Source organism: Diceros bicornis, chromosome 12 (genome assembly GCF_020826845.1).
Source record: "Diceros bicornis minor isolate mBicDic1 chromosome 12, mDicBic1.mat.cur, whole genome shotgun sequence".
Lineage (NCBI taxonomy): Eukaryota > Metazoa > Chordata > Mammalia > Perissodactyla > Rhinocerotidae > Diceros > Diceros bicornis.
The window spans coordinates 56,569,883-56,695,736 of NC_080751.1; the positions used below are offsets into that span (position 1 = coordinate 56,569,883).

The following is a 125,854-nucleotide window of genomic DNA, read 5'->3' on the forward strand; positions in this document are numbered from 1 at the left end:
AACCTCTACATAGCCCTCCAGCAGAGATAATCTTGCCAACAAATATTTATTTACTGACTAATACAGCCTTAGCAAAAGGATCAAACATTTTTTTCACCAATACTACATATAAAGCCAAAGCTATCACTGATGGCTCACAAAAAGCAGGAAATAACTTGACATTTTTCAGATAAGAGACAGTCACTGTTGAAATCAGGACGCATCCTCCAGTACGGCTACCCCAGCCTGGTGCCCTGGGGAGTCAGCTGACTCCAGCTGTAGCTGGCCTTGGGCACATTCTAGCATTGTCAGCTGGGGAGTGACTAGGATCATGCTCTTTTGATACCAGAATGATTCTGCTTTAGTGTCCTAGAGATAATTCTACTTTTCTATGTAGTTTCTCACCAAAGATAGTTCTTGAAATTGCCTCCCCAGTTTTCCCTATGTTGAGAAAGTTATTTCCCTTCTACTTCTGCCCTTCTAATACTCAGTTTGCTATTTTGCATTATTTTCACAAGTAATCCTCCATCTTCAACTCCATAAATAAATGAAAACCAAGCCACACAGTTGGAAATCAAGTTTTGTTTTTATATGAAGAGAAGTAGACCATCTAGAAATATTTCAGTTTATTTAAATTGTTAAGTAGAATATGAAACCAAATTTGTAGCTAGTACCAGAGAATGGACTTAACTGTTTGGTTGTTTAATGAGAACAGCTTCTACACAGGATCCCAAGAGACTTACAGAAAAAGGGGCAAAGCCCTAATATTAAGCAAATAAAACTCATGTTTCAAACAGGTTATACAAAAATTGATTTATACTCCATTTCCCTTTTTTTGATATTTAGAAAGTGCAGATTTAACAAAAGGTAGCCATATCCTTTCTATGTACAATGCCGATTATAATTATGCAACAACAAAACTGTCAGTCTGTTACCCAAAAATCCCAGTGTTTAGCTCTCAAACCTTAAGTCACTGAATTGAATAAGGATTAAAGAGGGTTAAAAATAAAAAAGCTACTGCCACATTCCAGATAAAGAAAAGCAACAAACACATTGAAAGTAATCTAACAACAGTTTTAACCTAAAACTTTTCGAGAAGCTTAACGTCATTTCATTATTATTTTTAGTGGAAAATTAGGGATTATTTGGCAATGCTGCTTTTACTAGTAGTAAACAATGATAAAGTCAAGTGAGGGAAAAACCTAAGAACCACCACCAGTGAGGCATATAAAATTGTTTTTAGGGCACTATCTGAAAAATTCATGGATGTTCATAGCAGATATGTCCCTATGTTGTTTGTTTATGTGAGCCAAGAGGGCATTAAAATGCTATCCACGACACAGCAAGACCTTTCAATGAAAGCTGCTGTCCTAAACTCAGCCTCTGCTAGAAATGAATCATGCTATTCACAATTATTTCAACAAAGGTATCATCTTAGGATGCTAGCAGCATAGCAAACTTAACTTAGCCTATCCTAATGATAAGCAATGAAGCAAAACTAGAAAAAGGAAGTAAAAAAAGGACAGGGTTGGAGATAGCAAGACGTCTCCTCTTTACATGAAAAGCCTTTTGTTGTCCTTTTTCCAAATCCATGGTAATACAAGTTTGCCAAAAGGATGTGAAGATAGGACTCAAAATTAATAACATTCTGAAGTATTTCTAAATCTTAAGGTAAAGACAACTTAACACTGAAAAAGTGTTCTTCAAAGGCCAAATCTCAATACATTTGGCAAACACGTTAATGAATTTCACTGCTCCTTTCCATCTTTTTAAACAATCTTTCCTGGGCTACCAAACTGCTAGAGGAGTTGCCAAATTGGAGACTACTCACATTTAGGTTATGAGATTTATTCTAGGAAAGTGAATAGGCTACACACCTAATTAGAAAGACAAACCACAATACCCTCCAAACACGAGTGCATGCAATTAACTCTTCCATTTCATAAACTCAATGGCTAGACAGGAAGGGAACACAGAGGGAAGGAGAAGAGGAACGTGAAGTAAAACAGCAAATGAAGGAATCTGGGACAGAAGTTTTAGGGGAGAGAGAAAATGAGGGAAAGACACAATTAACTGACATCTGATAGTAGGCAGTTAGAATTTATCTTTCAGTTTACTTAGCAAGTTAAATCAGTGCTTTATGTTAAACTTGACAAACCTACTAGTTTGCCTCTTTCGTTTTTAAATAACTCACACCATGGGGTGGGGGGAGGGAGAAGCAAATAAAGCAGCATGCAGCAGACAGACACGAGGAAAGAGTGGCCAAGGAGAAGAACCGGCAGCAGGAATCGTTTTATTAAATATCAAGGCCACTTAAAATGAGACTCAGCAAACCAAAGCTATCATTTCTGCATTACCCTTTGTCCTCAATTAACTACTTTGAAAATTACAGCCAAGCAAACCACAAACATTTTAATGGTTTATGTTTGGATGATATGTCTCCTGCACATGCTTCCACCAAAACAAAAAAAGGAAAAACCAAAGAAGTTCCTTTCCACATAAGGCACAGGACAAAATTAACCCCATTCACATATTCAAGGCGGAAATGAGTGTTTTCCTGGCTTTTGTTTGTTTCTTTTGCTATACATGTCTATAGATTATAGGGACTCAAGCACATTATCCATGACAGAAAATTCCACTGTTGTACAAAATAAAATTGTTAATTCTAACTTTTATTCTTATATAATTTGCAGAATAGAGTTGAAATGATTGCTATAGGTTTTAATGTTGATAAGAAGAACTGGACTATAATACAACTGAAACACAGTGGTGAGCTGAGCAAGCACATTTAAAAATGAAGTCACAGACATGATTTTTCTATACATTTTTTTGTTTGAAGAAAATTATAAAGTCAGCAAGCAGTCACAGATGAAAGAACAAATAAAATAGGTGAACTGGATAGTTAAGATGAGGAACAAAAATATCTGTTTAGAGTTAAAAATGGACAGAGTGGTTTATTTTGCAGCAAGAAGAGAAAACAGGGTGGCGGATGGCAACTGACGGAACAGGAGGACGCTCAGCAACATTTGCTCTTCCAGCCTGTCACGCCTCCTCCACTGCTGATATCTACGTTTTCACTGTTGGGCTCTTTTACAGGGGTCTGGAACAAACACATAAGAAAAGTATCCCATGAAAAACATTGCCATGGATAAATCAAGATTCAACAGAAATATTCTCTTAAATGTTAATTTAAGTAACAAAATACAATTACAGTCACATGAGACAGGTTTTCTCCCCCGTGCAAAGTAAAGATTTGGAAGTTTTGTTTTTGATCTTTATTTTGCCTGCTTTCTCCAAGCTGTGAAATGCCTGGAGGCCTCCCGGCATCCCTATATAAAGCTTCTGAAATCTTCTCTGCCCTAACTCTTCAGAATAGAGGTTTATTATCTCCTAGCCCTGACTCCTGAGTACTCAGTACTTACAAAGCCTTATCAAAGATACGTATAGGGGCCGGCCCCGTGGCTTAGCGGTTGCGTGCGCACGCTCCGCTGCTGGTGGCCCGGGTTCAGATCCTGGGCGCACACTGACGCACTGCTTCTCTGGCCATGCTGAGGTCGTGTCCCACATACAGCAACTAGAAAGATGTGCAGCTATGACACACAACTATCTACTGGGGCTTTGGGGGAAAAAAAAAAAAAAAAAGATACGTATAAAACCAATGCTGGGTCATGTCTAACTTCAGAGAAGTGAAACAGCCCTTTTCTGCTTAGTTACCTGCTTTTTGAGACTGAAGCCTGTATTTCCATACCAGAGCTTTAAAATGGTCATCTCAATCATGATATACTAACATTAAGTGGAGGAAAAAGGGTAGGGCAGAAAGCAAAGTTGTATAATTCATGTTAAAAATGGATATAGTGGGGCCGGCCCCGTGGCGCAAGCAGTTAAGTGCGTGCGCGCTCTCCGCTGCGGCGGCTCGGGGTTCGCTGGTTTGGATCCCAGACGTGCAATGACACACCGCTTGTCAAGACACACCACTTGTCAAGCCACGCTGTGGCGGCATCCCATATAAAGTGGAGGAAGATGGGCATGGATGTTAGCCCAGGGCCAGTCTTCCTCAGCAAAAAAAAAAAGAGGACGATTGGCAGATGTTAGCATAGGGCTGATTTCCTCACACACACAAAAAAACGGATATAGAAAAAGTCAAAAGGAGAGACAGCAAAATATTATGTTAACAGTAGTAGCCTACAGGTGGTGGGTTTATAAGCAAGTTTATTTTCTTCTTTGTATAATCCTGTATTCCCCCCCAACATCCTAAATATTACTTGTAAAATCAGAAGAATATACTATTTTAAATGGATAGCCTTTACTGTATGTATGAAAGGAGAATACTTTTTTAGGGAAAGCTTACATACAGTAGAGTATACGAATCTTAACTGTACTTGATGGATTTTTAGTACATACTGTGAAACTACCATATCAAAATATAGAACATAATACCCCAGAAGGCTCCCTTGTGTCCTTTCCCAGTCAGTACTAGCCTCTAGAAGGTAATCAATACTCTCATTTCTATCACCATAGATTAGTTTTTTCTGTTCTTGACCTTCCTATACACAGAACCATATTTTATGTATTCTTTTGTGTTTGACTTCTTTTACTCAGTATCAATCTGTGAGATTTATCTATCCATGCTGTTCAGGAGTTCACCATGAATGGAATTTTAAAAGCTAGGATGCAACTGAGAACTTTTTTTCTCATGGAAACAATATAAAGTTAAAGTAGCCCAAGGGGAAAAAGTTAACATATTTAAAAACCTCGTGTAGCCCAAGAGAAGCCTGCTTAACACATACCTCCATGAAATCTCTACTTGCACTCTGAGCTCACCTCCCTACTCTCACTGCCTTCTGGGATTCTTCTCTTCACTGTATGGCAAAGACACAAGCTTCACATTAAAAAGATCTTTGTGAGTTTTCATGAACAGCTAACTTAGCTCCTAAAAGAGATCTTTGAGAAAAATGTACAGAAGACAAAGAGGCAGCTCAGCACCCAGCCCACAGCAAGGAAAGAATACGGCTGCACAGGAAATACTCCTTCTCTGGGAACTTCCAGGTGCCGGCCAGTTAAAGATACATGGTGATTGTAACCAGGGGGCAACTTAGCACTATTCACCTAGCACCTCACTCACAGGCTATCCTTTCACAATTTAACTTAGATCCTTGAAACAGACTCTCTAAAAGAGAGAATTATCTCACTTAGAGTAAAACATTTTAGAACTAAAGTATTAATCAAGTTTATTAAATACAACTTTAAGCTGGTTCCCAGCGAAGAACAAGAAAAAAGTCAATAACTAAACAAGAAAAGTGGGCAAAGGAATAAACACAAAAGTTTACAGAAAAGGAAATACAAATGTGATTCTTAAACACATTCTAAAAAAATGTTCACCTTCCTCATAAGAGAGCTGCAAATTAAATCTACATTTTTTCACCTGCCAGGTTGCAAAAGATCTGAAAGTCTTGTAATCCACTCTGTTGGCCAGAGTGTGAGTAGAGAGACACTCGCATACACTGCTAGTAGGAGTGTAGATGGGTACAACTCTCATGATACAATGTGGCAGCATATACCACAATTATAAATGTACATATGTGCTCTTTGGCCCCTTCTGGGAATCTGTCCTTCAAATATGCTTGCTATATGTGCAAAATGATTTAAATATAAAATTATTCACTTCAACACAATTTAGGAGATCATAAGGTTGAAAATCACCTAAATGTCCCTCATTGGGAAACCTGTCTAATTATGAAATATCCACTCAAAAAAGGAATGATTTAAAAAGTAGAATTATTTTAAAAAGTGGAATTATTTTACTTATATTAAGTGCCAAACAGTATAGAGCATGTTGCCTATCTGTACAAAAAAAAATTAAAAAAAAAAAAGAGGAGTGGGAATAAAAATATACATTCACTTACTCATATAGTAATAATTAAGCAATTAATTAATTAGTTACCCATGGGGGAGGAAAGAGGAGTTGGGGTAATGTAGTGTGAAACTTCTCTGTATGTTTACTCTTTTTTTTGCTTCAGGAAGATTCGCCCTGAGCTGTGTCAAATCTTCCCCTATGTTGTATGTGAGTTGCCACATGCAGCATGGCTGCCGCCAAGTGGTGTAGGTCCGCACTGGGAACTGAACCCGGGCCACTGAAGTGGAGTGCGCTGAACTTAACCAGTAGGCCATGGGGCCAGCCCCCTTCTCTTTTTATTTTAAATGTTCAAACCATGGGAATGAATTACCTATTCAAATAACTCAGTTAAAAATGTTTTCAACTGCTTTCATTCTAAAGTTAATTTTTCTTTTATCAACTCAGGAGACAAAGCACTGCACAGAAAGTTGCTAGTCAGGAAACTCGACTATACTTCACATCTTCTAATGTAAAGCAAGTTTACGTTTGATGTTTTAACTCATAACTTTACCACACTGAAAAGTGTAAGTATGTATACGGAAAAAAATGCTACCTCATATTTGGGCCTGCCTACATTGGGAAGACTCTAGACTGAGATTTTTATTTACTGGTGTACCCATACTTTTTAACCTTTAATATGATAACAAGAAAGATCTACCTCACTGGGACACAGATTATATAATGATTATATAACACTATTTTAAAAAATGCCAAAATTGGTGAGAAGATCTAGGGACATAGTATAGACAGAAAGAAATCAGAAATGATGGAGAAGACCAAAAAATCCAGAAAGGAAAAGAACGCAGACACAAGGGTATTTCGATAAGTTTTAAGTCCTGGAATCATTTTTCACCGTGACCCACCAATCCCTGAAATACAAAGTACTTTGCACCAATTAAAAAACAGTATTTTTCTATTCCTGTTATTCCCTTCATTTAATTAAAAATACAAACATATTTTTCCTAGTCCACCTAGTATTTTTCTCTTCTATTTCTATTTTTGTTTCTCACAGGAATATTGTAAGTAAAAATGTATTTCCTGAAGAAATTCTAATGGGTTTTACCTTTATCCACTTGTGAAAGAATATTTTAAAAAATTTAAATTGTTTTTATAATTTTAAAAAGAACATGTTAAAATTTCAAACCAAAACTGTACCTAAAGGTAAGAGTCAGTGAGTGATTCTGTCGTATGTCCCCCTCCCCTTACCACCATCACTCCCTTGGAGCACTCACTACTTAGAGTTTGGTCTACATCCTTCCAGATCTTTATTTTGCTAGACATAACCAGGCGTGTGTGTCTGTGCATATACGTGTGTTTCATATCATACATAATTTTTAAAAGATCATACTACACATATTATATTTTAACTTGCTTTTTATTACTCAATATATTATAGGTATAAAAAATTGTTCTAAGTCTCCTTCATTCTCTGAAATTAAATGCAATTTTTGATCTGACAGGATTCTCAAAATAAAATATCTCCTAATGCAGCAACTCCCTAGACATGATATGCAGGATGTTGGCAGACGTGGAAGGGCACAACTTTTGTTTTATAGTCACACTGAACAGCAATAATTTGATGACTTTTTTTCTAGTTTGAACACTCAATTACAGTTAACAGATAATTATATTTCACTCTAAAAAAATAAGTTGCTTGGTTTCTCACAAATTTCACTAGATTTATACCTGCAATACCATCTCTATTACACCTTGTTTTATAGATTTTTTTTTTTTTTTAATCTTTGGGTTGGTTTTTGAAAAATACTGATATTTCAAGTAAAAAACAGAAAGGTTACCAGAAGCAATTAAATTTTCTCCTAAACAATGTTAGCTTCTACTTTAGGATTTGTGTCCGATTTTCTCTATTTTCATTTGCATTTAAATATATCATAGATTGAATAGAGAATTCAGAACTCATAACCAAATCTGTGTATTATATTTACTCATTTGAGGGAAAATATGAAAACTAGATTTCCCAATTTTGCTACAAGTTATTTGTACTGGCAAGTTTTGGAATTCATAAATTAAACCCAATAACTAACCAGGAGGTAAAATGAATTCCCCAAGATCACATTTTCAGCACTTTTTTTACATCACAGGTTGAAATGATTGGCTAAATGAAATTTGGAGATGGACTTACTCTATTTATTCACTATATAACATATACAAGCCCTTTACTGGCATGTCTGAGAAATGAATACACAGAAGAACAGTGATTCTGCAGCAATAACTACATAACAGATTCACCTCTTAAATTTTAAAAAATCATCTATGGGAATGTAAAGGATGTGTAAGAGAAATAAAGCCAAAAGTAAATAGAAGAGCCACAACACCACGGACCAAACAAAAAGCTGGAAAACGAGTATGAAATTGGGGCCTAGAGAGTGAGTGTGGGAGCTTAGAATACTAACTGTTACCACTGACTAGATCCTGCAGATTTCTAGATGGCTCTCTGTTCCCCTCAGTTCCTTACCTCACTTTGGAGGATTATATATTGGCAATGGGTAAACATTCAGGAACAATACCACCCAAACTCAGTTTTTGTATATAAATCTAGTACTTTAGGAAAGACTGAGTGTTCAACTATGACACTGGGCACCTTGGCAGTAAGTAAAAACAGAAACTTACCTTTCGAAGGATATCTTCAGCTAATGTGAGGAACGCCTTTTCGATGTTTATATTTGCTTTTGCACTAGTCTCAAAAAATCTAATACCATGCTCCCTTGCAATCTAAAATAGAGGCAAAATATCATCATAAAATTATGAAGTACAGGTTGCCAAGTTGTGACTTGAGCATCTTAGAGGAAATAGTAATATTATTCTAAAGGCAGCAGTCTCAACTACATTATATAAAACAAACAGGTTATTTCAATGGGTCAAGATTCAAACTGTCAAGCTCTTTCAAAAATACATACATAAATAAAGAAATAAACAAAAGTAATAAAAGAATCTTTTCCTTACACCAAGAGTTTACTTCAGATAGTCTAAACGTTACTTAGGGACAAATGTTACTTAGGGACAAATGTAAGAGAAGTTCAAAGTGACTCAGCAGTATCTAAAGTCTGCTTGTCACAGGCTACTGACTGTCAAACTATGGAATCATAGAAATTGATACAATTCTTTAAAGTCTTAAGTTAAAAAATTGGGAACCACTGATTTTATTTTTCTCTCTTTGTAGTTTAAATAAGGCTACCAAATACTACTGCCACAGATTTGACTCTCCCATACCTGTTAGATATGAACTGAAAAAATTCACTTAAATGTTAAGTTATTGTTTCCAACAGCATTTAAAAAACGATGTGAAGGGGCCGGCCCCGTGGGATAGCGGCTAAATGCGTGCGCTCCGCTGCTGGAGGCCCGGGTTCGGATCCCGGGCGTGCACCAATGCACAGCTTGTCAAGCCATGCTGTGGCGGCGTCCCACATAAAGTGGAGGAAGATTGGCATGGATGTTAGCTCAGGGCCAGTCTTCCTCAGCAAAAAGAGGAGGATTGGCATGGATGATAGCTCAGGGCTGATCTGCCTCAAAAAAAAAAAAAAAAAGATGCGAAGAGCTCTGCGCACTCCACACCACTACCGTAAAAACAATCAAGTAAAATACCATCTGCACAAAGAAAGGGCAGCATATTAGTTTCATTCAGAGCTTTTTACCTGTTCTCCTTTTCCTTTAGGTACAACTCTTTTATCATCCATATCACACTTGTTTCCTAGTAACATTCTTTCCACATCTTCATTGGCATGCTAAAATACAATAAAAATTTAATTTGCATACTACCATGAATTATGGCTTAACAGTCTCTAAAAACGACTTTATTTTTCTCAATTTACAGAGCCATTTCTATAGACTAAAAGTTCAAAGCAGTTACCCTGAAACCACCCCATGCTAAAAGCCTACATAAATTCTTAAATTATCTAGAAAAAGAAACAAGTCCCAAGACATACCCCTGTCAAATAATACTCTACCTCCATAGAAGGCTGTCTAGTTTCCAGTTATGTTCTCACCAAAAGAGAGATACATGCCTACATCTTTATAGGCAAAAGATCTGAAACTGGAACCTCTCACGCATAACCTAAATCCAAGCTGGATCATGACTTTGGATAATGTGTATTACCCTACAGAAGCATTAACTAAAAACTTCTACAGGGGCCAGCTCGGTGGCGTAGCGGTTAAGTGCGCGTGCTCTGCTTCAGCGGCCCGGGGTTTGCAGGTTCGGATCCTGGGCATGCACTGATGATGCCTGCTTGTCAAGCCATGCTGTGGCGGGGCTCCAAATAAAGCAGAGGAAGATGGGCACAGATGTTAGCTCAGGGCCAATCTTCCTCAGCAAAAAGAGGAGGATTGGCGATGGATGTTAGCTCAGGGCTGATCTTCCTCACACACACACAAAAAAATTTCTAAATTTCCCTTCAAGTCTCAAAAAAATACACTGTTAGGGCACAACGAGATCTCACAGAAAAATCAGTTAAAAACAAATGTTTGCTCCATCAAAATCCTAATGACATCTTTTGCACAAATAGAAAAATCCATCCTTAAATTCATATGAAATCTCAAGGGACCCTGAACAACCAAAATGATTTCTTGAAAGAGAAGTACGAAGTTGTAAGATCCATACTCACTTTCTAATTCCAAAACTTACTACAAAGCTATAGTAATCAAAACAGTGCACTACTAGCATAAAGACAGATACATAAATGACTACAGAGCCCAGAAACAAACCCTCAAATACATGGTCAAATGATTTTCGACAAGAGTACCACGACCATTTAATGGAGAAAAGATAGTCTTTTCAACAAATGGTGTTGGGAATACCAGATATTAACATGCAAAAAAGAATGAAGTTGGACCCTTAACTTACATCATATAAAAAATGAACTCAAAATGGATCAAAGACCTAAATATAAAACCTAAAACTATAAAACTCTTAGAAGAAAACATAGGGGAAAAGTTTTATGACACTGAATTTGCAATATTTCTTGGATATGAAACCAAAAGGACAGGCAACAAAAGAAAAAATATATAAATTACACTTCATTAAAATTAAAAACTTTTGTGTGTCAAAGATCACTATCAACAGAGTGAAAAAGGAACCCATGGAATGGGAAATTTATAAGCAAATCCTTTATCTTTGGTCCAATGCACCTTTCCCTGAATATCCCTACAGCCAAGGTAGTTATCTTCTCTGGATACCAAGAGTAATTTATGAGATTGGATTTGTCTTAAATATGAATCCATCACACTCTTTCTACCAGCCCCATTCTTATCTGGATAACTTCTGATCATCTCTTCAGATCTCAGCTTAAATGCCATTCCTCATTTCAAGACTGTTTGGCTATTCTGGGTCCCTTGCATTTTCACATGAATTTTAGGATCAGCCGGTCAATTTCTGCCAAAAAAAAAAAAAAGGCAGCAGCTGGGATTTTGATAGGGATTGCACTGAATCTGTAGATCACTTTGGGTAGTGCTGCCACCTTAACAATATGAAGTCTTCCAATTCGTGAACATGGAATGTCTTTCCAATTATTTAGATCTTCTTTAATTTCTTTGGACAATATCTTATACAAAAAATTTCCAGTGTACAAGTCCTACATTTTGGCTAAGTTGTTCATCTAAGTAGTTTTTTCTTTTTGATCTATTTTAAATGGAATCATATTCTTAATTTCATTTCAGATTATTGCTAGTTTATAGAAATAAAACTGATTTTTGTACAGTGATCTTGTTTCCTGCAACCTTACTGAACCTGCTTATTAGTTCTAATAGTTTTATTTTTTGGTGTACGTGTGTGAATTCCTTAGGATTTTCTATACACAAGATCATATCATTTACAAATATAGTTTTACTTTCCAACTTGGGTCCCCCTCCCCTTTTTTTTTTGCCTTATTGCCCTGGCTAGAACCTCCAGTACAATGTTTAACAGTGCGGCCACAGCAGGCATCCTTATGTTCTTGATTATAGGGGGCAGGTATGATGTTTGCTGTGGGATTTTCACAGATGTTCTTTATTAGGCTAAAGAAGTTCTCTCTTCTATTTCTAGTTTGTTGAGTGTTTTTATCACGAAAGGGTGTTGAATTTTGTCAAATGATTTTCTGTGCCTGTTGACATGCTCACATGGTTTCTGTCTTTTGTTAACATGGTGTATTACATTGACTGATTTCATATGTTGAACCACCTTTGCATTCCTAGATAAATTCCTCTTGATCGTGATATATAATGCTTTTTAAAATGTTGCTGGATCAATTCAGCTTCTTTTCATTTAAAGTTTTAGTTTCTACAACAAAGTTAAAATTAGTCAAAGCCAATCTGTTATATGTTAGAAAAACAGATTTTCTTTTTAATGGCTGGATTTTATGTATCTTAGTTCTCATGCTGGGAAACTTAAACCATCCAGCCTACCAAGTGAAGTGTATAATAAGCCTGTGGTATAATAAAAAACATGTATTTGGTCTTTATCCTCATTCCTGGCATAGTACTTCTAATTTCCTGAGTGCTAAAAATGTCTCTCCTTATTCCTAACACGCCCCTTTCCACTTATTTAAGTTTATGCTAATGAAGGACTCATGGAGGGCCTCTACAGAGCTTCACAGTGGAGGCTGGTCACCAGAGGAACCAAACAGCATGATCAGAGGGTTGGAACTTCTGCCCCTCCACTCCTACATCCCATGAGGCAAAGGGGGCTGGAGATTAAGTTCAACTATCAGAGGTCAGTGATTTAATTAACCATGCCTATGTAATGAAACCTCAATTAAAACACTGAAACAACGAAGTTAGGGCATTCTTTCAGGTTGGTGAACATACCAAGGTGTCAAGAGGATGACATGTCCAAAGATGGTACGGAAGCTCTGTGTTCCCCAACCCCCATACCTTGCCTATGCATTCCTGAGTTGTATCCTTTATAATAAAATTGTAATTGTTAAGTATAGCACTTTCCTGAGTTCTGTGAGTCATTCTAGCAAACTACTGAACCTGAAGGTTGGTCATGGGAACTCCCAAATTTGTAGCCAAATCAGACAGAAGTGCAGGTAGGCTGGAGGACACAGGACTTGCATTCGAAGGAAGGGCAGTCTTGTGGGACTGAGTCCTTAAACCTGTGGAATGTGACACTAAGGCTCAGTAGCTAGTGTCAGAATAGGATTGAATTGTAGAATACCCAGCTGATGTGAAAGAACAGGAAAATTGGTTGCAGTTGGAACAACACTGAATACTCTCTATATAAATTGCTCTTACTACACATGCTACTTGGCCAAACTATAAAATAAAACCTAAGGAAATCCAAGATGGAGCCTTTTTTGTTTCAAAATCTGCATATCATTAACTGATTATTAAAAACTAACAGGTTTCTCCTTGAAAATTTATTGTAGCAATGGAAAAGTTAGTAATGAGCCCTTAGGATTGCTACCATTGAAGATATTATCTTGGGTCTAATTTTGGCTTAAGACTTGGTCTTCGTATATTCAGCCAAAACTTGCTTTAAAGAGCTGGTGTTAACGAAATTCAAAGCCTAGAAGGCAGCAATAAGACATGAAAAATAATTACAACAAGAGGCTACTCACGTTGTAGCACAGAAACAGACACGCAACTTGACCTTATAAAAACTGACATCTTCACATGCAATGATTGGTGCTATTTTCTTGGTTAGGTTTTTAACCATATTAGTACTCAGTATTTTCAAAATGTCTACAAGCAATATGACATTTCTATAACTGAAAATAAGTTTTAAAATTACTATTGAAAATATAATTCATTCATTCCATAAAAATTCACCAAGAAAGAAATCATTTAGAGAGAGGTGTACAAAATCATCAGTAGCTTCTATTTGGGGCCATCTTACAACATGGCTGTATAGAGTTTTTGGGTAATTTAGTAATTGCCTTGGGTAGGGTTCTAGATATACTTGCCCAAAATGTAAGAAAAAGGTAGGCAAAAAATACATTAATCTTTAAAAAGTAGAAATACTCAGTAACTTCAATAATAATGATAGCACATTATATCCTAATGATCAACTAGAATACTTATTCTTCTCAACCAAGCACACAAATATGTTTATGACGGGTTTATGCAATTTCTAGGTCTTACCTCATCTATGTTTCTAAGCCATTTGCTGATGTTTTCAAAACTTTTACCATTAGTGATGTCATATACTAGCATGATACCCATTGCTCCTCTGTAGTAGGAGGTTGTGATGGTATGAAATCGCTCCTGGCCTGCTGTATCCCTGAAATAAAAAGCAATAATTTGTATTAAGCATTTTGATATTACTACATCCTACATAAAGGGTGAAACAGTAGAATAGTTTGGTAAGATAGACAAAGACTAAAATCCACTACATGCCACAAAGCAAAACAGAACCACCAGTCACTTAATTCTTACATGGTAAACAATTATGGTTATTCATAAACATATATATGTTAATATATATGTTAATTTCCTTTTGACTCAAAGGAAATTGATGACCTATCTATACTGAATAAAACTCTGGAAGGGAAAACAGTAGAAAGTGACATATAAAACTCTTGATTAAGAGTTATTTAAAAATGAACACTAGCAAATGTGATAAAAACTCTTGGAATTTTATTTTACTTAGTGATCTAGTTTCCATGATGTAATAAAAAAGCATGTAGAATTTTTACATTAAAGGACTTTACCATAGTATAGCCATATTTACCTTGAGAGAATCATTTGCAAAAAGTTGTAACGATAACCTCATTTATAAATGACAAGACAGAAATATGTAAATAGTAGTATTTTTCAATGCCTTCAAGCCAAAGATTTGAGATATTTATTTTGCTCCTGTAATTTTTCCCTCATTTGCATCACTAACTTCCTCCTTTTATGGATCATTCTCATCGGCATATATACGTTTTAACATACCCTATCTGTTCTTAAAAAATAAAATTAAAATAAACAAAAACTCCCACATCCCTCCAACTAACGTCGCATTTCTCTGTTCCCCCTCCCAGCAAACTTTTTAAACTTTTTTTTTTTTTTTTTTAAATTATAGCCTTGGGCCAGCCCAGTGGCATAATGGTTAGGTTCTTGTGCTCTGCTTCGGTGGCCCAGGGTTCGCAGGTTCAGATCCCAGGCAAGGACCTACTATGCACCACTCATCAAGCCATGCTGTGGTGGCGTTCCACATACAAAAAATAGAGGAAGATGGGCACAGATGTTAGCTCAGGGCCAATCTTCCTCACCAAAAATAAATAAATAAATAAATTATAATCTCAAAGGAAGTCACAAAAACAGTACAAAGAAGTCATGTGTACCCTTCACCCAGGTTTCCCCAATGGTGACATCTTACATCATAGTACAAAAGCTAAACCAGGAAACTGACATTGGTACAATCTACAGACCTTATTTAGAGTTCACTTCTTCTTACATGCATTCTTTTTATTTTACATGTCTGTGTGTGCGTGTGTGTGTATAGTTCTCTGCAATTTTATCACATTTATAGATTTGTGTAATCATCACCACAAACAAGACAGAAAACCGCTGCATCACCCCTCCACCCTCTATAGCCCCTATGCCCTCGCCAATCATCTGTTCTCCATTTCTATAATTTTGTCATTTCCAGAATGTTATATAAACGGAATCATGCAACCTTTTAAAATGGTCATTTTTCACTTTTTTCAGCATAATGCCCTTGAGACCCATTCAAATTGTTGCACGTAACACTAATCTATTCCATTTTATTGCTGAGTTGTAGTCCATGGTATAGACGTATCACAATCTGTTGAGTTACTCACCTATGGAAGGACACTTGGGTTGTTTCCAGTTTTTGGCTATTACAAATAAAGTTGCTACGAATATTCACGTATAAGTTTCTGTGTGGATATAAGTTTTCATTTCTCTGAGATGAATACCCAGCAATATTATTCCTGAGACATATATAAGTATATGTTTAATGTTAAGAAACTGCCAAATTTTTCTAGAGTAGCTATACCACTTTATATTCCTACTAGCAACGTATGCGAGATCCAGTTTCTCCGCATCCTCATCAGCATTTGGTGTTGTCACTATTTTTATTTTAGTTGTTCTAATAGGACATGTAGTGATATCTCATCATCATTTTAATTTGTATTTCTCTAAGGCTAATCATGTTGAACATTTTTGCCATCCATATATCCTCTCTGGCGGATTGTCTGTTCATATCTTTTGCCCATTTTCTAATTAGATTGCTTGCCTTTTTTTTTTCTTACTGTTGACTGTTGAGAGTTCTTTTTACATACAAGTCCTTTGTCAGATATGTGGTTTGGAAGTATTTTCTCCAAGTCTGTAACTAGTTTTTTCATTCTCCTGACAGGGTCTTCTGTAGAGCGAAAGTTTTTAATTTTGTTGAAGTCCAATTTATTGAGTTTTTTATCTTTATAGACTGTAGCTTTAGTGTTATATCTAAGAACTTCACCTAGTTGGAGGTCCCAAAGATCTTCTCCTATGTTTTCTTCTAAAAGTCTTATGGTTTTACATTTTATATTTAAATTGATGATACATTTTGAGTCAGTTTTGGTACAAGGTGCGAATTTTAAGTGGAGGTTCATGTTTTTGCTTATGGCTGCCCAATTGCTCTAACACCATTTGTTGAAAATGTTGAGGAAATATTCTTTCTTCATTGAATTGCTTTTGCCCCTTTGGCAAAAATCAGTAGGCCGTGGTTCAATCTATTTCTGGGTTTTTTATTCTGTTCCAATGACCTGTGTGTCTACGCCTCTGCCACTACCATACTGTCTTGATTACCGTAGCTAAATACAGTCTTAAAAGCAGGTAAACTGATTAATCCCACTTATTTTCCTGTCAGAGTTGTTTTAGCTATTCTAGCCTTTCCATATAAATTTTAGGACAAGCTTATCTACACCTACAAAAAAATCTTCCCAGCAAACTTTTTTAAAGAGTTTTCTCGAGTTTCTGTTTCCCCAAATTCATTCCTCAACCAATTCTAATCTGTTACTACTACTACTCTACCAAGACTGCTCTTCTTCAAAAGGTCTCCAACAACCTTCTGATTGCCAAATCCAACATTGGTTAGCTCCTTTTTACATATAGTCATCAGGCACCACATAATAACATTTTGGTCAACAACGGACCACAAATATGATGGTGGTCCCATAAAATTAGTACCATATAGCCTAGATGTGTAACAGGCTATACCATCTAGGTTTGTGTAAGCACACTCTATGATGTTCACACAACGATGAAATTGCCTAACGATGCATTTCTCAGAACATACCCCCATCATTAAGCGTCGCAGGACTGTATCTTAATCATTCAGCAAGATTCAGTACAGCTGACCACTTTCTCTTCTTGAAACATTGACTTTTTGGACACCACATGTTTCTACGTTCTATGGCATTGGCCACTCATTTTCAGTATCTTTGTGCGTGTGTGTCTGTGTGTGTGTGTGTGTGTGTGTATGTGTGTGTGTGTGAGGAAGATTAGCCCTAACATTCCATGCCAATCCTCCTCTTTTTTTGCCGAGGAAGATTGGCCCTAGGCTAACATCCGTGCCCATCTTCCTCTACTTTATATGGGACACTGCCACAGCATGGCTTGACAAGTGGTGCGTCGGTCTGTGCCCAGGATCTGAACCTGCAAACCCCTGGCCACAGGAGTGTGCCAACTTAACCACTATGCCACTGGGCTGGCTTCCATTCTCAGTATCTTCTGTTGGCATTCTAACATTCAGAGATGTAGAAGTGAAGTTCTCTACACAGTAGCCAGAATGACCTTCTTTAAATACATGTTTGATAATATCATTTTCCTGCTTAAAACTTCCAACAGCTTCAGAGGGAAAAGAATAGGCTTTTCAATAAATGTTGCCGAAACAACTGGATATCTCCATGCAAAAGAATGAACTTGGACCTTTACTTCATACCATATATAAAAATAAATTCAAAACAGATCTAAGACTTAAATGGAAGAGCTGTAACTCTTAGAAGAAGACATAGGGGGATACCTACATGAACTTGGATTTGGCAACTGTTTCTTACATATATCACCAAAAGCACATGCAACCAAAGAAAAAACAGATAAATAAGACTTCATCAAAATTAAAGTTTTGTACTTCAAAGGACACTATCAAGAAAGGGAAAAGAAGGGGCCGGCCCAGTGGTGCAAGCAGTTAAGTGCACATGCTCCGCTGCGGCAGCGCAGGGTTCACCGGTTCGTATCCCGGGCGCGCACCGGCACACAGCTTGTCAAGTCATGCTGTGGCGGTGTCCCATATAAAGTAGAGGAAGATGGGCATGGACGTTAGCCCAGGGCCAGTCTTCCTCAGCAAAAAAAAGAGGAGGATTGGCAGATGTCAGCTCAGGGCCCATCTTCTTCACCAAAAAAAAAAGAAAGAAAGAAAGAAAGGGAAAAGAAAACCCACAGAATGGAAGAAAATATTTGCAAATCATATACTTGATGAGAAACTTGTATATGCAGACTATATAAAGAACTCTTACAATTCAACACATCAAGGACAAATGACCCAATTTAAAAATGGGCAAAGGATCTGAACAGACATTTCCCCAAAGATACACAAATGGCCAATAAGCATATGAGAGGATGCCCACCATCATTAGTCATTAGGGAATTGCAAATCAAAACTACAATGAAATACCACTTCATATGCACTAGGATGGCTACACAGTCAGCCCTCCCTATTTATGGGTTTCACATCCATGGATTCCACCAACTGCAAATTGAAATTTTGTGAATATGGAGGAACTGAACTGAATCTTTGGATGGGAAACACGTGGATACAGAGGGCCGACTATATTCATTGTACTACCATTTTATATAACGGGCTTGAGCATTCTCAGAGTTGGGTATTGCAGGGGCAGGGGTCTGGAACCAATCCCCTGTAGACACAGAGGGACGACTATAATCAAAAAAGCAAACAATAGCACATGCTGGTGAGGATGTGGAGAAATTGGAACCCTCCTACCTTGTTGGTGGGAATGTAAAATGATGCAGCCACTTTGGCAAACAGTCTGGCAGTTCATCGAAATATTAAACATATAGCTACCATATGATCCAGCAATTCCACTTCTAGGTATATAACCACGAGAAATGAAAACATACGCCCACACAAAAACTTATACATGAATGTTCATAACATTATTCATAATAGCCAAAAAGTGGAAACAACCTAAATGTCCATCAACTGATAAATGGATAAATAAAATGAATGGATTAATAAAATAACAATGGAATATTATTCAGCCATAAAACGGAATGAGGTACTGATGATATATGCTACAACATGGGCGAACCTTGATAACACTGGGTTAAAATGAAAGAAAGAAACCAGACATAAAATACCACACATTGTATGATTTAATTTATTTGAAATGTCCAGAATAGGAAAATCTACAGAGACAGAAAGTAGGTTACTGGTTGCCCTGGCTGAGGGGTTTGGGCAGGATGGGGAGTGGCTGCTGAAGAGTATGGGGTTTCTTTCTGGGAGTATAAAAATGTTCTAAAATTGTGATGATGGTGAATATACCTTGTAAATCCCTTTTTAATTAATACACTTCTAATTGTACACTTTAAATGGCTGAATTATATGCTATGTGAATTATGTCTCAATAAGGCCATTACAAAACAAATGTACTAACGGAAAACATGAATACACTTAGGAAAAAACCAAACAAAATTTTCAATAGTAATTCATTATAACCAGAATCAATTCCAAAATTCTTATCCTGAGGTTTACTAAGCATTATAAGATTTGTACTTTTCTCTGGCCTCTCAAATATTGAGGCACCCCTTTCCCTGACAGCTAGAGCCACATCTTTTTCATGTCCCCAAGTTCAGAAGCTTGTTCTCACTTGAGAGTCTCTGTACTAGCTGTTTCCACAGGCTGAACATGACTGGCTCCTCCTCATCTTCACATTTTAACCATCACCTTATCAATGAAGCCTTCTCTGACCAACAATTTAAATAGTCATCCAATCTCTCTCCATTCCATCACCTTACTTTACTTCTCTGCATAGCACTTATCACAGATTTGTTTATGTACTATTTGTCTCCATGCCCTTTAAAAGGTAAGTTCCATCAGAGATTTGTCTGTCTGGTTCACGGCAGAATCCACAGTATCTACGTGGTGAATAAGCACCATGTTTGTTAATGAGTCAGTATTTCAGAATCTTACCTTGCAGGTTCTTTATTAAATTTTAGAATCAAGGCACTCCGAGTTAGTTACATGACCCTTAAAAACATACATACATACATACATACATTTATTTATTTATTTATTTATTTATTGTGAGGAAGATCAGCCCTGAGCTAACATCCGTGCTAATCCTCCTCTTTTTTTTTTTTTTTTGCTGAGGAAGACTGGTTCTGAGCTAACATCTATTGCCAATCCTCCTCTTTTTATTTTTTTTTCCCCCAAAGCCCCAGTAGATAGCTGTATGTCATAGTTGCACATCCTTCTAGTTGCTGTATGTGGGACGCAGCCTCAGCATGGCCAGAGGAGCGGTGAGTCGGTGCGCACCCGGGATCTGAACCCAGGCCGCCAGTAGCGGAGCGCACGCACTTAACCACTAAGCCACGGGGCCGGCCCTACATATTTTTTAAATAATGCTTATCTAGCTAAAAATATGAGTAGCCAGGAATATAAATGAACTACCAATACATCAATATTCCTTACATTCAATCCTGGTATGCAATTAACATGTTCATACATCTGCCATCTATCCACTTATCCATCAATTCAAACATGTACATAAGCATCCACTGCACACTAGGCATTTTGCAAAAACGCACATAAAACATGGGTTTGGAATCAGATTTGAGTTTATCCTCAGGTTCCAATCCTCCCAGCTGGGTGACCTTGAAAGTATTTAACTTCTCTGGATCTTTATTTTTTTCATTCACAAACAATTAGGAGGGATAACTAAAGTAAAATTCTATAGTTTATTTGTATTTGTTATAGATAACCCCAAAGCAATTGTACTAGACAAACATGCAAAGATGCATTCATATCATTATGTGTGACTGAAAACTGTGTTTTTAAGACGTCCTACATCAAAACCATCTTTGTAGATGCTCTATGGTATTCAGAGCTCTCTCAAGTTAATATCTGTCTGTGTTTAAGCTGTACTCAAAGCTGCTTCACAAGGAAAACCCTGGCTTTGCCTGCAACCTATCTCTGTATAAACGTAAAATAAAATGGTTTTTTACTTAGCCGAGTTAAAGACCTGGCTGAACTTTTCAATTTTCTTAAGAGAATCTCAGCCCTGTCACTTGCTCATCTAAACTCAAAGTATATGGCTCTGCCCTTTAAAATAACACAAAATACCATTTATTCATACTACAAGCATTTACTGAGCAAATACTGTATGCCAGACACTATTCTAGGTACTGCAGAAAAACCTGTAAACAGAACAAAAATTCCTCACTTAGTGGAGTTTATATTCTATTGGAGGTAGACAACAAATAAAAAACATATAATTTCTGGAATTACACATCTTCAGAGGGTGAAAAGTGCCAAGAAGACAAAAAGTAAAGAGAGTAGGGGCTCATACTGGGGATGGTGCAAGCAAGTGAAATTTTAAACAGGGTGGTGAGGGAAGGCCTCAATGAGAGATGAAGGGAATAAGGGAGTGGATATAAAGGCCCTGAGGCATGGCTGAGGAACAGTAAGGAGGTCAGCGTGGCTGGAATGGAGCAAGTGAAGTAGACTAGTATGAGATCAGGTAGGTAGCGGCTGGGAGTGCCGATTGTGTAGGATCTTATTAAAGGCCTCTGCTCTGCGAGGACTTCAGCTTATCCTCTGGGTGAGATGGGAAGACTACTGGAGGGTTTTGAGAAAAGAAGTAACTTAACCTGGGTTTAAAAGGAATCATTCTGTCTACTGTGTTGAAAATGAGTGTGTGCCCAGAAGCAGAATTAGGATGTAATGCAATACCTATCTAAAAAACTGCCAAAAGAAATATCATTTAAGAAAAACCATCTAAGAGACACGCTAGTAATTCTTCCAGGTTGTATCTTTAAATCAGGTTAGACCAGTAAGAGGCTACACACATACACACACATAGGCACATATATGTATTTGTATTTATATATTTATTTACATTCTTAGACCACAATTTTTAACTCCATTACCTTTAATATTATGTTAACTTATTAAGAATCATTACAAGAAGTAGCTTTATGAAAACTTATTCTGTATTTGTTATGATCTGGATTTTTCCCCCCTTTCTTTACATTATTTCTGAAAAGAATAATGTAATTTATCGTGGGTAGCCCTCCCTCTCTGTCTCTTTTTTTGCCTTGCCCACTAATAAGTTTACAGGTAAATTTTACAAATTAAGCATAGCAAATGCGTTGTCCTTTAGAGAGAGGATATTTACATCTTCCATTTTTCTCAATTCCAAATTCTTGTTTTATCTTTTATTAATCTTATCTATTTAGTTACAAGTTGCCTTAAATTGGTGTAATTATAAATGCTTTCATGAAAAAACAATAAAAAATTTGTCTCATCACAGTAGAAATAGTTTAGTTCTTTTCTCAACTGGTAAAAAGAAGTATAAATTAACTAATAATTCTATCCTCTTAGAGAGGGGTTAACGTTTCCTACCTAGAATTCAGGCTGGAAACGTACTTATCCAAGACAGAGTATACAGGACCTAGGCTTCTAGTAGTGCCTAACAGCTATCATGTAGGAGGGATAGAAAACTTCCATTTCAATTTTTGTCATCGTAAATAATAACAAGTTAGGAAGAAAATCTTCCAAAGCACTCCACTATGAACAGCACCCCCAACACTTTTTAGCTATTATATGCTTCTTTCTTCCCCATTCAATCACATTACCCAATTAGCAAATTATACACACACTTCAGCGTCAAAACTGTGACTAAATTCTCCACCAAGAAAGAACACACAGAAAAAGAAACTACTTAGCTAAATCTAAATCAACAGTACCTAGAGAGGAAGTTTTATGTTACAATGCTGGTTAGTTACGAAATACCAAATAAAAGATATTGAAATATTAATGGCCCCTCCAGAAAGAAAGGTAATCACTATTCAGGTTCAGAGTAAGTTTCTATTTTGATCCATAGCATACTATTCCAAATGTTCTTTGATTTTGTTTCACCCATCTTCCAAAATCTCTTACACCCAAATATCTTCCCTTTTTTTATATGCTTTCCCTGCTATGTTTTTTAAAGCTTTCTATATCCCATTTTCATTTATACATTTCATACGTTTACACTTTTCAACATGATTGTATCTACCCCACAAGATGATCTGGCTCCTTGACTCCTTGATCTCAAATTATCCTTTTCCTGGGTCCTGCCTGGATCCTCATTATATCAGCCCCTACCAACTGTTAAGGCAATCAACAATTTATTTCAAACCAAGAACAGAGTTCTTGCCTCTCTACTTCTAGACTAATTGGTGACCCTTTGCTTAGGGCTAAAAATAGCCATAGCTGCTCATTCATTGGTCAAATTATTTTTAGGTCTGTATACACACATACACCCACATCTAAAGACAGCAGGTTGACTCCAACAGGCAAAAGCAGGTGTTAAATATCTGAAGAGCAATTCAACATTGCAAAGGTCACGATATCTTTTCATGTCACCATAGTACAGGTTTTAAAGCCTGTTTTCAAAACCAATAGCTTAGTTTTCCTCTCCTATGACAATTTTTTCTTCTCAGCCCACGAAGTATAACCAGGTTTCTGAAATTATAAATCAATGACAACAGAATTTTCCTTACATAAAATAATAGACACACAGCTGAGATAATGTTGTGAAATCCTATTTTTTCCCAATGACGTATTACAACAGGAGTGATATGTTCCTAGCAACTCAAACAACTTATTTCCTTAACTGTTAGTCCCACACACAGGGTCAGGGAAGCTGTGTACTCTGGCTGCTATTATGACAGTTATTTTTAGTCTGAGCACTGAGTACAGCACTGGAATAGGCCAGAGACAACATCAATCTGCTCTGCAAGGCAGAGACTCCAAATTTCATAACTTTATATTTTGGGTAACATAATGAAGTTATTCCTTACTTTATAAATTAAGATGTCAAATTTCTCACATTGCGTTTTATTTTAACAAGACCTGGATTTCCTCATAGATATGCAATTTCTCTACATCCAAAATACCATGAGTTTAAATGATGCTTACCTGCATCAAAAAAAAAAAAAAAAAAAGTGAAAAATAAAAAGCCTGGTACCTGCCCTTGCAGAGCTTACATTCCAGTGGGTACAGAAACAAACAAGTATTTAAATATATAATCCCAAACTGTGATAAATGCTAACAAGGTAAACAGGGTGGAGTTATAAAGAATGGGGCAAGGAGGAGGAAGGAAGTAATCTAGATAGAATGATCAGGGAGGTCCTCTCCACAGAGGTGATACTTAAGGTGAGTGAGAAGTGAACTATGAAGAGAAATCAACCAAAGTCATTCAATCAACAAATATTTACTGAGCATCTATATTTCTCAGGCTCTGTTTTAGGTGGTGGTTATATAACCATAAATCACACAGATGGAATCCTCACTCTCAAAAAGCTTACATTCTAATGGGGGGACAGTAATGAACACATTTTAAAAATATGGTAAGTTTAGATACTAAAAAATACTATGACAAAGATAAACTAGGATAAATGTCATAGTGCCTGAGGACTGGACTGCTTTAGCTCGTCATCACGCAAGGCCTCTCTTAGAGGATAACAATGAACTGAGATGTGAATGAGGGAAGGCAGCAAGGCAAAGGTCTGATGGAAAGCATTCCAAGCAGAAGGAATAGTTGAAGTACAAGGCCCTGAGATGGGAACACGCTTGGCACACTCAAGGGAGGAAAAAATGGCCATAGTGGCTGGAACAAAGCTGGTGAGAGATGAAGTCAGAAGGGACAGTAACCAGAACTTGGAGTTTTCAAATTTTATTTCTGTTGAAATGGAAAGCCTCTGGAATTGAGTGGTACTTCAGAATGCTCAGTCTGGCTACAATGTGGGGGGGGAGGGAGGGAGCATGGGGGGAGGGATTGGGAGAGGTCTACAGGGCATTTACAAAGTTCCTAAATTGGAAGAGTTTGCCACGTTCATGGAATTGAAAGGAGATCAGCTGCGGGTAGACACTATATACACAAGGGAGCACAAAAATGAGGTCAGAAAGGTAGGCAGGGGCTTACTCTGTAAGCTGTGGTAAGGAATCTGGATTTGGAATTTGGACTTTCATTTGAAATGCAATGTAAAGTCAAAACAGTTATAAACAGGGAAAAGAGAGACAACCATGATCAGATTTATATTTGAAAAAGGTTACTCTGGCTGTTATATGGAAAAAGTACTGGAAGAAGGCAAAAGGGGAAGTAAGGACCTGTTAGGATATCAAGAGCCTACTGCAATAGCCCAAATAAGAGGTAATGGTGGCTTGGACTAGGAGGGTAACAATGGAGATGGTGAATTGTATATGGATTGTAGACATACTTTGGAGATAGAATCAACAGGGCTTGCTAAATTGGATGTTGGGGTTAAGGGAATGGGAAGAATCAAAGATGACTCCCAAGTATCTGGCACCTTACGTAGGTAAATGGTTAACCCTTCTACAGTGTGACACTACTGGTTTCTGGTGACTGCGCTGATGTTCAATTTGCTGCTTGTACAACATTTCTGACACCCTCCCCTTAAAAAAAAAAACAAAACAAACAACAAAAAAGGGCAGACTTGAACTCACTCACTATGGCTGTTTTCCAGGCAGGACCCGCTACTCTATGGAAAATTCAGGTAGCAAAAGATACTGTGATGGTAACTTTCTAGAGATCTGGGATTTAAAAAGCCACAGCTGCCTCCTTACCAGCCAAACAAGCTCATTTTAGGCCTACACATATGTCTCTCAGCCAGGGGGAGACCCATCTCCAACCTTATGCAACAGATAGACTAAAAGATTCCTGGAAAGAAAGCAAGAAGTGAAGATCACTTGAGTAAAGAAAAATAAGACAGAGCTTTAGCACAGACTGAAGAAAAGTTTCCAAAACTAATATTCAACCACAGAACAGGAATTTTTCATGTTGAAACAAGAATCTGAATCTATTCACTCAAACTAGAGAGAGATAAAAATCACCGTGCTTTTTAGCAGCTATTGGAAGCAAAGCATTAAAGTTGAGGATAGACCATAAATTATGAGTAATGGGTTTTTCATGCTAAAAGCCTTTGTGAATTACTGTGGCAATCCCAGATCTCACCACCTGGAGCTACACGGCTTCTTTCTCCCTAGAATGTTAGCACATCAACTCAAGTAAAGAAACAAAATCAGTTGGCATCATGCTAACCTATTAAAAACTATTAATCACAACTTTTAACCACTTATAATTAATCTTTATAGGAAAATGAATTATTTCAAATTAAAAGCAGTCAGTTGTATACATGAAAACCTAGACTAAATCAAATTTTCCTTCTGAAGTGTTTTACTTGAGAGAGGTCCTATTAAAATTATCTAGGGGCCAGCCTGGTGGCGTAGCGGTTAGGTGCGCACGCCCCACTTCGGCAGCCCAGGGTTTGCAGGTTCGGATCCCGGGGCGCGCACCAATGCACTGCTTGTCAAGCCATGCTGTGGCAGCATCCCATATAAAGTAGAGGAAGATAGGCATAGATGTTAGCCCAGGGTCAATCTTGCTCGGCAAAAAGAGGAGGATTGGCATTGGAAGTTAGCTCAGGGCTGATCTTCCTCTCACACACACAAACACACAAAAAACTGTCTAAAAATTAAACAACTTTAAATTAGAAATGTTATCACTTCTGTGCTACACTTGAGTTTTATAGATACAGCAGAAATCTTTTCTAGATTAATACTGAAAGCCATTAATCTTTTCTAGATTAATCTTGAGGACTTACTGTTCCAAACAAGTTATATTCTGAGGAAGGCTCTGTTTTTAAAACAAGTGTTAGTTGTTACTGTTTACTTCTACAAACTACAGACTAAAATGATAAGAGGAGCGGGAAAAAGTTTAAAGCCACAAAGTCAAGGAACAGAAGAAGGTAAAGTTTGTGGAAGACAGAGTATAGGAGGAGGAAGAGGACAAATTTAGTATGGCAAAGGTTTTATCAATTATATAAAGAAAAATATACCTGAAAAAATACTGTTTTGTGTGCTTTTGTTTTCATTATACACACATTCATGTACACATGTACATGTACATTGAGTCACAATGTAAAATGTACCTCTTACTGTCAAAAAACATTTGAAAATTATTGGCTTAAAGTGTGTAGAGAGGGGATGCAGTTGAGAAGAGAGCCAATCAGTATGGCAGAGCTTAGGAGAGGATTAGAACACAGACCACCATGTAGGGCCAAGATCAGGATAAGGCGTGGGGCTAAAAAAAAAAATTTTTAAAGGAGAGGGGAGCTGGGTGCAATTCAGAATAAATAATTGACATCCTTTCCTTTGAGATCAGCTTTAATTATAAAGAAACAGAATATGAGGCATTGTCCATTTGCTGAGTTATTTTCCCGTTTAAGTAGGGCAAAATCAATGATTATCAAGTGTACTGTGCTTCAAAGAGAATCATTAAACTTAGGAAATGCTTTAAAATGTCTAAATTTCATTTAAATTGTATTCAATTTTAAAGACGTTATAAAGATTATACTTCTATTACATGGTCAGGTAATGAAGACATTCTGGTAAAACATATCAGCTTCTTCTGATTATCAGCTTCCTCTAAAAGGGAATATTTAATCTTTTGAAACTGTCTTTTGAATTCATTGTTCTCTCCTAATTCTCCTTCTAACTCTCCTAGTACGGCTTTGCAATCTCCTTTGCTAACTTCCTCCTCTGCTCATATCCTAAAATAAAATTTTGTTATTCTTAGGGTTCTGTCTTCATAATGGGAGATCCCCAAATAATAACAGGTATGATTTATTGAACATTAATTATGCATCAGACACAGCTCTAAGTGCTTTACATGTATCACTCATCCTCATAACCATTCTATGATAGGTCCTATTACAGTAAAACCCAAGATAACATGAATTCAAATTTAACACAACTGTTGACTGGCAATGAAGACAAAAAAAAAAGATAGTAACTGGAAAGAGCAGCAAAATCAATTGACAAACTGCGCTATTTATAGGAGGCAGTATAGCAGTTAAGAATGCCACTCTCAACCCTACATCTGAGCATGTAATGCATCCCAGCTCCACCATTTACATGCTATAAGACCTTGTTTAAATTACTTCAAAATGCCTCCATTTCATTATCTGTAAAATAGGGATACTCCAAGAGAAAAGAAAACATATGCCTATACAAAGATTTGTAGCAGCTTTACGGTGAATAAGTTGTGACATATCTTAACAATGGAATACTACTCAGCAATAAAAAGTAATCAACTTATTGATACACATAAAATTATTGAAAATTTTCAAAATAAGTACGTGAGTGCAAGAAGCTAGACCCTCGACGCACACACCCAAAAGACAAAAAAAAAGAACACGCTAGATGATTGCATTTACAAGTAGTACTAGAAATCGAAAACTAGTCTATGGTGACAGAAAGCACAAGAGTGGTTGCCTGGGCCTGACCAGGGAGAAGAAGGAAGGAGAGATTTTTTTAAGGAGGCTTGAGGAAACTTTCGAGGTGATGGATATGTCCATCATCTTGATTGTGGTGATGGTTTCACAGATTTATACAAATGTCAAAACTTACCAAACTGTACACGTTAAATATGTACAGTTTACTGTATGTCAGTTATATCTCAATAAGGCTGTTAAAAAAGGAATAACACATATCTCACAGGGTCATGTGAGTATTTAATAGGTTAATACATATATGCAAAACACTTAATATTCACTAAAAATATTGCTATCATAATTTTAAAGTCTATGATTCACACTTGAGTACAAATTTAAAGAATTTTATTGTACTTCTATGAGGCAAACCCTATACAAACTAATAAAAATAATAATGCCTATAAAAAGTTATAAACACATTAAAGAAAATAAATATTTTAGCTAAAACTCTCAAAGCAACAAAAGGATTATATTAATTCATTTTTTTATATTGAATGTTTGTGAACAAAATATTGTACTAAAGGCTTTACATAGATTATTTCATGTAACCCCTCTAACAATCTTTTGAGATAGGTGGCATTATTTCCATTTTACATTATGAAGGCATAAGAGCCTCAAAGCGAGTATGTAACTTACCCAAGTTCATACAGTAAGTGGACAAAGTAAAACACTCAGCCAGATTTCATGGACTCCAAAGTCCATGGCAACAATTTTTTTACTTCACCGAAAGGAAGTCACCTGATTGCTGGCTTTACAAAGGGAAGTCTCACAGAATCTAAACAGGTAACAAGGAGGGATTTCACTACCAAACCTTCAGGAACTTGGCATTCTACTATATAAAGTGAGTAAATTAGCATCACTTACCATATCTGTAGCTTGATCTTCTTTCCTTGTAATTCAACTGTTTTGATCTTAAAGTCTATTCCTATAACATAGAAAAAGAAAAGTAAATTGTATCTATGAGTCTAAACTTGGCTATACTAAAACTAATTGGAGTAAAAACACACTTTCAAAATTTGTGTTTGTTTAGCTGTGGATATTCACTAAGTATGCAATTCTGAGCAAATGTACCCAATTGTAAACCTGAGTAATAATACATATAAAATCCAAGATGGTAGAAGAAATAGTTATATAGAAAGAGTGAGGTTTTACAATTAGGAAATAAAAAAGTAAATTTTAAAATACCTAATATTGTAATGCAAAAGAATAAAAAGATGTTTCCTAGTAGGAAAAAATATATAACCTTCACTGGCTTACAGAACAAAAGCATACTACAAGGGATAATGAGGGTCATTTCATAACGATAAAGGGGTCAATTCATTAAGAAGGCATAAAAATACTAAATGTTTATGCATCTAACAACAGAGCTTCAAAATATATGAAGCAAAAGTACTGTAGATGCTCCAGGATCTGTCTGCTCCTTAACCAACCAAAATCTTCAGCTTGGCCCCATTAAGTTTCCCATACCCAATCAAAAGAAAAAAAGGGCCATTTGCCTGGCATTTATAAACCTCAGACTGTGTCTACAGCCCATCTTTTTGTTTCTCTAGGAATTACTGAGAAAATCTTTCTAAAATGAGCTGGTTGTCAAGACCAACTCTGAACAAGACTAACAATTTCACTTAGGCATACAATTTGTTAATTAATCTTAATGACAAACCTGGCAACCAATACTATTTCAGAAAACTTTCCTGAAGAGAGGTGAAATTAGGACACAGTCTGAAAGTTCTAAACCCTTTGGGATAGAAACCAGGTACAACTGGAGAACTTCTAACAATTTGGGCTGTTTTAGGCCACCAACCTAATTGTTCAAGATAGAAATCTCATCCTAGACTCTTTAGTTTCCCTCTCAATCTTATGTTGTGTATCCTCAAACTAATTAACAGAAGTCAAAGCAGTTCTTCATTCTTTTCTACACAAAAACTCTCCTGGCATTCCCTCCCACCTTTCTGGCCACTCTCCAGTCTACCTTACTGGTTTCTCCTCATCTCTCTGACCTTTTCTAAAAATTGCAGTGAACTTCTCTTTTCTATCTTCACTCTTTCCCATGGTGATTCCCCCTAATTTCATGGCTTTAAATTCCACATACACACTGATAACTCTCAAATTTACATCATAGCCCAGACCGCTCCCCTGAACTCCAAACTTAATATACCCAACTGCTTACTGGCTATCTCCAAATCCCATCTTTCACAAAAACTAAACGCACAAGTCCTTAAAATAGTCCATAAGGCCCTATACATTCTGCCTACCTCCTCCTTTCCACCCTGACCCTCATCATTTCTTATATCATTTTATTCTGATCTAGCTAACTGTATTGGTTTCCTTGTTGTTCCACCCACAGGTCAGGCAGATTCCCACCTCAAGGCCTTTGCATATACTGTTCTCCCAACCTGGAATACTCTTATCATCCATCCTGGCTCCTTTCCCTAGCTACTACCCTATCCTAAGCTACAATGTTTCCCCATGTCATTCACCCCGTGTCCATTGTCTGTTAGTACTCCCTATCCCTCTCCTGTTATTTATTGTCTGTCTCCCTTTGCCAAAATAGATTTAAGATCCACAAGGGTAGGGATTTTTATCTATTTAATTCAGTTAAATTCCCATCACCTAGAGCTATGCCTGAGATATAAGCAGGCATTCAAAAAATATTTGTTGAATAAACAGATAAGTGATGTTTTCTAGAGAAAGTAAAAGGGTCCCTGAAAAAAAGATATACAGATAATGTCACCCTAAAGGTGAAACTCACTACTTGACAAGCTCCACACTTGTCCACTTAGCTTCCAATCAGCTTTTTAGAGCCTCTCAGGCCAAACCATGAAGGACAAAGGTTCCAAAGAGATACCAAAATAGACAAGCAAAAACAAACAAAAAAAGAGAACCTGAAGAAAACAGGGGCAACGCAGAGGAAAAGAGATAGTTCCTTTATCTTCTCAGAACAAGATGGAAAAAAAAAACAAGGGGTGGGGGGGAGGACAGAAGGAAGGAAGAAAAAGAAACCTGAATCAGAAAACTCCTGGAAGTTAAAAAAAAAACAAGGCAGAAATAATATAGTCAACAGAAAAGCTGTAAGAGAAAATTGAGATCTCTCAGAAAATAAAACGCAAGGACAAAGAATGGAATATATGTGAGATAAGACAAGTTAGTCTAAGATCAAACCAGGTCTGACATCTAACTAATAGAAGTTCAAGAAAGAAAAGAAAAAATGACATAGAAAATAATAATTTAAAAATTTTGCAAGAAAACTTAACAGAACGAAAGGGATCTATTTTAGACTGAAAGACCCACCAAGTTAAGTGCCTAGCATAATAAATAAAATGAGATCTATACCAAGTAATATCCTCGTGAAATTTCAGAACACCAGGAATAAAGACAGTGTTATAAAAGCTCACACAGAAACAAACTAGGCCATATTAAACAATCAAGAATGACAACTCTGAACTTCTCAGACTTCTCAATAGCAACACTAGAATCCAAAATACTACAAAAAGATAACATCTTTAAAAAATATTTTCAACCTATATCCAGCCAAAATCAAATGAGAGAGTAAAATAAAGGCATTTCCAGACATGAAAGATCTCAAAATATGCAGCTCCCACGCATCTTTTCTAAGACACCTATTAGGAGAGACTGCTTTACCAAGAATAGGAAGAAAAGAAAGAAAGCAAAGAGTGAGGTAAAGGGCAGTTTGAATTGGCCTAGAGAGCAACCAGTTCACGGAAAATGAGGACAGAAAAGAATGGGACAGAATAAAATGAGAAGAAAGTTCCAAGAGGTATGCCTCCTAAAAGGGGAAGGGGAAGAAATGGTATTAATGGAATTTGTACGAAAAGCAGAATTCAGAGGGTTTGGCAATTCTGTTGTAGAGTTTGGGATAAAGTATGGATAAGTGCCTTGAATCTCAGCAAATCTAACAATGAAGGAACTGTAAACTATAGTAAAAACAAAAACTTGTCCAAGAAATGAAATGCAATTATAGTATACGACTTGGATTAACAGTTAACAAAAACACGTGCTTTAACTATTTGAGAAGATGAAGGGAGAGGCACCAGGAATTAAGAGTATTCAATTTTCACTTTCCATAACAATGAGAGATTTTCTAAAATTAGTTTTTTTATTTTTTTAATTATTTTATTTTATTTTATTTATTTATTTTTTCCCCCAAAGCCCCAGTAGATAGTTGTATGTCATAGCTGCATGTCTTGCTGTATGCGGGACGCGGCCTTAGCATGGCCGGAGAAGCAGTGAGTCGGTACACGCCCGGGATCCGAACCCGGGCCGCCAGCAGCGGAGCACGCGCACTTAACCGCTAAGCCATGGGGCCAGCCCTAAAATTAGTTTTTTTTAAAGTTAAAAGCATATGAGTAGGGAATATGGGGTCGAATAACAGAAGAAAAAGCCAAAAATGTTTGGGAAAAGTAACAACACACAGGTGAGCATGGGGCAAGGATTTGTTGCTGCTGCTGCTGTTGTCGTCATAGGCCTTGAAGTACTATCTGACTTGTAAAATTCTGTACCTATTACATTAATAGAAATAAAAATTAGGTTAATAGAGGAGGAGGTATGTTTACAAATACATGCTTTCTCCACTACTTAAACAGTTCAACTTGATCATCATATTTCTAGCACGGCTCCAAGCCACCCCTGCAGTCTCATTCCCTTCAGTCTTCCTCCTGTAGTCATATTCAAACACAACTTTTACAGCTGTGCAGTTTCCAAAAAATACCTTTCTTGCTCCAGCATGTACTTTCCACACCCCCAAACATATACCTAAATATGGAAAAACTTATACTCAAGATAGAGTAGAAAAATTTTTGATAAAATTTAGGGAGTAGAGCAAAATCAACAGCTCAGCTGCCAAGAGAAGCTAGGAAAACCTATCACCCTTTAAGATCCTGCCAGGAGGAACATCAGGTTCTCCTGCCACACTATCATTTGCTAAATGACCACGGACTAGAGCAATCATAGGGTTTGATCCAACCAGTGATCTTTTTCAGCTTTTGCTTATATAAAAACACACTAAAGGAAATCCCCACATTTTACAGATTCCTGGGACCCAGCTCAAAAAAGTATTTCAATTTACCACAGTCTAACTCATTTATCAATTTTCAGCTGCTCAGCAAAGTGAGAAACAATATCAGCCAAACCATTTGCCTTAATGATGTGGAAGAAGCACCATCCAGTGGCAAGAGGAGTAACTGCAACTTCTAGCCGCTATAGTTTTCCAAAGCTTGGCTTCCGATGACACATCAATACGTAGTAAATAACACAGGCAGAAATGATCTATATAATAAACTCCAGGCAACCAAAGTTAAACAACTTATAGCTAAATGATCAACACCTATGTTTTTTAACAAGTAAAAATCAAGCATTTTCACCACATCAGGAAAGGAAATAAGAATCACATACCTACAATCCTTTTAATGTAGTTTAGTCTGGAATTTAAGAGAACAGGCTCTACTCCTAGCTCTGTCATTAACAGTACAAATTTTGAAAACGCCATTTTCCAATATGGACATTAGTTTATTTAGATGCAGATGTGAAAATACAGAATGCACAAAAGTTCCCTCTAAAGATTTTTTCTTATAGTAGTAATAGCTTAGTAAACACTGAGAATTTACAATGTGCCTGACACTGTTAAACCCTTTGCATGGATTAACTCCCTAGCCTATACTATTTCCATTCTACAAACGATAAAATAAAAACCAATAGCAGCAGCAAAAAAATCAGTAACACCAATATTTACTGAATAATTACTAAGTGTTGTAAGCATTTCATATATCCCCTTTAACATTCATAAAAATCCTCTGAGAAAGTACTAACATGCCTATTTTATAGAAGAGAAAATTTACTCAAAGTCAGAGTTAACAGATGACAGAACTAGGACTCAAATCCACGTCTGTCTGACTTCAGATCATGCACGCTCTTAACGTACATTAAGTTCAACAACTCCATTTTTACTTACTTATTTTCTATTGAGGTAAAGTTCACATAATATAAAATTTGCCATTTTAAAGTGAACAAAATTCAGTACATTCCCAACGTCGTGCAACCATCACCTCTATCCAGTTCCAAAACGTTTTCATCACCTCAAAAGAAAATTCCATACCCATTAAGCAGTTAGCTGCTTTCCATTATCCCCTCCTGTGACTCCCTGGAAACCACCAGTCTGCATTTCTGTCTCTATAGATTTACCTATTCTGGATATTTTTTTGTGTGTGTGTGAGGAAAATCAGCCCTGAACTAACATCCATGCTAATCCTCCCCTTTTTGTTGAGGAAGATCGGCTCTGAGCTAACATCTATTGCCTCCTCCCCCCACCCCCAAAGCCCCAGTATAGTTGTATGTCATAGTTGCACATCCTTCTAGTTGCTGTATGTGGGACGCAGCCTCAACATGGCCGGAGAAGCGGTGCGTCAGTGCGCGCGGGCCGCCAGTAGCGGAGCGCGCACACTTAACCACTAAGCCACGGGGCTGGCCCTATTCTGGATATTTCATATAAATAGAAGCATACAACATGTGATCTTTTGTGTCTGGCTTCTTTTACTTAGCATAATGTTTTCAAGATCCATCCACACTGTAGCATATATCAGTACTTAATTCCTTTTTATGACTGAATAATATTGTATCTTATGTATACACACCATAATTTTGTTTATCCACTCATCTGTTGGTGGACATTTCAGCTGTTCCCACCTTTTGGCTTTTGTGAATAGTGTTGCTTTGAACATGCATGTTCATGTATTTATTTGAGTACCTGTCTTCAATTCTTTTGGATATATATACAAGGAGTGGAATTGCTGGGTCATGTGGTAATTTTATGTTTAACTTTTTGAGGAACCACTGTTTTCCACAGCAGCTGCACCATTTTACATTACCACTAGCAATGTATGAGGGTTCCATTTTTCTACATCCTCATTGATGCTTATTATTTTCCTTTTTTTAATTTTAAGCTATCCTAGCGGGTGGGTATGAAGTGGTAACTCATCTTGGTTTTGATCTGCATTTCCCTAATGACTAATGCTGTTGAGCATTAATTCATGTGCTTGTTCACCATTTGAATACCTTCTTTGGAGAAATGTCTATCCAAGTCCTTTGCCTAGTTTTTAATCAAGTTGTCTTTTTGTTGCTGAGTTGTAAGAGTTCTTTTTATGTTCTGAATATCAGACACATATATCAGATATATTATTTGCAAATATTTCCACCATTCTGTAGGCTGTCTTTTCACTTTAATTTCCTGTGATGCACAAAAGTTTTTAATTTTGATGAAGTCCAAGTAAGTTATCTATTTTTTCTTTTGTTGCATGCCATAACTCCATTGATTTTAATTTTTGAAATGCATGAGCTAGGAGAACTCCCTGGGAATTGAAAAACTGTTGATAGAACCAAAGCTCAATTCAACTTTTTCCAAGTACATCCTAAGATGTAATATAGAAAAAATGCAGGCCTTTATAGTGCAATGTAATGTCTATATATGTATTCTATGAGCTATTTCACATTATAGCAACGTGCATTCCGGCAGAATAGGCCATACTTACTATATACTTAGCACTGAATAATGTAGACAACGTTTTTTGTTGAGGGCATTTCCATTCCAGACAGGGGAGAGAAAAAAATAAAATAAAATCTTTAATGTGATCAATTAAATAATTTTTTAATTAAATGCTATAAACAAGAATGGGAGGGAGAGCTATTTTATATGGAAACGCCTCATTAAAAGACGTTTGAGGGGCCGGCCCAGTGGTGCAAGCGGTTAAGTGTGTGCCCTCCGCTGCGGCAGCCCAGGGTTTGCCAGTTTGGATCCCGGGCACACACCAACGCACCGCTTGGCAAGCCATGCTGTGACAGCGTCCCATATAAAGTGGAGGAAAATGGGCATGGATGTTAGCCCAGGGCCAGTCTTCCTCAGCAAAAAGAGGAGGATTGGCAGATGTTAGCTCAGGGCCGATCTTCCTCACAAAAAAAACAAAGACTTTTGAGCAAAGACCTCAAGGAGGTCTGGGAATTAGCTACGTGACTATCTGGGGAGAGTGTTCCAGGCAGAGGAAACAGCAAGTACAAAGGGTGTGAGGTGGACATATGCTTGGCATGTTCAAGAAACATGTGTAGTTTTGAGTACAGTGATAGGAGCCTTCTACTCTATGAACATGGTAGAGTTCTCTCTTTATTTGGGTCTCCTTTAAGTTCTCTCAGTAGTATTTTATAGTTTTCAGTGCACAGATCTTGAAATTATTTTGTTAAATTTATCCCTATTTCATTTTCATTTTTTGGATGCTACTGTAAACGATACTTTTTAAAAGTTTCATTTTCCAATTGTTTGTAGCTAAGTAGAGAATACAATTTATATTTGTATATTGACCTTGTATCCTGCAACCTTGCTACATTCCCTTACTAATCCTAGTTGCTCTTTGGGGGGGGTGGGGGTTTGCTTAGGGTTTTCTATATATATAATCAGGTAGTCTGTAGAAAGGCACTTTTATACCATCTTCCTTTTGAACCTCTATGACTTATTTCTCCTGCCTTATTGTACTAGCTAAGACCTCTAATACAGTGTTGTTTTGTACTTGATCCTTAAGAGAGAAAGCTTAGACTGAAAGCTTCACCATTAAAGTATCATGTTAACTGTACATCATTTAGCAGGTTGAGGAAATGTCTTTCTATTCCTAGTTTGCTGAGCTATCATGATGCAAAATGAGGTTGCATTTTGTCAGATGCTTTTTCTATACCTATTAAGATGATCATGATTTTTCTTCTTTATTCCATTAAGGCAGCTAATTAAAATTGATTTTGAATGTGAAATCAACCTTGGATTCCTGAAATAAAGCCCACTTGGTCATGACGTATTATTCTTTTATAAGTTCTTGGAACTGATTTGCAATTATTTAGATAAGGATTCTTACGTACATGTTCATGAAAGACATACCATGTTCATTAGGGATAAGTTATATCTTTGTCTGGTTTTAGTATCCAAGATAAGGCTAGTCTCATAAATGATCTGACAGTGTGCCCTCCTCCTCTATTTACTGAAATAGTTTAAGATGGGTATTTTCTTCCTTAAATGTCTGATAAAATTTACCAGTGAAGCCACCTGGGCCTTGAGGTTTCTTTCAGAAAAATTCAAATCAAGATTCAATTTCTTTAACATAAATTGTCTACTTATTCTATCAATTACTAAAGAGAAATATTGAAACATCCAACTATATAATTGCAGATTGTCTATTTCTCCTAATTCTGTCAGTTTTTGTATTTTGAAACTCTGTTCTTAGGTATATAAATATGATAAATTGACACCTTTATCATTATGAAAAGACTCTATTACTGGAAATACATCCTTTGCTCTGAAATCTCCTTTGTCTAATATTAATACAGCCACGTGAGCTTTTTTATGATTAGCGGCTTATTAGCTATACCTTTTTTTTTTTTTTTAGTGGTTACACTACAATTTATAATATATACCTTTAACTTAGCACAGGCTACCTTCAAACAGTATTATACCACTTCTCACATTAATATAAGAACCTTACAGCAGTATACTTTATATTTTTTACTTCTACGTTTTACTTCTAAATATTATAAATCCTATAAAACATTAAAATTTGGGGGGCCAGCCCCAGTGGCCTAGTGGTTAAGTTCAGCATGCTCTGCTTCACTGGCCTGGGTTTGGTTCCTGGGCACGTACCTACACCACTCATCAGTGGCCATGCTTTGGCAGCGGCTCACATACAAAAAGAGGAAGACTGGCAACAGATGTTAGCTCAGAGTGAATCTTCCTCAGCCAAATAAAAAAAAAAACAAAAAAACTTTGCTTCAAACAGTTGATTGTCTTTGATATTAATTAAAATTGAGAAAAAAGTATTTTATATTTCCCCACATATTTACCATTTCTTATCCTCCTCATTCCTTTGTGTAGATCTGAGATTCTACCTGGAATGATTTTCTTCAGGCTGAAAAACTTCCTTTAACATTTTTAATAGCACAAGATGCTGACAAGAAATTCTGTTTTTGTCTGTCTGAAAAATGTCTTTATTTTGCCTTCACTTTTGAAAGATATTTTTGTTAGGATTGAATTCTAAATTGATAGTTTTTTCCTTTCAGAACTTTAAGTATGTTATGCCATTGTCTTCTGGCCTGCATTGTTTCTTTTTGTTTCCCCCTCTCCCTTTGGGAGAAATGTAGATTTAAGAAACTTTTTTTTTTTTTAATGATTCTACAGAAAAGTTGCAAAACTAGCAGAGTTCACATATACCTTTCATACGGCTTCTCCTAATGTTAACACTTACATCACCATAGTACACTTATCAGAAACAAGAAAGTAACACTGGTACAATACAATTAAATACAAACTTAATCCAGTTTTTTCACTAATGTCTTTATCTATTCCAGGATCCAATCCAGGTTCCCACATTGCATTTAGTTGTCATGTCTCCTTAAGTCTCCTCCAATCTGTGACAGTTACTCAGTCGTTTCTTGCCTTTCGTGACCTTGATATTTTTGAAGAATATTGGTCAGGTGTTTTATAGAATCTCCCTCAATTTAGGTTTCTCTGATATCTTCTCAAAGTAGAGTAAGGTTTTGCATTTTTCGGCAAGAATACCACAGAACACCACAGATGTAATGTTTTGCCTTTCTTAGTTCTTTATATCAGGAAGTATATATTATAAATAAGCATTATTCACACATATTCTGTTGATATTATCCTTGAGATTAACCATGCGATATTACTTTGATATTAACCTTGATAACTTGGTTAAAGTGCTATCTACAGAGTTTCCCTCCACTGTAAATTTACTGTTTTCCCATTTGTAATTAATAAAATTCTTGGAGAAAATACTTTGGGACTATGCAAATATCACATTTCTCATATACCTTCACCCACTGATTTTACCTTCCATCACTGGATTGCGCCCGTGACAATTATTACCACAGTATTTGCCTAAACCAATTCAGTCATTGCTTTACACTTATTAATTGGAATTCTTTTATGATTTGTCCCTTCTACCCATTCATTTATTCAATTTTTAATTTTTACCAATATGGGCTCATGGATTTTTATTCTATTGGTTATAATGTAATACCGTAATTATTTCATTCCAGCTTTGGCCATTAGAAGCTCTTTCAGGTTGGCTCCTACGTCCTTTTGACATGTCCCATCCTTTTCTGAGCACTTCTTTGGCATCAGAGATATTCCAGGATCATCTTGTATTTCCCCTACCCCAGCTCTGGAATCAACCAGTTCTTAAAAGAGCCCTTGTTCCTTTTATTGAAGAACTGTATGTAGAGTCCAAGATCTGGGCACTACGTACGCTCATTGCTACTGGAATGTCATTGCTTCTAGGCTTTCCCAGAGGACAAAGCGAGGAAATACAATTACGTCTACTAACCTATGCATGTACACATATCTACGTCTCCATAACTGTCTATCTATATGTACAATACATAAAATCATGAGTTTATACTGATAGCTCTGATTCCAATCCAACATCACAGAGTTCACCCTAGTCATCTTCCTTTCCTTTCTTGTAATCTCTTTTTTTAACAACTAGAAATTTGGCTCTCATTATCTAAAATATATTTACTTATATGTTCAATCCTAGTATAAACATAAAGTAGTTTCACATCTGCTAACCCATACCTTTATGAGAAACCAGATTTACTAACTAGAATACTTGTATACAGTTCTTTTTTTTATATGAGGGAGATCAGTCCTGAGTTAACATCCATGCCAATCCTCCTCTTTTTGCTGAGGAAGACTGGCCCTGAGCTAACATCCTGCCCATCTTTCTCCACTTTATAGGGGACGCCACCACAGCATGGCCTGACAAGCGGTGTGTTGGTGCGTGTCCGGGATCCAAACCCGGGCCACCAGCAGCAGAGCATGTGCACTTAACCACTACGCAACAGGGCCAGCCCCAGTTCTTTTTACCTTTAGTCTTAGAGTATCTAGTCAAAATACTGTTTTCTAAAATTAATTTGATTATTCTTTTCTTCCTTCTCATTGTGGTTATATTATTCATTTGTGATAGAGTTAGGTTCATGTGTTGGCTTACATTGTTTCTGATGACAAGTCAACAGTTGTTCCTATCTTTGTCCCTCTGTATATATAAAGTGGTCTTTTTTCCCTCCTGCTTTTTAAGATATCTCTTTACAACTGGTTTTCAGCAACTGGATTAGGATGTGCCTCAGTGTGATTTTCTTTGTATTTATCCTACCTAGGTTCATTAGGTCCACGGGTTTATAGCTTTCATCATAATTGGAAAATTTTCAGTCATTTCTTCAAATACTTCTGCAACTGCAGCCCCCTCCCCACACTTCCCATCCTGGACTCCAAATGCATGTATATTAGACTACTTGATCATGTCCCACATATCACTGAGGCTCTCTTTCTCTTTCCCTAGCCTTTTTCTCCCTGTGCTTCATTCTGCCTAGTTTCTATTACCTTATCACTGATCTTTTTATCTGCAGTGTCTAATCTGCTGTTAAGCCCATGAGCTGAATTTTTCATTTCAGATACTATATTTTTCAGTTCTAGAAGTTCCAATGGGTCTTCTTTACATCTTACATTTCTCTCATGTTCATGCTTTCCTTTAAATGCTTCAACATATCTCTGTCTTCTAAATCCATCATCTCTGTCATTTCTGGATCTGTTTCTATCAACTGCTTTGTCTCCCGGTTAAGGGTTATATTTCCTATTTCTTCATATGTCTAGTAATTTTGGATTAGATGCTGAACATTTTGTATATTTTGTTAACATATGGATTTTTTAAATGTTGAGTTTTGTTCAGGTGAGCAGCTAGATTAGTTGAGAATCAGCTTAATCCTTTTGAGACCTGTTGTTCAGCACAGTTGTAAGGTGGGGCTAGAGTTGCCTTTTCTCTAGAGTTACTTTAGCCCTACTCCTAAGGAGTGCCGTTTCTGGGGTCTCTCCCAAATGGCCCTGATATTCAACAAGGTCTCTGCACTCCGGCTGGTCAGAACTAGAATGTCTCCCAACCCACTGTAAGTTCCAATACTTCTACCAGCTCTCTGGCAGTTGTCTTTGCCCAGCCCATGGAACCCCACCCAACTTAGTACCCAGCTAAAGACTCAAAGGGACTCCTCTGCAGATTTCTGGATCTCACTGTCTACATTACTCCATCTTCTATGGTAATCAACCCTGCAAATTCCAGCCTCCCCAGTCGCTCTATATCCCTATATCTATCTCCTTGGCCCAACAAGACTACCTTACTCTGTTTAGATCTTGCACTGGAATCTGTTCTCAGACAGAAAGCCAGGGAGATCACAGGGCTCAATTTATTTGTTCCTTCTCTCAGAGACTGCCGTCCTGCCTGTTACTAAATATCTAAAAACAGTTGTTTCATATGTTTTGTCCAGTTTCCTAGCTGTTTATAGCCGGAAGGCTAGGCTGGTACCAGTTAACTTTGTAGTTTCCAGCAGTGGAAGTTCTCAACAGCTTTATTGTTTTTTAAAGGTTAAGCAACCCACAATCTTTCTTGGAATATGTTCCAAAACATTTGAGAACCTCATGAAAATCATGGCTCCTTTGCCCATGCCCTTACATCAATGCATATACATACAAAACATGGACTAGAATTTCAGGGAGTTCATAGCCTCTGCCTCAGTTCCCCCGCCTTCTACTGTCCCAGAGGATGTGATTTATAGTATTGGTGTACTACACTATCACTCTTTCAAAGTTTTAGGGCCAATTTTTATTTACTGAAAACTTGTTATGGCTGGAATTAAAGTATTTTGAACTAAGGAAGTCTTCCTTAAACAATCCAGCTATTATTCTTTCTCCACATGTGGCAGATAATATTTCTCACTTATCTTCATCATGATATACTGGCAGTTTGATACTACAGACTGAAGAAACAAAGCCCAAGTAATCTGGATTTTGTACTTGATTTCCTAATTAGTTTTCTTTCATTATATAATTACTAAAAAGCCAATTATTTTCTTTTACTATCCCAGATCTAGCCACCAGCAACAATACTGATACTGAATTATAAATACATATATTTCATCTATATACATATTCACTATTCTCTAACTGTTGTTAAAAACTGGCATTCTCCTAGGTTACTAGTCCTTAGAGCACAAGCCAGCTCTGTTAGGTCAGATGCATGTGAATAAATATCACCTCAGAAATCCTAACCCTAGTCCTATGTACTCAGCAATAAATATCTGTTGATTTAAGTAATGGAAGGAAGTTGAGAGGATAGAGACAGAAGGATAAATAAGAAAGGAAAGTATTTTAGGGTGCTTCATATTTAATTATCAAAAACCAACTGACCAGAAAGTAAGGGTTTATTTCTGGACTCTCAATTCTATTCCACTGACCTGTATGTCTGTCTTTATACTAGTACCACACTGTCTTGATTACTGTAGTTTTGCCCTAAGTTTTGAAATCAGGTAGTGTCTCTTCCAACTTCGTGCTTCTTTTTCAAGATTATTTTGGCTATTCTGGGTCCTCTGCATTTCCATATGAATCTTAGGAGCCACCTGTCAACTTCTGCAAACAAGCCAGCTAGCACTCTGATAGGAATTGCATTGAATCTATAGATCAATTTGGGTAGTACTGCCATCTTTCCATTTACTTAGATCTTTTATCTCTTTCAACAGTGTTTTCAGTATACAAGTCTTGCACTTCTTTTGTTAAATTTATTCCTAAATACTGATTCTTTTTGATGTTATTGTAAATGGAATTATTTTCTCAATTTCATTTTTGGATTTTCACTGCTAGTGCATAGAAAGACATTTAATTTCTGTATATTGCTCTTGTATCCCACTTGCAGACTTTTAAAAAGCAAAGTAGCTATTCTATTTTCAAGTACCTGTACATTAAATTACCTTACAAACGACAACAAAAGTAATTCTAACAAAAAATAATTTCATCCAAGTAAACAAAAGAAGCTGACACTACACAGTACTATATAACAAAGTTCAAGAACTGCTGAATCTATAGGTAAAAGTCAGGATGAATAAAGTCTTATTTGTTATACACTAATTTTAGAGATTCCTCTAATTCATAAGGTTATTAAGATTCTCAGAAGTAATATAGTTAGAGAAGACAGCTGGGAAATCTGATGAATTCCACAATACCAGTTAATAAGACAATAATATAAAAGCAAGAGATGCAATATGACAAAAAACAGAAAATTAACATGTTTCTCTATGCACAAAAGATGTGATGCCTCTTCTCACCCTGCCAGAGTAGGTTAAATGTTCTTATTTGAAAATTTAAAATTTCCTTTCACACCTGTATTTGTAATATCCATGTAGCATTTTAAGTATTTATTTGGCATCTGCCTTTTCCCACCTACCCAATTTGGTGAAAATGAAAAAAATACAACCAATTTTATTTGTATCTCACAAGATTTCAGAAAAATCAAAACTTCTGAAAAAGTAAAACACGGTCACACTTAATTATTTTGAATTCAACATTAGTGTAGTAGAAATTAACAGTTTTGCTTTGTTTCACAGAAGTCATAAGATTTATTTCATTGGAGTCATATACTTCCAGAGGTAGTTTTAAATCCGGCATGCATAGTTAATTCTCTGAGTCTCTATGAATTTCCTCCATTTCCTATATTCCTGAGCTGTCTTTATACGCTCCTTTGACACTTTTCTAAAAAAGGAAGGAGAAACTTTTTCATGTCAAAGAACTTAGCAAGTAGATTCTGTGATGCAAGACCATTCTGCAGCTTTTCCTGTCTCTTCCACTATCCAAAACTTTGGGGGCACCTTCCAGAAAGTGGTGTTCTCCAGAACATGGCAGTATCTTTTCATATTCTTATTTGGCACCACAGCATCAAGAGTAACCCTGCCTCAAATAACTATCTTGATGCCTACAAAGCTACTCCATATTTTGATGATCTGTTATGTTACAAACTACACACCAATAAGTATATACAAGTATAGTGTTGACAGTGAATTCACTTTAGGAATTATGAAAGGCAGTATGGAGCACAGTGATTAAGAGGATACAGACAAACATGGTCTCTGGCTCTGCCACATACTAGCTGTGTTACACTAGTATTTACGCGAAATTTTAACTTTACTCTAGACTTCTGTTTCCCCCCATCTACAGTAGGAATTATAATTTCCATCTCCAATATGTTGTGGGGATTAAATGAGACCAAGTGTAGAAAGCTGAGGACGGTACACAAAAAGCCCTCAATTAAGCTATTAAAATAGTTCTGAATACTACTCTACTCAATTTCAGCCTTCTCCCAGTCCAATACTTTGCCACTACAGAGTCAAACTGTCTATCCTCTTTTTGGCCTGTCCTTATCTTATTCTCCTGATAGCTAGCCTCCTTGATCCAGCCCAAACTGTATCCCAGGCAGCAGCATGACTCTCAGATCAGCAACTTTTCTTCTCAATTTTCCCAGAACTTGCTCATTTATCTCCTAACTCTTTGTTTTCTACGCCCCTTCTCCTTTTATGGAAATTTACAACTTTTCACATATTAAAAGTTTTCCTAAATTGTTATGAGTTCATATACTATCTCTAAAGGCCACCAAATCTTCAGAATCTAGGCCTTGATTAACTATTTCAAATTTATTAATGCATAATGCTTACTCTCCACATAATATCATGACAATCTGTCATTTGGTCATGATAATTTTACACCAGAAAAATACTCTGCAGGGGGCCAGCCCAGTGGTGCAGCGGTTAAGTGCGCGCGCTTCGCTGCCGGGGCCCAGCGTTCGCAGGTTCAGGTCCCAGGTGTGCACTGACACACCGCTTGTCAAGCCATGCTGTGGCGGCGTCCCATATAAAATAGAGGAAGATGGGCACGGATGTTAGCCCAGGGCCAATCTTCCTCACCAAAAAGAAGAGGATTGGCATCGGATGTTAGCTCAGGGCCAGTCTTTCTTACAAAAAAAAAGAAAAGAAAAATACTCTGCAATGGCATTTGTTTACGCTGTATTAGGTAAAACACAGCCACTTTAAAATCCTGCTAATTTACTTGACTTCCCCAAACCTTTACTGCCTCCTCCCCTCTAGCTTTCAGCTCAGGTTTTGTCTCATGTTTTCCTTCTCTTTTGTCTTAAAAAAGAAAAAAAAAAAAAAACACCTTTCAAGCAACCTCTTTCGAGTTTATTTACCAGAGAGACAAAACATCTGCTTAAACAAGTTAACTCTGTGCTGATCCACTCATGACACGCCTGCCAAAGCCAAAGCCCAAGCCCAAAACCATTTCATTCCAAGAGAGAAGTGGGAGGAGGTAGGTAGGAAGGATCTTCAAAGGGTACCAGGCAATAAACGACTTAACGGAGGAGAGATGAGGACTGTTTTCCCTACCGGAAAATGAAGGACAGTTCTACTTTTGGCACTGAAGAATTTAGGGGGCAATGGCTTGCTAAGAATGTTTGATGTGGGAAAAGGGGAGGTACTAATAAAATTTGAGCATGATGTTCTCCAATTCCCTACCCACATTCTACCTTCAATTATCTCATCTTGGCATCCTTTTTCTTCTACTTTCCAGGAAGCCTGTACTTGCATACTGCTGCAGCATCTAGCTGCTCCAACACTGAGAAACAGGCCTGTCTCTTGGAGAGCTCCGAATTAATCTCAGTCTCTACTCCCAACAAATATGGGAGAAGAACCTCTGCTTTTCCCCCTCGACTTCTTATCCCTCCCAGAGGTCCCTGGCGTTTGTTACTGTTTTTGTTTTCTTTAACAAACATTTATTTATACAGTGCTTACTACGTGCCAGTCATGTTCCAAGCATTTTACAAACATTAACTCATTTAATTCTCATAGTAGTAAGGTTTTGTGGATGAGAAAAACGAAAACACAAGGAGGACAAGTAATTTACCCAAGGGCACACAGCTCCTAAGTGGCAGGACTGGCATTTTAACTCCATCAGTTTGACTCTAAAGTCCATGGTCTTAACTATTAGAATGCCCATACAAGAAATCAGAGCAAAAAGTTCTCCCTCCTTTACAAGATCAATCTTAGGCTATATCCACACATGTCAGATGAGAAAGAAAAAAATAAAAAAGATTTAAAAGAAGGGACAGGGAGTCCTCAGGATCCAGTAAAACACCACGAATGCTACCACAACCTTTCACTTTATTGTTCCCTTCTAAAGCCCCAAAGTAATATGCAAGTTATTCTGCTTATCATTTAAATCACTTTTCTTCCAAATCTCTTAAAGAAATGTTGCTTTATTCTCTCCCAAAGGCCTTACTGCTGGTACATTGCTATTTCTCCATACGTAGAACTCCACAAACCATCTCTCAAGCCGCACTGAAACAGGAACTACAAAGACAATCTATATAAACCACTTAGTACAGTTCCTGGCATGTAGTTAGCCTAAGTGTTAGACTGTATTATTTTTATTATAGATAGGAAACAAAGGCCAAGAGATGAGGTCATTTGACTATTTTTTTTTTAATTTATTGTTAACAAACCTAGTTTTCTGTCTCCAATACAAGAGTCCTTACTTACACTACCAAAAGATTACTACAGGGGCCAGCCTGGGGTTCACGGGTTCTGATCCCAGGCGCGGACCTACGCACCACTCATCAAGCCATCAGGCGTCCCACATACAAAATAGAGGAATCCTGGCATAGATGTTAGCTCAGGGACAATCTTCCTCAAGCAAAAAGAGGAAGATTGGCAGCAGATGTTAGCACAGGGCCAATCTTCCCCACCAAAAAAAAAAAAACAAAAAACCAATTACTACAGACTAGAAATAAAGTATTCCAGTTTATAGCTTCTGGAATTAGTTTAAAAATCCAATAATTGATTCAGTCACTCAACTCTCAATCTCTCCATTCCAAAATTTCACCAAATGCTCTTTCTCCTTCTATTCTTTGTGCTACAGAATGATAAGGGAAGGCACAAATCTAAGTTCAGGCCCATTGCTAACTCATGTTGGTTTATACCAACCTCCTATTAACTGGTTATCCTGGTTATCTTTCATTGCAGACCTAGAACAAATAAGGAATTGTTTTTCCATTTGAGAGGTCCTAGACTGCTAAAAACAAAGCATTCTACTTATAAACCTTTAAAATTAACTCTATTCCTAAATCAAACAACTGCAATAACAATATAGAAAGCATTAACTCCAGATAGCCTGAAAGGAGTATCCTCATTTGTCGTTTACTTCCTGCAACACTCAACACGCCACATTAGGTTACATGCTTCTGCTCAGTGATACCATAGCACCCCTACAGAAGTCTTCCTCATCTAGAAGACTTCAAGTCACATGGTCACAAGAAGCAGCAAAAGTTTTAACAACATGAAAATACTAATAAATAGACAACTTACTAGCATCTAACCTTCACCTATCACATGGACACTGCTGGTACGTCTCTTACCAGATGTTCCAATAACACAGCATAAACTTAACTACAAAGTGAGACTGCAAATCCTATAAAAGATGCAGTGAAAAATCATAGGGGAGAACTGCTAAGCCACTGACAATCGAGGAACAGATAGTTAACAGATGAATAGAAAGAGACAAGGATGATAGCACAAGTGGGCTTAAAATTACAATTATATGAACAAAGGATTAAGACAGTCCCTTGAAGAAAAGATAAGACTTATAAGTATATTTTTAATGACTCTTTATGTTCATAGTGAAAAGTCAAAAGATTAAAGGATCTTATACAATTTTGTCAGAAAAAGTATGCTAACCCTTCCAACACTAGATTCTTTCTCTCAGTGCTAAAGAGTAACCAAGAATTAAAATTATAATCTAAATTTTGTGAAATACAAGATAAAACAAACTTGCTTTAGTAAGTTTATTTCATTTCTCAACAAGTTCTCAATATTTCTGTTTGTTTTCCATTATTTACTAGGAAAATTTGTTTATTGTTTTGAATGGATTCCCTTTAAGTGACTTTTCTCACTAACATTATTTCAAATATTACCCTATCATTTCACTTTTCATTTTGTGTCGGTCTCTCCTACTAGATTATAAACTTAGTAGGGACCAGAGAAGCAATGAAAGAGGTACACCACTGGTTCTCAAATTTTTGTTCTGAGGACCCCTTCACACTCCTAAAATTACTGAGGATTCCAACAAGTTTTTGTTTATGTGGGTTATGTCCATTTATATTTACCATATTAGAAATTAAAACTAAGAAAAATTTTTAAATATTTATTAATATATTTCAAAACAAGAATCAATCCATAAATAACATTTTTATGAAAAGTAACTATATTTTCCAAACCAAAAATAAACTTAGAAGAGTGCTGTGATTTTATAGTTTTGTAATTTTAATAGACAGCAATTAGACTCTCATACACCTGCTTCTGCATTCCATCTGTTGCAGTATGCTATTTTGGTTGACATATACGAAGAATATAAAGTATATGAATAAAGTCTAGTTACATACAGATATGTAGTTGGAAAACAAAGGAGTATTTTAAAAGTCTATTCAGATAACTCTAAATATTCTTCTTTGACACTACAAAATTCAACGAGTGTTGAATTTTAAGGATTGGTTGCAATGTGAAATCTGAAACCACATCAATTAACTTTTCATATTCTATTACATTAAATCCACCAGTTACTTTATACTTTGAGTTAATCTTTCTATCCATACATGATTTTATAACATAATGTATTGGTCATTTGGAAAATACTGGTTCACTAAGCTACACAGTTTTTCCAAATGTTGACACATCTCATTACACAATATGAAAAACATCCTATTTGTTAACAGCACCATGGACCTCATCAGGAGAATCTCTTAAGTATTGGAAAGCTGTCAAGCGCATGAAGGCAGACACAAGTTTTCCAAAATTCTAATTTTCATTTAAAAGTATGAATCATACCACTGGCAACAAATACTATCACTTCATTCATCTGAGAAAGTGTCTGCCAAACATTCAAGCTTGAATAGTGTGTCAGTTGTTCTTTCCAGGATAAATGGTGTTCCGTGAAAAAGGTGGCCAATTCAAACAATTTCACAACCTTGAGACAAGCACCATCATCTCAGAATGAGGCAGAAGTGTTTTACTTCTCATTCTGTCCCACAGAAAAAATATGTGTGCTCAAGGGTCAAAATTGAACAAAATTAGGGGCCAACTGGTGGCATAGTGGTTAAGTTTGTGTGCTCCACTTCGGTGGCCTGGGGTTTGTGGGTTCAGATCCCAGGTGCAGACCTACGCACCACTTATCAAGCCATGCTGTGGTAGGTGTCCCACATATAAAATAGCGGAAGATGGGCCCAGATGTTAGCTCAGGGCTAATCTTCCTCAGCAAAAAGAGGAGGATTGGCAATGGATGTTAGCTCAGGGCTAGTCTTCCTCACCAAAAAAAAAAAAAAAAAAAATTTAATAAAATTAAAATTTTTTTCTGCTTCATCAAGGACATTCTTATGTGAAATTAATTTTTTTCCTGTGAGTCCATGGTGATGAAGAATACAATGACTAACTTGTCCAGCTTAGTGCCATTGTCTTAATTCATGCTAAAGCCAGTAATCTTACACACCATTGCTTCTGCCCCATCAGTTTAAGTGTCAACATGGTGAAAAATGGTAAATATCTTAGAATTAGTATGAAAACAGTTTTGACCTTCACTGGTCAAGAAAGATCCCCAGGTGGGGTCTGTGGAGATCCAAATTTTGAGAACCACAGAGGTACACTAACATTTGTTGAGAATTTACATGGCATACAATGTGATGGATGCTTCCATTATGTATTTCATTTGCTCCTTGCAATAATCTTGAAAGACGTTTTTTTAAACAGATGAGGAAATCAGGTGGAGCCAAAAAACAAACCCAAATGTTTCTAATTCCAAAGCTTCCCATCACCATGTTTAAGACCTGGCTCTGATATATTTGACATACTATCAAGGACAGGTCATTAAACTTTGCTTCCTCACCTGTGAAATGATAATAGTTTTCTACCTTGCCCTCTTCACAACACTGTGAAGAAAGTAGAGGTACTCTAAAATTTTTCCTAAACTATATTAAGTATTATGAAACAAACAAAAATCAATTCCAAGAAGAAAAAAAATCCTTGAGGTTCAAAAAGATGTACAGTCACTTTATTAAGTGACTGTGAAAACTTACCTGTTTTAAACAAGTAAAAAAAACAGATAAAACCAGATTTAATACTGTTTTTGCTCAAATCACAACTTCTTGATTTAATCTCGTCTTTCTCACCATTTCCTCCTGAGTTCTCCAGCCTATCAGTCTAGAGCAAGCTCTAATTTGAGAACTTCCCAGAAGAGCCAAAAGCAAGTCCTCTACTCTTTGTAAAAAAGCCAGGAAGCCTACCCCAGAAAAAACAGAAACTTGAGGCCAAGATGGCCAACTCCTGCGATAAAGCCAAAGATGCATAACTTCCAGTCCAAGGAGCCTAATCCCTAAAACCGAAGAGCTCTAGTATAACACTTGTAGCTATGCCTCCATTACACTGTCAAAGTGACAGACAATGCAGAGTACGGATATGTCTAAGACTGACACACAGAGAAGTACAGTGCCCCCAAAACAAGACTGTTACCATCAAAATTATTTGAGCAGGGCCGGCCCCGTGGCTTAGCGGTTAAGTGCGCATGCTCCGCTGCTGGCAGCCCGGGTTCGGATCCCTGGCGCGCACCGACGCACTGCTTCTCGGGCCATGCTGAGGCCGCGTCCCACATACAGCAACTAGAAGGATGTGCAGCTATGACATACAACTATCTACTGGGGCTTTGGTGGAAAAATAAATAAATAAATAAAATTAAAAAAAACAAACTATATGAGCAGATAAAGTTTTTTAAAGGCTTTGCTATTTAAGGCATTAATATCTTCAAGATATGCCTCAAAAAGTTGAGATTATGGAAAAACATAAATCTGTAAATCCTAAGGAACACTGCAATCTGCCATTATTCCTGGGACAGTTATGATTATCTTTTTTAAATACAGAGGCAAAGATGCAGTTTTACTGATGCAACTAAGTAGGAGCCTGCTACCGGTGACAAGACCACTAGCTTCAACTATGGTTCTGCTGCAGAAATTAGACCACCTCTATTAAAGCCAACTTTGGAGGCATAAAAATTCCAAAGCATCTCAACGCCATGTAGAGGGAAAGGGGGCTATATTAGACACTAAGAATGTATCATCAGTTGAAATTTTTTTAAAAATATGAGATTATACAGAGGCATAAGGCAAATCAGAAATTCTTAAATTCAAACTGCCACTGAAATGCAAGGAGGTGCCTCAGTAGTCCTGTCCCCTAGCTATAGTGTACCGTATTCTCTCCCCTCAATGAAGAATCTGCATGAACTGATACACTAACTGCTCTGCAAAAAAACTTTTATTAGAAAACAATAAATAAAACAGCTCTTTCTTTCCTCCGATGTCTACAGAAGAGGTGTTAGATGTCATGAAGTTTGCTCAGCTGGCTTTAATTAAGCCTTGCTCACACAGTCTGAGAAAATGACTCAGCAAGACTCAGCCCATATGTTACCTAGAGTTAAGGGATTAACACAATTAAGTTAAACATATATTTCTCTAATATGCCCAATTTACAGATAAAGAAAGAGGATCAGAGGTTAAATGACTTGCTCAAGCTCACAAAGCAAATTAACTAGAACCCCAGGTTCTACTTAGTTAACCCAGGACTAGATTAGAGCCTTGTCTCTTGGTTCAATATTCTAATATATTTGGCACTAAAAGATCATTTTCAAAAAAAAGTAAAGGCTCATTGTCACAATCACCGATAGGCACTTTCACATACAGTCCCTTACGATCCTTAAAGATTAAATCACTCAATAAACAAATAAGAGTTTAAATGCATCTTTGATAAGTCTTTAACCAGAAAATTCCAACTCCAATCCATTCTGCACATTGTCTGGGCCAGCCACCTTTTTAAAATTTGAATTTAACCATGTCACATCCCTGCTCAAACCTTCAATGGAATTCAAATGCTCAGCATGGACTACCAGGCTGTGCATGATCTGGCCAACATCTACTGCTTCTGCTCTTCTGACCTGACTCACACCTGCAACACACACCTTTCTTTTCAGTTCTTTGGACTCGATAAGCTTCTTTACTCACCAAGGACCTTTTCGTGACTATTTCCTCTGTCTGGAATGTTCTTCCTCCTCTCCTCACTCTTTTCTCCTAACTTTAATATTATCTCAGATATCAGCATAAATGTCAATTCCTCAGGACACAGCATTCCCTGAGCCACCTCACCATGCCCTGAAATAGATTAAGAATAAGAACTTCTGTTGATTCTGATTTTCACAATGTATTTTCTACTCTAGGCAATTATCTAACTAGAGAATTATTCTGGTTTGATGTTTTTGTTTGCTTGATGAATATGTATCACCCCCATCAAACTGCCCCAAGTACGGTGAGGATTAAGTACGTCTGACCATGAAGACCAAGAGTCTTCACATTTATGTTTTCCAATGTCCTGTCCAAATTTACTATCTGTTTCAGATTTTATAGTTTTAACACAGCTGCATTAAACTAAGTGGAGAGGGTTTGGTAGATCTTGAATTGGTACTACTAACTTCTACCAAGGTCTTACACCTTGTTATGGGAGACAAATATGCAGTGTAAATAGTTATCTTTTTTTGGTGAGGAAGATTGGCCCTGAGCTATCATCTGTGCCACTCTTCCTCTATTTTGTATGTGAGACGCCACCACTGCATGGCTTGATGAGTAGTGTGTAGGTTTGCACCTGAGATCCGAATCTGCAAACCCCAGGGCCACCGAAGTGGAGCACATGAACTTAACCACTACGCCACCGCCACCGGCTGGCTCCACAGTTATCACTTTTTAACACATGGTTAAATCTAAAAAGATGACCAGTGATAACCTCTGGCTCTTTCCCAACCCTTTACAAATGCAAAATAACTGACATTTCCCCTTCCAGCACAGCAAGCTGATACCAAATACAGCAAAAGGCAGCCAACTCCTGGTCTTAACAGGTGCTAGGAGGAGAATGTCTGAGGCTGCTGCCATCAGGCCACCAGTCAGTGGGATAAATGGGAAACACGGCAAACTATATGTACATGTGAAATGTGCAGGAGCAGTCCTTTCACAGAGTATACAAAGAGTATAAATGCTTTTGCTACAATGATTTTATCATTTATTATACAGTGTATATCTACAACTAATTTATATATTTTGCCATAAGCCCTTTAGACAGCAATTCACTCAGAGATAGTTTATAGTTAAAGTGATAACACTGACATGAAGAAACAAATCTGAAGAAGCATCAGCATTTACTCCAAAAAAGTAGTAGTTATTGTAAGACCGTGTCTGAAGATGACAAGAACACAGGTAGTTGCAAAAGATGCCTTTACAAAACATTCTGTGAAACATAACTTTTAATTTAGACCAAATGAATGTTCTAAATTAATTTTTCATTTTTTCAATTACAAGTTTTCTTGTCCACTCAAAAAAATGAATCAATAACTATTCATCTGTTGGCTTCATTAGCAAAAGAACTTCACAAAGAGATAACTGATCCAAGTGTATCAGTATCCTGTTTCAAACAGAAAAACTATCAATTCCATTAATGGCGTGGTTTCTTTCATCCAAATCATGGAATCAAAATAAAGCTTCTGGAAGTTCATTCTATTGAAGGTGAAACATCTGACATTACTGTGAATGCTACTTTGAATTGAGTTCAAAAATATATATAATACTGAAGATAAATTATTTCTTTTAGTGATAATAAGAATACAAACTCTAGTTTGTGTCATGGTAAAAACAACATTCCTGCTAAGCAAGAAAAAAACCTACAGAACAAAAAATATACTTGGGGGGCTGGCCCAGTGGTGTAGTGGTTAAGTTCATGCACTCTGCTTTGCAGCCCAGGGTTCGCGGGTTTGGATCCCGGGTGTGGACCTACACACCGCTCATCAAGCCATGCTGTGGTGGGTCCCATATACAAAATAGACGAAGATGTTAGCTCAGAGCCAATCTTCCTGAGCAAAAAGAGGAAGACCAGCAACAGATGTTAGCTCAGGGCCAATCTTCCTCACCAAAACATACATACATACATATATATATATATATATATATGTATATTTGGAATGACTGTGGAATACACATTATTCATAACTACACACAAAAAAGACTACAATAGTTTACCAACTGAAAGATAAGTTATAAATGTTAAAATTTAGAAATACACACAGGGACAGAACTATAAAATTTATGATCAAGGGGGCTGGCTCGGTGGCGTGGTGGTTAAGTTCGCACACTTCACCTTGGCGGCCCAGGGTTCGCAGGTTCAGATCCCAGGCACAGACATATGCACCACTCATCAAGCCATGCTGTGGCAGCATCCCATATGCAAAAATAGAGGAAGATGGGCACAGATGTTAGCTCAGGGCTAATCGTCCTCAGTAAAAAAAAAAAAAAAAAAAAAAAACGTGATCAAGCTGATGATGATGATTTATACATATTTATATCATATATGAATGGGCAGCATGTGATTGCTCTCTGTTACATGTCATCAATCATATTTGGAAACATTTAAGCCTTTAAAGAATTACTTCATAAACCTACCTAAGTGTCCTACAATGGTACTGAACTTTTTTTACAAATGAGTCTTCTAAATTTTGGTTGCATTTTTTTAAATTAGTTGGAAGTATTTAATCAAACTACTCAATGAACTGAAATGCCAAAAACATCTTCAGGTTTTGAAGCCTACAGCAAATTGCAGTAATTGAAAATAAAAGCTTGCAAACAGGAAAGTGCCAAATCAAGTGTGAACAATTTCCAATATATCAACCCTAAAATACAACTTAGAAGACTGCAGAAAATTGTATTAAAAAAACACAATCATACTGGAAAAAACACATTCTTCAGAGAAATACAAGGGACATGGCATTAGACATAGCTAATAAAGATATACGAATATGACACACAGAACATTCTGCTGGGTCATATTTTTAACAAATACTTGATACTAAAAAAGGTTTTAATGAACACATTCATTTTTATGAATTATTTTTTAAAATAGTTTTGAATAGATAAAAAACAGTATCAAATATTTCAACAAATTATGTAACTATTTTCAGCACCCCCTTTCACCCTCAAGAGTGTTCTAGTTTGGATGATAAATTACATAGCCACTCCAGCCACTGGAGACAGTTTTGTTCACTGTCTCCCAAGACCGAGCAATGTGCCCATAGTGGGTATTCAATATACGTCTGCTAATTAACTGAACAGCTCATCTTTTCAATCTTTCCATAGCATTTATACAGATTAATACAGATCTCACATAAATAAATTCACAAATAAAGGGGGAGATCCCCACTCCCATCCTGCCTCTGTCACCTATCATTAACACCCATTTCAGTTAAACATATCATCAGTTACTAGTTGCCCAAGTTAGAAACCTAACTAGCCCCTTGCTCTCACCAATCTTGTTTCCAACATCTAATCATACCAAATCAAGTTTATTTCTTTAATATCTTAATTTTCACCCTCCTAGCTCAGACCCTCATAGTCTCTTGGATTCTATCCAGCATTTTGCAAATTTGTCTTTCTGCCTCCAATGACTTCCATGTTAACAGGTTGGTAAGTATCTCTTCATGATCTTTTCTACACACACCAAAGCATATCAAGTACACTTTTTAAACAGAAAAAAATGTCATACCTTAAATCTGAGGTCACTGTTCCTCTACTTCAAAACTCTTGATGATACCTTAGAAAATTCCAACTCCTTAACAAGACTTTCAAGGCCTTCTACAATCTAGCCCCAATTAATATCCTGCCATGCCTCCCATTCTAGTCTCTCTGTACTATCTGCAGTCTCCAAACACACCATGTACCAATGACTCCATTCCTGTGCAGTTCCCTTGACCTGAAAATGCCTCCCAATCCCCTGCACCTTATTAAATCACACTTTAACGCTCAGTTTAAATGATCTCCTCTCTGAGGCCTATATGCCCAGTCAGAGCTTACCAGTCCCTCCTGTTTCCCACATAACATCTTTTACACAGCTTTATTATCATTCACACGTTTTATTGAACAGACAGGTGAGTGACTAGATCACTAAACTGCAAGCTCTTTGAAAGAGAAACTTTCCTATTTTTTCTTTCATCTCTATTAAACTATCATGGCCCTTATACACAATATGTGCCCAATAAATGCTTATTGAATAAAACAAAATTCTTTAGTGCCACTGGTTCAAAACGCTTATTTTTTGCCATAATTCAGATTTCAACTAGTGGCTCTAAAAAATTCTAATTACAAGGAAACCTGTACCTCAACTATTTTCCTTTCTACTGTCAACGATTTCCTTTCTGTAATACACTATCAAAAGAGGTGGAATAAGCCATTAAAAGTGTTTCCAAATCACCACGTTTTATCTAAAGCAGTGCTTTTAACTTAAAGGTGCTGTACTTTCATTTACAACCACTTTTTTTAAATCTGAAAATTAACTGGCATGCTGTCAGCTAAAATTTAGCACTGCTCAAATATATTCTAAGTAAATACAGTTAATTTGAGATAAAATTAAAAAGCTTTTCCTTAGTTTGTTCACCAAGGGCAAAATTACCACGTGCCCAGCAAGAGTCACATTCTCCGAATTTAGTATTACAGTACCCAGATCAATATCCTTACAATTCCAAGCTAATGCTTTCTTTCTAGAAAAACAGAACCAGTCCTTTTCAGGTATGAAATTGGACTAATTTACTTCAGATTCTTAGTATTCACTCAAAAACTAAACACCAAAAAATGCTGAAAGTGGAAAATAATAAAGTTCCTGGCACATAATAGGTGCATAAAAAACATTAGTTTTAACATGAATACCAGATAGATACAGAGAGGTGTACATCAAGTAAAAACTAAAAATAATAAAATAGGTAATTATGCATATTGAAAACAATACATCAATTTACTTATGTAGATAATTAAGTTCAAAATACCAGAAGGAAAGGTAAGTAGCTGTTCTATTATTCAGGCAAGGGAGTCATCTGTGTGTTTGTATGTTTGCATGTATATATGTGTGCACATGAGTGACTTCCTTTAAGTTGATATTTTAAACTGCCCTTAAAAAAAAAAAAAATCAAGAAATCAAAATTAGAACCGTCCCCAAAAAACACAAAAGCTAATTAAAGATCATACTGAGGAAAATCAGAAGTAAGGAGACATATATAGTAAACAAAAGACCTAGCTACATCTCTAGAATAGAACATTCACCTTTTACAAGACAGACTAGCAGCATGGGCTCTGGAGCCAGAATGTCTGGGCTCAAATTCTCGTATTCCACAATAGGAAACCAACAGATAATGTCTAAAATTGATAAATAAACACAAGTATAATCATATTATTTAGAAATATGATGGTAAATACCAGGAGCATTGGCTACGAGTTGAAAGCATTGTCAGAGGGAAGCAGGACTCATAGTAGAAAGAGTGGTACAGGGGACGCTTGTTTTTCATCGTAAGTCATACAGTACTGTTTAACTTTTTTAAACTATGAATAGTTATTACTTTGATTAAAATTTTTTGAAATTTGTTTAAAGTAAGAAAAGCCTGGAGAGAATAGATCAAGGAAGCCTCTTATGGTTGTGTATGGAGTTTAAAAAAACAAGCCAGGAAAATGCTCGTTTAATCATGTCCATGTTAACACAATACAGGCTAATGAAATGTGAAAGTAAGCTGGCCAAAGGGCTTCTGGTCAGTTTTTAGCTCTTAAAAGAGAAAAAGGAATGAGAGAAAGATCAAACATTTTTTGCAACCCAAAATGTAATAACTGATTCATTCATGGATCAAACCACTGGGTAAAATGTTATTGGAGAATAAGACAGTCACACAGTCTCAAAGCATCACCCTACCTATTACTTATTAATTACAAAAGGGGAAGTACCTTTATTGGAGAAATCTGGCAGACTATATCCTACCCAAGTGCTCAAACTTAATATTTCCAGTAATAGGACAAAATGACATTATGCACCTCCTGATGTGACACTGAGAAAGACATATCACCTAGGTAGTATTTTGCCAAAATGTTTAATTTGAATCTAATTATGAGGAAACAAACCCAAAATGTGAGACATTCTATTAATAAAATACTTAGACTCATTTAAAAATGTCAATGTTATGATCTGATTTGTTCTAGATAAAGGAAAGTAAAGAGATAGGATAACTAAATTCAATTCATAATCCTAAACTGGACTCTGGACACTTCCACCACCAACCACCCCTCCAAAAAGGCAAAAAAGTTGAGCAAGTTTGAATAAAGACTATAAAGCATATAATATTTTTGACTAACACTAAATTTATTGAGTATAATTATGATATTCTAGTTATGTAAGAGAATGTTCTTGTTTTGAGGAGATACATACTGGAGTATTTAGGGATGAAGTGCTGCGATACTGTCTGCAGCTTACTTTCAAATTTTCAAATGGTCTAGCAAATAAAAGAAATAGAAACATAAAGCGTCTGAGTGCACAAATGCAGCAAAATGTTAATAATTTAAAAATCTACATGAAGGATATATATGTGAATATAATTGCACTATTCTTCCAAATTTTCAGTAGGTTTGAAGTTTTCATAAAACTTAAAATAAAAAGCTGGAAAGGAAAAAAAGTGACAAAAAGAAGAAATGGTCCCTTTTCTTCCAGATGATATTATGTCTCAATATGTCTGGAGCCTAAAATTGCTGCAGCTATCTCCACACCATGGGGAAACTTAACCTGTCGGCAAACTGACTGGCAGGACAGAAAGATAACTTTGGTTCTTGGTGAGGTTACTAAGCCACTTAATAAACTAACCCCAGACGTGGCACATCTTCAAACTTTCTGTTGTTGTTTAAGCCAGTTTGGGTGTTTTTTTTGGGGGGGAAGCGTGAGGAGCTGTCACTTCCTAATACATAAACGTATTGGAAAGAAGTATGTACTGCCACCAAAATTACATTGAGGATGTGGAGTAAAGGATGGGCAGCAAAGAAGAGGGGTATCACAGCACTAATCCTTTCTATATTATACATTCTAATACTATGTTTTTAAACTAAGAGGCGTTACTTTTTTAAATTAAATTTTAAATAAATAATTCAAATAAAAACAGCTGCACCTATTACTGGAAAAAAACAGCTGCACCTATTACTGGAAATCACTTTCCTGACCCAGGGATAAGGGTACTTACTATAGCAATTTACCACAGGATAAAAATATTCTAAACCAAAGAAAATGTAACATACAGAAACCCCAACTCCACCCCCTTTTCTGAAAGCTCCTAGAACCATGAACTGCTGGTGGTTAGAATTTTGAGGTTTCAGTGGGTTCCATTTAAATGGGCATGATGTTTGATGTGGAGAAGACAGATGGCTGCTTAAATTATCAACAGCAAAGATATATGAAAAAAAAAAAACTCAGCTAAATATCAGCTCTTTCAACCTAAAAATATGAATTGCAAATCAAGTTCTTTGTCTATGAAGAAACTACATCCAGTCTGTTTATAACAATAACCCCAAAATTATGTATCCAAAGAAATTACTCATGTAAAAGACATTTTTCAATAAAGTTTGAGTCACAAAATGGTAGCCCTGTAGCCCATGTACCAATATTTTAGGTTTGGCCAGCACTGTTTTGTTTTAGCGACTTCACTAAACAAAAGTCACTTCCAGCTTCTCTGGTATAATGTACTGGAAAGAATATGGGCTTTGGAGTCTGACAGACATGGATTAACAGTCCTGGTTTCACCACTTACTAGCTGTGTGACCTTCTTGGCTCAATTATCTAATATTCCTAATCCTCAATTTTCTCATTAGCAAAATGGGGATATCTAACTTTCCTCAGAGGATTACTGAGAATGAACTGAAATAATGTATATAAAAGCACTTTACACAGTGACAGGAACAGAGCAAGTGCTCAACAGGTAATTTCCTTCTCTTTCTCCCTCCATATTAGAGCATTCATAGCATTCATATGTACTTACAAACTCTGAAACCAAACAAGTTTCTCCAAACTCTTGCCAATAAGGAAGATTTTGGAAAATACTGGCACTGTAAGTTATCTGTTCCTACCTCCCATTCTTACTATTAAGTGTGCTTAAGACATGATCGTGGTGGTATGGCCTGAACTATGTATGCTATGCAATCCCAACCTAGTTGTGATAATCTTTTTTTTTTTATTGTGGCAAAAAACACATCATAAAATTTACCATCTTAACCATTTTTAAGTGTACAATTCAATAGTGTTAAGTATGTGCACACTGTCGTGCAAGAGATCTCCAGAACTTTTTCATCTTGCAAAACTGAAACTCTGTATACATTAAACAACAACTCTCCTCCCCCCAGCTCCTGATAACCACCAATGGACATGTGGGTTCCTTCCATATCCTGGTTATTGGGAGTAGTGCTGCTATGAACACGTGTGTGGAAATATCTCTTCAAAACCCTGCTTTCAATTCTTTGGGATATATAACCAGAAGTGGGATCGCTGGATCATACAGTAGTTCTATTTTTAATTTTTTTCGTAGTTATGACAATCTTAATCAATCCCAAAATACTCAGTTTTTGCCCCAACAAACCCTTGGAATATTTACCATGTACTTCTCAAATTTTGCATGTTGGTTAAAAAAAAAAAAAAATTCCCTAAAACTAAAGGTTATTCTAATGTGTACTTTGTTTATGCTATTAAATGTGAGTTATATTCTAGTATGTTGTGTATGCTTATGTGCATTTGTTTATTTGATATGTCCCTCTCCCCCACTAGAATATAAATTTCACACAGGAAGAACTTCATTTGGTTCACTGCCATATTCCCGACATCTAGCACATAGTGGGCACTCAAGTATTTGTTGAATGACTGAAAGAATGCATTAATAAAACAAAAACACATTGCTTCTCCAACTTCAAGTTTGTTGGGGATCCTAAATAAATAGTGCATGGTTAATGATCAGGAAGTACAGGTCTTCAATTGGTAATTTCTGATTAGCAAAGCAAAGAATTAGCAATTAGTGCTTCATGATGCAACATCAACCAACTTTTATAAAGCACCTACCTACTATGTGTAAGGAACTGTACTAGATGTACACAAAACTGTGTTAGAGATGTGGTCTATGATTTGGAGATACACTAAAAACACAAATTAAATGACTATTTTGTTCTTTCAAATATTTGAGAACTTACAGGAATTATTCTAGGTGCTAGAGATATACAAGTGAACAGACATCCCTACCTTCATGCAGATCACATTCTAGAGGTGTGAGACAGTCAATTAAAAGGAAAATATACAGTGTAACTAAAATGGTATTAAATAGTATGGAGAAGTCAAGTAAGCAGATAAGTTGGACAGGGAAGACTTCACTGATAAAATATTTGAGCAGACACTTGAGAAAGAAGTGAAGGAGTAAGTCATAAAAGTACTTAAGGAAAGTAGTTGAAGACAGAAGAAATGCAAAGGTGCCGAGGCAGGTATATGCTTGGCAAGTTCAAAGAACAGCAAGGCAGCTGAAATATTTGAGAGTGAACAAAGCTATGTGAGCTAGGAATAGAAGATGAGAGCGAAGAGGTATAAGGAGATCCAATGGCCTTAAGTGCCATATGCTCTGAGTGAGATGGAAAGTCACTGGAAGGTTCTGAGCAGAAGACTGACAAGATATCAATTAAATGTTAAATGAGTCACTGTAAGTGTCCTATCAAGAAGAGACTGTAGAGGGCAAGAAAGGAAGCAAGGAGACCAGTTAAGAAGCTTCTACAATAATCCAGGCAACACGACGATGTCATGGACCAGTATGGTAGCAGTAGAGACAAAGTCATGTTCTGAGAAATGCGTCGTTGGGTGGTTTCGTAGTTGTACAAACATCACAGAGCACACTTACACAAACCTAGACAGTATAGCCTACTACATATCTAGGCTATATGGTACTAATCTTATGGGACCACCAACGGATGTGCGGTCCGTTGTTAACCGAAATGTCATTATGCAGCGCATGAGTGTTGTAAGAAGTGGAGAAATTCAGAAGGTAGAGCCAAAAGAACCTGCTGATGTGGGATGTGAGAGAGGCATCAAGGATAACTCCAAGGTTTTTGGTCTTAACAAATATCTGAGTGAATGTCTATTATGGTCCAGGCCCTGTACTAGTTGTCATATTATTCCATTTAATCCAATCAATTTTGCAATTTAGGCATTATTAGCCCCTGTCTAAAGAGAGATTCAGAAAGATTTAAAAAACTGCCTGAAGTTAAACAGTGGCAACACAGATATTAATTAATCCATGTTCTTTTCACTACACCATGCCCCCCTTACCATTCTGGCCATTACTTCTTAATTTCCTTACTGGATTCCTATCCTGTCTTCTCTTTTTAAATTTTTTTTTTTTTAATTTTTATTTATTTATTTTCCCCCCAAAGCCCCAGTAGATAGTCGTATGTCATAGCTGCACAGCCTTCCAGTTGCTGTATGTGGGACACAGCCTCAGCATGGCCGGAGAAGCGGTGCGTCAGTGCGCACCCGGGATCAAACTCGGGCCGCCAGCAGCGGAGCGCGCGCACTCAACCGCTAAGCCACAGGGCCGGCCCTCCTGTCTTCTCTTAAACATTGATATTCCTTACAATTTTTAGAGGTCTTCTCTTCTCACTCCATTTTCATTGAAGCCACTATAACTTCAACTGCTTTTATTTCTCCAGACTAGATTCTACTCCTTACCTCCCAGACATGATATACAAATGTCTACTGGACATACTGACCTAAATATCCTAAAGGCACATATCTCAACTCAAAAACTTATTATCATGCCTCTGAGACCTGCTCCTATTTGCATATTCCCTAAGTTAATGTCACCAAGTCACTCAGGCAGTGGCAGCACCAGAAATATACGGCATGGATCTAATCCTGCCACTCACTACCCCTTCTACAGGATGAAATACAAGCTTATTGCCAGATCATACAAGGCCCTTCACAGTTTGCACCACATAGTTTCTAAACACCTGACACTCTAGACTCAAAATGTCGATAAACAGGAGACTGGTTGACTAAACTGTCATATATCTAATGGAACACTATGCAGCAGCAAAAAAAGAAAATGAAGAAATTATTTAACATTGATGAGGAATGATCTCCAAGATGCATTACAGGGGAAGAAAAAGAGAGTAAAATATAACTATTTCTGTGATGTATTTATTTAATAGAACAATCCTGGTTCTCAAACTTTAGCTTGTATCAAAATCATCTGGAAGGCTCTCAAAATACAGACAGCTGAACCCTAAACTTCTTGAAGTTTCTGATTCAACAGATCAGAGGTAGAACAAGAACTCACATTTCCAACAAGTTTCCTGGTGCTGCTGTTAAGAGATCCACACTTTGGAACCACTGTCTTCATAGTCACTGCACATTTCAAAAAATGTACCATTCTTTATCATCTTTAAGGAAAATCAACCCACCACAGACTGTCCAAATTTCACAAGGGTTGAGGAAGGCCAAATACCCGCTAAAAGCAAATCATCCACTGAAGCAGATCATGGCAGTTATGTGAGAAAATTTAACTGACAAATAGCAAGGAAAATGAGTCAAGCTGTAATACTACTCCACGGTGCATTTCAAAATCTACAAAACAACATATGATCATGCAATACTTAGCAGGCACATGACACCATTGCTTTCAGGAAGATGTGTCTTACAGTAGAAGAGTCAAGAACAAGTTAACAAAATTTTAAATTATTTACTCTTGAAATTAAGTTAGCTATAATGCTTTCCTTAAAATTAACGTTTAAGACTTTCAATGCTTTCCTTCCAGCCACTCATGCCCATTAATCAACAAATAAATTTACCTAACAGCGTGAGCAATTTTAAACTCTGTAAATTTACTAAAATTCAATAGAAGATCAGGAAAAGAAGCAAAATGATTGAAGAAACAGTCCATTTGACAGGAACATTTTTATGAGGCTAAAGCAAAGTATTCCAAGGGCAGGCAGAATGTCAAGGATGGAAACGTTACCCGAGACTGAAGAAAGCGTTGAAACTTTCTACACTGTGCTAAATCACTACTAGAGTTGAAAATCATCATTAAATAGGAAGACCACAACCTATGGCAAAGGGTAAGAGCATTCATATACACATACTGCCTCATCACCAATGACCTAAACAGTGCTTGCGAAAAAGCACAATCTAGAAAAAAGTCAAAATCAGCTCAAGAAAATATGCGTTGGAGGCTAAAGAAGAACGTTTAAAATGCCTTGTGTTAAGGAAAAAAAAAAAAAAAGGTGCTGTAATCTGTGGCATTCATACATAAAAGCCTCTTAATAAGAAAAATTTTCCAGAAGAGAAACTGAAGAACAATTAAAGAGGAGAAAGTCATATTATAGTATAAAAATTAGTTACATTGGAGTTTATCAGGTTAACACTGAAATTATTTTTATTCCCTTAAGCACACATTAACCGTTAGTCACAAATAGCCCCACAAAATAAACAGTCCACACATTGCTCAATTTATATTTACCTGTGTTATATATCACTATTTAATATTTTTATTAGAATATTTTATTGCACAGAGAAATATAAACGGCCAAACCCTGTCTGACTTATGATCCAAAAAGCTCACTATTCTTGATGGAGGCATATTAAGTTAAGAGCATGGTTGACCTCCTAGAAGTCTATCTTAAAGTTTAGGTATAAGCCAGTTTCACTAAGATGCTATTTATGTCTCTGACATTCACAGATCTGTGCAGACCCTCCTCTATGAATCCATTTAAAAAAGAGAAATTACTTCTTTAAATGTATCATCCAATGTGGAAAAATCTTTATATTTATCCCCAAAACTGGTTCACTCACATTTCAAAGGATAACCCTCCAACAATCCTAGTCCTTGAAAATTGGTAAATAAGTCTTAAGTTTACCTTACCAAGGCTCATAATTTTCTCTTTGGATTATATTCACCCTCAGGCTTCACTTTTCCATGAATGCATCCCAATTTTTTAAAATCTTTTTAAATACAGGAAATTATTTTTGGGGCTGGCCCAGTGGCGTAGTGGTTAAGTTTGCACACTGCGCTTCGGCGGCCCAGGGTTCGTGGGTTCAGATCCTAGGTGCAGACCTACAGACCACTCGTCAAACCATGCTGTCGTGGTGTCCCATACACAAAATAGAAGAGGACTGGCACGGATGTTAGCTCAGGGACAATCTTCCTCACACACACACACAAAATTTTTAATAAAAATAATTTCTTTTTTAAATTTATTTTATTATTTTATAATAAATCATTTATCCAGCATCTTGGGGAAAAATATTTCACAAAAGTTAAACTCTGATTATACGTAAGGCACTAAAACTTAGTCATTTTTATTATGTCTCCAAAATATATCAAACTTTCTACCTTGACAGAGACTATTAAAAACATAAGAATTTCTTCTCATTGATCATAATTATCAATTCACAAATCTGTAACTCTTATCTATAGTAATACAACCTTTAATCTTCATTTTAGTTTTCAGGTCTCCTCCCTAAATGTCTGTGTGGTCTCATTTCCGCTGGCTGGACATGTTACCTGCATAACAACAAAAGTCTGCTACTTCTCAGATTGCTTTGGGCTTAACAAAATGGGGTTAAATATCCAAGTCAGTAAGGCACTAAGAAAACACCAAGTACTGTATGCAGCATTTTTGGTCTAGATTGTACTCAGAGATTGATGTAAGACTAATCTCTAGATAAATGCAGTGTTACTAGCTGCTTGTTTAAAATACTCCGTCTTAAAATTCTACATCTTTCTTGAGGCATAGCAACCATAACTATGTAAGATAAGGAAACAAAAAAGAAAAAAAGACGTCTTAAAAGGCATGAAGCTTGTATTTCCCACAATATTAAATGTCTTAGAAAAGCAGCAAAGGTATTGAGAATCAGATTCTAACTTCAGGTGCTGAGAAAGCAGTGGTATTTTGGTACACTTCAAAATCCCCCACCAGAGTTGAAACTTGTCAAGAACAAGCACCGACTGTACTACTCACTGCTGCATCCCTGGTGCTCATACAGGGTGCCTGACACTTTGTAAAACCTCAGTATTTTTCTTTTTAATAAACAGCAAATGCAAGGTCTTATAGCTTAACTTTCTAGTTTATTTTTTTTAAGTGACTATGTTCCCCTTGAAATACAGATCTTTAATCTATTTTGAATCAGACACCACATCTTACACAAAATAAACTCTCTTAAGAGACATAAAAGCAAATGTAGCAAAACATTGGCCATTGGTGAATCTAGAGGAAGGATAAAAGGGTATTCATTGTAACGAGCACCTTAACTTTTCTGTAGGTTTGAAATTTTTCAAACGAAGAAAAAAGTTTTTAGAACTCTTATTCACTTAGGCAAAGAGCTAAGGACTGAACAATTATTTTGATATTATATTTACCTTCCAAAGCACTCTTGCACCCATTTATTATGCTAAGTATATATCCCCACATACAAAAATATGCAAAAAGACACTACTGGATTTTTGAAAATTCACATTTATCCATTAATGTCTAATTTAAAGGAAGGCAAACGCATTTTTTTAAGACTAAGAATATATGAAGAAGTAGAATAACTCAATACTCACACTTTGTAAGGACAAATGTTTACTAGGAGGTTTCAAACCAGGAAAAATCAAATGTGAGATACCTTATCATTCAATGCCAAGTGCTATAATACATGGGACACACTGCAATCCTCTGACAGATTATGAATTTGCCGAATCATTTGCTGTTCCGTATCCTATAAAATAGTATACATCAAAAGCAGACGACTGAAATTTAAGACTACAGTCATACTTTGTGCAAAAAGCAAAAATACTCCTTTTCCCAAGTAAATCAGCCAAGAACTATACATCTAAATTAAAGCTGTTTCTGGGGCCGGCCCCGCGGCTTAGCTGTTCGGTGTGCGCGCTCTGCTACTGGCGGCCCGGGGTTGGGATCCCGGGCGCGCACCGACGCACCACTTCTCCGGCCATGCTGAGGCGGCATCCCACATACAGCAACTAGAAGGCTGTGCAACTATAACACGCAACTATTTACTGGAGCTTTGGGGGGAAAAATAAATAAATAAATAAAATAAATTAAAGCTGTTTCCTTTCAGTGACACTGTTCTGAATAGTAGTGGAACTACTCTGATTCCCCACCACATTCATTTGACTACCCTATATAACAAATATATCAATATTTTGAGGATAGACTGGATATTCACAAAAACAGTAGCAAAATATCACTCATCCCTAACTCTACTGGATGTTAAGAGTTTAAAAGTGGAGTCAAAAATCATCTGGAGTCAAAAATTACTTCAAATTCCAATTAAGATAGTGGAGAAAGATCTTTCTGACTCCTTCTGTCCAAAGTCACACCAAAACAAAAAGGAAAACAAGAAATATAAATTCTACCCTCATTTCAATGAATAGACATTGTAATTCTAAACACAATAGATGAAGACAAAGAAGCTTATGACCTCAGGGCCCAGTGAAGAAGATACCAATGAGGAGCAAGCCAATTCCTGTCTCAGAACCCTGGAAAGGTTTAGCAATAGGAGGTATTAGGTACCAGGCAGAAAGTGAGGGCCTGATTAAAGGTACCCCAAAACCTAGCCTCCCTCTCACATAGCCAGATATTACCAATAGCCAGATATTACCTAGCAGGAGTCTACAGGTTTATTCTCTGGAAAATCTGAAACAGACACACTGGAAATTCTCTAACAAGAGGCTCAAGAGAGTGTAGGGATGAGACTGAAAAAAACAGAGATTAAAAAGCCTCACCCAGGCTTACAGAGCTTGCAAACATCTTTTTAAGGATCCATTCTTAATTATGAACGTACACCCAGAAACCATCAATCGTTTGAGGAAAGGCTCTAAAATAAAATATAGAGTAAAACAGCTTGTAGGGGTGGGGGGAGCACAGAAAACTTGAAGGAAAAAGCCAAGAAATAGAAGAAAACGTCAAACAAGCCATCTTCCAAGAAAAGATATTGTATTCATGAAACTAGAACAGAATGCTTTAAAAAACAAATTTTAAGGAATAAGCAAGAAAAAGCTACTAAAAATTTAAAAATATGACAGCTGAAATAAAACCTTCAATAGAAAAGTTAGAAGATAAAGTGAAGGAAATCTCCCAGAAAGCAGAATGAATTAAGAAAGCTGGAAAATAGGAAATTACACAATCAATCCAGGAAGTCCAACATCCAATTAAAAACAGAAAATAAAGGGAAGAAAATTATAAGGGGGAAAAACGCAAGAAAAACTTCAAGAAATGAAGGACCTGGAAAGGCCCACTAAGTATTCAGAACAATGGATTTATTAAAAAAGGCCTACCTACTAAGATACATCATTGTGAAATCTGTTACTAGAAATTCAAAAAATTTAAAAATCTGAAAACTTCCAGAGACAAATTAGGCGACAAATAACGCTTAAAGAAGCAGTATGGTATTGGACTTGCCAGCAACATCAGAAGCTAGAAGACAATAGAGTAATGCTTTCAAAATCCTAAGGGAAAATTGTTTTCAACCTATAATCCCATGCCCTCTCAAACTTCCAACTGAGTGAAAGAGAAGAATTAAGACATTGTAAAACATGGAAAGTCTCAAAAAATTTCCTTTGCCATGCACCTTTTTGCAAGAAGCCAATAGATAATATGATCCAAGGCAGTAAACCAAAAAGGGTATCACACACAAGACAGAGGTTAAGGGAATTCCCAAGGCAACAACTGTGCAACAGTCCTAGTTAATAACCAATCCATTATTGAAGCAGGAAGGAAAAAAGATCTAGAAGAGAGGTGTCTGAGGGGTCGGGGGGGGGGGCTTCTCTCTCTGATGGTTTGACTGTGTAGAAAATCATTTTGAGAGGTTGTTGGAGGACGCAGGAAGACTTGACAATGGGTAAAAGGAAATTAACCAAATAAAGAACTTTTAACTTCAGAGGAAAGGAAATAGAGTCATAATAGCCTATATGGCTTGACAGGAAATATTTACATGGGGATATTAATGTAACCACTGGAAATCAATTTAACAAAAAATTGGGATAAGTGGGATGAGATTACAAAAGGTTAAAAATCTCATCTAATATTAACTCAATGACTTAAGAGATGGCTGTATAAGCAAACCATTTTAAAATATAAAGGTATAAAACAGAAGAGCCAGAGCCAGCCCTGACGGCCTAGTGGCTAAAGTTCAGCGCTCTCACCACTTCGGCCAGGTTTGGATCCCGGTCACAGAACCACACCACTCATCTGTCAGTAGCCACGCTGTGGCAGCGGCTCACATAGAAGAACCAGAAGGACTTACAACTAGAATATACAACCACATACTGGGGCTTTGGGGAGGGGGAAAAAAAGGAAGATTAGCAACAGATGTTAGCTCAGGGTGACTCTTCCTTAGCAAAAAAAAAAAAAAAAACCAGAAGAGCTAGAGGATGTCTCTGAAGAGTAGGACTGGGAATAGAGAGGGGATGGGACAAGAGACTGCTTCTTTTGTTACTATAAATCTTTTAGCATTATTTTATTTCAAATATGTGTATATATCACTGATAAAAATTAACATTAAAAACAGTATAATTATAAAAGAGCCAATCACTAAGTCCATTTTCACTCCTCTAGGGTCACACAGAATCTCTGAAGCCTCCAGAACATCTGCATCATCTGACTGACTATATGATATTTAAAAAAAAAAAAAAAAGCCCGCACATTCAATAAATGGTATTGGAGCAAGTGAATATCCAATCCATAGACAAAAAAAATCATAAAGATCAAATACATCATAGACTCACATGTAAACATAAAACTATAAAAATTATAGAAAAAAATACAGAAGAAAATCTTCAGGATCTAGGACTAGACAGAGTTCTTAGACACCAAAAGCATGATCCATAAAAAAAAAAAGACTTCATCAAAATTAAAAATTTTTTTAACCATCAACAAAATGAAAAGAAAATCTAACAACTGGGAGAAGATACTTGCAAACCATATATCTGATAAGGGCTTAATCTCCAAAATATATAAAGAACTCATACATCTCAACAACAAAGAAACAAATAACCTAATTAAAAAATGGGCAAAAGATCTGAACAGATATTTTTCCCAAGAAGATATACAGATGGCCAACAAGCACATGAAAAGATGTTCAACATCACTAATTATTAGGGAAATGCAAATCAAAACTACAATGAGTTATCACTTCAAGCCCATCAGAATGGCTATAACTAACAAGACAAAATATAACAGGTGTTGGAGAGGATGTGGCGGAAAGAGAACTCACATACACTGCAGGTGGGAATGCAAACTGGTGCAGCCCCTATGGAAAACAGAGAGAGGAGTCCTCAAAAAATTAAGAATAGGACTACCATATGATCCAGCTATTCCACTGCTGGGTACTTTCCAAAGAACAGGAAAACATGAACGCGTAAAGATACATGCAACTCCTATGTTCACTGAGGCATTATTCACAATAGGCAAGACTTGGAAATAACCTAAGCGTCCATCAAGGGATGACTGGACAAAGAAGATGTGGTATATGTACACAATGGAATACTACTCAGCTATAAAAAAAAAAAAAAAAGATGAAATCTTGCTATTTGTGACAACACAGATGGACCTTGAGGGTATTATGCCAAGTGAAATAAATCAGACGGAGAAAGTCAAATACCATATGATTTCACTCATAAGTAGAGGATAAAAACAACACACACATAGATACAGAGATTAAATTGGTGGTTACCAGAGGGGAAGTGGGGGAGGGCAAAAGGCGTGACAGGGCACAAGTGTACGGTGATGGACGGTACTTAGTCTTTGGGTAGAGAACGTGATGTAGTCTACACAGAAACAAACATAATGATGTACACCTGAAATTTATATAATGTTATAAACCAATGTTACCTGAATTAAAAAAATTAAAATTAAAAATATATATAAAAAATTAAAAATTTTTGTTCTGCAAAAGCCCATGTGAAAAAGAAAAGACAAGCTGTAGACTGGGAGAAAATACTTGCAAACCAAATATCCAACAAAGGACTAGTATCTAAAATGTATAAAGAACTCTCAAAACTCAACAGTAAAAAAAAAAAAAAAACAAACAATCCAACTAGAAAATGAGCAACTGACATGAACAGACATTTCACCAGAGGATATACAGATGGCAAATTTAGGATATAAAAAGACTTTGCAACACCTCTGGCCATCAGGGGAATGAAAATTAAAACCACAATGAGATTATCACTACACACTTACCGGAATAGCTAAAATACAAAATAGTAACACCACCAAATGCTAGCAAGGATGCAGAGAACTGGATCACTCATACACAGCTGGCAGGAATGTAGAAGGGTATGGGCACTGTTTGGTAATTTCTTATAAAACTAAACCTGTAATTACCATGTGACGTAGAAATTGTACTATTGGGTATTTATCTCAGATAAATAAAAACTTATGATCATACAAAAACCTATACACAAATATTCATAGCAGCTTTATTTATAACAGCCAAAAACCGGAATCAGCCCAGATGCTCCTCAACGGGTGAATAGTTAAACAAACTATGGTAAATGCATGCATACCATGGAATGCTACTCAACAACAAAAGAGAAGTGATGCAAACAACAACTTGGATGAATCTCCAGGGAATTATACTGAGGGAACAAAAGCCAATCTCAAAAGGTCACATCTTTATGATTCCATTTATATAACATTTGTGAAATGACAAAATTTTATAAATGGAGTAAAAATTTTTGGAAGGGAGAAATGGAGGGGGACCAGAAGAAAGAGGTATAGTTAAAAAAGAACCTGAAGGATCCTTGTCCCTTGGAAGTTCAGTATCATCACTGTGGTGGGCTACATGAATGTACACAAGTGATAAAACTGTAGGGAATTTAATACATGCACACACACACACAAAAGTACAGGCATACTTCGTTCTATTGCACTTTGCAGATACTGCGTTTTTTACAAGACCTTCTACCAGCAAAAAGATTACAACTCTCTGAAGACTCAGATGATGGTTAGCATTTTTTAGCAATAAGTATTCTTTAAATAAGGTATGTACATTGTTTTTTTAGACACAATGCTATTGCACAATTAACAGACTACAGTATAGTATAAATTTTATATGCACTGGAAAAACAAAAAATTCACATGACTCGCTTTATTTCAATGGTCTGGAATCAAACCTGCAATATCTCTGAGGTATGCCTGTACAGTCATGCACCACATAATGAGGTTTCAGTCAACAAGAGACCCCAGATACAACGGTGGTCCCATAAGATTATAAGAGATGAAAATTTCCTATCGCCTGTGCCCTTGTAACATCATAGCGCAATGCATTACCCATGTGTTTGTGGACATGCTGTCGTAAACACACCTACTGTGCTGTCAGTTGTATAAAAGTATATTATTATAATAATAATAAATGACTATTAATGGTTTATGTATTTACTATACTATATTTTTATTCTTATTTTAAAATAAAAAAGTTACAGTTAGCTAAGGTTAATTTACTATTGAAGAAAGAAAAATATTTTTTATAAATTTAGTGTAGCCTAAGTGTACAGTGTTTATAAAGTCTACAGTAGTGTATAGTAATGTCCTAGGCCTTCACATTCACTCACCTCTCATTAACTTACCCAGAGTAATTCCCAGTCCTACAAGCTCCATTCATGGTTAAGTGCCCTATACAGATGTACCATTTTTTATCTTTTATACTGTATTTTTACTGAACCTTTTCTATGTTTAGCTAAGTTCAGATACACAAATACCATTGTGTTACAAGCACCTACAGTAGTCAGTACAGTAACATTCTGTATAGGTTTCTACTTTAGCAGCAACAGGCTATACCATATAGCCTAAGTGTGTAGTAGGCTATACCATCTAGGTTTGTGTAAGTACACTCTATGTTTGCACAATGACAGAATCGCCTAACAGTGCATTTCTCAGGACATATTCTCGTCATGAAGCAACGCATGAATGTATAAGTAAAACTTGGGAAATCTGAATAAGATTGGTGTATTGCACCGGATGTCAATATCCTGATGGTGATATTATACCATAGTTTCACAAAATGTTACCATTGAGAGAAACTGGACAAAGTGCACAAGGGATCCCTCTGTGTTATTTTTTACAACTGCATGTGAATCTATAATTGCCTTAATAAAATTTGAATTAAAAAAGTCTGCATAAGCACTGCTATTGATATGAAAGAAACAAATGAACACTGTCCTCTGTTGATTTTGATACGTTGTACTTTTTCAGTCTCCAGAATAATGGTTTTTCCATTTTCTAATGTTTTACAACCTTGGATGCTGTTTCTGGGTCATACTGGAAATTCAGTGTTCCATCACCAGTTGCTGTTTTCCCAAAAACATATTACTTTTCATCTCTGGAAAGAACGATAAACATCAAGTAATCACTTCTGCTTGTAACCCAAAATATATGGCACTGTCTTTAAAGAAAATTTTTTTATCATTTCAGATTTCCCTTCAGGTAAGTTTTCTTCACCAAAATTTTATTCTAGTCATCTTTTCAAATTCCTTTTCTTATAATTCATATTTAAAGAACTTATTCATTAACCCCCAATATTCATCTATTTGAAGAAAACAAATCCACGACCTTTACAGGACTTTTTTATCAGTCTTACGGGGTTCAGACAACATTCCTTTAACCTCAACACACTCTGTAGCTCCTTTAAACTCTCCCTTGATGACTGAACCATCTCCATAAGCAGTTTTCCCATGCAGATCTCGTTAGCTAATCACACAATTTATATTTTGTGCTAAATAACGATCTTATTTGTAAATCAACACTCGACAAGCCTCTATTTCTCTGTTAATCACAGCTGCTACCACAGCACTGACTGGGCAACCTTGTACTGGTAAAAGCTGCAACAGATTGCCAGTATTTCTCCTATCACTCTTTGCCTTTTACAAACCAAACTGGAATATCAGTATTTTCTTTGCCACATCTTGTATACCATTATACATCATAATTCTTGAAAAGAAAATAATTATTTCTGGGCCGGCCCGGGTTTGGATCCCGGGCGCGCACAGACGCACCACTTCTCCAGCCATGCTGAGGCCGCGTCCCACATACAGCAACTAGAAGGATGTGCAGCTATGACATACAACTATCTACTGGGGCTTTGGGGGAAAAAATAAATGAATAAATTAAAAAAAAAATTATAAAAAAAAATAATTATTCCTAACATTATCAGCTCAGCTCTGCTCTGTTATGCTCTAAGTTGGCAAAGGGCAAGTATCCTGAACAAACTCCCTTGATATTTGGTGCTGAGATTTGTTACCTCCCCACTCCCATCAAAACAAAAACAAAACAACAACAAAAACATCTGCAACTCCACTTTTCAAACTGAAATTGATGAGTAGGAGAATTATCTTAGCATTAATTTTTTTAAACAAAATAATGAAATTCTCAGAATGAGAAACATGGTCACGAACGGGCCTGGATCTGGATTCTGGTCAAAACTCTTTCACTAATTAGCCATATAATCTTTTGGAAGTTACTTCACCCAACCAACCTCAGTTTCCTGACTCTTAAAATTCATTGCAGGGCTCTTTCCTGCATTAACATTCCATGATTCTAACACTCCAAGGAGTTCTATGTAGATACACACAACAAAAAGACAAATGTGCCTTCAACATCTAAAAGTATAAACCAGTGACACTAAAGCATGGAAGAGTACCATAACGGATCCTCTTGACTCAATGACCACTGGTCAACAGTAACTATCGCATGGAACAATGAGGGGCCATCTGCGATCAAATGCTCTCTTAGAAAGCTGGGTCAAGGGCTGGCCCCGAGGCTTAGCGGTTAAGTGCACACGCTCCGCTGCCATGCTGAGGCCGCGTCCCACATACAGCAACTAGAAGGATGTGCAGCTATGACATACAACTATCTACTGGGGCTTTGGGGGAAAAAATAAATAAATAAATAAAAATTAGAAAGCTGGGTCAAGTGTAGGACAGTTTTTGCTTTTTGGGATTGTGGGGGGGGGGTAGTAAAATATCATAAAATTTATCATTTAAACCATTTTTTTAATTTGTGGTAAGAAAACACACAAAACATACAAAATCTACCATCTTAACCAGTGTTACTGGACAGTGCAATAGTGTAAAGTATATTCACACTGCTGTACAACAGATCTCCAGAACTTTTTCATGTTACAAAACTGAAACTCTATACCCATTAAACAATTCCCTATTTCCACCTCCCTCCAGTCCCTGGGGGACTATTATTCTACCTCCACCATTCAACTTTCTGTTTCTATGAATTTGACAACTTTAGATACCTCATATAAGCGGAATCATACAGTATTTGTCTTTTTGCACATTTAACCATTTTAAAGTGTACAATTCAGTGGCATTAAACATATTCACAGTTATGCAACCATCACCACTATCCATTTCCACAACTTTTTCATCTTCCCAAACTGAAACTCTGTACCCATTAAGCAATAATTCCCCAATAACTGAAACTCTGTACCCATTAAGCAATAACTCCCCATTACCCAGTCCCCAACCACTATTCTACTTTGTCTATGAATTTGCCTATTCTAGGTACCTCATATAAGTAATTCCACACAATATTTGTCCTTTTGTGTCTGGCTTGTTTCACTTAGTACAATGTTTTCAAGGTTTATCCATGTTGTAGCACATATCAGAATTTCATTCTTTGTTAAGGCTGAATACTTCATTGTACATATATACTACATTTTGTGTATCCATTCATCCCTCGATGGACATTTGGGTTGTTTCCACCTTTTGGCTATTGTGAAGAATGCTGCTAAACAGACAATAACAAGTGTTGATGAGCATGAGGAGAAATTGGAACCCTGGTGCAGTGGTTGTGAGAATGTAAAACTGTGGAAAACACCATGGTGTTTTCTCAAAAAATTAAAAATAGAATTACCATGTGATCCAGCAATTTCACTTCTAGGTATATATCCAAAAGAACTGAAAGCAGGGACTTGAACAGATAATTGTATGACCAAGTTCATTTTTGTTTTGTTTTGGGGTTTTTTTTTTTGCTGAGGAAGATTGGCCCTGAGCTAACATCCATGTCCATCTTCCTCTATTTTATGTGTGACGCCTGCCACAGCATGGCATTGATAAGCGGTGCGTAGGTCCGCACCCGGGATCCGAACCCACGAACCCTGGGCCACTGAAGCGGAGTGTGCAAACTTAACAACTACACCACCCGGCTAGCCCCCCAAAGTTCATTTTTGATGTCAGTCATCCTAATGGGTGTGAAGTGACATCTCATAGTGGTTTTGATTTGCATTTCCCTAATGATTAGTGATGCTGAACACCTTTTCATGTGCTTATTGGCAATGCGTATACCTTCTTTGAGAAAATGTCTGGGTAGTTTTTAATCAATCCTAAAAATATGTGTTCAAATGAAAGAAATTCAGCAGGAACTCTGGCATTTCTGCAGCATGAGCCACTGCCTTGGTATCACAGCAAAGTCCAGACACAATTAATATGACAGAGGTTTTGCTCATTTCTCTAAAAAGCAGCCTCTCCATATAAAATGGGCTCCACTCTAAAAATTTAATCTACCAGTTCTTAAATGCAGGTGAGTGGAACCATCCTACTGTTCCAAAACTTAGCAAAAACACTCAGTAAGACAACAAAAAGGATGCATTCTTTATACCTCTCACAGAGGCAAGAGCCTCTTACTAATTTCTTGCATGGAGCCCAGAGACTCCATTTCCCAATGAAAGATATTCCCTATGGAAAAAGTAATAATAAGTCTAGGGGTGAAGGGAGGATTAACACCACCAAAAGGCAGCACATTCAGTAAAAGAGTCCGCTAAAATTTCTGCTTTGGGACAAGTCCATGAAACTACTATATGGCTAAAGCGTAATGCTTTCCTGAGCTCATACTGCCAAGAGGGTTATGGTCAAATCAACCACTGAAATCCACTCATCCAAAACCAGTAACTCTCTTTAGCAAACACTTTTCAAACAATCTTTGAATTTCCAAGACCAGTTCTACCCTAAAATTACTATATTAGCCAAAGAGCTAATATTTTTCAGTAAAATCTAATCCCAATCTACTTCACATATATAATGCTCAGAAAGGAGGTAGAAAGGAAAATATTAAAATAAAACTGATCACAATTCTATATTAGAGGATCTTGATTGTACTACCTGTCTGCCAGCCCTCACTCATTATTTATCATGAACCCATTAAATGCAGGGACTCTTCTAGGTGCTTAGCACCTATCAGCAAAAAAAAAAAAAAAGACAAAGATCTCTTCCCTTGTGCAACTTATATTCTTGTGCCCTTGGATTCATTTTGAGATTGGTGAGTGCGGAACATACCAGTAACATGTCTTTGCAACTCTGTCTGCAATAAATCTGACCATAAATATCATACATAAGTTCTGATATAGATGTGTGGGGATTGAAAGTACACAGAAAAATTTAAATACAGTAGTCTTTGTAAGCGCTATAAGTAAGCACCATAAGCCTATAAAAATTCTTCCAAGAATCAATAATCAGTAAGGAGCTAAAATGACTGTGCCTGAAATAATGAGGGCCTGCCTTATATTGGCACTTGGGCCCTTCTGAACACCTGCAAGGTAACTACTACTTCACATCTCAGGAGGCTTTAACAATCAAGTGACAACTCAAATTTCACTATCATTCATAACTAGAGAATGCTCTAAATTAAAAAAAAAAAAAAAGCAAAACAAAACAAAAACAGAAACAACTCCAGTCAACTGATAAAAATTAAAATGTCCTAAAAGTAGTATACATTTGAAGTATTTCTAGATATCTGCACATTAGCCAACTGGCTAGTTGAGACTGTTCAGATATGAACTGTCCATTATGATAGCCACTAGCCACATGTGACCACTGAGCACTTGAATTGTGACTTGAATGTGACTATTAGCACTCAGATTGTGCCTAATCTAAACTGAAATGAGCTGTAAGGATAACATATGCACTGGAGAAAAACAATGTAAAATATCTAAATAACTTTTAATCTTAATTACATAATAAAATGATAATATTTTGGATTAAAAAATTGAGTTAAAATATATTAATTTCTTTCACTTTTTTTAATGTGACTAGTAAAAAATATTATCTATGTGGCTCACATATTTCTGTTGGATAGCACGGATTGAAGAAAACAGTAGACTTCTAAACCTACACACAGGGCCAACACATGCAATGTGCTGGAGCTGTACAGTACTGAGAATTTTATACTTCTGTATTTATTCATTTCTCAGCTTACACTGTTCAATATATCTTCTATATCAAAATATCAACCATATCAAACATTTTTATATCAAAATATGAAAGTTTCAGTGTCTAAAGTGAAACTGTCTATCAGAGCACTAACAAATATTTGGGTCACTACTGTATGCACAGCATTCAATCCCTACAGTAACTTGTTCTGCCACACTTCAGCAGCAGAAGAGTCACATATTCTATATATATATAGCTAATATGCACTGTGCTCCTACAGTGTGCCTGGCACCATGCTTTACTCTCATTGACCCATAAAATCCTCACAAACACCCTATGCGTAGACACAATTATTAACACTGTTTAAAGAAGAAACAGAAGCAGAAGTTAAGTAACTTGCCCAAGTCCCACAACTAGTAACCTGTGGAACTAGGATTCCAATCCAGCAGGCTTAATCCAAAATCACCACACATTTTCCCTAGCAAAAGGACTACATAAAATTAAGTCATTATCTTACAGGATTGGGTTTTAGTTGTGGGCATGTACCCATTACAAAAAGACTGAAGTACATGGAGTTAATGCTTTGCTTCCTACTCTCCACCCCCACCCTTCTCAATGGCAGGTTAAAGTTGACAACATGAATTAAATCCCTGATTTTACTACAGGTTTACTCTATGCTCCCTTCTCCAGACAGGGCCTATCCCACTCCTTTGGTCCAATTCCTATTTGTCCTTCAGGCTTCATTTTAGATATCATCTCCATGCAAGCCTACCCAGACTCCTCACAATTTAAGCGAGTCACCCCTCCTCCCTATGCTTACCCCTATCATAGCACTTTCCACACTCTACTGTGATTGTCCTCGCTAGATCATTCCTCAAGGAGTCTATTGTGTTCACCACTTACCCCCAGTGCCCAAAACAGTGCCTAGCATTAGGTGCTCAATAAATATTTGCTGAACTACCTAACCACCTGATCCACCCAGCCTCAGCTAAAAGTGGAATATTAAAAGCAAATTTAGTGGTAGGAAGTGTTAACCCACAGGCAGAAAACAAGTTCTAAGTTTCATGAAATTTATGACAGGGAACAGTATGATACTCAGGAAATAATGATTACGATTACGATGACATCCCTCCCCCCACAAAAAGGAGTAAAATCAAAATCATTTTAAAATGGTCACTTGCCCAATTTAATTTCAGTATAATTAGTTTTATGAGAATGAATTGAGTAGGTGATAAATATTTGTCTTAAGAAATCTAAATCAATGATTCCAGTAATGCTACAGATTATCTGAAATTAGTTTTAATTTTGACAATTCCCAGAGTTCAAAAAAGACACCAGTTGCTTTTTAAAATCGCCTCAATATAGAACTAGTTACACTTAAAATGGGTTAAAATAGGTTTCACTGCACTGCCCCAATGTTGAGTGCTGGGCTCCAAGTGACAAAAGCAATCATACGTCCTTTAAGAAATATATTGTGTGGGGGGAAAAAATGGGTTTCACAGACAATTCATTTAACACAATTCATGTTAATGCCACTACATTTTCTAACCAGAGTCGAAAGGGACTCTCCTAGAGCCTTCTTTTTTCTTTTCCTAAAGGGGAAACCGACTAAAACCGTCAATCTTTAGCTCTTACTTCCACACTAAGTAATTCTGAAACATAAGGTGAAAGTACATTCGAAGTCCTAGGGCTGTGTCTCGCAGAATACTTTCCTGTAAATTCCAGCGTGAAGTAAAATCGAAGGGAGAAGTTCATTCTTTCGGGTGTGAGGACAGAAACCGATCATCGCCCTTAGATTACTGCTTCTGTGGATGTCTCGAAAAGCACTGTGAGGCAAACATGCCAGAGTCCCACTCCAAGCACGAAGAGCCTCCGATTGTTTGACACATCAATGGATTAGTCAACGCGGGGCAACTCACTTTTCCCCTCTAATTTGCTTTAATTATTCCACACACAAATCCTCAAGTTTACTCTAAGTTATGACCATAGAGAATTTTCTCTTTGCCCTGAAGTATAAATTCAGGCTTTTACCAAATGACTACTACTGCTTCAATCCCAACCACTAAAACAAATCCCTTAAAAATATCGTACATCTAGGAACGCCACACAAACATGGAAAAGGCCACTCTAGTCGCTTAAAGAAATAGGATTCTGGAACGCTGTAAATGCTGCATATTTTGTAACAGCAGGCACGGAGCAGAGTGGGAGACCTGAAAGCGAAAGACCGGGTGGAAAGCATGGGAAGACCCCGCCCCAGTAAGCTCGATGCCGATTCAAACAGCAACTTGGTCTGTCGCTTGGAATCGGAATCGCTGAAACAAAGGCGTATATTACGGGAAGCAAGATGTCTGGAGTAAAAGAAACGGTTTGCAGCTACACAGACCGTCCACCATCCTCCCACGGGTCTTACCTATGGTGGAAATAAAGGTGGTATTGAAGGCATCATCCGAAAAACGAAAAAGGACGCAGGTCTTCCCCACTCCCGAGTCCCCGATCAGGAGCAGCTTGAAAAGCAGGTCGTACGTCTTCTTCGCCATTGGGAGGAGCGGCTCAGGCTCTCGCCGCCGGCGGCCCCAAGGGATCGGTCCCTCTCACTACGGCCAACTCCGCGCTCGGGCGTTCTCAGGCCGGAGAACCGGGGAGGCGTGGGAAAACGGGGGTCTCGAGAGGGCGCGGGCGACCTACGAACGGCCTCGTCGAGGAAGCCCCCACGGTGCGGCGTCCGGTGCCTCTGAGGGCGGCGACCGCGGCTCCGCAGCCTCTCCCAGCCGCTCCGCCCGGTTCCGGGGAGTCGGTCGGGACAAAATGGCCTCCCCTCCCCCTTCAGGGCTGCTCGGCCGGGACGCTCCCACGGGCGAGCGAGCAAGCTCTGCCGTCGAGGGAGCGCGGTGGGCGTGAGGACAGTCTCTCTCCCAAGCAGCAACTCCACGCTAGGACGCGGCGACGGCAGCAAAGTAGAACCCCGAGCCGACGAGCTCAGCTACATAGCCACAGGAAGCCGAGCCGCCCCGGCCAGAGCCACCTTTTCCCCGTGCCCTCTCACGCCGGCGTGCGCGCTGCCTGAGACGCACGGAAGGACGTACGCCCGCCCTCCCCTCGCGCCCTCGCCCTGCGGTCCGCCTCTGCGCACGCGCGCCAGAGGCTGTGGGGGCACGCGGGGGCGGAGTGTGGCGCGCTCTGGTCTTGGAGCCTCGGTCTAGGGCTTGGCGGAGAGGAGAGAGGGGCGGGGCGCGAGAGGGTGAGGCCGCGGGCGCGTTCCCTGCGGCCGCCTGATAGGGTGTGCGGCGTTACGAGCACGCCCCGCGAGGAGGCGCTGCCTAGTGACTGCGCAGGCGCGGCACGCTGGAGTAGACCCCCTTGACCCCGTTTTTCCATCCCTGGGTCGCTCTCCGGGCTGCGCTGGGGATTCTCTGGGTCGTGTGTGTCGTTTGTGTCTAGCTGAGGGTCTTGGCGCAGTGACGGGCGTGGGTAGCCGTGTATTCCTGTGTAGCTCGTAAACGCGAGAAAAAGTAGCGCCCTGGGTCATTTAATAGCCACTTTGCTAAAGTGAAATGCATCCTGGGCTGCCCTCCCTCGTGGCTAGTCGTGACAGGGGATCCATTAGAGCTCTATCCCGGTTTACTTAAGCAAGAGTTGGCGTTCAAGAGAGCAGGCGTTTGAAATGGAAAAACTGGCCACGCTGCTCAGGTTGGGATGATGTAATCTGCTTTTCAGGGCGAGGAGAGGAGGGCTCAGGAACACCTGGGCGCAGGGAGCACCTCCCCGCGAAGTGGAAGCTTCGGTGCTGTGCTCTACGCAGAGCACTCGCTCCAGGCCTTGGCCGTCCTTTTGGAATACGAGGGGAGCCCGAGAGAGCTATACAGAGGAGGCAAGGCCCCTCTCTGCCGCCAAAATCGAACCACCGGTGTCCAAAATTGAAGGATAGTGAAGCTGACCGCAACCCGAGGCTCTGTTCCTTGCACTTTCTTTTCGTACGTCTTACACCCTTCCTTCCCTCTGTCCCAACAGTCTCATTTATCCTCCCTTTTCCTCTTCTTTCTTTCTATGGTTTAAATATTCGTACTCCTGTCCTTCCGTTCTCAGTGTGCTTCATCGCTCCGAAGCATACCTGGGATGTGATGCCAGAGTAGTTGAACCTGGTGGGCTGGTTCAACTTGAGACAGGAGAAAACCCTGAGACATCTGGAAAGCAAGAACAGGGATTAAGAAAGAAGTAAAACGACATTTTTACACCCACCACCACCACCAAAATGTTTGTGTATTTAATGTGTAATTAAAATTAGTCTTTCAGGCAGTTAGGGTAATCATTTTTCAGTCTCTAGTCTTTAAAGACTTGTCTTACATTCGTCCTTCCCAACCACCCGTAAAGCTTCGTTACTGAAGATGCTCCTCTCCTCCAATACATCTCCCTTTTGGGTTTGTTTCTGTGATTGCTCGTGTCCCTTCAATCTTATCGTCTATGAATCATTCTTTCTCCAGTTGGGAATGTCTTATTATGATAATACCAACAATTCTAAAATAGGCTAGCTATGCAAATCACAAAATGAGCTATGGTCAGTGCTTCACAGGTCTGTCATCAATTCAGAGTCAACATGGAGCGCCTCAGGAAAATCTGCAGTGTTAGCTTGATTCTTCCTTTAATAAGTTCGATTAACTCAAGCCCCAATGTTGTAAAGCGTTTTAGAAGTGTCATGATTTTTAAATGTAGAAAGCCTAATTAATTCCACTACATAAATTTTGGGGATAAAGGGCAGCTAAAAATGAAAAATAAATTTAAAAAAAACACTTCATCCTTTGTCCCAGTTGTTTCCAACAGTTTTATCAATTAGAGCCTTTTCTCCATGGACGCCATGTTCTGAAACTTTAGGAGTTAACTACACTTATTAGCAGATTTTATTTATTATTGGGTCAGGATCATAGAATTTTAGAGCTGTCATATCTTTTAAATCATAATTCAACTCCTGTACATAATTTACAGATGAGTCTCAGGCTCAGAGAGGTTAGGGACTTGCCAGAGGTCACACTATTAGTGGCAGACCCAGCACGATATGTGTCACCGGTGCATTCCCTAAGCAGCTCGAAGGAAGTTTAAAGGTGCTTAACACTCCCTCAAGGTTATTTTTCAGAGCTATATGGAGAAGACATACCAGTGTCAACTGGCCTGAACCAGCTTGGGCCCCACTGCAAGGGCAGCACCTGCGCAGATGACCAGAAAATGCCCTTTTTCCTCATCGTAATACGAGAATCTCTGCCTCAGGAGGAGCCTAGGCCTTATTAGCATAACGCGCAACATAAGTGACAGCACGTTTTCAGACTGCGCCTGCGCCAGCTAATACCCACCTTTACATGTCATGACAAAACGTCGTTTTTAAATATTAATTCCCCATCTGAAATAAAAGGACCTGCTTCCCTTTGTTCCTGGAGGGCCACAACTTTGGAAATGATTTCAAGTAGTCTCCCATTAGCTGCAAATATACTTTACTTTTTGTGACAACTTCTGGTGGAAAGTCTGGTTTTAACTCACCAGGGAGCAAACTCATTTTGGTTCAGTAGCATACGGGCAAGGGAAAAGAGAAGACGACCTCCACAGGACATGATATTGCATGAAGGTGAGAATTGGGAGGCTTAGTACTTAATATTTGGCTTCCCTAAAGTTAATTAAAGGTTTTTGCTGGAGTCAGGCCTAAGCATCAAGTTATATCTACCCCTAAAGGCGGCTGGAGTGATCAAGGCATGGAGGATCTCTTGACTCTAGGGAAAAAAGCATAAAATGAGGGTCTAGGTAGGCCTAAAAGGTAAACCTAGAGTTGTGAAGTAATATTTGATAAAAGTTGAAAACTAGTGAAAGAAAATGCCAATTTAGTACTAGCTTAGGGTTTATGCCTTTTTTAAAATTGCTCAATAAAGGATCTAGTTCAAATATTTGCAAAGCCAAGAGAGAAAACAGATACATTTATATGTTTGTACTACTAATTAAGGTATTATTTCTGTATTTTTCTAGAAAACGCGCAGCTGACCAGCTCATGGTTCCAGTTGTCAGCTACAATTTTTAGGCCCTGCCTCTACAGCTTGTAAGAAATCCTTGCCTCAAGAGATACTGACTCAGGATCATCTTTATCGGTCTTCCCGAATATATTTTCCAGTCTCTGTACCTGTTTCTTGCTCTTTAATCCCTCCGCCCTTTGCTCTCTCTGTTCTTCTCACGAATGGAGTCTTCCCTTGAATGGCAGCCCCACTGCTCTGTCATCACCTTGCTGTGAAACCGACCCCTCCAGTCTCGGGGACTTTGCCTGTTAACAACTGTCTATTTTCTGTGTTCACACTCCCAGTCTTCCCGCAGGCACTTCCAGGAGGAAAGTCTTTGTTAGACCTTCCTGATGCTAAATACTGATTGCCCAGAGGCTACCGCTGTTCTTATCACCATAGCCTGCCAATATTCTGCTCTGCCCGCATATGTTGACTTAGTCCTGCCTCCTGCTAAAGAATTATTGCCGCATGAGCCTTCCTCAGCCCACTGGATGTGTTTGTTCTAGTCTTCTCCAGGGATACCTTAGTTCTGAAATGCTGGCCTCCTCAGTTGGCACTTAAGGGGCTCCAAGCCCTAGCCAACGAGTATATTTCCTATCCTAGCTTCCACAAACTAGTCTCCAGACAAACTGAACTAGTCATCTTTCCCACAGTTACTATGTATCTTCTTAATTTTATGCTTAAAGTGGTTCTCTCCATGTGAAATGCATCCTCTCCTTACCCCACCTACATCCCTTCAGCCTTCAGCTTAATGTTCTCACCATAGCCTGTCTTCCCCAATACTCTCCCCAGAAGGAATTTGTTTCTTTTTTGAATTCCCATGGCACTTTTAAAAATCAATTAGGTTTCGGGGCCAGCCCAGTGGTGTAGTGGTTAAGTTTGCACGCTCAGCTTTGGTGGCCCGGGGTTCGGGGGTTCAGATCCTGGGTGCGGATGCACACACCACTTATCAAGCTATGATGTGGCAGGCATCCCACATATAAAGTAGAGGAACATGGGCATGGATGTTACCCCGGGGCCCACCTTCCTCAGCAAAAAGAGGAGGATTGGCAACAGATGTTAGCTCAGGGCTAGTCTTCCTCACCACTCCCCCCGCAAAAAAATCAATTGGGTTTCCCTCTTTCTATTTCACAAGTAGTACATATTTATTTTTGGAAACTTAGAACCTGCAGAGAACCAAAACAAAAAAATTTAATTATTAAAAATTCTACCCCTAGACAAAGTCAGAGATTCCCGGGTTTTTTCCCTAGAAAACAATACTAATTTGGAGAAATTTTCAAAATATAGAAAAAAAAATTGAAAATTCAAAAGAAGTGAATGGAAAGATAATACCTTTGAAGCAATATTTTATTAATTATAGAAAATATGTGAAGAACTCACCTAACTCCATTTTAGAGTCTATTTCTGTGAACAAAAAATACAGTTAAGGCTAATAGAGCAACTGTGATGTGGTGGAATGACCACTAAACTTGGAGTCAGATAATGTAGACTCAAGAACCAGCTCTGCTACTGAGTAGCTCTGGGACAAGAGTGATCATTTAACCTCACTAAGCCTATTTTCCTCACATGTCAAAAGGATATAGTACTTCATGAGATTGTATTAAAAATTAAATAAGGGGCCGGCCCGGTGGCGCAAGCGGTTAAGTGCGCGCGCTCCGCTGCGGCGGCCCAGGGTTCGCTGGTTCGGATCCCGGGCGCGCACCGACGCACTGCTTGGCAAGCCATGCTGTGGCGGCGTCCCATATAAAGTGGAGGAAGATGGGCACAGATGTTAGCCCAGGGCCGTCTTCCTCAGCAAAAAAAGAGGAGGATTGGCGGATGTTAGCACAGGGCTGATCTCCTCACAAAAAAAAAAAAAAAAAAAAAATTAAATAAGATAATGCAAGTAAATGTGCTTTATATAGCGTGAAACACTATGCAAATATAAGTGATTACTGTATTAAGAGGTAAGAACAATGAATTGCACCATAAGGAAAAAGAAAGGAGAAAAATTGCAAGTAAAGTTAGAATACTTACAAATGATCAAAGCAACAAGCCGTCCTGGAAGAAAAATGGTGCCAAAGGAAGTTGAACTAAGAACAAGAATAGGTCAGAAGAAGGAGAAATGGAAGATTAAAAGTGGGAGAAGCAAGAATTGAAACGGACTTGAGTTGCAAAGATTTAATGGTGTCATCAAAAGGAGTGATGAGGTGCCCTCCCCGTGGCGTAGCGGATAAGTGCGTGTGCTCTGCTGCTGTTGGCCCAGGTTCAGATCCTGGGTGCACACCCACGCACCGCTTGTCAAGCCATGCTGTGGCGGCGTCCCATATAAAGTGGAGGAAGATGGACACGGATGTTAGCCCAGGGCCAGCCTTCCTCAGCAGAAAGAGAAGGATTGGTATGGATGTTAGCTCAGGGCTGATCTTCCTCACAAAAAAAAAAAAAAAAAAGAGTAATGAGACCAAAAGACCAAAGAAAGAAATTCAATGGTTGAAGGCAGCAGAACTCCCCCCACCCCCTATAAAAAACTTCACACCATCAACTCCAGCAGATGAATCCTGACTCACCTATGTGGGAGCAGTTGGTCCAGCACAGTGCTTAAAAACATGGTCTTTGAGATGGCTAGACCTAAGGTTCTGTATGGGTCACTTTGTTAAAAAGAGACCCCAGGTAAGTTACCTAACCTCTCTAAACCTGTTTCCTCATCTGTAAAGTGAGAACAAGATAGAAACTATGATAGAGTTGAATGAGGATTAAACGAGACACAGTGTTTGGCCTTTAGTTAATGTTCAGAAATGTTATTACCACTACAAGAACTCAGGAAACTTTTAAGTAAATGGAAATTGGCTTGTTGAAAAAAGCAAATCTAGAGGGATATAAGTAAAAAAAAATCACACATTTTGAGACATGAAGCGCATTCTGTTAATCCATGGGGACATACTAGAAAGGAGAAGACTTCCCCTAAATCCATCTTTGCAACTTTATGCCTCTTCTAAAAGTGATTTTAGATCAAGTAGGAACCCTAACTAGGCTAGGAACAGCATATTTACATATTAAAATGTAAATATGTACGTTAACCTCTTTTTAATGTCTAAAGGAAAGCAAAAGAATCATCCAAGGCAAAGGATGATTATTGATTTTCTAGTAATCAGCTATTCAACTGTATATTAAAGTAATAACTGCTCAATTCACACTACTTAGAAAATGGAAAGCACCAAGAAATAAACCAATGTAGAGGTTCTCTTTTAACGTTAAGTTGTGCATAGTAAACCCCTGGATGGATCAACGCAAAACAGGGCTCTGAGGCATACTTTGTCCATCAGAGGGACTGGGATGTTTATGGCAGCAGGAGTCAGAGCTCTGAAGAGCAAAGAAGGCTTCAAATAAACTGAGAGAGAGACAGCACAGAGCACAGGGTATGGCAACTTGACCTGCATGAGAGGATTGGAAAAAATCGTAGAAGCACCTAAAAGGACAGAATGGTGTTGGAGAGAAAAGGCACTTCCTAGAGGCAGAACCCAGGGGAGCACTGGCACAGTGAGAAAAGGGCTGCTCTGGGCACAGACTTGGAACCCAATGGAACAGAAATAAATTCAACCTTAGCTATCTCTCCAGAAAACTGTATCCTCAAGTGTCAAGACCTGGAGAAAGATCCATCAGACCTAAAAAGACAATGACAAGAGGGGAATGCTTTGACCCTGTGTCAAGCCAAGAAATATGAAGCTATGTTTATGACTTATAAATTCATAGACTCATGGCATGATAAAATACAGTCACAGTGATCTGGTCTTGAATCCATGTTTCATCTCATTTTAGCTGGGTCATCTTAGACAATTACTTATCATTCTGAACTTCAGTTTCCTTATCTGGAAAATGAGGTTATCGGTAGCTGCCAAATCAAGCTATTGTGAAGATTAAAATAATCTATGCAAAAAACCTGGCAGGAGGACAAGCAGTTTATTAAATATGGATTCTGTTCCCCCTACAAGATGTAAACCACTTAAGGAACCACTGTGGTATCTCCTATAATACCTAACCCAGCGTCTTGTGTATAATAGGGGCTCAATAAATATTAATTAGATTGAATTGCGTCTGTATTAGGAGAAATCTTGAAGTCATCTGAACTAATTTTCTGCTCCAAGCAGAAATGCCCTAACCAACCAATGGCCCGTCCAGCCTCTGTGTGAACACCACCAGTGAGCTTGCTGATGCCAAGAGGGCTGATTGCAGGGCTGGGTATTTCTGACAGGAAAGTGCGTCACATACTGAGTCTAAGCGCACTTACCTGTAACATCATCCATTTGTTTTAATTCTGTCCTCTGGAGCAACATAGAATAAACATTTTCCCACATTCACATGATACCTCTTCAACTATTTGAAGACAGTATTTGTATTTTCCTCTAAGCTGCTCCAAGCTAACTCTTCATATAAGATGACTCTCAGATAACCATTAGCACCACCATTCTGGTGTTCATATGTCCCTCTTGGAATGTGGCACCCATAGTTGAACACTGTGCTTGAGCTGAGGTCATAATCCTATGGAAATGCCCAGATCAGGAGACCATAGCAGGTTATAGAAGTAAGGATCAATTGCAATACTCTCTAAGACTAAGGTGCTTTGGTATCTGATTGAGAATAAACCACCTTCTAGATCAACCTCGCATCGTAACCATTCTTTAAGTTACTAAAGAAATTCAATAAATTATCATAAAAATTACATCTCACGTATACAAATTTAAAATAGACAAAGAAGAGGAACAGGCAATTCACAGAAGTATAAGATGAATATAGGAAAAAAATGTTCAAATTTGCTGGTAATCAGAGAAATTCAAAATAAAACAGCAAGATAAAATTTTCTGCCCATCAGAATGGCAAAAATTAGAAAGATGGATAATACCAAGTGTTGGTAAGGATATAGAGAGACGAGAACTCTCATGCATAGCTGATGGGAGTGCAATCTAGTCCAGCCATTCTGGAAAGCAATCAGACACTATTTAATAAATGATGTGCAGGCCTGTGACCCAACAATGGCACTCTTGGGTATGTCCAAGAGAAATTCTCGTATGGATTCATCATGGCTTTGTTTGTGGAAGCTAGATATTGGGACCAATCTAAGTGTCTGTTACTAGGTGAATGAGTAAATAAAATGTGATGGATGCATATTGTTAGTCCAGATCATAAAGGGTTGGCTTGGGTTTGAAAATTGGCTAATATGACAACTCAGCGTCTTGTGTATAATAGGGGCCCAATAAATATTAATTAGATTGAATTGCATCTGTATTAGGAGAAATCTTGGAAGTGATTTCTTCCAAGTCAAGTCAAGGTTGTTATCACTTCAGTGTACTAATAAACTAGCAAACAAGCAAAGTAAGGAACAATGCCTTCCTAGTTCCTCAGAGAAATATGCTCAAATTCTGGTGATCAGTGCAGGCCATTCAGAGGGAGAAAACCGGTCTAATGAGTTGCTAGTCAGGACTAAGTTTTATAAGATTAGGCCTGGAGAGGGGCTGGGTCAGCATTCAAGGGTCTACCATCTACCTTGTAAGAAAATTCCTGCTGTGCTATTGGGCCTAAAGCAGGCCTGCCCACGGCCCACCCCACATGCTGTAGAATACTGGATAGCAGTGTTAAGCTAGTAACTAGCTGCACATTCAGCCACATAGAGAACTGAAACAAAGGAGACAGAAAATGATTTATAGTACAATGCCCTTCATGTAAGTTAAAAATATACAAAACTATATTTTATGAGGTTTCATACATATTTAATAACATACATCAAACACATTAGAGAAGGAACCTGTGGAGGGGGAGGGCAATGAGAGAAGAAGAAGGGAAAAATATAAAATGAAATAAAATGAGAGGGACCTTGCCCAGGCTAAAGTTGTCAGTGGTCAGTGTGCTAAGAAGTAAGGAAGATGATTAACTCAGTGCTCTGCCTCTCAGATCTAAATTTTTAAACAAAACAAAAGTGAGGAGGGGATTAAATTGTACACGCAGATAGAGGAAATTGATATTGATACTCCTCGTAGAGATCAGAATAATAGCAAAGTAAGAAAAAGAAAAAAACCTAAATATTTGGTTTGGTCTGATAAAAAGAATACAGATTCTGGCTGTTTCCTTTTATGCCTAATTGCCACATAGCATAACAATAGTTATGCAAATTTTTAAATTTGTGACAGATTTATTCAATCACATTTATTTGATCATGGAAGCTCAGACATCATGGAATTATCTGTTCACGAACCTTGGTGCTCAACTCTCAGCTGTCACCTGTCAGCCCTTGCCCAGCCCTCTCTGGTTCCAGCTCTTTGGACTAAGCACCCAGTTATTTGCAGGCTGCTCCACCTCTTTCCTGGAGCCAGAGAGAGGGTAGAAGCACGGGGTATCAAAGCCCTCACTTGACGTACCAATTGAGTTAGACACTGCCGAGATAATATCTGAGCATAGCCGTCTCTATTGTCCAAAACACCCAAGAGGAAGCCAGGCCCTTGCCCACGTAGCTTGTGCATCCAGCCTCCCACTACCTTTTGCTCTGCCTGAGGGCACTGGTGTTGCTGCCAGCCCAGTGCAGATCCTGGTTCTTTGCCTGGTACCCACCAGTGCCCGTTCCTCACCCTTCACCCATATTCACACTTGCTTCCTTGTGTAATGGACATTTGTCAGGTCCTTGACTGCCCAGCATTGAACCCCCTTCCTTTGACGAGGAAACACTCCACTATGAGTTTTCAGTATGCAAAGCCCTCCTCTCACTATACTCCCTTCCCCAGCACTTGCCCCCCATAATGCCCCCAGACACACATCTAGGCTATGAGGACGTGAGCTGGGCTCCACCAGTCTGAAGCACCAGCCTGAAACCTCGACACAGGGGCTAATGACACAAAGAAGCAGGCGCAGTGGGGCCTGTACTGAGAAGGCAGTAGGGTACAGCAGCACTTGGTTTCCAGGGCACCTGTGGGCCCCAGAGCCAGATGGCCTCCCAGGTCCAGTGCTGGCCATGGTTGTGCTGCAGGCTGCAGAATCTCTTTGGTGTCCAGTGAGGGCAGCAATGGCCTCATTGTCTGGCCTCAACAGACTGCATGTGTGGCCTGTTTCTGCCCCCCAGTTCCTTAGCCTGTTTCTCCAGCCTTCCTAGTAATTCTGAGAGCTTCCCAATAGCATTTCAAGAAGTTTATTTTCTGCTTCTATTTGCCAAAATCAGTTTGTGCTGCAACCAAAATTCCCTGACTGACATACTTGCTTCTGGTAGAATTCCTAGGATGACTCCAGCTTTGCCTGATGTTCCCACACTGTCCACTTTCTCTTTCCTATCTTCTGTTGACCTTGCCACTTGAACCTGCCGCACCTCTGCTCAAACCTGGCCACTGTCTGCCAGACTCTCTCCCAAGGCTGCTGTACCTTTGATCCGTCTTTCCCATGTCTCCACTGCCTCCTTCTAGCCCCTCCCTAGGGCTCAGGCACCCTGTGCTCCCAGCCTGTCCTGCGGCCTGGACAGCTGGGCGGTCATCGTAACCCTGTCCTGATGTTAGCACTGGGCCTGGTGCTGAGAGGGGAGAGATTCCTCAGATGCTGAAGGAATGGTCACCAGGAGGAAAGAAGGGCACAGGCAGAGAGATGGGAGGGTGGCAGAGACTTTTTCTATTTTTATATTTTATCTAATAATACGAGTTGTCATTTACTGAGTTCCTGCATTTTGCTGGCCCTTTGAATGCATGACCTCACATTAATACTTTGAGGTAGGGACTGTTATAATCCCCATTTTCAGATGAGGAAACAAGAGTTTAAAGAGTTTAAGAGGGATGGAATGAGATGATACCTGGGATCTCCTTCAAAATAATTGGAGGGATGGGCGATGAATAGGATGTAGACAAAACAAGATTGGCCGTGGGTTGATAATTGTTCAAGCTGGAAAATAGGTGTATGGAAATTCATTATACTATTATGTCTGATTTGTATATATTTGAAAATTCCATAATTAAAAGTATGTTTTGTTTTCTTTTAAGTTAAGAAACTTGATCAAAGTCATATAAATAATAAGTGATAAAGTTAGGTTTTGATCCCACGCCCTCCTGACTTCAGGCCTGTTCTCTTAACCTCTACGCTGAATTCCTGGCAAGGTACCTAAAAAGAACTAGGAAATGATTAGTGATTTTCAGAGGATCCAAGGGGGATACAGTGGCCTTTTGACTAATTTCTGCTCTTGTTTTCCTCTAGGTACATTATGACAAAGATCAACAGCGTATGGCCAGATACTAATTCCCCACTCCTAGAGCTGATTATAGAGAAGATGCCCTCACTTTCTCTGCCCGCTTCTGAGTAGGTGCAGAAGCAGCCCATGAGAGAGTCTTTGGCAGCCAAAGTTTTCTAAAAACACCCAGGCAACAGCTGTCCTTGTGCTGTCACCTGACTTGCCAGGCCCTGAGTCAGCACCACTCCTCCACCCATCCCCCCTGCTGAACTAGATCTGACTTGCCCTTTCCTGGCTGGGCTGAACCGGTTGGGGCACCCCAGCTCTGCCCTGTCCCAGCATCCTCCTCAGTGGGTGGCTTCTTGCTCCCTTACTCTCACCTGGGGTTCCCACCTTTGCAATGCCCTTGTCACCAGAGTAGCAACCTCATGCCTGAAAATATAGCTCTGAAGGGAGCTAAAAGACAGCCTCCAAGCTGTGGGAGATATGAACAGAGCTCTGGAATCTGTCCCTGGATAGAAAAGATGAGCTAGGCACCAGCATCTCCTGCCATCTGCCAATGAAAGTCTTCCTTCTCTGGGTGAGTCTAGGATTTGCTTTAGGAGAAAAGCAGGAGAAAATATAAAGACACCGTTCTCTCCTGTAGAGGAGGATTCTACTCCTAGTCTCAAGCCTGGAAGAGACCAGGGCTGGGGCAATATGGAGAACAAATTCTTTGTTTCTGTGGAGAAACTCTCATGGGTCCTCTCATCACACCCTTTTCTTGGTCTAGACATGAAGCTACAGTAAGGGCTGACAGGGCAGCTTCCCCAGGTGTTGGTGCACACTGGGCCCGACACCATGACTGGAGGATACAGACACTGATCCCATTGCTAAGTCACTAAGGTTAAGCCTTCTTCATGCCAGCTCTGTCCCTCAGGCCTCCAGGCCAGCCTGCTCTGAATCCTGGCCCTGCCACTTAGGCATGTGTGTCCTTGGGCTAATAACTAACCTCCATGAGCCTCAGTTTTTATCATCTGTAAAGTAGGAATAAAATACCTACCTTGCAGGTTTGTTGTGAGGGTCAGAGAAAGTGGTATGTATAACAATTAGTAGGTTCGCAACACCCAACAGTTTCGTTCACCTTGCCTTGGGATTGGCTCCTGCTCAAATTGGACTGATGTCAAAGCTTTCCAGCCTGAATCCAAGTGCTGCTCCAGCTCTTGTGTCTTGATCCTGGACACTCACATGATTCCCACATGGGCCAGTTGTTTCCTGATCCTCTGCCAGCCCAGACCACTCCTCACCACTATCCTGACTCCTTGATGCTACACACTCTTAATTGTCCCCTTGGCTGCCACCACACAGTCGCACCTGATTATTTCTGTGTATTCTCTCACTAACTCAGGAGCTTCTTCCTTTTCTTTGCTTCAAAACTCCTGAATGTGAATGTTCCAGAGCCCCTTCTCCAAGCACCATCTTCTGTGCATACCCATTGTCTAAGGACCCACTGCCTTGAGTCTCCATACCCAAATAAACAGCTAGCTTCCCACTCCCTTCTCCCCTCGCCGCTCCCTGACCAAGAGGTGAGGGTTATAGCTCTCTTACCAGGATCAAGCCTTTATCTAAGCAAGCCAGTTTTTCAGTCCCTCTGAGAAATTGGATTGGGAGCCACAGTCAGGACAACACTGCAGCATGGTTTGACCTGGTATGGCAGGAAGGACCACCACATCTCATGGTGTGCATATGTATTCGGGTTAAGGTAACCTAAGTAGATATTAGGACTTTGGCAACTATATCATAGTGCTGACTCTTAGGTTTGTGACCAGCTAAAAATCCTAGACCTTTTTTCACAAACTGCAGGTAAGTCTCCCACGTTTTATATTGTTACAGCTGATTTTATAAGATCTAACCTTAGTATTACATATACTTATCTCCATAAATATCATTTTGTTATCAAGATTATTTTGGTTCTTTGACCAATAAATTGCAAGGAAAAGTGGAGTTGCAGAGGGACAACTTGTAGAATGAAAGACTAATGACATATCAACCAATCGCAATATGTCAACTTTGTTTGAATCCTGATTTAAACAAATAAACTGTAAAAAAAATTGTGTTTATGAGACTATTGGAAATTTGAACAATGGGTATTTGATGATGATAAGGAATTATTGAGGTCTCTTTTTAGGTGTGATCACAGAGTTTTGTTCTTAAAAACTGTGATATCTGGGACTTGCTTCAAAATAAGAAGAGGAGAGGAGAGGAAGTTGGTGGGGGTATAGGAGAAATAAGATTGGCCATGGGTGGAAAACTGTTGAAGCTGGATGATTGATACATGGGGTTTATTATACTACAATGTCTGCATTTGTGAACGTTTGAAATTATCCAAAATAAAAATTGAAAGAAAACTATTTTGGATCTTGCCTCTGTCATTCAACATATTAACTGCTCTTAGCCCTGTACCCTCCCCCCATTTGATAAGCATGATTTCTGTATCTATATCTACGTAGTTAGTAAATAGGTCAACCAGGTCAGGACTGAGAGCAGATCTCTGTGGCCTACCAAGATGCACTAGGTTGACCCATTAGTCAATCCTCTTTGGAAATGGCTGATCAATGAACCATGATTCCACCTAACTCAATTATCCAGTCTTTGTTTACAAAGATATCATAAAAGACCTGTCTAGTGCCTTGCAAAAATCAAAATGCAAAATTCCAAGCATTACTTTGATCTGCCACTTTTGTAATCTACTTTTTTCAATTAAGCGTTTTGATCCATTTGTTCTAAGTGAATTAATGTTGCTTCCAAGTATCCGTCTTTCTTTTCGAAAACACCCAAAGGTCACTTGCTTTAAATAACTCAATTTTGAAATGTATAGCATCAGCAATAACTCACTATAGTTTGACCAGTACCATAATGCTGAACCAATCACACACCCCCAGCCACACACACGACCAGGCCACGACAGTCAAAGTCTAACCCTGGATTTTTGGGGGGAAAGTATTTTCTTTCCCTGCTAAATTGGAAGATTGTAATTCTGTAAGACACTGGTGGCCATCTTGCCACTACTTTGGGACAGGCTGCCTGAGAATGAAGCCAACACAAAGGAAAGCAGAGCTGAGAGATGGAAAGAAAGGGATTCTTGGATTACATCATGTGAGCCTCTAGATTTAGCTATGCGTAAGGCCAACAACCCCTGTAATTTTCGGCTACGTGAGCCAATACATTCTATTCTTTTCTTAAACCAGTTTAAGCTGGATTTCTGTCACTTGCAAAAGAAGTTCTGACTAATACGGTACGTGTGTTGTTGGTTGAGCAATGGAATGCATAATTTAAAATGTTCTATTTTCTCTAAGAATTTTTATATGATCATATTGTGTTTGCAACATTTTTTATAACAACTTTATTGAGATATAATTCATACACCATAAGATTCATCTATTAAAGTATACAATCCAGTGGTTTTTAGTATAGTCACAGAGTTGTGCAACCATTACAATCGTCTTATATTAGAACATTTTCATTGCCCACTAAAAGAAACTGTATCCATTAGCTGTCACTCCAACCCCCATTTCCCCTACCTTGCTTTAACCTCTAGCAACCACTAATATCCTTTCTGTCTCTATGAATTTGCCTACTCTGGACATTTCACATAAACAGAATCATACAATATGTGGCCTTTTGTGACTGGCTTCTTTCACTTAGCATGTTTTCGAGGTTCATGCGTGTTGTAGCCTGCATCAGTATTCATTCCTTTTGTGGGGGAATAATTTTTCATTCTGTGGATATACCCCATTTTGTTTATACATTCATCACTGAGGTACGTTTGTGTTGTTTCTACTTTTTGGTTATTACGAATTATGCTGCTGTGAACATTTATGTACAAGGTTTTGTGTAGAACTTATGTTTCAATTCTCTTGGGTCCATATCTAGGAATGGAATTGCTGAGCCATACGGTAACTTCACGGTTAACTTTTTGAGGAGCTGCCAAACTCCTTTCCAAAGTAGCTGCTCCATTTTAAATTCCTACTAGCAATGTATAAAGGTTCCTGTTTCTCCACAGCCTCAGCAACACGTGTTATTGTCTATCTTTTTTATTTTAGCCATCGTAGTAGGGGGTGAAGTAGTATCTAGTTGTGATTTCGACTTGCATTTCCCTAATTATTAACAATGTTGAGCATCTTTTCATGTGCTTATTACCATTTGTATCTCTTCTTTGGAGAAATGTCTATTCAGATCCTTTGCCTAGTTTTGAATTGGTTGTCTTTTTAATTTGAAGAGTTATTTATATATTCTAGATACAAGTCTCTTATCAGATATATGATTTGCAAATATTTTTTTCCCGTGCTGTGGATTTTCTTTTCACTTTCTCTGTGGTGTCCACTAAAACACAAAAGTTGTAAATTTTGGCAGAGTCCGATTTATCTTTTTTTTCTCACCTGTGCTTTTGGTATCATGTCTAAGAAACCATTGCCTAACACAAGGTCAAGAAGATTTACTCTTACGTTGTCTTTTAAGAGTTTTATAGTTTTAGCTCCTACATTTAGGAGCTATAATCCATTTTGAGTTAATTATTTTTTAATATGGTGTGAGGGAGAGGTCCAGCTTCATTTTTTTGCATGTGGCTATCCGATTTTCCCAACACCATTTGTTGTATTCTTTCCCCATTGATACAACGTTATTTTTGTAAACATGTTTTACTTAGAACAATGTTAATGTGAGTTTGCATTCTCTGGGAACACCCCGATTGCTTCTGTCAGCAATGTTGCATGCTGGAGATTGGGGAGGAGAGTGATTTTTCTGTGAGTAATTAAACATTTGACTATAGAATATGATGAGTATGTGTACAATGGTGTCCAAATGTTGGTGTGCATCAGAGTCATCTGGGGAAAAATTTTTTTAACAGGAATTCCTAAGCCCCAGCTTAACCTGCTGCATCAGAATTTCCTAGCAACACTCTTGTCTCTTCCATATGTAGAATCACAGAATGTTAGAGCTGGAAGAACCCATAAGGTCACATAATTCTCCTTTTCATTTTTAAATTGATAATAAAACCAGGAGATGATTGGCTTTTGTTCTCATTCCCTGTACACATCAAGGCCAGACTGAACACTTTTTTTATATCCCCCCAATACATTCAAATTCAACAGTATTTATGACTAATGAGATTTTACTGAAGGCTTCATGGGAAGATGGAGAAGAGGATTACATCACACACCGCAAAGCAAAACTTAATTAGATCCCTCCATTTGACTAGCTAGACCTTTTCTTCCTCCAAAAGTTTTCTCCTTTGCCAGGTCTCTTCTCTTCATCCCTCCTACTATACAACTTCTGAAATTGCCCTTTTTTTTCCCCAAACCATTCAGCTATGCTCTCCCGTTTATGTACTACATTCAGCAAGCAAAAGCACAATAGTTACCTGAAAAGCAACCATTTTTCCTCAAGCATGCTCCTTGGGAAAGTGGGGAGATGTCTCAGCTCATGGTCATAGAGCCATATCAATAATAACTATTTCCTGAAGGCTTACTAAGAATAAGACACTAGGCTAACCATCTCACAAAATGACTTACTTATGTCATGAAGCTCATGTAGCGGCAAATATGGTATAGAACTTTAATTATAAGGGTCAAAGCACAACTTCTGAGCCACATGTATTCATCATCTTCAGTTTCTTTTTCTTAACAGCCCTGTGGGACACATGGAAAAGGTGTTATTATTTCATTTTCTAAATATAGGGAAATTGAGGTACAGTGACAATGAGTGAATTTGCAACTCAGATAGTGGAAGGTCTTGATCTGGGGTCTAGGATTGTTTATCTTTAGCAGAGTATGTGAAATTGTGGCCGAAATCTCATTGTAAAGCCACAGTGGCAAATGTAACCAGTAAGTGACACTGTGTAATCCTGGACACTGTAATGTGAGGTCAAGCCTAAAGGCCTGAAGTGTTAGGACTGATAAGGAGAGCTGAGAAGGGGGAATGGGAGAGGATAAACTGTCAATGTTTCCCCCCAGTGACAGGAAAGAGATGGCAGCATTGGGCAAGACAGGATCCTGTTTGGCAAGGGACGTCTGTCCCCATGTGGGAAAGCATGACTCATCAGGGTGCCACAGCTCAGCGACACAGTCTCTTAAGATCTCCCAAGCCCTCTTAGTCCAACTCTGTATTTACCAAGCAACTCTCAGATCTGCTTTTGGCTCCCGAAGTACAGTTTCCCACAGAGTAAAGAATGTGCTGACTGGGGTTTCCTCAGGCTTATTGTCGATTATATCCTACAGCATGAATGAATAATGCTGCATCTGGTCTCTCTCTCATGGGTTTGGTTTAGAGTGAGTTTATTCATTCAACATTAATTCAACAAATATTAATTGCGTGCCATCTACATGCCAGGCATTGGTCCGAGCCCTTCTGATACAAGTCAGATAAGATCCCTATCTTCGTGGAGTGTACACGCTTAATGAGGGGTGACACATAACAAAAAGCAAACAAATCAATAGATAATTTCAAACTACGATACTCCACACCTAGGGTTACTGAATTCCTTCAACAGGTTCAGCTGTACCGCAGGTTCTGCAACCCTCCCCCTCTCATCCTCACCAGGAAGACTTAAGTTTTAGCTCAATCTCGGAGGATTCAGCATCAAATTTCCCCCTAGCCTGACCTGGACCCTGAGAGGTTGTCTTTCAGTAACTAGACTTAAGACCCACTGCCTCCTCACCACCGTAGCTCTAGCCCCTGGACCTCAGTCTTGTTTTCTAGGCCATGAGTTAGTAACCGCTCCATTTGTTCATTCAACAGACACTTCCTGAACTCTTACTGGGCACCAAGTATTTTGTTTAGGGCTGAGGATACAGAAATGAATAAGACATGGTCCCTGCTCTCCAGTTCACAGTCCACAGGAAGAGACATACATAAACGATTCCTGTGCTTCTCCTATGGGTTAGGAGAGAGGAAAGTGCAGGGTGCCTATGTGTTCAGAAAAGAGATCCCTAAGTCAGGCGCAGACTGATGCACCACTTGTCAAGCCATGCTGTTGTGGTGTCCCACATAAAGTAGAGGAAGATGCGCACAGATGTTAGCCCAGGGCCAATCTTCCTCAGCAAAAAGGAGGATTGGCAACAGATGTTAGCTCAGGGCTAATCTTCCTCACACACACACACACACACACACACACAAGCCACCATTGATAACAGTTTGGTGCTTTGCACCTTCCAGTCTCTTTACTATTTGAGCTTAGTTTTGAAGGGCAAAGGTTTACCTTGATAGTGAAGGCAGGGAGGAGAAAGCATTTAGTAAAGGCAACTGTCTTTAGGTATCTGGTTTGCCTTTAAAAACTGGAAGTAATAGATAAATACATGAATATATGTCTTTGTTTTGTTCACTAAAATATCTCTGGCATCTAGTAGTTGCTCAACATATATTCATTAGTTAAAAAAAAGAAAAGGAACAAGATGTAATGGAAAAAATGAGCCTTTGAATATAAGAGCATAGGAATGCAATTCCTTCTTCGAGGCCTAGCATCTGGGCGATTGAAAAGCGAGTGTCCTGGGAAGGGGCCATGCTGGGCCGAGTCCTCTGTCATTTGTTAGCACCGGCGTGAACTGCAAAGACTGATGTTCATGCCATTCCAGGAGAGAAGATGTCGGAGGGAAGAAGGAGGCTTCTGGGTGGTCAGGTATGAGGGACCGAGGAGGCTCCACCTGTTGTATGAGGTAGCCTACGCTCCAGAGATGGAGGCAACCAATAAGGGATGTTCATCTACCCCCTACAGTTCCTCCTGGTATTGTATGGAAAGTTGGCATGGAGACCTTGAGTCATTCATGATATAACTGGCATTTGGGAGGATGTGAGCAGAAAAGAGATTTGACACCCCCACCTCCTACTTCTTCTCAGGTGACTAGGAGGGGTTTCTCCTCAGGAAGAAGAAGGAGAGGTTTTAGAGATTCTTACCCAGGGCCACACAGGTACAGTGGTTCAGATTGTGCACTGCACAAAGTCAGCACATTGAAGGAGGCAACATTCACAGCCAGATATATACCAACCGGAATGAGAATAGGCAAGAAGTTGTAGATATTCTAGGCCTCCTGGCTGGAGCAGCCCCCATCTTTGTAAACTGCCCCCTGCACACACAGCCACGCACAGACTTGAGAGCAAATGCTTGCACACACTCACTAGCACAAAGCCAGTGCACAGCCAAGTTTGTCTCAAATGCACTGTGGGTGTACTGAGGTCTCTTCTCTCACCACTTGCTGCTGCTCTTAGACGCCCAACTTTTAACACCCACCCCTCCCCCAACTTTAGACTTAACACCTCAGTTCACCTAGAAGGCTGGGGAAGGGCGAAGTGACGAGCTCATGGTGATGTTGAGCTGTGTGTGAGAGAGCAAGGGTGTGAGTATGCCTGAGCCCAGCCTAGATTGCTCCATGCTAGGACCTGGGAAGTCTGCCTGGGCCAAGCCAAGGAGCTGAGCCAGCTTATGCCACTGCACAGGTTGTGCAAAAATATACTAACTTAAAGTGTTTTTAACTTGAGGAGGGGGACACTTTTCCTGACTTGCAGTAGCTAGTGGCAGCCCTGGCCTTGCCCTGCATTCCCCCTCCCCTCTTTTCACACCTCAACAAGTTGTATCATTTCTGCTCCCTCTTGGGTTCCAAGAAGACAAATTCTGAAAGGCAAATTCTTATGTTTCCAAATCTCAGCTAGCATAACACACTAAATAAAGAATATGAAAGAGCTTTGAAAACATAAAATACTAGTTAGGGATTGCAAACTCTTACACACGCTGGAGGCAGAGAGGAGGCAAACAACCTACATGTGTAAAGTAAGCCTTTTATTTATGTTATTTTTTTGGTCAGTTTTATCGAGGTGCAATTTACATACGAGAAAATTTACAAACCTCAAGTGTACAATTCAATGAGTTTTGATAATTGTGTACAGACATGCAACTACCACAACAATCATGATATAGAATATTTCTATTACCCCAAAAAATTCCCAAGTGGTCCTTACCAGTCAATCCTCTCCCTCCAACTTCTGGCCCCTGGCAACTACTGATCTACTGTTGTTTTGCCTTTTCCAGAATTTCATATAAATGGAAACCATACATTATGCAGTCTTTTGTGTCTGGCTTCTTTCTCTTAGCATAGCGCTTTTAAGATTCATTCATATTGTGCATGTTATCAGTAGTCTGTTCCTTTTAACTGCTAAGTAGTATTTCTTTGAATGGGCATACCACAATTCTTTATCCATTCATCAATTGATGGACATTTTGGGTTGTTTCTGGTTTTTGGCTATTATGAATAAACCTCCCACAAACATTCACACACATGTTTCTGTAAGATATGTTTCCCTTTCTGTGGGGTAAATGTGTGTTTAATTTTATAACAAACCCCAAAACTGTTTTCCAAAGTGGCCGTACAATTTTTGCATTTCCATAAGCAAAAACTGAGAATTGCTCCACGTTCCTGCCAAGACTTGGTATTGTTAGTTTTTTTATTTGTAGCATCTCTAGTGGGTGTGTCATGGTATCTCATTGGGGTTTTAATTTACATTTCCCTAATGACTAATGATGAGTATCTTTTTATGTGCTTGCTGGCCATTCCTATAACTTCTTTTGTGAAGTGTCTGTTCAAATTTCTTGCCCATTTATTTTGGGCTGTTTGTTTTCCTACAACTGAGTTTTAGGAATTCTTTATATATTCTATATTCAAGCCCTTTGCTGAATATACGTGTTGTAAAAATTTTCTCACAGTCCGTGGCTTGCCTTTTTATTTTCTTAACCATGTATTTTGAAGAGTGAACATTTTTAATCTCTAAGTCCATTTATGAAATTTTTATTTTACAATTTGTGATTTTGGTGTCATGCTCTTTGCCTAACCAAATGTTAGAAAATTTTTCTCCTATATATTCTTCTAGAAATTTAATAGTTTTAGATCTGTGATCCATTTTGAGTTAAGTTTTGTGTGGTGTGAGGTATTTATCAAGGTTCTTTTGTTTCCATACAGATATCCTGTCATTACAGCACCATATGTTGAAAAGACTATCCTTTCAATGCAATTGAATTACATTAGCACTTTTGTCAAAAATTGATCTTATGAGTGAGAATCTATTTCTGAACTCTCTGTTCTGTTCTCTTGATCTATATCTGGGGTGGACAAATTCTGTCTATCCCTGTTTTTGTAAATAAAGTTTTATTATAACACAGCCACACTCATCCATTTGTGTATTGTCTATGGCTGTTTTCATACTACAATGACAGAGCTGAGTAGTTATGACAGAGACCATATGGCCTGCAAAACCTAAAATATTTACTATCTGGCCCTTTAAAGAAAAAGTTTGCTGACCTCTGATCTATATGTCTATCCTTATGGTGATACCGCACTCTAGATTACTGAAGCTTTATAGTCAGTCTAAAAGTCAGATAGTGTAAGTCCTCCAGCTTTGTTTGTCTTTTTCAAAATATTTTAGCTATTCTAAGTCCTTTGCCTTTCCATATTAGTTTAAAACCAGTTTGTCAATTCTTCAAAAGACAAGATAGGATTTTGATTGGGACTGCATTAAGTCTAAAGAACAAACTGAGGAGGTCAGCCATTGTAACAATATTGAGTCTTCCAAACTATAACATGTTATATTCTCTATTTATCTAGTTCTTTAATTTCTTTTTGCAGTGTTTTGCTGTTTTCAGTGTACAGATCTTACACATCTTTTTGCAAAATTTATTCCTGAGTGTTTTTTTTTAATGCTATTATGAATGGAGTTGATTTTAAAACTTTTATTTTCTAGTTGCTTGTTGCTGATATATAGAAATACCATTGATTTTTATATATTGACTGTGTACCATGTCTAACTGGCTTAATTCACTTATTAATTCTAGTCAGTTCCTTTTGGTAGATTCTTAATCTACCAAATTTTTTCATATACAACAGTGTCGTCTATAAATAAAGACAGTTTTACCAAATACAGAACTATTCAAGCTTTTTATTTTTTTTCATTAAGTTGTTTTACCAATTGTCAAGAAGGGAGAGTTTAAACTTCCAACTATGATTATGGAATTGTGTATTTCTCCCTTTAATGCTGTCAATTTCTCTTCAAGTATTTTGAAGCTCTGTTATTTGGCACATACACTGTGTGATTGTTATATCTTTCTGTTGAATTGACCCTTCTGTCATTATGAAATGTCCCTCCTTATCTCTGGTAATATATTTTGTTTTGAAATCTATTTTGTCTGATATTAATATAGCCAGTTTAGCCTCATATGCTTCCTCTTTGCATGGAATATCTTTTCCCATTCATTTACTTTCAACCTGTCTCTACTTTTACACTTAAAGTGTGGCTTTTATAGGCAGCATAGAGAAGAGTCTTTATTTTTTTGTTTTGTTTTCACCCATTCTAACAATCTTTGCCTTTTAATTGGAGTAGTTAGTCCCTTAATGTCCAATGTAATTATTGATATTGTTGGGTTTGGGCCTACCATTTCTATTTTATTTTTTGTTTTGTTTTGTTTTCTTTTTTTTTTGTGAGGAAAACTGGCCCTGAGCTAACATCTGTGCCCATCTTCATTTTGTACGTGGGATGCTGCCACAGCATGGCTTGATGAGCGGTGCATCAGTCCACGCCTGGGATCCGAACTTGCGAACCCCAGGCCACCAAAGCAGGGTGTGCGAACTTAACCCCTACACCACTGGGCCCGCCCCTCTCCTCCGTTCTTGAATGATATTTTCACTGGATATAAAATTCTGGTTCACAGGGGCCAGCCCAGTGGCATAGCTGTTAAGATCGTGTGCTCTGCTTCGGTGGTCCAAGGTTTGTGGGTTTAGATCCCAGGCGCGGACTTATATATCACTCGTCGAGCCATGCTGTGGCGGCGTCCCACATACAAAATAGAGGAAGATTGGCATAGATGTTAGATCAGGGACAATCTTTCTTAAGCAAAAAGAGGAAGATTGGCAGCAGATGTTAGCTGAGGGCCAATCTCCCTCAACAACAACAACAAAAAATTCTGGGTGACAGTTTTTTTCTTTCAACATTTTAGTGATATTGTCTCACTCTCTTCTAGCCTCATCATTAAAGGCTGATGAGAAGTCAGCCTTTAATCAGATCATTGTCGTTTTTCTCCTGTTGCTTTCAAGACTTACTCTTTATCTTTGGCTTCCAATAGTTTGACTATGATGTACCTTGGCATGGGCTTCTTTGTGCTTATTTTGCTTGGTGTTTGTTTGTCATTTTATCTACATATTTCTGTTTTCCATCAAAATTGGGAAAATTTTGGCCATTATGTCTTCTGATATTTTTTCTTTCCCGTTCTCTCTTTCCTCTACTTCTGGTTCAAACTGTATATATATATTTGGCCACGAGATATCATCTAAGAGGTCCCTGCGACTCTTTTTTCCCAGTATTTTTCTCTTTGTTATTTACCCTGGATAATTTTGACTGATCTGTCTTCAAGTTCACTAACTCTTCTCTCATGTCTATTCAGTTAAGTCCACTCAGTGAATTCTTTATTTCACAAATTGCATTACAAATGGTTCCTGACTTACGATGGCTTAACTTATGATTTTTTCGCTTTATGATGGTGTGAAAGCAATACACATTCAGTAGAAACCATACTTTGAATTTTGATATTTTTCTGGCTAGTCATAATACTCTCTTACGATTCTAGGGAGTGGCAATGAACCACAGCTCCCAGTCAGCCATGCAATCATGAGGGTAAACAACCAATACACTTAAAACCATTCTGTACCCATACAACCATTCTGTTTTTCACTTTCAGTATAGTATTCAATAAATTACATGATATAGTCAACATTTCATTATAAAATAGGCTTTCTGTCAGAGGATTTTGCTCAAATGTAGGCTAAGGTAAGTGTTTGAGCACGTTTAAGGTAAGCTAGGCTAGGTATATTAAATGCATTTTTGACTTATCATATTGTTAACTTATGATGAGTTTATGAGGATGTAACCACATTGTAAGTTGAATAAGATTTATATATAGCTCCAGGATTTCTATTTGGTTCCTTTTTTATTGTTTCTATTTCTCTGATGAGACTTCCAATTTCTCTGCTAAAATTTGCATGCACTGAAAACAAATTTGTTTTACTTTATTAAAGATAATTATAATAGCTGCTTTAAAATCCCTGTCTGTTATTTCCAACATCTGGTTCGTCTCTGGGTTGTACTTGATTGGTTTGTATCTTGAGAATATGTTTTATTTTCTTGGTCTTTCATTTGTAGATTATTTTGGATTGTTAATTTTATGAGTATTATGAGTGTTAATTTGTGGAGATTCTGGATAGTGTTATTGTGATGGTCACTTTTATGTGTCAGCTTGGCTGGGTCACAGTGTCTAGATATTTGCCCAAACATTGTTCTAGATGTTTCTTTGAAGGTGTTTTCTGGATATGGTTAACATTTGAATTGGTGCACTTCGAGTAAAGTAGATTACTCCCCACAGTAAGGGTGGGCCTTATCCAATCAGTTGAAGGCCTTGACAGAACAAAGAGTGACCTCTCCCGAGGAAAAAGGAATTCTGCCAGCACACTATGTTTAGACTCAAACTGCAACTATTCCCTGGATCTCCAGCCTGCCAGCCTACCCTGCAGATGTTGGACTTACCAAGCCTCCACAACTGTGTGAGCCAATTCCTTGAAATAAATCTCTCTCACTTGCTCTCCCCTCCGCACCACACAGCGTTGGTTCTATTTCTCTGGAGAACTCTGACTAATATAGCTATTTTTCACCAATAAGTATTATTTCTTTTGTTTTGGTGGGTAATTTTCTTGGTGAGCCTGGAATGGCAAGTCTTGTTTCTGAAACTGGGGGCCAACTTACTTTAACTATACTCAGTTAGTTGTCTGTTTGCAAAAGCAGTTAGATAATGCATTACTAACACCCACCCTATCCATAACATCTCTGATGCTTGGGTCCCCATGGTAATGGGTGGGGTGCTTAAGTTGTTTTTCAGGAACTGAGAGTCAATTCCTTATCCAGTTCAGACAGGTTAAGACCACTGACTCATCAACTGGGCCTGCAGGAATGCCTGATAGGTGACCCTTTGACATCAGAGGGTCAAAAACTCCACCCTCAGATCATGCTAATACCACCATTCTGCATCCTGTGAAGAGCCATGAAGCTTGACTACGCTTCCCCAGATCCTTGATTACCTCACTTCTCCTTACCTTCAATGATCTATCCCCACATTCCAGGCCACCCTGCTCCTTTATCCCATAAATATCCCTAATCCCCATTTTCAGGGAGGCAGATCTGAGACTTGTTCTCCCATCTCCTAGCTTGGCTACCTTGTGAATAAACACTTTCTCTGCTGCGAAGTCATCGTCTCAGTGATTGGCATACCATGTGGTGGGCAAAAGGAACCTGGTTTGGTAACAGGTGCAACATCTTCATTCTCTGTTCATATCAATCATCTTTAACTGAACTACTGTGAGTCTGTTCCATGCATGTGTGGTTTGAGAATCAGTCAGAGAGATGGGTAGACAGAGTCTGGATATCTCCTCTCTAGTTCTTTTCTGTCTGAGATTCCACTCTCTTCAGTCTTCGCTGGTTTCCTGGCTTCTTTTTTTCTGGTTTCCCAGGCCATAAGGACTGTATGTTTTCCCTGTGACTCCATGCATCCTTTGTGCACAACATGGGATGCGATTATCTCTGGGCCACAAGTCTCAAAGACGAGAGCTTCTACGTATAGGTCGGTCCGTCTGCTTCTGTTCACTCTCCACTGCCTGCAGGGCGCCAGCTACGGCTCAGTCCGGTTTGCCTTTGGTGGGCTGCTTTGTGTCTGCTCCACTCATGAGTCAGTGGGGTGGATCAGAGAGGCAGGTAGAGAGTTTGTCTGATTCTGTACCTTCTCCAGTATTTTCAGGTAGTTCCTTTTTGTATTAAGCCCAGGTTTTATCATTGTTTTCTGCAAGGAAGAGTCATGTGCTAGAGTCTTAATCTGTCACACTCAGAAGCAATCTCAGCTTTTGTATTTCTGAAAAAGTCTATTTACCTTCATTTTTGAAGGATATTTTTGTTCTTGGTTGACACTTTTTTCTTTCAGTACTTTAAAGATGTCTCTCCACTATCTTCTGCTTTGCATCGTGTCCAACAAGATGTCTGACACCATCCTTATCTTTGTTCCTCTGCATGTAATCCGTTCTTTCCCTCTGGCTACTTTTAATATTTTCTCTTTATCATTGGTTTTTAGCAATTTGATTATGATGTGCCTTGATGTTGTTTTCTTTGCTTGGGGTTTGTTGAGTTTCTTTGATTTGCAGGTTTATCGTTTTCATCAAATTTGGAAAATTTTCAACCATTATGTCTTCAAATAATTTTTCTGTCTTCTTCACTCTACCCTCTCTTTCTAGGACTCCAGTTACATGTATCTAAGCCTGCTTAATGTTGTATCAGCTCACTGAGGTTCTGTTCGTTTTTTTAGATCGGTCTTTTTTTCTATCTGTATTTTATTTTGGATTGTTTCTATTGCTATGTTTTCATAGTCAATAATCTTTTCTTATGTAATGTCTGATCTGCTATTAGTCCCATTAATCCCAATGTATTTTTCATCCCTAGAATTTTTATTTGGGTCTCTTTTATATCTTCTATGTCACTCCTCATGATGTTCCTGCTCTCCTCTACCTTCTTGAACATATGGACTATATTTATGATAGGTGTTTTAATATCCTTGTCTACTATCAGCTGTATAATTTCTGGATCTGTTTCTATTGACTGATTTTTTTTTCTGCTTCTTTGAATGACAGGTAATTTTTTTATTGAATGCCAGATATTTTGCATTTTATGTTGTTGGGTACTAGAATGTTTTTTATTTTTTCAATATTTGGAGATTTTAATATGGGATGCAATTAAATCACTTGGAAACAGTTTGATTCTTTCAAGACTTACTTTTAAGCTTTGCTAGGTGCGTCCAGAACAACCCTTAGACTGGCTAATTTGGCCTGGCTATTGAGGCAATTTCCTTCTGGGGACTCTATGCCCAGGGTGTTGGGAGGTCTTTCTACTCTGGCTGGTGAAAACACCAACTCTTCCCAGCCTGTGTAAGCTTTGCTGACTGTTCCATCTCCTCCTCCTTTACAGTGCTTCTTTACGCAATGTCAGTCATTTCTGCACACACACGTATTGATTGGTACCCAGGCAAAAATTCAACGAGACTCCCCTGCAGATCTCCAAGAGTTCTCTCTGTGCTGCAGCCTGGAAACTCTCTCCAGACAGTGAGCTGGGACACTTGCAGGACTCATATCATGTGTTTCTCTTCTCTCAGGGATCATGATCCTGAGCTCCCTGTTATCCAACGTCTTAAAACCATTGTTTCATATTTTTTGTTCAATTTTACAATTGATTAAGGCAGAGGATAAATCTAGGTCCTGTTACTTCATCATGGCCCAAAGTACTCATTGCTTTTATTCTTTTAAGTAATCTTTTTTATTGAAGCATAGCATACCTACATAAAAGTGTGCAAATCCTAAGTATAGCTCAATAAAATTCCACAAAATAAACACACCTGTGTCACCACCTCCCACATTAATAAATAGAGCATCACTAGCACCCCAGAAACGTCATGTTCCTTTCCAATCATTACCTGTGCCCCCAGGGTAACCACAATTCTAATTTCTAGCACCACAGTACCTGTTTTTGAACTTTATATAAATGGAATCATGTAATATGTACTCCTTTATGTCTGCTTTATTTCATTCAACATTACATTTGTCAGATTCATCCATGTCATTAGGTGAAGCAATAATTAGTTCATTTTTGTTGCTGTGTAACATTCCATTGTATGAATATACCACGTTGTTCAACTACTCTACTGTTGATGGGCATTTGGGTTATTTCCAGTTTGGGGCTGTTATGAATAGTGCTGCTATGATCATGTTTCACATTTTTTTGTGTACATATGTTTGTGTTTGTAGGAGTAGAACTGCTGAGTCATAGGCTAGGCACCTCTTCTACTTTAGCAGATAACACCCAATAGTTTTCCAAAATAGTTGTCCCAACTTACATTCCTACTGGCATTGTATGAGAGTTCCAGTTGCTCCATAGTCTCACCAAGGATTGCTATTATGTCTTTTTCATTTTAGCCATTCTGATGGATTTTACTTACACAGCCTTTCAGAACACCCCACAGGCATAATAAAACTACCAGGTGGAATGAGGTAACAGTGTGCCAGTTTTAGACTCCTGTATGTCAGGTGTTTCTCCCCAATGGCTTTGAGCATTTTCAAAAGCTTTCAGTTGTTACGTTTGTGTTCATCAACATTATTTGAGCAGAATTTGAAAGCTAAGTGTTGGATGATTCACCAGTGAAGATATGGTGGGAGGGAAGGCAAACAAGGGCGTTCTTGGCAGAGGAAGCAATATATGGAAAGGAAGTCATAAAAGGACCTGGCTCAGGGCTGCCTGGTACGATTACACATGATTGTTAGAGTTGCTATTCATTCCTCTGTCTGTGGGAATGGCACCTCCAGGAACTGTGCCGTGCAGAACCCAGGAAGCCGTGCACAGCAGCCATGCCTGTTGGTTGATCCCATGACAGTCAGGGATGATAAGAAGTTTGGTATGACTGGAAGGCAGGGTGAGTAGGGCAGAGAAGCAGGAGAAGCCAGATCCAGAGTTGGGGCAATATAACTGACTCAGATTTTGTCAGACGCTTACTTTAAAACTCCACCCCACCCCCACACCTACTAGAGGAGGGATTGTACAAGCTTCCTCCTCTTGAATCCCTCAGCCCTCTGAGCCAACAGGGCTGCCCCTGAACTTGGGCCAATGTGAAACCCAAGCCAGGAAGGAGAAATGCTGAGCACGCTCCAGCTTGTCTTGCTACACCACTCTGGTCTCAACAAGTTGAGGAACCAACGCCTCATCCTTCCTCTATCTTGGGCTTCCTCTCTTGCCTATAGCCTCAGCACACTCCTCTGCCTGGGAAAACTGGGTAAACCTGGAATGGGAGCTGTGCCCCACCTTCCTAACCCCTAGGCTCATGTTACTGAGTCACCAGATGTGGTTTCTTAGGGCACAAGAAAGTGAAAGGAAGATCTCAGGATCCGCCCGTATCTTCCCCAAGGCCTGTCAGAGTGGTAGGTATCCCTCTGAAAGAGATTCCTTGGGTTGACACTCTTTGTCTCTTTGTTGAGGTGGGGCCCCCCCGTTGGGCTAGAAGGAACTATGCACTGTCTGTCAGAGAGGGCAGGGTCTCTTCTGGAAGGTGAAGTTCCTTCCACGTACTTGGATAAAAAGTGTATTCCTTAAAGTAGAAAATGGGACCAATGGAAGTGTTCCGGGAAATGGCAGAGCGAGACTCTCCCTTGGCTCTGTCTACAAAGGGAGTAGCTCTGGAGAAGTAAGTGGTAAGATGGCACCTCCCCAAGGAGGAGACAAGAGCCAGGACAAGGTACTGGGAAAGTGCAAACCACAGTTGCACCAGGATGTTGAGACTAGAGCATACATCATGAGACCAGATGTCAACTGGAGATTTTGGGCCCTGGGACTAAGTTAACTATATGAGTAGTTATAGTTATAGTAGTTATATAAAGCTAAGTAAAAACTTAGCTTTTTGGCTAATTTTTCTGCTTTTTCACAAGGTTAACTTTTTTGTGTGTGTGTGAGGAAGATCGGCCCTGAGCTGACATCTGCCAATCCTCCTCTTTTTGCTGAGAAAGACTGGCCCTGGGCTAACATCTGTGCCCTTCTTTATATGGGACGCCACCACAGCATGGCCTGACAAGTGGTGCGTCGGTGTGCGCCTGGGATCCGAACCGGCGAACCCCAGGCCGTAGCAGAGCGTGCGCACTTAACCGCTTGTGCCACTGGGCCGGCCCCCACAAGGTTAACTTTTAAATCAATCAACAGGGATATACAGCACACTTAAAATGTGTTCACTGTGGTTTGGTCCTTATAAGGAGTAGAGAACAAGACACACAGGTTCTCCCCTCAAGGAGGCTACTAACTAACTACAGAGAGGAGAACAAGGCTGTGAAACTCCTAAGGAACAGTACAACTGATATGATTTTTTGTTTCTATTTTAACCCAAAATTAAAATTAGCCCGAACTCCCTGAGCAGACACCAGCTGGGCAACAGTGAGAGTGTTAAGCATCCCAGGAGGAGAGGAGGAGCTATCCTGGCCTTCAAAATTGTTTCCAGTTCATCCATGAGTGTAGATGATCCATGCGTGAACTGTCAAATAAACTGTAATATTCCTAAAAAGCAAATAGACAAGACAATGAAAGAGTATATCTAACTAAATGGTAAACTGTGTGGGCTGAGGGGGTCCCCAGGCACCAAAGATGCTCTAGGTGCTGTAGAAGGCCCGGTTCTCACTGGACGGGGGCTGAAGGAAGGGGAGGTTTTGGATAAACAAACTAAGGGCATCCTAGACAGGTGAACAGTGTGGGGAAAAGGCAAGGACATCATCACCTTCAAAATCACTCCCATTTCTATTGAATTTTAAAGTTCTCAAAGAACCTTCATAACTCCAATCTATTTTTGATCTTCCCAGCAGCCTTGAGCATCTGGCAGAATGGAGATTCCCACTCACAAGGAAAGTGAGAACTGGAGAGTAGCTATTGATTTTGTTTGTTCAGCATCCCTCTCTCCCATCTTCTGCAACTAGGACCCTGATTTTTCTTGGAAAAGCATCTCTCTCCGCTCTCAGATCAACCAGGGTTCTGAGTCCACCCCTGAATCCAGGGTGGGCCTAACCAGACCTGGCCCACCACTACTGGCCACAGGAGTTCAGGGATGGACATGTGACTCAAGCAGGCCAATGAGACTCACATCCAGAACCTTTGCTGGAACAACTGGGTAAGAGATTAAAGCCAACACGGAGGAAAGCAGAGTCAAGAGACTGTTTTCTGGTGACATTGTTTGGGTCCTTAGATCTGGCTGTGCCTGAAGCCAGACTTATCCAAGGATTTTTCAGAGAGGTAAGCTATTACTTTTCCTTCTTGATTTAAGCCGGTTTGAATTTGGTTTCTCTTGCTACTAAAAAAGTCCTGACTAATTAGGAAAGCTTAGACAACATATTTAAATTCAGACAGCTAATAAATGACAGAGAGGGGCCTAGAATACAGGTTTTATGTTTCTGATCCTGTGCTCTTAGACTAAGTGTAATGATTAGAGCGAAGGTGGTGTGGGAGAGGGTTATTAAGCACAGTGGGGTCAGCCTGATGGGGCCTGAGTAAAAGACATGCTGGGGAAGTTAGGCAAGGAATAGGGAGACGCAGAAGGTTCTTGAACAATTTAAAAGAGACATTGAAAGAAAATAATGGTATAGCAGTATTCTGTTTCTTTTTTTTTTTTTTTTGTGAGGAAGATCAGCCCTGAGCTAATATCCATGCTAATCCTCCTCTTTTTGCTGAGGAAGACCGGCTCTGAGCTAACATCTATTGCCAATCCTCCTCTTTTTTTTTCCCCCAAAGCCCCAGTAGGTAGTTGTATGTCATAGTTGCACATCCTTCTAGTTGCTGTATGTGGGACGCGGCCCCAGCATGGTGGGAGAAGCAGTGCGTTGGTGCACTCCCGGGATCTGAACCAGGGCCGCCAGTAGCAGAGCGCACGCACTTAACTGCTAAGCCACCGGGCCAGCCCCTAGTGTTCTGTTTCTTAATGTAGGGGATGGTTGTAGCCCACATAACTTCACTCTAAATTATGCGTATAGGTTTTGTAAGTTCCTCTGAATAAATACCAGATAGAATGCATAATGTTTAAAAATGAAACAGAAAATAATATGGTGGCAGTGGTCAACAGAATGGGATGGAGAAGAGAGACCCTGGAACCAGAGATGCTGGAAGGAAGCTGGTGCTGAGATGGAGGCTTAGGGTAAGGAAGGTGTGGAGCAGGGGGAACAGGGATGGAGGGGGATGGAGGGGGATGGTGCTTTGTGGGCGAATGAGGGCGTGAGTTAAATATGATCCAAATAGTGGTAGTGATGACAGAGACAGGGTAGTTGAGAGTTAAGGACCTAGTTGGTGGTGTGTGCAGTTACATTTTAAATTTGTTCAGGTGGGAATGTCCAAGCTATGGGTCTGTAGTATCATTTGGTTGGAAGGAACAGAAGCGTCCTGGAGCTAGCTTAGGTGGGAAACTGGAAAACCAGAAACAGAGGCTCCTCTCTCCCTATCTTGGGGGCGCGTGGAGTCTTTCCTCCACTCTTCTCTGCATCTGCAGACCAGGTTCTTCTGCTTCCTCAGAGAGGGGGGCACACCTGGCAGAAGCTGGGGTGCCCTGGCAACCCCGCGGAAGACTATTATTAAAGCAGCTGAGGGGCCCGCCCAGTGGCGTAGTGGTTAAATTTGCACGTTCCGCTTCGGCGGCAGCACGGTTCACCGGTTCGCATCCTGGATGCGGCCCTAATCACTGCTCATCAAGCCATGCTGAGGTGGCGTCCCATATAGAAGAGCTACAACTCTACAACTATGATACACAGCTATGTACTGGGGCTTTGGGGAGATAAAAGAAAAAAAGAGGAAGATTGGCAACAGATGTTAGCGCAGGGCCAGTCTTCCTCAAAAAAAGGCAGCTGAGCAGGAGCACCAGCTGGAAAAGCTGTCAAAAATGTCCAGAAGTGACCAAGTGGGTGACAAGCGGGTCCTGGTGTGGGCGAGGTGTAAGATCTGTGTTCAAGGAAAGCAAGAGAAAAGAGAGACTGATTTTAGTCTGGGAAGGGGAAGCAACAAGTGAAGATCTGAGACCGGGCAGTGCTGACATGGAGGAGGGTGTGAGAGGCCTGGTGGCTTGTGACATTCTCTACAGGACTCTTCCTTCCAGCTCCAACAGGCTCTCCAGCCCCAGCCCCTCCCACTTCCCTGCGGCCGCCCCCCTTCCCTCCAAACTCCTTAAAAGCTGCCAACACTCCCTTGCTCTCCTCCTCCGCACTCCCCCACCCTCAGCACCAGGCTGCCCTGCTGGCACTCCTTAGAAACGTGCTAGCAACGTCTCCAAGGACCTTCCGGTTGCCGTATCCAGGCCACAGATACCCTTCAGTTCTCATCTGGTTTCATTCATTTGTTGTTCATTCATTCATTTATTCAAAGAATATTCATTAGCTGCCAACTACTTGTCCCGTGTTGGGGATACGACATTGAGCAAGATCAATTAGGGAGAGGCTCTCTGTAAAGACAGTGTACACGTCTTCCTCCCAAGATGCCACACATTCATGCATGCACGCGCGTGAGCACACACACACGCAAACACATGCTCTCGCTTTGTCTGTTTACATCCTCCCCAAAGCCTCTGGCTTGGGACACAGAAAAATGGAAGGAAGTTAGGCCAGCAGCCCAAGGAAGCCGGGGAGCAAGAGGAGGCAGGGAGCCCAGAGGGGGCCCCTCAGGATGTACTCATCAGTCACCCGGCCTTTTGCAAGTGGCCTGGAGAGTGTGTAACTCTGAATGGCAAGCACCCAATGGAGAAGCTCACAGTGCCAGGATCTCAGATTTGGGGCCACTTCAGGCAGTTCTTGAGGCAAGACCCTTCCCAGAGGGCTAGGGAGGGTCCCAGGGCCTGGTTCCAGCCTTCTGGGAGGCAAGAAGTCCGTGGCACATGCCTGCTACGTTGTACTCCTTTACTGAATCCTGGCCTTGCTCCTGGAGCATGAAGCTTCTACAACTGCCCCCTTTCTCCCTCCCCTCCCCAGAAAGGGGAGTCTCTGGGCAGGACACTAACATCCTACAAAGGCAAGGAGCCAGCCCATTGGTCTCCAGCTGGCTGCACGCCCAAGGGTTCTGGTGGTGGAAGGTGGAAGAATTTTCCTTTCTTTCACTTCCTGGGGAATTATATAAAGGGAAGAATAAAGAGAAGGAGAAAGAAGAAAGGGGTAGGAGAAAAGAGGGAGTAGGAAAAGAAGGAGGAGGTGGAAAAGGAAAGCATTTTTTAAAAAAAGCACAGCCCTGATCATATTAGTTCTCTGCTTTTAATAACTTCCCACTGCTCATTAGGTAACCACACCGCTTCTTGACTCTTCCGCTTCCCTCCCCACCCCCTCCAGTCATATGGCGGTGCTGGGGCCTGCTCTGCACGTTTTACACAGGTCTTGTGGGAAATTGCCCCATGGCGTTGCAGCAACTGAAACAGAGGGAGCAACCTAATGGGCCCTTCATAAGGAGCATAGAGAGCTACAAAAAGGAGGCTTTAGTCCTCGGTCTGTGACTATAGGACCATGGGAAAATCATGGTCTCTAAGCCTCTCTTTCTTCACCTGTTCAGTGCTCAAGGCGAACAATCCCTGCCCTGCCTGCATGGCCGGGTTGTTGTGAGGCTCAGGTGATATAATGAGCCTAGAAACCCTTGTGAATTATCAAGCACTCAACAAAGAAGGGATTGTTCCTGCTACTGAGTAAATTACCTTGAGAAGTGTTGGCGGCCTGCCCCTTTCATCTCTCAGGGCTTTTCTAACAACTCTTCATGTCATTACAACACTTTGAGCTTTTCAAAGTACTTATATATATTGTGTCATTTGCTCTGACACCATCTCTGTGCAGTGGCTGGACAGGGCTGCCCCTTGCTGGGCATATAAGGGCACAGGCTCAGAGGGGTGACGTCACCAGGTGGCCCCGAGTCACGGGGCACATTGTGGCGGAGCCAGGCCTGAGCTCAGGTTTCCTGACTCCAGCTTGGGGCCTCTCCCAGCTCTTGGAGCGCTCTGCTCCCAGCGCGTATCAGCTGTTGTTCTCTTTAGGTTCTAAACCTTCAGAGGGTACAGACAAGATCTTCTTAGAGTATTACCTTCCTCCTCGCTGTTAGCATGGCCCTTGGATGCAGCTATTTCAAAGGACACTTGAGCCTTGGCCAGTGAGACGGGCTTGGATTTTGAAAATCTACTCACTGCAAGCCGGGGGGGGTTGCCCAGGCTCCTTGGTCACTCCTCTGTGACAGTGGTCAGTCAACAGTCAGGCAGAGGTGCGCATTTTGGACCATTCTGGAATCCTTCCTCCAGGTGTGATTCTAACCACAAGTGTGCTAATGCCTAAGTACTCCACGAACACCGTCTGATAGCTCACACTCACAACTAGTGAGTGTTACCCGTGTCCAGCCACTGGGCTAGAGAGAGGAAGAGAAATACATGCATGCTCCCGGGCCTGGAGCTGCTCTCAGCGGGAGAAACAGCACCACATGGAAAATAACAGCACAGAGGATGGTGGGAGTGCCCTCTCAAGGGGGGACACGATGATCCTCCAGGATGAGAGACACTATGCTCAGAAAGGCAGAGATCTCTGGGGACCAGGAGGCTCTGAGGAAGCTTCCTGGCTGAGGACACCCTCGTCCCCCTCCCCCAAGTCAGTCTCCGAGTCAGACTGAAAAGATCTTGCTGTTGGTGAATCACACCAGGAAACCGCCCCTGCAACATTCCAGGATGCAAAAGCCAGGACCTTGGTCTGACTGCTGATTGGTGGTGTGAGTCAGGGGAAAGGGCACAGACGGGCAGTCTGGAGCTGCAGGACTCTATGCCTTGATCTGCAGACAGCCAGATGAGGCGGAGAGATTCAGGCACTTTTCCTGTCAAGATCAAATGCCTGGGTGGCCAGAGTTTGGCCTCAACCCAAGTCTCTTGACTTTGCACTATAGAAGACCCCCGAGAGTCATGATGATGGCAAAGGCGAGCATTTCAGAGGGAAGGCCAGGCAGGCAGTGGGAGACCCCATTTGGAATCCAAGAAACAGAGCAAGGCTGGAATGTTAGTGGGTCTGGTCGGCAATCCCTCCCACCCCACCTCATCCTCTGCTTCCTTTTCCTGAGTCCCAGAGGGGTTGAAGGAGACTGAAAAGCATGATGGGAGTTGTTCCCACAACATTTATAATAGTTCAAAAAAAAAAAAAAAAAAAACCAGAGACAGCCTAAATGTGCAACAATAAGAAGAATGATCTGGAATAAATCATTGTATAAAGCTAAGTAGGGCCGGACCCGGGGCTTAGCGGTTGAGTGCACGCGCTCTGTTGCTGGCGGCCTGGGTTCGGATCCCGGGCGCGCACCGACGCACCGCTTCTCCAGCCATGCTGAGGCCGTGTCCCACATACAGCAACTAGAAGGATGTGCAGCTATGACAGACAACTATCTACTGGGGCTTTGGGGGAAAAAAATAAATCAATAAAATTAAAAAAAAAAAAAAAGCTAAGTAGCCATTCATAACAACAAAGCTTTTAGAAAATAATATAGAGTATCTTTGTGACCTGGGGGTAAAGGAAGAGTTCTTAAGCAAAACACAAAAAATGCCAATCAAAAAAGAATTAATAATATGTCTACATTAAAATTAGGGAATCTTAGGGGCCGGCCCAGTGGCGTAGTGGTTAAGTTTGCGTGCTCCGCTTCGGCGGCCTGGGGTTCGCAGGATCGGATCCCGGGTACAGACCTACGCACTGCTTATCAAGCCATGCTGAGGCAGGCAGTCATCCCACATATAAAGTAGAGGAAGATGGGCGGGGATGTTAGCCTAGGGCCAATCTTCCTCAGCAAAAAGAGGAGGATTGGCAACAGATGTTAGCTCAGGGCTAATCTTCCTCACACACAAAATTAAATAAATAAAATAAAATTAAGGCATCTTGGTTATAAAAAGGCACTATGAAAAAAATGAAATGCCAAGCCACAGAGAAGATGCTTGCAACGCATATAAGCAACAAAAAGCTCAAAGCCAAAGTATAAAAGAACTCTTATAAAGCAATAAGAAAAAGACAGGCAGCTCAGTAGGAAAATGAACAAGCAACTTGAATGGGCAAATCACAAAAGAAGACATTGACATGTCAATAAGCTTGTGAAAAGGTGCTCAACTTTATTCGTCATCAGGGAAATCCAAATTAAAACCACAATGAGATACCAAATACCTAAAACTGAGAATGCCAATATTAAGTGTTGGTATTGATGTGAAGCAACCGGAACTCTCATACACTGCTGGAGGTGCAAATTGTCACATCCACTTTGGAAAACAGTTTAACATCAACTGAAATTGAAGGTATGCATTCCCTATGACCCAGTAATTCCGCTCCTAGGTGTATATGCATCAGAAATGTGTTCAATGTACATAGGAGACACGGACAAGAATGCTCACAGCAGCATAAGTTGTAACAATCCCAAACTGGAAACAACCCAAATGTCCATCAAGAGTAGCTGATAGGTGGTTTAGTCATACAACGAAATATTATATAGCAGTAACACTACACACAACAGGCACAACTACATGGATGAATCTCTCCAATAAAAGAAAAAAAAAGCCAGATACAAAAGAATACAGATACAAAAAAAAAGAAACATACAAAAGTATGAGTTTATATAAAGCTCAAAAATGGGCAAAACAAAACTGTATTCTTTAGATGGTAAAAGAACAAAGAAAAGTGAGCAAGTGATTATCGTAAAAGCCCGGAGAGTGGTCACCTTAGAGACGAAGGAGGGAATTGTGACTGCAGGAGGGCCTGCGGGGGATTTCCGGGATGCTGGCAATGTCCTATTTTTGTGGTTGATACGTGGATGTTGTTTTATAATAATTCTTTAAGCAGTATATTTATGTAATGCAACTTTCTGAGTGTGTGTTTTGTTCAAGTAAACTGGGTGAAATTGCCAATATTCAACCATTTTTAACCTACAACATGGTGATTTCGTATTTCTAATATTTCACAATAAAAAAGAATTTACACTAAGTTAAGCAGCCATTCAAAATGATGATTGTGTAGCCAAGTCGTGGAAGCAACCTAAGCGCCCATCAATGGATGAATGGATAAAGTATACACACACACACACACACACACACACACACACAATGGAATACTACTCAGCCATAAAAAAAGACAAAATCATGCCATTTGCGACAACATGGATGGAACTTGTGGGTATATACTAAGTGAGATAACTTAGACAGAGAAAGAAAAATACCGTATTTCACTCATATGTGGAAGATAAACAAATACACACACAGATAAGGAGAACAGATTAGTGGTCACCAGAGGAGAAGGGGGTGGGGGAGGGCAAAAGGGGTACAGGGTGCATATGTATGGTGAGGGATAAAAACTGGACTGTACAGTCTATACTGTAACTGAAATATAGTGATGTCCACCTGAAATTACACAATGCTGTAAACCAATATGACCTCGATAAAATAATTTTTAAAGAAGAGATGATTGTGAAGGCTGTTAATAACTTCATTTACTCATTTCTTCATTAAACAGATGTTTCCTAGGGGCTTCATATGCACCAGGCATATTTCTAGGCACTGGGATACAGAATAAAAAATTCTGTCATGGTGCTTGCATTCTAATGGGAAGATAATCCATAAACAGATATAGAAACATCTAGAATGTCATATTGTAGTAAGAGCTATGAAGAAAAACAAAGCTGAGTAAGGATAGTAAGAGTAAGAGAGTGATGAAGAGATATTTTAGGAAGCATGGTCAAAAAGGCTTCTCTGAGGAGATGACATTTGAAAACACAACTGAATGAAGTGGGGGAGAGAAGCCACGTGCAGCCATGGGAGAAAAAGCCCGCAGCAGAGGAAGGAGCCAACGCACAGGCCCTATGACCGGAATGTGCTTGGCAGGACCCAAGAACAAGGAATCCAGTGTTGTTGGATCAGAGTGAGGGAAGGGGAGAGTATGAAACGGGAGAAGTGACCAGGGACTGATCACAGAAGGCCTACACGCCTGGCAAGGGACTTTGGATTTTATTCTGAGTGATGAGAGGCCATTGGAAGGTTGAGAGCAGGAAGTGGTATGACTTGATTCATAGTTTAGAAGGAAGATGCTGGCTATTCTGTGGAGGAGGGAGAGTAGAGGGGTAAGGTGGAAGCAGGGATTCCTGTTAAAATGCTGCCACAGTGTCCAGGCAGCGATGAAGGTGGCATGGATAGGCTGGCAGTGGTGATGGCGCAGTGTTTTGGAGTCGGGATTGACAGATTTTGTAGGTAGAACTCAAATAGAATTTGTCGATGGATTGCACATGGGGTAAGAAGAAGAGGAGTCAATAATGTGTGTAAAATTAAAAAGAAAATTGGGATACACAATTCTGCAGATAGTAGGGCCAAAACTCTTCAAAACATATTCCTAAATTACTGTTTTTGGTAATGAGAAACATAAGTATGGCAAAGTAGAAGAAATCCAGTTGGGGAGACAGAATATTTTCTTAGATGGATGGATAAGACCATAAAAAAACCAGACGCTAATTGTATATAGTACAAATGGCCACAGGAGGTAAGGAAAGAAAGAGACCCCCCACGGCCTGGAGGAAGGAGGAAAGCCTTTCCTGAGGAGGCAGGAGTTGAGATGGGTGTTGAAAGAAGGTGGAGTTAGTCCAGGTAGGGGCGGATTGGGAGCTGAGCCCCAGGGGCCCCGCACAGGGTGGTGGAAAGATCCCCAGCTTTGGAGGTGAAGAAATTAGGCTCAAGTCCCAGTACTGCCACTTACTACTTGGTTAATGTGAAGGTTAGATAAAACATCTGTAACCCACCTATTACGTGCTCAATGAAGGGTGGCTACTAAGGATAGTGCTTTTTTAATATTCAGATTTTTAAAATTTTTCATATTTTTCTATTCTTTTTGGGGAGGGGATGTGGAGTTGACGCAAATCCCATTCACCAGAAATGACAGCAGAGAAAGGAGAAAATAAGATATTGGGAAAAGAGGAGCTGTTAGAAATCTAGACTTGGACACAATTGGAGGTCTTTTGAGTTATCTTACAGTGATTGACAGCCCAGAAACGTGGACCTCATCCTGTGATTCTGTCACATAATCATGTCTCCCTCTGCTGGCAGAACTTGGTTTTGCAGGGTAAACCCAAATCCTGAATTACTTGCGTTTGAAAATTTGCAGGCCTCACTACTAAAGAGCTAACTGTGTCGTCTTGGTATAATCTCACCCTGACTATTAGTGGACCATACTGGAAGAAGATACTGGTATGGGAATACCCTGGGAGAAAAGAGCTTTCATTGTTGAAGGGAATGCAGCAAAGGGAGCTTCTTCCTCTCACCAAGCCAATGATGGATGGGTCTGGACTCATGAAACTGTCATTCAAACCAGGACTGAAAGGCAACTGTTCTGTCATCTCCATGGTAAGCTCTCCCCATGGCATAGGGGAAAGACCACCAGTGTTGCAGGTTTGGCTTCTGAAGACTGACTATGCCACTTAATGGCTGGCTTTCCTTCTCTAGTCACTTAATCAACCTGAAGCTTGGAGTCCTCCTTTAATGTTTTCCTCTTTCTTGAGGTTGATGCAGGGATCAAGTGAGTAATATATGCGATAATACTTTATTGACTGTAAATCATTCTACAAATGTAAGGGTTTATTACCGTCACTTCTTTGTCTTGCCTCCCCATTTTCTTGCCCTGAAGGTCTGGGAACATTCATTAATTTGCTTAACAACTGACTTTGATTACCTAAGTGTATATAGTCCTGCGGTAGGTATGGGGAAAGGAGACACAAAGATAAAAATCACAGCTCCTATCTTCAGGGGGCTCACACTATGGTGAGGGAGACAGACTCAGTTAACCATAGTACAAGTCAGACCGTGACAGGTACTATAGGACTAGTTAAACAATGGGCTATAGAATCATGAGGAAAGGAGCGATTAATTAGAAGATAGAATCAGAGGAGGCAAAGAAGGCTTCTCAAGAGGTGGTATTCATATGGGGCTTTCATTTATTTGTAAAAATATTTATTGAGCACATACTATGTGCCAGGAACTGGACTAGTTATTGTGAATGCAAAAATGAACGAAACAGACATGTTATGTCTTCAGAGAACAAGAGGACAGGCAGACGAATAATTATTTATTTACAATTATGCTAAGTTCTATGAAGGAAAGTACAGGGAACAATGAGAACATATTACAAAGGGACATAAACTAGGTGGGGAAATCAAGAAATGCATCTTTAGAAAATGACATTCAGGGCCGGCCCCATGGCTTAGCGGTTAAGTTGCGTGCGCTCCACTGCTGGCAGCCCGGGGTTCGGATCCCAGGTGTGCACTGATGTACTGCTTCTCCCGCCACGCTGATGCCGCGTCCCACATACAGCAACTAGAAGGATGTGCAGCTATGACATACAACTATCTACTGGGGCTTTGGGGGGAAAAATAAATAAATAAAATTATGAAAAAAAAAAGAAAATGACATTCAAGCTGACAGCTGAAGGATGAAGAGCAAGTATCTAGGCAAACGTGGTGAGGATAAAGGTTCTATGCAGCAGAAACAGAATGTGTAAGGGTCGTGTGGTAGGAAGTTGGAAGGGGCCATTGTAACTAGAGGCCAGGGAGCAAGGTGGAGAGTGGCATGAGATGTGATGGGAGATGTGGGCAGGTACCAGATTGTGCAGGGCCTTGGGGGCTACATTAATGATTTGGAATTTACCTTAAGAGCAGTGAGAAACATTGAAAGGTTTTAAGCATGGGGTAACATGATCAGACGTGTTTTTAACAGATTGCTTTGTAGAGGATGGATGGGTGGAGGCAACAGCGGACCCAGGGAGACCAGATTGGAGGCTTTTGTGAGAGGCCAGGCCAGAGAAGATGATGGCTTGGGTCATGATATTGGCCGGGGAAGTGGAGAAGTTCATAGATCTGAGAAATATTCAGGAAGTTGAGTTGATAGGATTTGGTGTTTGAATGGATACAGTGAGGGTGTTTACAGAGCTAGGGGCCATTTTTGGAGGACCAAGTTTGGAGGGGAGGATGATGAGTCCAGGGTGAACAAGTAGAATTTCAGGTGCATGGGAGCCATCCAAGTAGCTGTGTCAATTTGAGAAATGGATGTATAGACTTAGAGCTCAGAGGAGAAGTATGGACTGGAGATACAAATTTAGAAGTCATTTAGGCAATAATTGAAGCCATAAGTTGTAGTGATCACTAAAGGGTGGCATTGGAAGAAAAAGAGGGCTTAGGACTGAGCGTTAGAGAACTCGAACATTTAATGTTGGGATTGAGTGAGATCAACCGGTTAAGGAGACTGAAATCGAGCAACTAGAACTCCTAGGAGCTGGAAGAGGAAAATCAGAAAAGTGCAGAGTCATGGAAACCATGTGCAGTGAGAGTTTAACAAAGAAGGGAGAAGTAGATTGTGTCAAGTGCTCCTACTGAGCGGGGTCCACTAGAATTGACCATGGAGTTCACTGATGGCCTTGGTAAGAGAAATCTCTACTGAGCAGTAGGAGTAGAAGCCATATAAGATTGAGCTGTGGAATGAATAGGTGAGGCTGTGTAAACAGGGACAGACAAAGTTAGGAGGATATTTTAGGCAGAAGAGCAGCATGAGAAAAGGCATGGAGACATGAAAAACTGCAGTGTGTTTGGAGGATGTTAAACAAACCAGAGTGGCCTGAGGCTTGAGTATATAAAATTGTGAGGGGAGGAGGAACGGCTGAAGACAATGCTGAAAAGGGAGACACAGAATGTGAACAACCTTGAATGAAAAGGACAAAAGGAAGGAAAAATACTATTTCTTGAATGCCTTCTATGCCCTGGGAGTTTTCACATACATTATCTCACTTAATCCTCATGTAAATCCTGTGAGTAAGGTAAGCATTCTTATCCCCACTTTTCCCACTAAGAAAATAGCTGTTCAGAGAAGTTTGAATAACTTACTCAGGGTCACACATCTTGTAAGCAATGGGATTCCAGTCTCCCTCCCATACAGGAGGGTCTGGGCAGGTGCCCTGCCAGGTAGTGACATCGGGTGGGGAGAACAGGGGATCCCTTTCATCCAGCACTGTAGTGTCAGGAGGGTTAGCCAAAGCAGAGAAAGGGTAGTCCAAAAACCAAAGCCAAGTGCTACAAGAAAATAGTTCCAGGGCCAAATGATCCATCCAGAGGTCAGGTTGCCAGAGCCAAGAGAGGTTAGTCTACAAAGCCAAAACCTCACCCAGCAATTGGTCTGAAAGCCAAGTCAATCACAAGTAGTCAAGCATGATCAAAGAGAGGGCTGAGGAAGGCCAGGAAACTCTAGAAACGGGGCAAGCCATCAGCTAAGCCTCAAGCTTCCAGTGGAGCTGGCATTCAGCTCCTGGAGACTTGAAGATGGGGAAGAGGTGAGGAGGTAGGTTCTGCAGAGTTGAAAAACTAAAGGATTAGCCCCTCTAGAGAAAAACATGATTGGAAATGTTTTGTGGAAAGATTCTTCTGGTGCCCCTATGAAGAAGGGCCTCAAGTTTTCAGCACCTCCTTGATCTGGACCTCATACAGAGAGTAAGGACAACTGGGGCTCAGTCCACAGATTCCACTCCACTCTGTAGAGTGGAACATGGGTAGGACACTGGCTTGGTCCTTGGACTTTAGGAATTACACTTGATTTGTATCCTGGAAGAATAATATGAAGACCCCAAAGAGGAACCCCAAACACATGTTACCAAACCACGTTCATTTTGCCTGCTGCATGATTGTGCCAATCACCCAGATGACAAGTTTGCAGCAGAGAAAGGGTTTATTAACGAGACAGCCAAGTGAGGAGATGGGAGAACAAGTCTCAAATCCACCTCCCTGAAAATGGGGATTAGGGATATTTATAGGATAAAGGGGCAAGGTGGTCTGAAGTGTGGGAATAGATGATTGCAGGTAAGGAGAAGTGAGGTAATTGATGATCTGCGCAGGTGTAATCAAGCTTCACGGCTCTTCATTGGATGCATGTTCACAAAATGGCTGGCATTACCATGATCTGAGGGTGGAGTTTTCAGCTCCTTGATGTCAAAGGGTCACCTATCGGTCATCCATCCATGCAGGCCTAGCTGATGAGTTGGTGGTCTCAACCAGCCTGAACTGAACAAGGAGTCGACTCTCAGTTTCTGAAAAACTTAAGCACCCCACCCATTACCATGGTGACCCCAGCATCAGAGATGTTGTATATAGGGTAGGATTTAGTAATGCAGTATTGGTAGTACTGGTATTTAGTAACGTGCTTTATCTAACTACTTTTGCAAACAGACAACTAACTGAGTATGGTCAAAGCAAGGTGGTCCCTGGTTTCCCACAGACCTGGCCCATTCAGGATACTCAAGGAAGCAGGAGCTATCAGGCAATCCAAGCCAGGCTACATGCATTATTAAGGGCTCACTTAAAAATAGGTCTACTCATTGGTACAATACTTCATGATTCATTGTTTCATTTGAGTCTCACAACTACTCCTTGAAGTAGGTATTATTTCCAATTTTTTTTTAAACAGATGAGGAAACTAAGACTGGGGCAAGGTAAATGACTGCCCAAAGTCACACAGTTGGATGGAGATCAGAACTGGAACTTGAATCCAAGTTTTGCTTTATGCAAAATCTGTGTCTTTTTCTGCTGTGGAAAAGAAA

The 125,854-nt window shown here is 39.2% G+C and overlaps 1 protein-coding gene across 2 annotated transcripts; it reads right to left on the bottom strand.

Annotated features, from left to right (window-relative positions):
- Positions 1-546: 546 nt before the first annotated feature.
- RAB10 (RAB10, member RAS oncogene family) lies at positions 547-80,992 on the bottom strand. 2 transcript variants are annotated; one of them, XM_058551630.1, is made up of 7 exons: positions 80,848-80,992; positions 52,381-52,527; positions 29,234-29,294; positions 13,943-14,081; positions 9,523-9,612; positions 8,501-8,602; positions 547-3,079 (listed from the first exon to the last, which is right to left on the bottom strand). In XM_058551630.1, exons 1-7 carry the CDS (start codon positions 80,972-80,974, stop codon positions 2,996-2,998), a joined length of 750 nt encoding a protein of 249 aa, XP_058407613.1. In that variant the 5' UTR covers positions 80,975-80,992; the 3' UTR covers positions 547-2,995. The 2 variants fall into 2 exon arrangements, with proteins under 2 accessions (XP_058407613.1, XP_058407614.1); XM_058551631.1 differs by lacking the exon at positions 52,381-52,527.
- Between the last annotated feature and the right edge of the window lie 44,862 nt (positions 80,993-125,854).

Bases quoted from the DNA above. Each gene is read 5' to 3' on its own strand.
- RAB10 (XM_058551630.1), bottom strand. From the start codon at position 80,974: ATGGCGAAGAAGACGTACGACCTGCTTTTCAAGCTGCTCCTGATCGGG. The intron at 29,295-52,380 runs GTGAGTAAAGAA...TCTATGTTATAG, and splicing joins TAGTCACGAAAAGGTCCTTG to GAATAGACTTTAAGATCAAA. The intron at 3,080-8,500 runs GTAAGTTTCTGT...TGTTTGTTCCAG, and splicing joins CTGAAGATATCCTTCGAAAG to ACCCCTGTAAAAGAGCCCAA.